Source organism: Chelon labrosus, assembly GCF_963514085.1.
Source record: "Chelon labrosus genome assembly, chromosome: 7".
Classification (NCBI taxonomy): Eukaryota; Metazoa; Chordata; class Actinopteri; order Mugiliformes; family Mugilidae; genus Chelon; species Chelon labrosus.
This window is the reverse complement of record NC_140343.1, coordinates 6,819,543-6,941,438: the sequence shown is the minus strand read 5'-3', so window position 1 is coordinate 6,941,438 and position 121,896 is coordinate 6,819,543. Positions and strand designations below refer to the sequence as shown.

The window sequence follows — 121,896 nt, the reverse complement described above, 5'->3', positions numbered from 1 at the left end:
AAACAATGGTGAAAACTGATGAGACTGGATAAAACAGCTAAACTAGACTGTAACCATATGTATGTGCACATATCTTTGCGTGTTCAGGATATGTTTGGGCGTACTGATGTCTGTGTAGTCCATGTGTATATGCAGGCATACACGAATGTATGTCAATAAACAGATCCATCAAAAATCCAGCCATCAAATCATTATTTAACTGTTTAAGAGTTAGAACAAGCTGACAACTCAAGATTGCTTGAAACAAATCTGAATTATAAAAATACTAGGTTTTATTTATCACATTTGATGAAGCACAACAAATAATTAGCGATAAAGACTTGTTCTTACTTTCAGTTTATGAAAAGTTTTTTGTGAAATTGTGTTTTCAGTATAGTTTGTCATGTTTTATATTTGATTTATGCATTTTCTCAACATTTTTGTGTTACAAAACATACTGTTTAATAGATGGCGAAGACTAAGATGATTTTTTTTGTAATTTTGAAGTTAAACAAGGGGAGAAATTGTAACTCAGCAACACTGAATGATCAGTAGACAAAACTTTAAAAAGGCTACAGTACAAAAAAATATATAAAGAGGTAAATAGATAAACTTTGTCTATATTTTGTTTTATTCACAAATGCCGACGTCCTTCCTGTTCGTTTCTTTGTGGGCGTCACCCTGAAAACCAACCAACCAATGGGCTGCTTGTATACTCTCTTACACCCGCCTTCATGCGGTTGCTATGCCTACTAGACGTTTCTCCCTGATTGGCGGACGGAGCGGCCAATCGGCGTTGAGTTGGGAGGGAGTTTGCGCTCAACAGTGAAAACTGCCTGGTGAATTTCTACTACTATGACCAAACCGCTCAGGGTGCAAGTGTCGGACTGAGGCTGCTGAGAGACTTGGGGATGGAAATGGAAATAACCGTTGTTTGAAAACTCTGTACAGGTAATTTATTGTTCCTCGTCTTTCTGTCTCCTTCTGTAACATGAATGAAACTGAAAAAAACTGCGCTAATGCTAGGCTGTTAAAAAAATACCGAGGAGTGGGACGCACGTTTGTTTGACATTTGAACGGAGGGAAATTAAGCTAACCCTCCAGGAGAAACTTAAGAGAGAAAAGTACATGTGTGGGTTTAAAATATAACCTTTAACTAGAGTCTGAACTTTATCTTCGTGGCTCTTAAGATAATTCACATTACCCAGGAAGGTGGGTTTTAAGAGGCTGAATTTTGACATTGGTCTTCCTGACATTAATGCGTTTGATATTGTGGCTCCCTCTCAGAGCTCATTCTTGCTATCTGATGCTACTCAACAGTCATTTTTTATTTATTTTTTTATGGGGGGGGGGGACTGATGTGGGGTTATAGCTGTTTATTGAGCCTGTAAGTTTAAATGGATACCACAGAATGACACTGGTAAAATGGTTTTCCTGCATGCTGAGACAAACTGTCTTTTTGTGTGGAGGATTTTCTCTAAAACTTGAATTAATCATGTCAATTCTGACTTAAATCTTACCAATATACAACATTAGATGCCATTACTGACATTTAATAGTTTTAAAACACTTAAGTTTGTGGGTATTGTGAGATATGTTTATGCTGAACATTAAAACAGACATAAACATATATATATGTTATATATTTTCACTCGCCAGTTCATTAGCTACACAGTGTATTCTAATATAAAAGCCCTAATCTAAATCTTAGTCTCATGACTGTTGTAATGTTCAGTTTATGTCAAGATAGGTGATAATTTAACTGCATTTTTAAAAAAAAATATATTTACCCTAGCCCACTGACTAAAGAAGGGTTGTCAAAGTAATAGACACGTGTCGGTGTACAATGAGTAGTACAACAGACCACATCAAAATGAAAGCACAGTTGAATCAACAGCTCTCTGAGTCATTTTAAAACACATGGCTGGATACCATAACCTTCACAAAGCTAAGATTTAATGCAGGACTGTTGTATTGGAATGAGTTTGATTTCACTAGTGTACCTAATGAAGTGGCATGTGAACGTTTGTTGATACTGATCTGTCTGTCATGTGCTGAAGTCAGCTGATAATATAAACAATGCAAATGCAATGGTCTGTCTCTCTTGTGGCGATGATTTGAGTAAAAAAAAAAAAAAAAGAAAAACATGACCATTTAGCAAACCCACATACTGAACCAAAACCGCTCTAATGCTGGCGGTTATAAATCAGAGACCCCTTACTGCCTGGCGTTTCTAGGTTAGACGGAGTAAGAGCTGTGCACGGCCGCAAATGTTAGCCAGTCTGTCCTAGATATCCTGTGTGAACTGTTAGAGGTATGGCAGGTATTTGTCGGTACCTAACCTGCAGACAACAGCCGGCACTTGCACGCAAGCAAGAAGAATCAAATTAAGGAGACCTTTTAATAATAAACGGATTAATTATTTGGACTGTGATGTTGTTATTCGGTTTGAGGCTATCTTAGAGTCAAACCTGTTATCTTGCTGTATATTAGCTGACAGTGAACAGGGCCTTTCTTTGTTTTGTCACCATCTGTAATCCAAAACACAAGATCACTTCATAAATCAAAATAAAGGACTGAAGCTAGTTATACTGAGGCCTAAACTCTTTTCAGATATGAGTTTGTAAACATTATGATAAGACATGCTTTCAGTTTAGATCACATTTCTTCAGACACACTAAATGTTCAGATTTTGAGTAAAGAACGTAAATATGCATCAAACCGTTATGGTGAGAGATACGTATTAGGGGTTTCAATTGGACCTATCTGTGACCACAACAGCCTCCATCTTTCTCCTGTCACCCTTTACTGTATGCTGTCAAACAAAGGCAGAATTGAAGCTAGGTTTTGCCCTCAGTTTCATTGAGGATCTGAAGTGCAACTACTGTCTGGCTGCACTAAAGAAACCAGCCAGGAATTCCCCTTTGACTGCTTGATAGACGTATAGTTCTTCACCATGACATTTGACTTAATAAGCAAACAGCTATAGCATAAACCACAGTATTTGCATCTTCAAACGATGGCACAGCTGTCATGCTACAATGCTCTGTCTGCTGGCATCGTTTTTTTTTCTCTTCTTGCCTCAAAAAGAAAATGGCAGGAGTTTGAAAGCTGCTGGGTCTTTTGATATCAAAGAGGTAAACAGCACTCTCCCTTGTGCCTCGACTTCAACAGGAGATGGTCCTGTTGACTCAGGGTGAGTGGGTTGGAGGAAAAAAAGAACGAAAGGAGGTGGTTTACTATCATTAAAGAAAGAAATGCACCAGTATGACGAGGAACAGCTGCATCTTCTCTCCTGAAGTGTTTTCCTGCACCATCGTGGCATTGCAGTATGAATGGAAGCAGCTGTTTGTCAGTCGGTCGGTTGACATCTTTGGTTCAGACTGAAATATCTCAACAAGTATTAAACTAAATTGCCATTAAATTCGCTTCACCAGCATCGTCGCATGGTTGACGTTTGCGCGATATATCACAGAATATATGGGATGGATTACCACACAGTATGATGTAGTCATATTCAGTCTGTGTAAAGCTTTGTGATCCTACTCTGACTTTTTAATCTGGCATCATCAAAGTTTGAAATATTCATAATACTTTCTTTCCTGAGCATTGCAGCCTCATAAAAATACCACAGTAGCCTGGCTGTAGACTTGTTTAAACTACTCATCACTGGTTTGTGATTTGTTGCATAGTGATGATGAGTGACGAGGCAGGTGAGGTTTAGCTTTATCTTGCGAAATGATTTATACGCGTACTTGCCAGTTAATTAGGTACACTGGTCCTGCACCTAATGAACTGGCAAGTGGGCGCGTGTCCACTATGGCCATTCAGTGTCTTGAGTTGGAAAGCGGGTGTTTGGATGCATCCTATTCAAGAGATTATATCAGATTATCAAGTCCTACATGGTAACATACCACATAGTTTTACTGCTAATATTTCCACAAAGATCCACATTATGTGACGTGTTTACTGTAATAACAGAAGGCATTGGGTGTTTTTTTTTTTTTTTTAAAGAATTAGCTAGTCAGAACAGTTAGTTATTTTTAGACAAAAATTACAAATTTAAGATCATTACATTAGAGGATATCTTGTTCTTTTTGTTTTGTGTGATAGTTTAATATATATCTTTGCAACGTATGATCTGAGAAACTGGTTTATTTTTTGAAAATTGTCAGATTATTCGTTAATACACAGGATTAGATGTCACAATCCCTTGTGCCAAGATCCCAGGTAAAACACATTTAGAGGCCCTGTCCAACTGAGAAACCTTAACAAACCTACAGTCAATGCGTTATGAGATTAAACCTACAATCTAAATGAACTAATCAAATGCCGCTGGCTTGTGTAGCCCGCTCAGCAGCTAAACAAGCAAAGAAATACCAACCAACATGAAGACATCAGATACCTGGCCGAGTCAACAGCAGTATGCAGCATGTCATTGGGGTTTTCAAGTGGGTCCCTCCCTTCACCGATGTTTCGTTAAGTTAGGCATGAATTCCAGCGTCCTGGAGTCACCCCTCTCCACGCTGCCACTGCATAACCCCGTCCTTCTCACCATTCAGTGACTATCAACAACTAATCTTTCAATAAATTAGCCTAGCCCTTTTACGTTTGATTGCTACGTAAAGAATAATGAAAATTACTCACATGCAACTTTGAGTCCTTAATGCATTTTATAATAGTTTGAAGCTCTATTATTTTTGTTTTTATCTTATTAAACTGTTGTTATATTTTGCAAGATATGGACGCTGTCATATCAAACTCAGTTGAGCTTTTGTCTAAAGGACTCAATACGAGGACTTCTAGGAATCTCTCCATTTGAGACAAGCAGTTATTGACGCAATCACTTGAAAGTGAGGAGGCTGGTCACCTGAGAAGATTATACATACAGTGAACACGTACCCAAACCTCTGGTGACATCCTCAAGCTTTTGCTGACTGGTGGTTTACTCTCAGCTGTGCAGCCAATTACTAAACCACAAATTTTTTTAACCCCTCCAGGTAGGCAGGAAGATGGAGGAAGGCAAGGACAGCCGGCCGAATAAGAAGAGCTCCCTGTTTTGCATTTAGATTTGCATGTACTTGATGTGTGTGCCGAGGCGATGCTTTATGACAGCAACCTGCTGAATAGTCCGGTGGCTTGATTATTCAAGCGGCTGAGAATGCTCATGTGCACCCAGTTGCAACCATGCATAGTTAATCAGCAGGACTCATCAACATCCCTGATGACTCCTCTTTCTCTCTCTTTGACCCATGAAGATCTCATTACTACTACTTGTTGTGGTTCTGCCTTCCTTCTCCTCTGTTGGCTCTCCTACGACACGTAACAGGGTGCCCATGACAAATATTAATAATGCATGTCTAGCCTCTCATATGTAGGCTAGAGTGCTGCAAGGCCTCCCCTCGTCTTTGCCAAGCGGGGCAGGACCCAGAGGCAGGAAATGTGAGGCAGGAAACGGTAAAGCTAACGTGTTATGTAATGCAAACCAAAACAGAACCCTTGAGAGCTTGGCACCTCAATATTTTGCATTATGTATCGAGTGCTCTTACGGTTGCGTGTCAGGAATTTAGATGTGAACAGGTGACTACCAGCTGGATACGTCTTGTCGCAGCCTTCTGTGAAAACCCCTGCCTCAGGTTGTGAAAGAGTCCAGCCAAGGTCCTCTTGCGGCAGATGGGAGGATCCTGGGGCAGGATGGAGGAACGGGCTTGCCTCCCCGGCTCCGGTCCTGGGTCTGTTTCTGGGTTATTGATTCAGTTCATGCTGCGCTTACTAGGACAGAGCAGTAATGAAAGATGAATTGTAAAGAAAACAGCAACATGGAGGGTGTTATCTATTTAAGACACCCATTTACACACCATTTTACACAATATTAGGATGGTGGTCATAATGTTACGCCTGAGCGGTGCATATGTAGTTTGTCAAGCATGCAGGTAAAGGGATGAACCCATATAAATGAGAGGGAGCTTTGGAAATGCATCTTCAATCTGTCTTTATGCTGTAGACCTTCTGAATTCACAGCTGTCCCGCTACAAACCTGCTCGTGTTCGGACCTTGTCGCGCGCTCTCTGCTCTCACACAGCTGATCATGCCAGGGCTTGGAAGTGATGCTCGCCTGGCACATTGTCATAGACTGGACTGGACTGGGGTTGTATGCTGCAGTGACAAAAGCACATTCAGGCCCGGGACAATGGGGAGCTGACAGCCTGGGTTGTGTTTATCACTCTGCTTTCTCTTTATCCCTCTCACAGCCTCCTCCTGTTTACTGTGTTTGCCATGTCACTGCTTCTGTCTCTCGGTCTCAGTCACTGAAGGCTCGAGCACACGTTTACCAGGCAGCAGCTCGTTTGTTGCTTTAAGAGAAAAACTCTGCTCGGTGTTGCTTAGTCATTAAACACAGGGTGTAATTCTGACATGTTGTTGCCGACGATGTGATTGTTGGTTTCGGTGTGTCATCATTAAAGAGCAGGCTCTGTGTTAGTGTGTTTTTGTTGTGGGCTGTGCTGAGAGTGTTGTTAGTGATTGTAGAGGATATATTTTTTTTTATAATGGACAAACAATGATTTACCAGCAGAATACTGTATGTTTAGTAAGGTCACAGTCTGATGTGGACATTTAATCAGATGTCCCAGCCTCAGATAACAACGTGATTGACTTATCGGTTGGGTTGTTTGCTTTTGATCAATTGTACAATATAAAGATATCAGACAGTAGAGCTTATCATCAGTTTTAGATGAAGTCAAACATGAGTAGGCACGGAAATGTTACTTATTTAAGCTGAAACCAGAAAACTTTTCATGATGTATTCAAGCATGTGTTTGTTGTTTATGAATGACTTGAAGGATTAATTTCAAAAGCTGAAATGATTAGCCCAATAGTCAACACCCAGATAATTTACACTGATCAGGCATAACATTATGACCACCTTTCTAATGTTGTGTAGGTCTTCCCTGTGCCTTCAAGACAGTTGTGACTGTTGAGAACGGACATGGGCTTCTGAGGGTGTCCTGTGGTGTCTAGCAACAGATGTATTTAGTGGGGGGCCTTTGGGCCTCTGTGGATCATCCCACAGATACTTGATCAGTTTGGGATCTAGTGAGTTTGGAGGCCGGGGCCAGGTCAACACCTTGTGCTGTTCTTCATGTTTTTTTTAAGTTGTTCCTAAAGCGTTTTTGTGTGTGTATCTGTGTCAGGCTGCATCCTGCTGGGGATGGCTGCTGCCATCAAGGAGTGTCATTGCTATGGGGTGGGGGTGTCTGGTCTGGTCTAGGTGGGTGCTAAATGTCTAAGGGTGTATTCACACCTGCCTTGTTTAGTTCGATTAAAACGAACTCAAGTTCGTTTCCTTGCTTGGTTCGGACCTTTTTGACTGGTGTGAATACAATCACTCGAACTCTGGTGCGGACCAAACAAGCGGACCGAGACCCAGCTGAGGAGGTGGTCTCGGAGCGGTTCCTACCGAACCCTGGTGCGGTTCCTTTATGGTGTGAAAGCAGCCCGACCTCGATCCGACCCAAGTTGCAAAAATCTACCTTTTTGGATTTGACGAGCTCCCGTAGTTTTCGCGCATCTATCAAGAAGCGTCTGTGTGTCTGTCTGTCTGTGGCATGCATATGTCGCGAACCGTTGGCCCGATTGATTTGAAACTGGGCAGGTGTCTCGCTACGGGCACGAAGATGTGCACTGCTAAGTTTGACGTTGTTTGGATAAGAAATGTAAAATATATCGGTAAAATCGATTTTCTCCGCTCTAATATTTCCAGTTGCCTGATGACAGTTCTAAATTATTGCGCTGGCTCAAACGCTAGATGGTAACCATGGCAACGGAGACTCAACGTTATTTTACAGTTTACAGACAAAACATGAGTGATTTGATCATCTATCTATAAATCAAGAATTTCTTTTAACTTATTTGGTGAGTTTGTGTCTGTCTGTCTGTCTGTGGCACGCTGATTTGAAACTGGGCAGGTGTCTTTGTGGGGAGGAGACATGGGTCACGACAATGGTCACAACTGAAAAATCTTCTTCAGCTCCCACTATAGGAATACATACTTCCGACGGGCACTGCACTAGTTATGGGAAATGTAGGATAGCCCAGTGACACACACAACAGAGAGAGACACGTGAAGCAAACAAACGCAGGTAGGTTAGGTAGAGATGAGCCGTGGCTTAACCGAGCTCTGAGGAGACACGCTGCCTCCTAGATATCTGGGCAGATGTCCAGATATCTCAAATGCTGGAGAAAACACATAAAAATGCAGAAGTATATAAGATTTTTAGTAAACAAATGAGAGAGAGGGGATTCCAGCGCTCAGTTTATAAACCATATTGCTAGCATAATAACAAGTAGACCTACAGTACGCAAAGTCTCCATTGTAGCCTATTTACGTGGGACATTTGGCTTCCTTCTTTACCCCGCCTATACGTTTACCAGCTAGGGATGCACCGATCCGACTTTTTCAGTCCCGATACCGATACCGATACCTGGGCTTTGTATATCTGTCGATACCCGATACCGATCCGATACCGTTGTTGAATTAATATAATAAACTGCATACCTTCCACCTTATACCTTCCTTCCACCATGTAGAAGAATCTAAAGGCACCAGACTTTCCTAACTAAGACAAAATAACATAGATGTAATGTATTGAATACTTATTTATTTGTTATTTGAACAATTGTGCATCCAAATTGAAAATAAAATGTAATCAAACTTCTTAAAATAAATTTAAATAAATAAAATGTAGTAGTAGAAACAAAACAGTAATCAAAAGAAGTTACCAAACACTGTAAACATGTAAAACATATATTAAGTGCAAAGTACTGCAGGAATTCAAAATACAAAAGCAGCTGAACCTGAGAATAAACTACCCACATAGCAGAGACATGTGGGCCAGATCTGGCTTGAAGCCGGCACAGGTGGCGTTCACTCGGCACTGGCATACGGCATGTGAGCCGGACATGGCCCAGATGCGGCAAAGGCGGCACCGTCTTGACTCCGGCAGACAGATGTGGGCCACTTGTGGAGTGCCGAATTCGGCCCACATACCAGCTTAGACCTGTTTAGAGCTGTTTGTATTATAATACAAACAGCCGTCGAACTATTTGGCGTGGCAAGCGTGAAATGCCTCCACACACCCGACTCTTTCGCTCGCTCCATGTTAAACGCTCCAGCTCGTTCTTCTTCTTCTGTTTAATGGCGGATCATATCTTTACGACATACCGCCACCTACTGGACTACTACACAGGATCTCCAACTCGTTCCACCATGCTGCTAACGAATGACGAAGGATTTGCTGCGACGGAGGAAAAAAAGAAAAGAAAAGAAAAGAAAACTGGATCGGCCCGTGGATCGGTTAATTTTACCGATACCCGATCCAGCTATTTTTTCCAATATCGGGGCCGATACCCGATACCAATATCGGATCGGTGCATCCCTATTACCAGCCAATGGCTGAACGACCTTAGCACATGTGTTTTTGTTTATAAATTCTGGTCCGGTTGCAATTAATCACAGTGTGAAAGCGAACCGCACTAAAAAAAAAAAAAAAAAAAAAAAAAATTGGTCCGGACCAAAGCAAGTGAACTAACGGACCTTCCTGGTGTGAATACGCCTTAAGTAACATCCACATGAATGAATGCCAGGTCCAAAAGTTTTTCAGCAGAACATTGTATTGTCACAAGATGGTCAATGTAATTTACTTCTCCGATCTGTGGTTTTAATGTTGTGGCTGATCAGTGTATAAGCAATTTCTTTGATAACCAGTTAGTGCTTCTAGTCCACAGGTGTCAAACTGATCCGTGAAAGGGCCACTGTTGCTGCAGGTTTTCATTCCAGCCATGCAGCAGCACACCTGACTTGGCTCAATCAATCAACTGAACTGCCTTCACACAGTCAATTCAGGTGTCCTCTTGCTTGATTGGAACAAAAACTTGCCAGCCACACCCACTGCATGGGTGCTGCATGGTTGGAATGAAAACCTGCAGCCACAGTGGCCCTTTCACGGATCAGTTTGACACCCCTGTTCTAGTCCCTTTTTAAGCAAAACCTAAACATTTGCTTTCAGCTTCATAAATGTGATTATTTTAGCATGGTCTTGGTCATATGGTATTGTAAATTCGATATTAATTATTTATTAAATATGTAGTGTGAGTTTCTTTCTACCATATACATGTGAAGCCTTTGCCAAAACGAGTTCACACAATGTTTATTAAGCGAATCGGCAACAACGAAATCTGTGTGTATGTCATTGTACACAAGACTTTTAAATCAGTTCTCTGTGGTGATATTTACACACTGGTGCACCTGCAGTGATGAATTTTACATAAGTCGGCATCGATTGTTTTCCAGAGCTGTAGAGGGGAACAAGCGGTGAGACAGACATAGATTAGTTAACACTAACTAGAAGTAAAACAGAGAAATGAGAGTCATGAAGAATGAAATGGGATCTGAGACTTCCAAGAAAAGTTTTGGAAGAAGCACAGTGTTTAGAGGAAGGATTACAGCCGTAACTGTCTTGTTATCGTAAAATGTTGTTGATTCATTTCAAAGAGTTACGATCTTCTTCTTCATCATATGGCCAGACGTTCACGTATTTTAGCATAATTTCTTGCCAGACGTTTGTTAAAGGCCTACATACGCAGATTATTTTTTAAATTGTGAGCTCATTAATTAATACCCTGATACATACTGGTAATCTGAATGCTTACCTAAAATTGGCACTTGACTGATCATATCAACCCACACAGGTTTTGTATTCTCAAAAGAAACTACTAAATGTCCACAGTGAAGTCTTGCTCTAAATTACCAGTCTCGGCAGTGAGTCATCCCACGTTGGTAGATGTGGCAGAGTGCAGTAGACTGGGGGTGGCGGCGAAGGGGAAATTAGGCTTGACACAAAATGATCTCCCCTCCACGCTTCGTCACATCAGGTTTAAAGCTAATACTGAAGGACAGGCCGGTCCATCTGCAGTGCAGCAAACTCCAGCTGCTTCATAAATTCACTCTGTTTGTTCTTGTCATTTCTCCTTTTTTTTTTATTGGTCTCTCACTCCTGCACTTTAATCAATCATTGTGTAGATCTCTGTTCATAATAGGACACTGCTTTTTCATTATCAAGTAAATTAAAACCCAAAGATGGGAAAGCCCTCTTAATTTAGAAGCTGGGACTTCAGTTCTAGGAACCATGTTTAGACTGACAGTCAACTATTGGATGGCCATAAAATCTGGTGGAGATATTTACACTGATCAAGCATAACATTATGACCACCTTCCTAATATGGTGTAGGTCTCCCTTGTGCCTCCAAAACAGTTGTGACTCATCAGAGAATGGACATGGGTCTTCTGAGGGTGTCCTGTGGTGTCTGGCAACAGGATGTTGTTAGTGGGGGCCCTTTGAGGGGAGGGGCCTCTGTGGATCATCCCACAGATTCTTGATCAGTTTAGGATCTAGTGAATTCGGAGGCCAGCTCAACGCCTTGTGCATGTTTTTTTTGTTGTCCCTAAAGCATTTTTGTGTGTGTGTCTGTGTCAGGCTGCATCCTGCTGGGGAAGGCTGCTGCCATCAAGGAGTGTCATTGCTATGGGGTGGGGGTGCCTGGTCTGGTCTAGGTGGGTGGGCTACATGTCTAAATAACATCCACATGAATGAATATCAGGTCCAAAAGTTTCACAGAAGTCACAAGATGATGAACGATGAATTATCTCCTCCTGTGAGTGGTCATAATGTTATGCCTGATCAGTATGTTCCCTACAAAATCATCTGTCTGGATTGTTGGGTTTGTAATGAAATACGTGCAACATTTCCCTTCGGTTCCAGTTGCAGTTTGAGTTCATTTTGTGACAAAATATAAACGAGCACACTGATCAATCATTACGATCTAGCTTGAAGCCACATTTTGCTCTTAAATAACCTCACATGCAGTCTTCACCCAGTCTTCTGATTGCTTGTGTTGTGCTCCACACCTTCTTGTTTTTTTTTTTAATGAGGTGATTACACGAAGAACATTAATCTTAATTGACAGCTGAGTTCTCGCGGCAGACAGTCGACTGTAGCTGCCAAATTATTCTTCAAAGTACCAACAACATCCACTTTTCAGCCGGCTAGATACTGACGTCTGCAGGAGTTGCTGTAGCGGATGCAAGCAAGACCCACATGACCCAATGATGATGTGGTCAACAGCCTGACGTTAACGGATCCAACTTGCCTCCCTAGACCGACGTCATACGTACGCCTTTCCTATATAAGTAGATTGTGAAGAAGTTAGTAGTTCTGATGATGAAAGATGAGATCGATTTGTAAACGTTGGTGCATCTTTTCAGGAAACCCTTTTTATCCATACTTACTTATTTTTTGGTTTTGTCCTTTACCAGTTTGGATGCTTGTTCATGTTTACCCATCTGTTTTTCCAACATATGGCTGTGTTTGCTTTATTTTCAAAACCATCCACCCACCTCGTCTCATTCACTGTTTTTCACCTCCACCTGTCCTTTATCCTTTCTTTCCTCTTTACCTTTGAGTCATTTTCTTTCCCCCGTCTGCGGTGCTCCCTTAGCTCTTGACAAATGCGCCCATTCACAGGTTAGTGAGGGATCTTTATTCCACCCTTGGCTGTGTCATTACATTTAACCCAATTCCGTTTTTACTATGTCCTCTGCGAGTCAGAGGAGGATGCGGTTCCCCTGGCGTCTTCATTGAGTGTGTGGAGACATATGGGGAGTAATTCCTTCCCCCTCACCATTTCTCTCACCCACAGTTGGGGGGGGGGGGAGGCAGGTGGAGGTGGTGAGGGGGTGGGAGCGTGTGTCGAGCTTCCCTCCCTCCCTTCCTTCGGGGAGGCATCTGCTAGTAAACCCAAATCTGGCAGAAGCAAGAGGAAGGGAAATAAGAACAGCAACGCTTAGTCTGGGCGGAGAGGGTTCATCATTTATTTCCTGCAGGATCTAAATGGGCTGTCGTAGTTCTTGTTGGTGTATGAGACTTTCTTTCACTCCTCCCCATCTGCTTTTTTCCTTTTTTTTTAAGCCCTAATTTTTCATGGAAGCCATCTGTGTGTTGTCAGGTCGTGTGAGGGTGGCAGAACAAGAGATTAGTGAGGCTGGTTGCTTTCTCTGTCTGTGTGACGGTTAAAAATGTGATCCTCCAGTCTAAAAAAACATTTATTATTTTTTTTTATTTGTGGGACTGTTCTGTCTCTGCTTGTCTGTTTACCTCTTTGACCTGTCACATGTGATCAGCCAGCAACAAAAAGCAAGGGTTGATCAGACGTGATTGAATGTGAACAGACTGGCAGGGAAACAGGATTACACAACGTGGATAACCGGCAGAATAGAGCTTTGTTTTTGTTGTTAATTGTGCGTGCATGCATTTTTATTTGAATTTCACCACTTTTTTTTATGATTTCCACTCAGAGCTACACCAACCTGTTAATGCACATTGTTTTTCGTGGCGCTGCAGTAAGAGCTCTTGAAAGCTGAAGCCTTCTTTTCTGTGTCCAATTTTTATTTTATTTTCATGAGCGGCTGATGTTTCCCTGAATTTTACTGCGTGAGAAACTGAGCACATCTGCTTCTTTTTTTTAAAAAAAGCAATCCTCTTAAGTCGGGTTCAGACTTTAAAGTTTAGAGTTTCAGGCTGAATTGTGGAAGAAATAAGATTCGGACCTCGCTCTGTAATGAATTAATGTTAAGTGTATACAGAACTGCTCTTAAACAGCCTTGAACTGCTCTTACACCCATTGGGCCAGTCCCAATTAGTATCAGATGTGCTTAATATTTAGGATTTAGATGCATTTTAATATGCCAGTGTTATATTAGCATATTATTGTCTTCTACATCTCTGAATGAAGACTATAGATGCTCCGCGTTCAATGCATCTCTCCACCCATTTTCTTATCCATGCTGTTTTTTATCACTACAAAGTATTACGAAGCCTTTCTTCTTCTTCTTTTGGTTTAATTAGCAATTGACAAAGTAGCTTGCAGGTGTATTACTGCCACCTACTGGACTGGAGTGTACATCAGAAGATAGTCCCTGTTTAGTTTACCAATCGCTTCCCTGTGAATCACGTGAGGTGCTGCATTCAATGCTCCCTGACCCTGACATGATAATCTCAAGTAAAGGCATGATGAGCGTGTTTCGCTATTGTTTTAAAATGTTTTTGCAGCGTGTGCAACTTTTAAGATTAGAGAAAAGAAACAACTCCTGTAGCATGAGCCTAGTTTTAGATAATAAAGAAAGAAAAAGTAGTAAAAAGGTTACATGGGTACAAAGGACATGGATGAGCAGCAAACAGTGAGTAGCACAGTCATGTTTGCTTTGGTTATTACCGACAGCGAGGTCTGTGTAAAAGATTCCTCCTCGCTGGTATCACTTTACCTCTACTGTGGTGACGAGACGCTGGGTTTCTAAGAATCTCGCTTCACCTGAAAAAACCCTCTGTTCAGACACCATAGCTAAATCCTAAAAGCTAGTTTAATGCGTTCATTGAGTGGAACTGACTCTCATTTATCTGCTGCCTGTACAGTTTCGTCGTTTTCTTACATTTTAAAAACGTCTTCCTCTCTTTTCCCTGAATAATCAGACCTCCATGTATTGTGCATCCCATAACAGACACCGTGGCTCTGAGAGTGAAGCACAGAAGCAGCTCAGACTGATCACATTTTTAAATGTCAAGCCTTCCGGGTGTTTACAGTACAGTATTTGTGTCCTCGGTTGGCTGATGTTTTCTGTTGCTGTTAAGCCATATTTGCATGAGGGCACACACAGCAAAGGCCAAAATTTCTGCAGACATTTGATTCCCGAATAAAACTAAATGTTATTGAGTGCGAGAAATCAAGGTCACAGCGTGTCCCACTTCCTCTCTGGGTTTTGTTTGCTTCAGAGCTGAACGTGTAGTTGGAACCAGATGGAGAATGCTGGATGTCAGCGACTTCTATACATCCCACCGTGGCAGGTACCCACACGGGGTCCCCCGGTGCACACCTCTCTCTGTCTTTGTGTTTCTGGATTGTGCTGTGTCGAAACTGTGAGGATTAAATGGCTAATCATCTCAGATGTGCAGTATGTTTCAGTATGGTGCGCCAGGCTGTCACAAGGACGAAACGAGTGGCTTCTTCACCATCGTTGTGTTTCTGTTTTTATCAGTGTCCCCTCTGCCTCCCCTCTCTCTCTCTCTCTCGTCGCCTGAAAACCATCTGGTGGTTCGGTCGGGATCACTGTTCCGCCTGCATGGGTATTTTGACATGAAAATCTGTTCAGACAGCATTTAAGGACAGCCACTTAGTAATATTTTTTGGACACTTTTTAAATATTACAGTCAGGCAATGAAATATTCAGTTTGAAGTACAGATATATTACCATTCAAATTGTGTGCTGTGTAACCTGAAGTTCAAACCAATTAGTCAGCATATAGTAAAGGCCAAAGATGATGCTGTATTAATCTGGATGTACTGTACAAATCATAAATGATCAAACACTAGACATGAATATATTTTCTGTTTAAAGTACAGACAAGGTCGTTTATGGCAAAAAAAAAAAACATCGTGAGCTGCAAGAAGAAATTATAATCGACCATCCAGCGTGGTCTGTCTTAGGTGAATGGGAGTAGGGCTCTCTGTGTTAGATGTGTGCAAGTGGTATTTGAGTACAGGAAGTGAATGTATTTATATCTTGTTGTCTGTGGCCAAACATCTTGTGGTGCAAAGAAAATTATAAATAATCTTCAAAGTAATCAGACAAACCCCACGCGTGCAAACGAAAAGTTCACGAACTTATTACCTTGCTTTATATTTACAGTGTCCATTAAGTCATTAGCATATAGTCCTGATACAATTCCTCTGCGAAACTGGTAAAAAGGCGACATCGACCTATCACGGAAGCCTGCTCTATAGTGTTTTCTTTATTTTTGGCCCTGTGGCGCCGAGCTGTCCTCCTCTGCCAAACAGAAAGCTGTCGGCAGGGCTTCAGGTCCCACTGCTGAGCTAATTAACAAGGTGTGAGGTGTGTCAGGTGTGTGTGTGTGCGCGTACTATAGGTCTTGCTGTGTAAGTTTCCATGTGGGTTGCTGTTGTCTGATGCCAGGTCACCAGGCCCGAGTTGAGTCCGTGCCATTACAAGGAAAGGGCTGTTGTCAGCACACACACATAAACACACTCCATCAGCAGAATAGCAGATAACAGGAACCCTGTACGAGGGCAGCCTGGGGGAAACACTTACCACATTATGGACGTTTTTCCAGATACCAATGCTTTTTGTGTGTTTCTTTAATGTGTTTGTGTCTCATTAATAAGTGTGTCTGCATGTGTGCACAGAGGGTCAAAGGACATGTGCTCAGGCGCCTCTTGCATGTATTTCGTCTTGCGGCCGCCAACTAATTTAAAAAAAATGCCTCACTCAGGAAAACTTTGCAGTCAGGAGAAGTCAAACCTCAAATGTTAGATTTTGAATGTGAATCTGAGTCGCACGGAGCTCTGTTTTGTTATGATGCGTCTGTCTTTTCCTCTGAGAAGATTGCTTAGAGTGCATGTGGTTAAGAAGCACAGTGTGCAAGTTATTACCTCAGCGTGCTCATCAGGCACAGAAGGCCCGTCTCTGTGCACGCCTGCTTTAACACTTATCATCCTATCTTTTATAATCCAGATTAGAAACATACGCTGCAGCCAAAATAAAGCCAGTAGAATTGACAATTCACTATTAGTCGTTGCTTTTAGACTTTACTGCATAGTCAGCTCTTGGTAATGCACAAAGAAATGTAACCTTTGTCCCTTCAAAAGCAATGAAGAAGACTGACATTTTCGGGGGAGAGGGCCTTGGTCTGGAGTTGCTTCGTTGGGGAATAATCATGCTCCTGCATAGATCTGTCGGACCAATCAAGTCATTAGGGCAAGCTTTTTGCAGTGATGCACAGAAAAGTAACTGCAATGTATTCATACACTTAGGACTGTGCAGTTGCGCTCTATAATGAAGTCCCAAATGCGTGTTACGCCAATGTATCAGCCTGATCAGTGTATCGTCAGACTCTGGAGATTAACAGAGTCGTTGCTAGAAAGCGTGGTACTGTAAAAGCATCAATAGAAGGGATGTTATTCAGTCAGCAAATGTGGGTAGATTAACAGCAGCATCTGACTCTGAACGGCATCTATCTGTGCCACAAGCCCCCGTTGTCTCCACCTCTCCACCTCTCCTCGGCGGTTACCTCTTGTCTCCTTTGCCTCATTCCATCCATCGCTCTCTCTTCACTCTCTTTCCTCCCCCGTCTCTCCTGTCACTCCTCCTCTCTGCCTCCTTCCTCGGGCTCCCTCCTTCCTCCAAGCTCTTCCTTTTGAAGTCATTTGTTAAGCTCCTCTCTGGCCTCCCCCAGGAGCTCCCTTCCTACACTAAAGGTGTCTCAGGAGCTTTTGCAGAGAAAGGAAGCTTGTTTATGTGCAATTTGCTGAGGCTTTGATACTGCAGCGTATTGTCAGAGGGCAGAAGAGGCCGAAAATAAGTGTGTCTCCCAAACTGTCAAAGGAAACTCAAAAGGCATCCTTTAAATCACTCTCCTCAGCATTTAGACTCTTGTGTGGAGAAAATAGAGGTCAGACATACTGGAAAAAAAAAAAAAACTCTTGACGTCAGCCTTTTCTCTAATGCAGCTCTACTTCTTTTCTTTTTTTTACAGATAGCTGTGAATCTCTGAGTGAAGATGGCCTTCTTTCAGAATAACTTCTGGGTAAGTGTCTTCAAAACACCTGCAAAGGAGTCATAATGGTGATGCAGAGAGACACAGGCGTATGACAGTTTCTTGATCTTTACTGTAGCTGAACTTTAGCTTTAGCTGCATCTCATAACTAATTCACCTGCTATAGCTGAATTACTGCTCTGAGTCACTGAGCCTTTCATTTATACTCTCGGTGGACAGCCGGGATCCTGGCTTCCTGCTGCTCTGCAATTTCAAACAGGAAGTGCTTGCTAACAATAGGTGCACCTATTTTCTGCCACTTTGAAATCAGCCTCATTCAGATTATTCTTTTCGACGGACATTTTCACTGCTGTGTTAGGTAAATGGCCCAATTGTTATTCATGTTATTAATTATTTCAGGGACATTCTTGAAGCTTAAGTCTTTAGTTGTCTTTGATATAACTCTATGGTATCCAGCAGGTGAAACATTACTTTGTTGTTAAGATCAATATGACACCCGAGCTTCAGTCTCTTTTTAATAGATTTTCAGATAATTTAGCAGAAAATCAGTTCGTTTTAACAAGAGGAAATGATTATCTTTTTAATTAAACAAATACATCAAACTGTGTGGCGTGTCAGGGTTAAATGAAGAACTTAATGAAAATTAGAAAATGGTTGTGAATCTACTACTGGAATATCTGATTAAAGAACAAGTAAACAACCCTAAAGGTGTTTTCAAATCAAAAATTTGCACAGTTTTGACCTCTAGACGTTAAAGCTGTAAGCTTTTCCTCTCTTCTCTGTATGTTTGTTAAGCAGATTCACAACGCCTCAGGGTGCTCACGAATTCTCAAGATGAAATATTATAACTGGATGTGTCTTTGCGTTGACTATAGCCCAATTTGCACGCACTAGTTTTATCTAGTAATTTGTTATAATCGCAGATGTCGCCTGCGATTTTAATCCCGTGCAATTCGGCCATGTCTGTAATTTGTGAAGTAGAAATGACTCCACAAATGACCTACCCTCTTTCTGGTAATACAGAGGTCCTGTGATAAAACTTATCCAGCACGAATTGGCATCTCTGTGATATGGTGTTGTGTCTTGGTGTTGAGACTTAAGGCTGTGTTATAAATCAAAATCTGGACAGATGTTGGGGTGGGCAAAGTCGGGATGTCCTCTGACATGTGTGGAGTGAACCGGAAAGTAGCAGAGACATCATAACTGTGGATAGTATATTTGGTAAAACAGAGTTTGCTTATCCTGTGTAAATGCGCCAAGCGAAACCACGATGTAGGGGTCTAATTTCTAAATCACATGACGTCCCCAGGTACAACTAGTCCTCTGCAGTTTGTCTCAGTCTCACTGCAGGTTTGATTCAAGCGAAAAGCCCAATTTGCAAAGTTTCAACTTATTTTATGTGACATTTCTGTAATAAGATAGGGACACGTCAAATAATTAGCGTTGACAAAGGCCAGCGGTAACGCTTCCTCTACATCCAGCAGCTGGCTGGCTCACGCTGCTGTTAGCTGGGAGACTAGGAAGAGTTACAAACTGTCGTGCAGAGTTGGGCTCTCCTGGGTCATGCTAATAGTGCCAATGGTGCAGAACACTCTGGAAATACTGGGCCGACTATCGGCTTGGTGTGTCATGGCCCCTTTGTCAATGTTTAAGAAGGCATCAAGTATTTATACCCACCTCTAGTCTCATTACGCCTGTCTGCATGAATCACAATTTTGTAAACACTAAACTGGGTGTTACCCAGGTTTCTTGTGTTAAAGAATATTTTCAGAGATCATTAGAAATGCATTTCAGGTGCACCACTAGCACTAACAGTATAATTGAACACATAAAAATTCAGGTCATTAGTAACCTCAAAAACATTGGATTTATTGCACTGTAGCAGATTGTACAAAAAAATCTAGCAACTTGTCTTAATTATGTTGTTACCTTGCTTAATTTTCATAATAATTAATGGCCTCATTAGTAGCTTTGCCCAGATGTGTAAAGCAGAGGAGTGAGGCTCTTAATCCCTTCAACATCAGCCTGGTACACCAACGTCAGCTGTTGCAGACACTCTCTTTCTCTTTCTCTCGGTCATGTTCTCCTGTATCCCCTCTTTCTCCTCTCTACGCTCTGTCCCTGCACACCTGCTACATCTATTTCAGGTGTGACCTACTTCCTACACCTTATCAGACTTAGAAATGTCCTCGGTAATGGTTTTGCATGTTGAACTAAAATCGGATACATAAACGAGACGGCTTTTAGAGCATTTAAGGTTCTTATATGGAAAATATTTTTCCCTTATTATTGATTGTGTTTACGGATTTAAACCTGAGGCAGATATAAGGAGTTGTTACCTATGGATCCCGCTGTGATCTTCTGTCTGTGTCAAATATGAAGTGATATCTCAAATGTTTCTGTCTGCATTTGTCTGAATGATGGTCCATCTATGATTTGTATAATTAATGGATGAAGCACTCAGCATGTAATGATATTTACAGCTGTTTTTGAGATTTAAGTTGGTGGATATGGATGTGCATTTATAATATTCTAGTAATATTGTGACCTTGGTGATTGTAGCTGTTAATGTATTCGTAGTGACTGCAGTCTTTGTGATATATAAGTGGTAGGCTCTTATAAAATAGCAGTTTCTAAGTTGTTCTTTTAGCTCATATAAACTAATATTATGTGTTATATTCTTCTACTTGTGTTCCTGCATATGTTGTTTACACACAGTGTAAAAATGTGTATCCCACCCAGTGTGCTTTCAGACTCAAATAGCTGTGTAATACAAATCAAGCCCTTAGTTAATTAGCCAGCTCTCAGCCACTTGGGAACAAGTTGCACACACAGACCCTCGTCTTGTTTGGCTCAAGAACATTCACAGCCGCTCACAAAGCCTCCTCATAGCACGCGGCCCTTTCCCATTAACTATATCAGAGACGTGCTCACAGCGCACAAGGGGTAGCTCATCGGCTGTAATTAAGTGCATCCTGAGCAAATTAAGGCGCTGATAAGCCTTAGGAACTCGGTAAGAATCTATGCTGCTTTAATATGATTTGAATCAAAATCAAGAACATAAATCCCTATTTCAATTGTGATAATAAACCTTTTTCAGCATGCTCTGGATTACTTTAAATGTCTCACAGACGCGTGTTTCTTGTCCCTTATACTGATTCGACCAAAAGCTTGTGCTTCAATCCAAGAAGGTTATTGTGATCTATCGGTCAGTCTCATTTAAAACTACTGGACATATAATATCGGCTATAAAGTGAAGTACGCAGGCTTTCTTAAATTATTTGCTGCAGGGGAATCCTGCAATTAAGCAAAGAACACAACCGGTGCCCCTTTCTCCAAACGCTCCCTCTGTAGTTTTCAGTTTAGGGTAATTTCATTAACTGAAAATGTGATGATGTGCATTCTTGAGGCAAATTAAAGACAAATTAAACTGAAGTGTTTAGGGCTTGTTCCTTGTTATGTTGTATAGTTTTGATGCCCTGTTTTTAGCTGATCACTTTACAGTTACTTTTATTATTTCTGGAGAGCTGACATGGAGCATATACCTAAATTAAGCTTAATTAAATTACTATTTAATGATGCACAGCAACCCCGGAGGCATTATTTCCATGACCAATTATTTGGTCATTTGGTTGCATTTACAACGTCTCAAAATGTACTCTAAATGATAAAGAAAAGCATAAAACCTTCACATTTAAGAAGGCGGACCATACATGAATCTTGTTGTGTGATAAATCAATTAATTGATGTGTTGCAGCTTGAGTTTTTAAGAAATGCCACGCGAATATCATTATGCTGCGTTAGTACTGTTATGTTTCAGTTATTGTAAGCTAGTACTGTTCCTACTACTCCCCTTTCTGCAGAAGCACAGTAAGATCCGCTTTTCATTGCTTCTTTTCAACTGAGACAGTCTTTTAATTTAGTCGGGATTTTTGTTGGTGGAAAAAAAACACAGCATAACTGGAATTTATTATTAAGGTGGCCAGTAGGAAAAGCTTTAATAATACTCCTTCTCTTCTCCCAGATCAGGCTCTTCTCTCTCTGCAGTGACCATAGAAAATCATTTAAATAAACTTTATCAAAGAATGGCTTTAAGGCTCAGATAACTGTTCAGTTTGGGTTGTACAGGGTACAACACAGTATCGTCTTCCTAAAAAAATGTTTCCTTCGTTGCCTGCAGATAGAAGAGTGTGTGTGTGTGTGTGTGGACCAAAACACACACAAGCCACTCCCGATGGGTTTTTATTATTGCCTGCTTCTCAGTTTAATGATGCCAGCGTTGCTGCCTTCCCTTCGCTTTGAGTCATGTGGTTGTCTCATGGGGTGAAGAATTGTAAACACACTGGAAATCTTTCCATGTTTGCCTCTTTTGCCTCCGTCTCTCGTCTCATTTTATCAGTCCTCCTCCTCCTCCGCTGCTCCTCCCTTCTTTCCTTTGCTTCAGCTCTTTTTTCATTTGTTCTTAGAAATTTTCTGTGCCAAGTCCGATTAAGAGCCAACATAGATCAGTATAGGAGTTGGTAAATCTATGTTCATGTTACGGTGTGTGAAACAGAAAAGGGGAGTATAACGAGGGAAATACTTCTAGCATGAAATCATTGTTCAGAGTTTGAGTTGGGTAAAGCGTTTTCAACCATTAGAGATTTTGTTACTTGTGTATTGGATCAAATCTTTAGGGAACAAATATATTATTGGTAAATATTAATATCACTATTTAAAATTACATGAATCATGACCTAGGTTACATCTCCATGTCTCTCCTCCTTCACAGAAGGCAAAATAAAGCATATTTAAATTGCAGGTGTGAATCTTCTCACACAGGCCTACTCAACAAATTAGTCTGCAGCTGTCGGTGGTGATGATGAGCTGCTGCTACCTGCTCCTGATGTTATTGGCATGTCTCCGCTGTGGGATGGTTCATTCTGCTCAACCTGCCCAGTCAGCAGAAAAAAGTTTCTGTGAGTCAGCGAAACTCAGCTGCAGCACTGAGAGACCGGTCAGTCAGCTGTCTAGATGGCTGTATGATATACAGTCATAAAGCCACAAAAAAGTTTTATTTTTGTGCTGCTTGTCACAACTGCTGTGAAAGGAAGTACAGGGCAGGATGACCTTTTAAATATATATATATTGTTTTTATTTATTGTTGTAGATGAAGCTGAATATGTAACATTCCCTAGTCTAGAATCAGATTTAAACACCTTGATCAATCGTTGAGCATCTGTCCAGAGCGGATTACGAAGACCTGCGATGTGAATGTGGCCTTCTCATTTCATACTAGTTAAAAGCTGCACCTTTAAAGGTATTAATTAACACACCAGGGTCTGCCATCAACTGTGACGCCGCCTCACGTCATCGGTGTCTTGGCCAAAAATTTGCACTTGAATGCACCACACAGGCGAAAGCCAAAGTTCTGTGCCTGCCTGTGTGATAGGAAAGCTTAATGCAGAGCTGGCTTTTCCTGAATCATGGTGATTAGTGGGTCCACTCACCAGGAAACACCCAATTTATGCTTGCGGTGCCGCTGCCGCTAACCCTTTAAAACCAAATGTTTCATCAGCATCTGAAAACTTGAAACAGTTTCTGAAAGCTGTGACATTATACTTTACAGCTGATATGGAGTCATTGTGGTAATCTTCGTTTGCGTTTCTCTAGGAAGGTTATTACACTCTTATAACATGCAGTAAATTGTAGATGTTGAAACTCCCAGATGTTCTGGAAAAATGGGCAAAAACACTTAGTCATAGGACTTTTTCTGACCTTTTTATAGTCAAAATAAGCAAAAAAAGGTCCAGGTAGAGATTTTGGTCTTTTGAGCTTGTGAAAACAACATGGAATTTTAATTAAACAACATGCGGCACAGTGGGGTGGTGGTTAGCACTGATGCCTCACAGCAAGAAGATACCAGGTTCGAATCTATGGGCCTTTCTGTGTGGAGTTTGCATGTTCTCCCTGTGTCTGCATGGGTTCTCTCCGGGTACTCCGGCTTCCTCCCGCCGTCCAAAGACATGTTAGGTTAATTGGTGATTCTAAATTGCATGTGAATGTGAATGCCCTGTCTCTCTGTGTTAGCCCAGTGATAGACTGGCATCTCTTACCTGATGACAGCTGGGATAGGCTCCAGCCCCCCCCTCCACGACCCTGAACAGGACAACCGGTTACAGAAGATGAATGAATGAATGAATGTTTTCAAGTTGTCTTATGGTGAAAATTATGAGAAAAATAGTTGCTAGGTACCTGTAGGCGCCTACAAGCCATGGAGGCTAACAGTGTAGCCATGTACAAAAATTTTCTTCAGGCATTTTGTTATAAAATTATGAAATACAATTCCAAATCTATGCAACTACATTTCAACATATTAACCACCAAAACAGAAGATCCACGGCCTCCATAATTTCTGAAGAAGTAAGCTAATACGTCAAAACTCATGATGGGCAGCTGGCCGCCAGGTTGAAACCACAAATAAACTTTTCTTTTCTCGTTCGATCCGGTCACTTCTGTTCTGTACCTGTTGCTTCATACGACTGAAGGGCTGTGTTACAGAGCAGGAATGTACTCAGACATCGGATCCTCGGGTGTAAAGGCAGATTTGACCAGCAGCCAGAACTAAAGGCACAAGCTCTACGGTAGATGTTGCCAGAGAATGAAGCACTGTATCAGAAAGCCTGAGCCAAGCTGAGCAACACTTCCCTTGCCCGATCTCACTACAGTATGTTAAAAAAAAAAAAAGTGGCTAATTGTATTCTAGTGGGAAAAATGTTGTAAACAAACTACATTTTATAAGCTGAGATCACAGTGAAGATCTCTATCATCGGTAAGCTTCCACGACGGGAATTTCTAAAACATGTAAAACCTAACCCTAACCCTTAAATTCAAAGGTGTCGCCCAGCTCAATGTTTCAGTCCCCTTCACGTACTGGCCTTTAAAACTGAACAGTTAGCTTAAGGTTTCTGAACAGTCAACTTATTCCCCAGGCCATGCTGCAGAATAGATTTTGATGTTTGTTTGTGCTCGTCTAAACCTGGTATCCAGCTGACCTTCTGTGTGTGCTTTCTGAGTTTGAACAGAGAATCTATCAAGTGATGTACTATGTGTACTCTTCTTTCACTACTTTTAGAGTATGATGCTTCAGTATTTGAAAATAAATTTATTATGCTTCCTATTGAGTAGAAATCTGATTATTGTGGACATTTTTTACAAGTGTGAGTCTTCAATATCACGTCAGAACCACCTCGCCAAACATCCACATTACACAATTTACAAATTCTTCTTCTTCTTCTTCTTCTCCCTCTCCCTCTTCTTCTGAGATTTTTGGCAGCTCTGACATTAGCCATCCACTATTAAAACTGAAGTTTTGATGCTACAGGGACGTGGGTTTGGTTTCATGGCAGACTTTTGCATAACTACAGAAAATCGTGCTTGGCTGAGGCCTGATCCGATCATTTTAAAAAAAAGCCTGTATCGGCCCTGCTAACGATCGGGAAGAGACTCGTGCTGATGGAGGAAAGAGACACCTGTCAATCATCTATTATTCAGCCTGTCCGAAAGCGAATGCCCTTTGTGTCTGACTATAATACTGTGAGGAAATATTTAAATATTTTGGTGTTCAGGGATCCTTTTCACCTCATCGCCCCTTCAGTCCTTTTGTGATCAACAGTATAATTCAACGTATTAAAAGGCATTGGAGGTTATTCTATTGGTTCTAGTGACGCAGCAGTGATGAAGACCCTGCAGTGCGGAGTTTAGCTCAGCCAAGGTTTCTTCACTGTCTGTAATTAGCTTCATACAAGCCTGAGGGGAAGTCTTAAGAGGTGTCTAATTAGAATCAAGTGAGGGCTGCTAAAAAAGAAAAAAATCACGAAAATGAAATTCTTATTATTATGTTAGAGAAATGCCTCTACTCTGTCAGACCCTACTGAATAAGGTCTAGTGTTACAGTCAAGGTTTTAAAAGAATTCAGGTTTTTATATAAAAGACGTAAAACCACTAAACTCAGTATTGTAACATCACATGAGGCCCATGCTGAAATTCTTATAGCAGAAATGTTTTGAAATTATATCAGGGATCCACAAATAGAAAACCTAATAGAAGACCTTCAATCAGTACTAAATGAACTGTCCCGACGGTGAATGTTTTTAGCTACATCTTCAGGAATCAGCAATATAAATATGCTTTAATTCCCATTTATATCCTAATGAAAATGTCATGAAGATTACCCGTGTAAAGAAAATGACTCGATGATCCTACACCATGTTGCTCAGGCTTTTTAATGGGTCGTGTAATGGACACTGCTTAAAGTAAGGTCTAATAAAAACAGCAGATTATAAAGAGATGAATGAAGAATAAAACCTACTTTGTTGCTTTGTTCCTCTGCATTTCTCAACTAGTGAACTGCGTCTCAAACACAAATTATAATCTGTACTATGTTCTTCAGGCGATGACGTATATTTGCTTTGCAATGGGAAGCAGGAAGATACTTCTCCGTCTTTTCTTCTTCAAGCATTATTAAGCATTTTTTAAAAGCGAACATAAAATATAACAAGATTAAATTTGTCAGTAACTTAAATGAAGGATAAGCTTAAAGTAGACTGTACTTAAGCCTTGGAAAATTACATCAGTGGTTTTATCTTTTTATGGGGGAAAATCTATCATAATGTCTTTAATATGGAACAAATACATGTGTCTTCACAGCTCTTGTTAGCCAATCAGTCTCTACAAGCCAGCGGATCTGACCCTCAGCTGAACCTAAACGCTGAACCTTAAAAAACTTTTCCAGGCCTTCTATTTGCACTCATTTGTAATTGTGGGTTCTCGTTATGAAAAGAAAAACGTATTGCAGTTGCTATGTTGTACTGAGCCCTGAGACTGACAATCAAAGCACCTGCTCTTAGGGGCTTAATAAATGTCTATTGCCCAGACCAGTCTGAGAGAAAGTTAAGGATACCAACTGAGATAAAACCATAATTTCCCTGCAGCACCATCCCCCTTAACAAATTTGAGCAGATCCCCCACTGCCCTGAGAGGTCCACTAAGTCTGAGAAAGTTGTCCACGTACAGATTTTACACCTCCTCTCCCCATAAATCTCCCCCCTCAGTCCCTTTCTTCTCCTCTCCCATCATTCTCCTCATTGTCATGCTAATGGGCTCCATCATGCATGACCAAAACGGTCAACTTAATTGATGAAAAAGAGATCCGCAAGTGGTGAGCGAAGAGGAGGTGGGGGGGTTGAATATACCAGACGTGAAGGATTTTCTTTCACTGAAGGCTTAAGGAATACATTACGGCACTTGAAGACACTAGAAGAAGGCCGTCAGCTGGTTTGTGTTTGTCGTGTAATGAGCTATCAGAATGCCTGGCATGATTCAACAGCTACAAGTGCCGGCTCTCATGTGCTTTCTCTGTCCCAGAACCTGCACTCTTGATCACACACACAGGTGTAGTTTTGTATGAGTCACAGAGAAGACAGAGACTCGTGTTCAGACACTAATATTGCACATTTAACTTGTGTTACAGCTGCCTATTTGAGGCAGTGTCTCCCCACGATGACGCCGCGTTTCAAAGATTTATCATTTCCTCTGTGATTAAAAACAAAACAAAACAAAAAACTATTTTCATTTAAAAGATCCAATGTGCATTCATAAAATCCTTGGATAGACTTTTAAATGCTATGAATATATATGCTACTTCCTGCATCCTCTTGTAAGACTGGTTTCGCGAGGCTGCAGTGAGATTTCTGACGTGACGAGGTTAGTTGACGTATGAGGGAGATTTTCTGCATTTTGGATTTTAAAAGCCAGACAACACAGAACAGTTGGTCAACAGCAAAGCCATATGTACGGTGTGCCAACTAAATATAATATTGTGGAAATCCCGCGAATCTCCAAAACCAGTGACATAAGTTTTGTGTAAATCTCTTTCGTATCTAAGTAAAATTGTTTGGAAACTGAAATGTCTCTAAATTAACTGCTGTCTGAATTCTGAGAGAACAAAGTCAGAATTCCGAGAACAATGTCCGAATTCTGAGAACAGTGTCCGTATTCTGAGAACAGTGTCCGAATTCCGAGAACAATGTCCGTATTCCGAGAACAGTGTCCGTATTCCGAGAACAGTGTCCGAATTCCGAGAACAATGTCCGTATTCCGAGAACAGTGTCCGAATTCCGAGAACAATGTCCGTATTCCGAGAACAGTGTCCGTATTCTGAGAACAGTGTCCGAATTCCGAGAACAACGTCCGTATTCCGAGCACAACGTCCGAATTCCGAGCACAACGTCCGTATTCCGAGAACAGTGTCCGTATTCCGAGAACAGTGTCCGAATTCCGACAACAGTGTATTTTGGATTTTAAAAGCCAGACAACACAGAACAGTTGGTCAACAGCAAATAATATGTAAGGTGTGCCAACTAAATATAATATTGTGGAAATCCCGCAAATCTCCAAAACCAGTGACATAAGTTCTGTGTAAATCTCTTTCGTATCTAAGTAAAATTGTTTGGAAACTGAAACGTCTCTAAATTAACTGCTGTCTGAATTCTGAGAGAACAAAGTCTGAATTCCGAGAACAATGTCCGAATTCGAGAACAGTGTCCGTATTCCGAGAACAATATCCGAATTCCGAGAACAGTGTCCGAATTCCGAGAACAGTGTCCGTATTCCGAGAACAACGTCCGAACAACGTCCGTATTCCGAGAACAGTGTCTGAATTCCGAGAACAGTGTCTGAATTCCGAGAAGTGTCCGTATTCCGAGAAAAACGTCCGAATTCCGAGAACAACGTGCGTATTCCGAGAACAACGTGCGTATTCCGAGCACAACGTCCGTATTCCGAGAACAGTGTCCGAATTCCGAGAACAGTGTCCGAATTCCGAGAACAGTGTCCGTATTCCGAGAACAGTGTCCGAATTCCGAGAACAGTGTCCGAATTCCGAGAACAGTGTCCGAATTCAGAGAACAATGTCCGAATTCCGAGAACAGTGTCCGAATTCCGAGAACAGTGTCCGTATTCCGAGAACAACGTCCGTATTCCGAGAACAACGTCCGTATTCCGAGCACAACGTCCGAATTCCGAGAACAACGTCCGTATTCCGAGAACAACGTCCGTATTCCGAGAACAACGTCCGTATTCCGAGAACAGTGTCCGAATTGAGAACAGTGTCCGAATTCCGAGAACAGTGTCCGAATTCCGAGAACAGTGTCCGAATTCCGAGAACAGTGTCCGTATTCCGAGAACAGTGTATTTTGGATTTTAAAAGCCAGACAACACAGAACAGTTGGTCAACAGCAAATAATATGTAAGGTGTGCCAACTAAATATAATATTGTGGAAATCCCGCGAATCTCCACAACCAGTGACATAAGTTCTGTGTAAATCTCTTTCGTATCTAAATAAAATTGTTTGGAAACTGAAACGTCTCTAAATTAACTGCTGTTTGAATTCTGAGAGAACAGTGTCCGAATTCCGAGAACAATGTCCGAATTCCAAGAACAATGTCCGAATTCCGAGAACAATGTCCGTATTCCGAGAACAAAATCCGAATTCCGAGAACAGTGTCCGTATTCCGAGAACAGTGTCCGAATTCCGAGAACAGTGTCCGAATTCCGAGAACAGTGTGCCTATTCCGAGAACAGTGTGCCTATTCCGAGAACAGTGTCCGTATTCCGAGAGCAACGTCCGTATTGCGAGAACAACATCCGTATTCCGAGAACAACATCCGTATTCCGAGAACAATGTGCGTATTCCGAGAACAGTGTCCGTATTCCGAGAACAGTGTCCGTATTCCGAGAACAATGTCCATATTCCGAGAACAGTGTCCGTATTCCGAGAACAGTGTCCGAATTCCGAGAACAATGTCCGTATTCCGAGAACAGTGTCCGTATTCCGAGAACAGTGTCCGAATTCCGAGAACAGTGTCAGAATTCCGTGAATAAAGTCTAAAAAAAAAATATATTTTTTTTTATTTCTTCCATAGATGTTTTTGTACAAAAATAAAATAATAAAACAAGAATAAAAGCAGCAAAACAGCAAACAATGTGTTATCTGATCATCTCAATACATTCTGACGGCTCCAAACCCTTTCATACTGAACGCATGCAACAGGTTTATAAATATACTAAATTACTCAAAGTGTGCTTGGTGTTAAGGAATCTAATTTCATATGCCAAATAATAACATTTGGAGCTCTTTGGAGTATTCATAGCAGCGGGAAGTTTCATGTGAGATTCTCTCAAAATAAACTCCTTCGTCGATGTTTTACTGGGAACAAACACGTCATCCAACCATGTGGCTCACTGATGGGGTTTTTAATAGTTTAGGGAGGACAATTGAGCTTTTATCTCAGAAGAAGATGTTAGTTGTGTGAGGGATGGACAGACCACTTTATCTCTCTACTGATACTATTTGAGTATATGTCTTGTTGGATGATGTATAGTGGCTACTTCATCCACACGGGTGATTGTAGATTAAAACGGCACTAAAAGTAAATCATAAACTACTTCTTGTCTGTACGATGATGCAGTCTTTGTGAGCAATCTTGAAAAGGCTTGTAACTGAACGTTGGAACATTTGCAAAAGTAAATATAAAATGCAAAGCAAAGTTAAAATGGTGAGGCGCTTTTTCTCATAGCACAAAGGGCTCATATTTGCTCTTTGAAACATTTAACAAGCCCTCTCACTGACTGTTATCATTATCACACCATATGTGCAAAACCTTTTGTGCACATGTAACAGTTTAAAGCCTGTGGACGAGCTCTATTTTGCATAGAGCCGACAGACTGGCCTGGTAGCAGCGGTGGACAGGTGCTGCGTGGAGGCAGGTGTGTGCGAGTTTTGAAGGCACTGAACTGGCAGCTCACCTTTCTGTGGCGAGGGTAAAGTTTCAACAGAAGGCGTCTGCCAACTGCAACGAAAGGGACAAAACCCAGAGAGAGTAATGGTCCTCCCTCCTGAATGGAGCAGACCTCTAGTAATAAAATGACACAATACGGCAGAAGGTCCTGTCTAAAGCTTAATAAGCAGCTGATGTCAAAGCACTCAGCTGCTTTGTAATAACACAAAACACCATCTTATGTTGAGGAGAGAAAACTGGATGTGTGGTGTTTTTAATTTCCGATCAATATTAACTTCATTTCAACTCTCAAAGTTGTGGCGGTTTCATTTGTGGATGACGTAACTAAAAGCAATTTTACCTTAAACTTTATAGCCACTTTAATCTTGAAATCTGCAACTGAGGTATCATTTGCGTTGAGGCAACAGAAAAAACTTTTGTAAAGGTGAGGCTAGTCATCACTTTCTTAAACACTTTCAGAGGATTGTTTTATGGTTAAAAGACCTTTAGGCATATTTTAGTATTTAGATTAGAATCAGATTTGTGTTAGATTAACTGCTAGGGTTGGCCTTAACTATTTATTTATGAATATTTAAGGTCTGGTCAAACTTTTTCTAATATGTTTCCCCTTCCGAAACCAAAAAAGTCAACCCCCCATTAACCCTTCAGGGGAAACAACTAATAGCGAAGGATTCATGTTGGATTTTAGTGAAGTAAAGGTGGATGTGATAGCATTGGGTTTCTTTTTTCACCTACATAAATTCTATTAGTTTTACTCTGCATTTTTCCTCTGACCCACTGAACATTTGCCTCAAACCTTTTTATTTTTGTCTCTTATTATGAAAGAGGAAAAGTCCTATATTTAGATCAGAAACAGGATAACAGATTAAATTAAGTGTGCAGTTCGTGTTTGCCCCTCACTTGTGACATCTTCAAATATCTTGTTTACTACAAACAAACCCAAACAAAGATGTTCATAAAAAAAAAAAGGGACAATCCTCATCTAAATCGAGAATTTATTATTGATATGATAAATAAGATAGTTGATCAAATAATTTTCTTTCAATCCAGTCTGATTACTGGATTGAAGGTCCTAAAGCTCAAGACTGAAAAGAAACAGCCTTTCAGCTACAATGGATAAGATATATTGTCATAATGCGGCATCCTTCCTTCCATCATAGCCTGTCAGATTTAATTCAGTTTGTTAGAGCCTATTTTTTCCTCTCTTTTTGGGACATTATAAAAATAAAAGCTCGGGGAAGGTGACCGTCTTCAGCAGTGATGCCTCAGAGACGGACTGTTCTGTGTGTTGTCTGGCATCAATCTTCCAGAGACGCTTCTCAAAACAACTGCGTCTCTTCTTGGCACACTCATTGTGTGTGTGTCTGTGTGTGTGTGTGTGTGTGTGTCTGTGTGTGTGTGGTTATTGGTTACCCTTTCTTGGCATTCCAGCAATTCCCCTGGTACCTGGGAGCTGGTCTGTTCTCCTCTACCGAGGTATTTTTAGGTCCTGAGAAGCAGCTGTCTGCATCTCTGTCTGCACACACAGAGCCCAGCCGTCTGTTGACTGAAAAAATGTGGCGAGGCTGAAGACACAACACAGCCTACTTGTAATACCACTGCTGCCTTAGTCAGGCACTTTTTCAGATTATGGAGACTTAAGCTAAGACAGGTGTAGGTTTGTGTAGTTACAAAATGATGGGCTTGAGGTGGTGATGTAGTCTTTTGTTAAATCTATCTGCTTAGCTGCAAGGTCGGCAACTCTTCTCTCGTCAACAACCCACTTCTGTGGTTTTCTAACATTTCAACGAGTCACGGTGGCAGGATAAGTACGGGTGGAGTGCAGCTGCAGTTCAGAGCCCTGTGACGTTTGGTAACTGAGTCTGAAATATCGGCACAATCTAAAAGTCCACTCAAATGCTCCCTCTCTAAACGTTATCACAAATCATGTTTGAATCAAGCGCAACGAAACGCCAGATGCCCCAAAGGGAGGGGAATGTTATTGAGCCTTCTCTTTGGTGATATTTACAGGGACGTTCAACATTTAGAGAGATGGATGTCACTGATCAGTCACAGCGGAGAGATAAATGAAGTGTACCGATCAACATTTCATCATAGGCTTTTAAGACTTTTTATTGAACATAAATGATCTCTAATCTAAACTGACTCTTAGGCCGTGATAGAGAAAGTAAAAGGCTCAAAGTTGTAAATGGAAAAATAAAAGAAATTTGGTCAATTTATCAGTCAGCGGGAAAATTAATGTGCACTGAAGCAAGTTTCAAAGTAAAAACAATCACAGACCAGGACAAAATAATTAAGGTGCTAGTTTCTGAGATGGGGAAAACGCTTGGGGACGTCTGATCTCGTATACAGAGGGTTACACTACCTGGATCTAAGTATTTGTACAAAAGCACAAGTATGAAATTCAGATGTCAGTGAGACGTTGAGTGTCAATCAAGTCTGAAGAAGATAAACCCACACACTACAGAGTGTACAGTACAGATTTTAAGTTTATTTATTTTCTTGTGGATAAACCATAATGAAGTTCGTAACCCATATGATGAGAATGCTGACAAAAATATGCCAGTTTATACCTGGAGGAGGTCGCAGCATCGCAGCATTGATGTGAACATGTCAGTTTAAACGGTTTAAACGGTTTAAAAACCGATTGCAAACTGACTGACCGGGCTGCATTAGTCTGCGTTGTGGAATACAGTGTTTCTAACTAATTCACAAACTAAAGTATAAACCGACCATGACGGAGACAGGACGAGAAACAAATGAGAGTGGATTTGTTTTTTTTTAAGTGATAACATAGTAAATTGAAAAATATATGGTGTTGATGTGCAGTTGTCTTGACAAGTTTTTGTGGCCCAGTGTTAAATTCTTTGAGGTTAGGTTTTGGCATGCATCTGGTTGTTTGTAAGTCTGTTTAAATCTATAAAGCAAACCTTTCTTTTTATTTTAATTTTTAATTGTGATCAGCTGAGAGATGTAATTGCATATACAAACTTATATGTCGGTTACATGCTTGTTTGGCTTCTAGGAAGTCGTAATATACCAGTTGAGCCTCTACACACAAGAATAAGGTGTAATATCAGTACTGATAACATTTTAAGTGTCCCTTATCTTTTTCCCACAGTTTGAGCTGAGAGCTGGTTTAACTTTATTCTATTTGTTGAAGCTTTTTAGATAAAAGGAATATCTATAGAAAAATGTAAATATGACATCATATTCTTTAACACGTCGTTTTGCTGTTTCTCGATTTGACGCTAACAGACGGCGTGTGTGTGTGTGTGTGTTTTATTTGTACCTCGGCAGGGGGAGAAGAATGCCGGCTTTGACGTGCTCTACCACAACATGAAGCACGGCCAACTGGCAACCAAGGAGCTAGCCGAGTTTGTCCGAGAGAGGTAAGGTTTTCTGTGTGTTCGTGAATGTCTGCGTGGGAGGTGGCGCTAGTGATGGGACTCGGGTGGAGAGATTCCACATTCCTGCTTCTTGTGTGTGTGTGTGTGTGTGTGTGTGTGTGTGTGTGTGTGTGTGCTTGGAGAGAAAGTCGAGAGTTTGTGCCAAGGTTGGGTGAAATGCTCAGAGATTATAAATGAACCATTCAGGATTTCATCTCTCACTGTAGCCACCAAGGTGTTTCGTGATTTCAGGTTGTTTCAGAATCGATTGTGGAGAAACAAGTCCCTCTTTGTTTCATCTGCTTCAGTCGTTTCTCTCTCTCTCTCTCCGCTCCGACCTCTGATCCCTTTCCTCACCACCGTGCTACTTTTCCAGTACAAACATATCTCCTCCTGGTTTCTGGGTTTAAATTCTCAAACTGTTTCATCGTCTCAGTCGATTGTTAGTTGAACATTTTGAGTTTGACAGGTGGTATCCACTTTCATGTTCTTTTCAAAAATAAAAAAAGTCAAAATTTAAGAATTAAAGAACTGTGATTCTCCACTAACATACTAATACTAATATAAGCACCTCCGGCTCACTTCTAGCACCAGTTTGTAGCGTTACGCTCAAGTCAGAAAATACTCTGAGATATTTGAAAAACCCATAAGATCTATTAGTGCAGCACTTCCAAAATCCTTAAAATCTCCTCTAACCATCTGTACAGGAACAAAGATTTCTACTGTTTCTTAGGTTATGACTGATAACTAATCCAAACAAAGAGCATAGCTGATGTCTACTTGCACAGGACATGCAGTGAAAAGAGTATTTGTTTTATTCGGGATAGAAGAGATTTTTCTTTTTCAAACATCACAATGTTCATCAGTTGCTGAAGTGAACTGCTGTGACTGTAATATAGTATGAATACATGAGAAGGGTAGACGTGGCCTTGAGTAGTAGTTTCTGAGCATTACTTCTAAAATCAAGGAGCACATCGTTAATTAACAAGGTGAGTTTGTACCAAGCCCTCCTCAGGGCTAGGACATTCATTTTATTGTGTATTATTTAATGAGTGCACTGCAGCTAGTTCTGGACGAGGATGATCATCCTGACGTTAGGAATCGCTGCCAGCTCCATCCTGATTTTTATTGGATTAGCAGAAGCTTGCACTGCATCCAACTTTTTTGGATGCATTGATTTAAAAATTAAACATAAGGCTGAAAAATGTGAAGCAGCCAAATGAGATAAGGCTGCATGTACAGTAGTAACAATAAGCTACAACTTATAGCATCAAATGTTGTACTGACTTGAAATTTTTTCAAAGCACTAATGATGCGGCGACGAGTCGACTGATCAAATGTTGTTTCACAGGTTATCTTTGAAATAGATGGAGTCAACAAGCGCTGTAGCTTTTGTCTGTTGTTGGTATGAAGGCAGGATATGAATTAATTAATGTCAATTTATTTATAAAGCACATTCAAAAACATAAAATACTGGCGAAAAGTAACTAAAATATATAAACAACCAGTCAGTAAAATAAATAAAATAAAATAAAATACAAAAAATACTAGATTAAAACAGTCACAATAAAAAGAGCAGCTCTCAAACTAAATAAAATGCCAAAGAATACAATTTTTAAATTTAACATTATAAGACTAATCACATTAATCAGTTATCTTGTGTATTTATATTTAGTTGGATAAAATTTCCCGGCAACCGTTCTAATTTCTGTCTGCAAAATCAACATTGTCCCACTAGAAATAATCTATTCATCTAAAACGGAGGTGTCAAACTCATTTTAGTTCAGGGGCCACATACAGCCCAGTTTGATGTCAAGGGGGCCAGTGTATTTACCTATAAAAAAAATGACAACTCCAAGTGTTTCCCTTTGTTTTAGTGCAAAGAAGAACATTATGAAAATGTTTACATTTAATGACTGGACATTTCTTAAGAAAAAGAAAAGCAATTTCTGTTTAGTTCTAGGTCTCAGTGTTGTGTTATGTCCACAACTCTTACTAAATCTGTGTGAACCTTAGGCATAGCAATTACTTTTATTGGAAAATTTGCAGGTAATGTCTTCCATGTAATTTTTGCAAATCGCAAATTCATTCCGCGGGCCAGATTAGACCCTCTGGCGGGCCGGTTTTGGCCCCCGGGCCGTGTGTTTGACACATATGATCTAAAAGCATTGTTTTAAAACCTGCTAATACATTTTGTGGCTTAAGGGTCGTCTTCGTTATAAAATGCTAACGTGTCGTGCAAGAACAGAATGCTTGACGAGCATGCTGTAATTGGGGCGATCAATTATAAAACTAAACAGTGTCTTGTTAATTGGATGGTTTGTTAAATTAAATACGCTGTCGACTAATTTGTGATTATCTGTCAGTACACCGAGGGCAGTAATGAGGTTCCCACAGGAGCTGTGGTGTTCTCACGGCTGTGAGTTGACGCACACCGATATAAAATCCTGACATTGATTCAGAGCGTCCGTGCACATTCCTCAAATAGGGAAAATTTACTCGTCTGCTCGGACTGCAGCGGACAACAAATCAGGAAATGAAACAGAGGCACTGGGGGTGAAATAGTGTGTGATCCTGCACAATGGCGTCGAGGCAATTGTGTTGATACATTTCCTCCATCTTTCTTTCTTTCTCTCTCTCTCTCTCTCTCTCTCTCTCTCTCTCTCTCTCTCTCTCTCTCTCTCTCCACTTCTCTTAAAGGTCATTTTTGATATAGGACACACTCGGTTAAAGCACCGTGACAACTCTTCAGCCACATTCTCAAGGTTTCTCAGTTATTGCATCTTAAATTCACTACCTTCACCACGGTACTCAGTCTAATGGAGATATACTGTGCAGCTGGATCTTATTGAGTCTGAGGATGAAGGGTCTATAAATATAAAATGTTGTTGAGCAGATTTGACGGAGGGAACGCAGCCGACATCAAGCCTTTATCGTTTTAAACAGTTGTTTAATCAGTTTGTTGGTCAACAGAGCAGTAAACAAGCTGTTTGAGTAAGGTATTAATCATCAAATTGCCTAATTTACTCTGCTCTTGGAGCAGCTCAGACGTGAGAATTCATTACTTGTAATTAAAACACTTTGGGGTTTAATAAATCACATTTATATGCCGCCTTCAAATGGAACATGTGAGCTTATGGTTACGACATGAGAAGTCGTGTACACAAAATGCCAGACATTCAAGTGGTAACCAGGCAACGGCCGGGTAACTTATTGTAAAAAAAAAAAAAAAAAAGCCATAATATCAACATTTTCTTTGGACATACTAAATCACAAAGAAAACTTTATACAGCTAACTTACAATATATTAAAATATCATCCATCTCAGTTCTTTCTGGAGTCAAACAACACGTGAGCTTAGATTGTAAACGTTCAAACTACAAGTAGAAAGTCCTGACACTTTCACTTTACCACTATGGGACCTTGTTTCAGAAAGAAATGTGTACGACAGTTAAGAAAGTTGCAATCTATAATACTGTTGTAGTATAAGACATACAGTACATAGTCAAAACACAACTTTCTCTCTCTGTAAGCTATGCAGAGTGACTAAAGATCTGGATGGATGGACTCAAGGTGACTGGCTTGCTGGTGTTTGACAGGCGGCACAGGTGGTTAGCACTGATGCCTCACAGCGAGAACGTCCCGGGTTCGAATCCATGGGCCGGCTGGGCCTTTCTCTGTGGAGTTTGCATGTTCTCCCTGTGTCTGCGTGGGTTCTTTCTGGGTACTCCGGTTTCCTCCCACCGTCCAAAGACATGCTCATTAGCTTAATTGGTGATTCTAAATTGGCCGTAGGTGTGAGTGTGAGTGTGAGTGCTTGTCTGTCTCTCTGTGTTAGCCCTGCGATAGACTGGTGACCTGTCCAGGGTGTACCTCTCGCTCGATGACAGCTGGGATAGGCTCCAGCAGACCCCTGCGACCTTTAACAGGAATAAGCGGGTACAGAAGATGAATGAATGAATGAATAAATGGTATTTGACCTTCTTTATGACAAACTGCACCTTTCAGTCACAGCAGATTCGTTTGTTTGGGTTGTGGTTCAGTCCGCATCAACGTTTCAAGTAAGTTGGATTGTTTGCTCTGATTGCTGTATAAAAGGGCTCGGTTAATTTTTTGAAAGATTAGTTGTTGTGAGAAAAACGGGGTTGTGCAGTGGCAGCGTGGAGGGGGGTGACTCTTGGACGCTGGAATTCACTGTTAAGCCTTCTTGAGGTGTCATGGGCCTAACTTGAAAACCCCAATGACATGCTGCATACTGCTGTTGACTAGGCCAGGTATCTGATGTCTTCATGTTGGTTGGTAGCGATATTTCTTTGTTTATTTAGCTGCTGAGCGGGCTGTACAAGCCAGCACCATTTGGTTAGTTCATACAGTATTTCTTAAACGCATTGCGTGTAGGTTTGAATTGACTGTAGGTTTGTTAGGGTTTCCCAGTTGGACAGGGCCTCCAAATGTGTTTTGCCTGGAATCTCGGCACGAGGGATTGTAACATCTAATCCTGTGCATTAACGAATGTCCATATCTTTTTAATTGACAATTCAAACAGAATAAAAAAAAATCATTTGACTATAGTTGGTATTTCTTCCAAAATAAGGTCCCATAGTGGTTGTAGGAGAAGATGCAGGACTTTGCCTTTTCGAAGATTGAGGGTATCAACCATACACTGTAGAACTCCAGTACTTTCCACTGTCTCCTGCTGGTTAGTGCTCAGGTGAAGTTCAAGCCAATAAAGATCTGATAAAGAATAAGGATGAACTTGATGCCATCACCGAGAGATCGTCCTCTAACTTGGTTGGAAAAAAATACTATGAAAAACGTATTGGCAATTATTTTGTTAGTATTATCTATGTGTGACGTTATTGATATTGATTGATGCCATTATAAGAACTGGCCTTGGACAATAGATGAAAATATCTTTTAATAGTCACTTTTCTGTTGACCAATAAGCACCATACCTCTCGAACAGATTAATAAAGAAATAAAGGTTTGTGCAGACGCCGGGAAGTGTAGAGGAAGCTTTGTAGAGTAAAAATGACAACAACATGAAGTGTTTTGCTTTTTTTTTTGTCATCTGTGCCGCTGGAAGTTAACAGATATTTTCAAGTTGATCCAATTAAAACATCTAATTTCAGAAATGGCTCTATAATTGAAACTATAAGTCTATTCTAGTTTTGACACACTTTGATAAGTGGAAATAGAATTAGTTTGTCTCTGTTCTGCTCAGTAGAAAGTTGTTCTGTTCACCCTCAGGACTTTTGGATCACTGCTTCCTCTCTCTGTCTCTTCAGGGTCTACAGATGGTTATTAAAATTTTTATGACCAGCCTCGTGAAACTCGTCTATTTATCATTTAAATGTGCTTCATTGCAACATTTACTCAACGCCGGTGAAAATTAATCTTTGTTTTGGACGTTGACGCGGCTGCTAGATTCCCCCAGTCAGCTCTAGACAGAAACTATAACATATGAGGCCATTACGCCTGCCGGAGTACATTATGTTTACTCTAGTTTAAGGCTGTTTAGAAGAATTTACATTTCACGGTATTCACACTAGTCCATTGACATTAGTCTTCCCTGACGTGTTATTGGCAACTTCGACTTTAGAAGAGGAAAGACGTGCACGTAAACCTTAATTTTCAGGTTATTTCACAACAAATGCTGCGTTTCATTGCCTTGTACTTAAACTATGTGTAATGATAATAAAGTTGAGTCTAATCTAATCCAATTTTATATGTTTCTGTGTGTGTATTTGTTTTTTCCAGGGCTGCCATTGAGGAGACTTACTCCAAATCCATGAGCAAACTATCTAAAATTGCCAGCAATGGAAGTCCACAGGGGTGAGTCGCGTCGTGTAGTAAACACAAACATGACACTACAGCCAACAATCTTTCCCCTTCCCCTTCTGTGCATCGCCGTGAAATGAATTCCCCAGACGATGTTGTTTTTGTAATTATATATGTGATGGTCATATGGCTGCGTATGAGAAATGGATGAGGACCATCTGCAGCGCCACATGTCCATATTTATGATTAGAGCGACGCCGTCTCTGCCATTTGGCCTGTGTGGTTTAAATCGGATGTTGCCGGCGTTGTGACACATTTTGTAGACTAAAATAATGCATACACCAGTCAGCCATAAGATTATGACTATCATAATCCAAGGTCAAGTGAATAACACTGATTTTCTCATTACGCATGTCAGTAGGTGGGATGTATTAGGCAGAAAAAAACTGATGATAGAGCAGTTTTTCCTGCCCACTCATCAAGTGGAAGAATTTGAGAGACTTGGACGAGGGCCCTAATTAGGCTAGACAGTTGAGTCAGATCATCTCTAAAAACTGCAGTGGTCAGTAGCTATCAAAAGGGATCAGATTTAGTTTACAGCACAGGTGCTCGTGCATCGTCTGCACCGATCAGGCACAACATTATGACCATCTTCCTAATATTGTGCAGGTCTCCCTTGTGCCGCCAAAACAGTTGTGACTCATCAGAGAATGGACATGGGCCTTCTGAGGGTGTCCTGTGGTGTCTGGTAACAAAATGTTGTTAGTGGGGGGCTTTTGGGTCCTATGGGTTGAGGGGAGGGGCCTCTGTGGATCATCTCACAGATACTTGATCAGTTTGGGATCTAGTGAATTTGGAGGCCAGGTCAACACCTTGTGCTGTTCTTCATGCTGTTGTTTTTTTTTTTTTTTTTTTAGTTGTTCCTACCGTTTTTGTGTGTGTGTGTCTGTGTCAGTGTTATTTATTTCTGTCAGTGGTTTTAATGTTAAGCCTGAACACATGGCACCATGATGTAACTCCTTGCCGTTGCCATGGGGCTGTGCTCGGTCTGCATCAATGTTCGGGTGGTGTTTAGGTTTTAAAGTAACAGGTTTTTACAGATGATCATCTTACAGATGGTCAGTGTTATTCATTTCACCTCTTCGTGGTTTTAATGTTGTGGCTGATTGGCATATTTAGTGGTGGAAAGGAGGGTAAGCTCTGTCAGAGTTTAGTTTATTTGAGAATTTTCTGCATTTTAGTTTTGTTTGTGCTCACTTGTTTGAGTCGATATGGCTTAGCTGGAAAACGATGTCACGTAAATCCTTCAGATTTCAGCATTCATTTTTAGAATCGGACTAGATTAGATCATTATATGGTGGGTAGTTCAGTCAATAAACCTGATCAAAACACTCCCACACAGTCTGTGAAGTAAAACAGATGTGCTTGATCATTTGTGTGCTTCTTTCCAGGACTTTTGCTCCCATGTGGGATGTGTTCAGGGTGTCCTCAGACAAACTGGCCCTCTGCCACCTCGAACTGATGAAAAAGATGAACGATCTCATCCGGGACATCAACAAGTACGGAGACGAGCAGGTCAAAATTCACCGCAAGGTACGTATCTGGAATGAAAAGACAAGCTGTCTTTATGTTTTTCCTGTGAGGCAACAGTGGACTTGTTTATTTTCTCATTGCTTGACCTGCATCAAACCTCTGTCGTCCTGATCTAATTTATCTCAGAGGAAATCTAATTACTGTGTTCTGCTGCGTTTGCCCTTAATGCATCAAGTACAATGATGATCTGTACATGTGCGTGTGTGCGTGTGTCACCCAGACAAAGGAGGAGATGGTGGGGACAGTGGAGGCAGTGCAGGCGCTGCAGGTTCAGAGCGGTCACCTTCAAAAGTCAAAGGAGGGTTACCACAGCAAGTGTTTGGAGCTGGACCGGCTCAGGAAGGAGGGAGCGCCACAGAAAGAGCTGGAGAAGGTGGGCTAGCACTAGCACTTTTTTTCATAATGATTCTGCACAGAACTAGTTTCTGCAGGATTAAAAAACACTAATTAACTTATTCAGTAATGTTTTGGGTAATGCATGATTAGGAACCAGTTTGCTTCAAGTTAAAGAAATCATCCAGGTTGTTGTTTGGTATGATCTGTCCTTCAAACTAAAAGCTAAGACTTGACATCTGGTGAGATTCAAGATATATACTTTTTCCATCAGTAATCATTAAAAGTTTGCACCAGTGTGGTGGAACGAAGCCTGGAAAATCTTAATCTAGTCGTTTGGGGAAAATCTGGAGGTGCTCGGTAGCAGCCCTTCAAGAAAACAAGCACAGTCTGTAGTACTACAAAGATTTTACTCTGCGGAGGGCAGTAACACGCCCTGTAGGGCCACAGCAGAAGAAGAAGAAGAAGAAGAAGAAGAAGCAGCAGCAGAGGAAAAAACTGTCTTTCCATCGATCAATCATTAAAAATGTGGTGGAGCCAGGCCTGGAAAATCTTAATCTAGTCATTTGGGAAAATATGGAAGTGCTTGGTAACAGTGCTTCAAGAAAACAAGCACAGTCTGAAGTGTGATCGTAGTAAAAAAAAAAAAAAAAACTAAATAAATGAATTTTACTCAGCAGTAATAGGCCCTGTAGTGTCAAAACTTACAAAAAATCCCAGGCGAAAGCAGAAGAAGAAGAAGGAAAAACAAGCTCATGTTGATAAAGAAATGACCTGCAAGTTCAGCTTCAAACTCCTGCTAGATAGTTCTCTCAACAAGACCAGACTTATCTGCTTTTACTGTTGATGTTACGTAAGAAAAACCTGAAAAATTATCCTTCTGTGTACATTAAAATCATATTAAAAAGTGTGATTATAGCGCATTGAGTATATGAATCTATTGACGGCCCTAATTTAAAGTATGTTTTAGTCCATAGATGCTTCCTGTCTAGGGATGAAACCTCTCTCGTATGACACAATAATGCTGCCACAGTTTCCATCAGATCCCATTAAAATCTCCAAACCCCCAAAATAATCACTTTGGATTTGGGAAGCTTGAACTTTTGGTTTTTGCTTAAACAGGGTATTTTTCTGAATGTTGTGGGTGTAAAATCTTTAAGATATATTTTTTAAATACCTTGCATCAAAATAAATGAATAAACTTTAGGATGTTATGTTATTATTTCCTGTCTCATGGAGGTTAATCATCTCTTTCGGCTGCCTCCTGAGAAGAGAGTCTGTTTCACTGACCCTGATGTCTGCCATAATTTAAATAAATCTGATTTGTTCCTGCTTGGTAAACATTGAAAACAACATGAGTGCAGACTGAATAGCGAATGTATTAGTTGTAATTATAGGGAGGAAATTGTTCTTATTCACTTACCAAGCTATTCATTTTTATGTCTGTTGAATACCAGTCAGTAGATTTAAGCCCGTTATTTTCCTTTTACCTTGTCTTCTCACTAGGCGGAGCTGAAGTCTAAGAAAGCGGCCGAGTCGTTTGCGTTGTGCATCGAGAAATACAACCGCGTGGGAGGAGAGTTTGAGCAGAAGATGAGCGAGTCCGCCCAGGTCAGCTCTGACTCCAGCTGGGCCAAGGGCCGCTGTTTTGTTTTTTTTTCTTAAATCTGCCTCTCCCACCTTCACATGGGGTGTTTTTATATATTTCTCCTCCTCCTGCGCTTTATCTTTCTCCAAATCTCCGTTACTAACCCTCTCTGCAGCCCCCCTACCTCCGTCTTATCCTTTAGTTTCTTATCCTGCATCGTGCCTTCCCCTAAAAAGGAAACCTCAATCCCCGACTCCTAAAAACACCCACCCACTTGCGCACACACACACATCGTGCACCCCGCTCATTACCTTTAATCACTGCCTCCACACTTCCATGGTTACTGCTGCTGTTTCCATGGAAATCTTCAACAAACCCAAATGAGTGCTTCTGTGTTTTACATTTGAAATGATGACTGGAATCCTTGTGACCAATTATCTCGTGTAATAGCTTTGAAGGGGAAGCTCTGGTCATAATTAGGAAGCGAATACGTGGCACATGGGAGAACAACATGTGTCAAAAGATCGAAGATGAAATTGAGCAAGACATGAAACTGAAGGAGAGCAAATTATTTACACCTTTAGTTCAGCTCATCAGAGAAAAGAAAATGGTTGTTTTTTGGGGGTTTTATCTTCATGCTTATGTTCTCAAGAAACCCAGAAAAACAGAAACTAATGTAGAAGAGAATCTATACACCGATCAGCCACAACATTAAAACCACTGAGAGGGGAAGTAAATAACATTGATCATCTTGTGACAACTCAATGTTCTGCTGTGGAAACTTTTGGACCTGGCATTCATTCATGTGGATGTTACTTAGACATGTACCAGCCACCTAGACCAGACCAGGCACCCCCACCCCATAGCAAAGACACTCTTTGATGGCAACAGTCATCCCCAGCAGGATGCAGCCTGACACAGACACGCACACAAAAACACTTTAGGAACAGCATGAAGAATAGCACCATGTGTTGACCTGGCCTCCAAATTCACAAGATCCCAAATTGATCAAGTATCTGTGGGATGATCCACAGAGGCCCCTCCCCTCAACCCATAGGACCCAAAGCCCCCCCACTAACAACATCCTTTTGCGAGACACCACAGGACACCCTCAGAAGACCAATGTCCATTCTCTGATGAGTCACAGCTGTTTTGGAGGCACAAGGGAGACCTACACCATGTTAGGATGTTATGCCTGATCGGTGGAAAATTGTTTGGTTTGGCACAATACTCTAAATCATATCCTGTAGTATGTGTTGAGCTGTTATTTTCAAATCCTGTAGTATGTGTGCAAGTTTGAGATTAGAGAGAAAAGTATCCGTGAAGTTTGAAACAAGCTTCATTTCAGAACCTGATCTCAAAACTCCTCCAGTCTGACCCCAGCTTTCATCACCTAATTGTTAAGGCTCTATTCTTAAGCTCTTGTTGCCGCACTGCACAGGAGTTATATTTGAAACTAAAAGTATTAGGTGTGAAAGCATCCTAAGAAATCGTTATTAGTGCAGCGCTTCAAAGATCACAGGAGGAAAAGTGTTTTTACTTTTCCAGATGACCTGCAGCAGTGGCACAGAGCTGATGGAAGAGAGACCTGGTGAAGGCTGAGAGCAGAGGGTGTTTTATGTTTGCTCTCCGTGCCCAGATTTTGTCTGCATAATTGGAGAAAAGGAGCTGGCACGACTCCGCTCGCAAGCTCACTTCTCGAACAAAAGCCAGCGCCACTATATCAAGACAATTCCCCTAAAGTAGACAGCGACAAATGAGCTGGCTGCATAAAGAGTGGGATCAAACCTAAATACTAAATCCTCTTGAATTATCTCCGGTTTAACAACCTGGCAACCCAGCCTCTCTTCTGCTGGCTGACTGCCTCTCTGCAGCTCATCTCTCTCTCTCTCAAAGTCTATTTTCACTTTATGTACTTTATGTTGTAGCTGGAGTTTTAAGTTTATTGGATTCTGGTGCTTGTTTGAATGCCCCCCTAACACACACCATTATGCAGAAAGCACAAGAAAAAAAAATATCAACCTCAGCAATAAAAACTGAAACAGAAGACTTAATAAAATAAAAATAAAATCACACACAATTAAACTTGTACGCCCTCGTATAAACAAGACAAGCTAAATGATTTAGGCTGGAAACTTTATTTTCTGTGTGGTTAACCTGCGTCTCTTCACCAGAAATTAAATTAAAACTGGCTAAAGTGGAGGCTTTGATGTTATTTAGTTGGTTTGAAAAGGATTTAATTAGCAAAACAATAAAAAGGCAAACCGCAGAATAATTGTGTAACAATGAGCCTTTTACGTGCTGATGTTGAGGACCATTTAAGTAAAGTTTAGTTGAGAAGAAGATGAATTAACCAACAGTAGATTCATTAGATTAGATTTTGGATTTTTTTTCACCGTCTCTGTTTATGTTTGTGTATTTTTTTTAAGTAGAAGTTTCAGGAAATTGAGGAGAGTCACCTACGCCAGATGAAACAGCTGATCAAAGGTTATTCCCACTCCATAGAAGACACTCACGTCCAGGTGGGACAGGTAAGTTGGAGCCCTCAACATTTGTTTTTGAACTTGATCATCATGTGACAATTCATCGTTCTGCTGGGAAACTTTTGGACCTGGCATTCATTCATTCATGTGGATGTTACTTAGACATGTAGCACCCACCTAGACCAGACCAGGCACCCCCACCCCATAGCAATGACACTCCTTGATGGCAGCAGCCACCCCAGCAGGATGCAGCAAAACGCTTTAGGAACAACTAAAAGAAAAACATGAAGAACAGCACAAGGTGTTGATCTGGCCTCCAAATGCACTAGATCCCAAACTGATCAAGTATCTGTGGGGTGATCCACAGAGGCCCTTAGCCTCAAAGGCCCCCCACTAACAACATCCTGTTGCCACACACCACAGGACACCCTCAGAAGAACCATGTCCATTTTCTGATGAGTCACAACTGTTTTGGAGGCACAAGGGAGACCTACACAGTATTAGGAAGGTGGTCATAATGTTATGCCTATTCGGTTTATGCAACAACCTGCAAGTCTGAAAAATTAAGTTTTAAAAACCTACAGTTCCTCCAATGACCACTTGACTCTTCCTTCAAAATCGTCAATCCCCGTTGACCTTCCATGTCAAAATGTTTGTAGCCTCATGCAAAAAATGTTTTAGTCACTATATGCACCCATCTGTTTGAATAATATCACGGTATAAAGTATTTGAATTAGTCTGCAGTCTGCTTCGCGCTATGATGGATGTACACGCCTCCATCTTTAAATACAGTGCATGGCTAACGCTCGGTGTGATCATTCAGATTATAACAATCTTGATCATCACACATTATGTGCACTTTAACACTTGTGCCGGTCCACAGTTTCTTGCTGGTGTGCGCTTGAGTGTTACAAGAACCTTTGTAAAGCTGGATTGAATAGTTGCATCCAGGTGGAAATGAGAAGTTTGCCATCTTTCACAGAAACGAACAATAAAAAAAAGATTTTCCATAACGGACCAACAGATCATTCTGCTCTTCTCTGCTGCAGGTCCACGAGGAATTCAAGCAGAATGTGGAAAACATCGGCATCGATAACCTCATTCAGAAATTTGCCGAGCAGAAGGGAACGGGCAAAGACAGGCCAGGTACCATGAGCCCTCCAGCGGGAAGGAGGCTAAAATGTAAATGCACACTATTCAGCTGTCGTGTAACTATCAGCATATGAAGACACCCACGTTCAAAGCGGTGGTGTGGAGGCTGAATAATTCAAACTGTGTGTGGATGCTGTTCACGCGTGTGTGTGTGTTGCTTATTTTTGTCTGACTGTCTGGTTGCAGCTCTGGTTGGATTCGAGGAGTACATGACAGCTCTGGCACCTGAAGGTGTAAAAAAGAGTCGAGGAAAAGCCTTCAGGATCCCCGGCCTCGGCAAGAGGGACAAAGAGCCAGACTCCACGTGAGTCGCATCAGCTGTTCTGAAATTAAACTAATTTCTGTACTATGCTCCTGTCGTGAGTCTGTGCCTTTACAGAAATAATAAAAATAATTCTGACGTGGGTTTCTCTTTTAAAATTCACAGGGATTCAGCTGTGACGGAGGCACTGGTGAGTAAATGTAAAATCATTCACACCCAAATACCGCGGAGACATCAGACTAGATCTCAGATGTCTCTGCAGACGGTTAGAGGGGCTTCTGCTCTACGAGTGTGGAAATGTGTGCGTGTGTTTTTGGAAAGTAGGTGAGGGGGTATAGAGAGTGTGATAATGAGTGATGGTGTGGGGTTTCCCAGGTTTATTCTGGTACTTCTGAGAAGAGATTTGTTTGATAACGTAGCAGCCGGAGGGGGAGGTTCTCAGCTACACACGGGATGGTGTGTTTGTTTGTGTACATCGCTATGAAAGGGCTTTGGATGCTGCTGTTGGTTATAGGAAGTTATCTAACAGACTGATGTGAAGAGAGATTTATTTTACACCTTCAGCATTAATTATCTGGCTGCAATCCTCAGATTGAAGATTATAAGAGGAACTGTTAATGGAAAATAATTTGTAGGTAAGGGAAGTTCTTTCAGTTCAGAGAACACTTAGCTGTCTTAATGATAAAGATGTTTTTCCAAATCAAAACACTTTTGAGGGAGATATTGACTATGAATAAACGTAGCTGGACTTGTTTGAGTTTCCTTTTCAGATCTAAATGATTGTTGTGGAGTTTAGGTTTTTAATAGGAACATCTGTGGGTTGTGTCCCCTTTAAAGTCATGGGACTGAGGTTTGTTAACAACCCAATAGTCACATGCAGTTGTTGTTTTTTTTTTTTACACAATTTTTCTAACAACCAATTAATGACTGGAAACTCTAGACTCTGTGGGACGGATGTTACGACTGTGTTTGTAAGTGGTTGATAACTGGTATTTCAGTCCGCCTCATCTGTTTAGACACAGATTTCTGGGTGTCAATGGGTCGTTGGGGAACCGCTATACAACCCATGACGGTTTAGACTTCTGTGTCAGTTTGACGGCATAGCTACGGCAACAGCACAGAGCATATGCAGAGTAGACCCTAACGCCGTAGCCTGATGTGCACCTCTCCAGAAATGTAACTGCAGCGACGCAGACTGCAAGAGCTGTGATCGGTCCGCTTGATAGTGCCGTGTTTAGTTTTTCCGGCTGCTTCTCCATCTACGCAATTTTCAAATTGATTGTTTTGGATCAATAAAGATGGAACACATCGAGGAAAAGGTTAACTGAGGAGGTTCGGAGATGCAAACATTTGTACGATTCGCCTTCGGTGAAATTTCGGCTAGCGTTTGGGTGGCGTTTTAACAGAGCGAGGCAGACTGACGAGCGCACAAGTAGGCTATGTGCGTAGGTAATGTGCATAGGTTACGCCGTCTGTTTAGTCTGAACAGCATCCTCTAGTCATGTGAGTTGTAAGGTGGACTCCACCAACATATCCTCTGGAGAAAAAAGACGATACTTGGATGATGATGAAGCATCTGCAAGAAAACTCAAACAAGTCTAGTCGCCTTTGTTTTAGATAATATAAACGTATATAATACTAATAAGAATCTGCACAGGCAACAGCTGGCCAACGTTGCTTATAGCTGCAATCGTGAGCCAAAAAACTTGTGTGTTTAACGTACAGTGACTTGCTTGACGTCCAGTAGCCCAAACTGCCAACGTTGAGTTTGTGCTTCGCCAGCTCTTGATAATAATATTTATCTCTTTGCGTCCAGATGTATGGCTTTCTTTGTTCGGCCGGTCGCCAACATATCCGGTGTGCCAATGCAGACGTCATGTCTCATGGTTTATTGGAGCTTTAGTGTTTAAGTTTTTACCTGCAGCTGCTGAAATGGATGAATAGAAATGATCGTGAATCTTTAGGAAACAAAATTAAAGAAGTAAAAGTGGCTTAAATTAGAGATGCTGCCAGTCTGTCTCTAACTGTAGCGTAGCCGCTGCTATAATTAATTTTATTACACTATGATCTGCTAACTAAACTTATCCAACCAGATTTTCTTTCACTATCTCACGAGTAGCTACGATTACACTCGTCATATCAGCCCCGACCTGTTGAGATCTGCTTACAGATGTAATGAAATAACATCCACTCACAGTCTAATAATAACAACTGCTCCCACGTTGGCTGGATGTTATTTAGTCTGCCCTTTCCTCGTGTGCGTGTGTGTCTGTGTGTTATATTTAACGACACTCTCAAGACGTCTTGGCTTGATTAAACGATTTACTCAAAGTGCTCTTGCAGCTTTCAGCGCGCGGCTTTAATTTGAGCTCTCGGTTAAAGCACGTTTACAGTTGTAGCAGTTTGTCACCGGCTCGCACTCGCCAGCGTTTGTAGGGTTTGTTTATTCGCTCACACACTCTAATGGAAATCTCTCAGCGGTGCATGTAGGCTGAAGTGCTGAGTAACACAGTATGTTTGCTGTTTGTCTCTGTGCTGCTGACCCAGCTGGTCTCTCTCTCTCTCTCTCTCTCTCTCTCTCTCTCTCTCTCTCTCTCTCTCTCTCTCTTCATTCATGCAGAATTCACCCCTGGAAGTAGACGACGAGGGGTTCGTCATCCGAGCTGACAGCACACAGAATGATATCCTTTCTTTTTTTAATGTGGAGATTCAAGGTGTGAAAAAAAACTTTATTCTCATACTTACACAAAAAATTAATAACACAGGCGGTAAAGAAAATTACAAGTGTATCCCGAACACTTCGACAACACGCTCCAAATCAAAATATCCTGAAGTAACGAAAGCTTGTGAGAATAAATGTTTGGGTGGTTTGACTCCACAGAGAATCGATGTATAGTAGAGTGGAGTCCCGGATGAAGGTGGTTAGAGAGGAACAGGAACCCAGAGTGGAGATTTTAACCACCAAGATGAGGTAGAGATTTCTCTCCAGGTACTCCAGCTTCCTCCCACCGTCCAAAGACATGCTCGTTAGGTAAACTAGTGATTCTAGGTGAGAGTGTGAATGGTTGTCTGTCTCTCTGTGTTAGCCCTGTGATAGACTGGAGACCTGTCCAGGGTGTACCCCGCCTCTCGCCCAATGACAGCTGGGATAGGATCCAGGCACTGTATATTTTTTTTTATGTCCAGTCTAGTTCTGACAAATGTTGGCTGGGTTCCTTTGTTGCATATAACACCTTTTACTTTCATCTTTCTTTTGCGGACTCTCTAATTAGGTCATAAACACTAGTCCACTTTGAAGAGATACTTTCTTTTATTTATTTTTTTATTGCCCTTTTAACTCAACTGGTTGAGTGGGTGCCCCCCATAAAACGAGCCCTTAGTCGTCCCGTCTCTCTCCACTTCACTTTCTGTCTCTTTTCACCGACAACTATCCCATAAAGGCAGTGGTTCCCAAAGTGGGGGGCGCGCCCCCTAGGGGGGTTGCAGAGCCAATCGAATTAGAGGGTGACAGTTTTTCGGGACTCCCACGAACCACGGTATTCCCACGGGAGTCATTTTCATTGTTGGTAACGTGATAGGGATGGGATAGAGCAAATAATCAACGGGACCTGGCGGGACCGGGACGGAGCCGGAGATTAAATTAAAAAATTACGCTGCAATGTGGTGAGTGCGCCCAACTTTAGACAACAACATAGGAAGCAGGGCAGGATTTAAGAGTCTTTGTCTCTGGATTTTGTGGGACAGGATTTTTTTGGGGGGGCGGTCATGTGAACAGGATATGACGGGAGTATTTTTGTGGGATGGGATGGGAGCGATGAGATGGACAGGTTTTTGACAGGCTCCCACGCAAACGCAAACCTGTTACACTGAACATATTACACAGTAAAGTTTACTTTTATCTTATTTGTTCAAAAAAAGCAGAGGTTTGTATTAATTACAATGTGTGAAATAAACTACAACGGAGTCTGAAAAGAATGCATCTTGTTAATCTGCATCTTGTTAAGTTTGTCAGTTGGAAATGACCTGATCATTTATTTGTTACTGTACTGAGCTGACATATGAAACACACCATCTGGCAAATGAACATAAAGCAGAGTCAGAAGAACAGCTGGTGCCTTCATAGTTGTTATATCCCGTCATCTGGATTCCCCACACATTTCAGATTCATGTTACAAATTTGACTAAGTCATGCGTCAGACTCCGTTTGCAGCACATTAAACCTCATCAGATCGCTGAACAGACGACACAGAGACCCCTAACTGAGACGGAGAGGTTTTAAATGGAGCGTAATCAGAAGGTCGGAGGTGAGAGGCGAGGTTTAGCCAATTTTTCAGTTGAATGATCTGCGTTCGTGGCCTCATTAGCTGTAGAGCTACATGATTATAAAGATCTGAGACGCGTTTGTTGGCTCAAATGAGTAAATGCATCCTGCTCGTTAACTGCAGCAGACGAGGTAAAGTCGGGTTAAACTGAGCCGCCTACTGTCCTCCAGCTTTCTAATCTAATACTCTAGTACTTGACTTCCTTTATCAGTCATGTCAGAGCACAGATAACAACTCTTCCTGCTTTTGTCTTCGACCCCCTGAGGTGCACGTGACTGAAGCGTGTACAGCAGGAGGAGAGGAAGGGGTGGTGACTTTTGATGTGGGTGAAGGTGCAGCAGGAAGTGGCGATTTGGCTTTTTAACAGCATTTACCTGCAGGAAACTCTGCAGGGCTTCTGCCTCTGCTTTTGTCTTTCTAGTATGACTGCTAGTGTCGTGCTGCTGTTTCAAATTAAATAGAAATATTTAAGAACGTGCACCTTTATGTTTCTTCAGAGCTCCAAAGAAAATTAAACCAATATGGATCCACTCTTCATCTCCAGTGTCTTGAAACTCACTGGACGGATGAATCATGTCTCATCCCTGTTTGCAGTTAGAGCTTTTTCTCCTTGACCCTCCTCTTTCTCTCTGTGTGTGTACGCTGCCCTGAGGAGAAGGAGAGCAACTTCTATTCTAGTGATTCGGACTTTGATGACGAGGAGCCCAAGAAGTTCCACATCCAGATCAGACCGGTGGCCAGCAGCAATCGCAGCAACTCAGTCGCCACAGAGAAAGAGCTGAAAGCCACGGTCGGGGCGCTCACCCTGCCGCCCAACAGAGGAACGCGGCAGCAGGTTGTTGTGGTTTTTGTTTTGACTGGAGTGTTCTGCAGAAATCTAAAACTGCCCTGAACAAACACAAAAAAATGGAAAAAAGTGATGACTAAAATAACTAGTGATGTGATCTTAAAAGGTTTTTACGCTGTTTTCCTATCACACATAAAGAAAATATTTATTAGGCTACTGAATGCCATCGATTTTCATCCACTGAATTTGGAAACGTCTTCCTCATTAGAAATCCCAGGATAGTAGAGATTTATAACCCTTATTAACTAATTTGCAGTCTACCTCTTCCTGCCAGTAAACCTAGAGGAGGCACCCAGGAGCAGTCTGGGTAGTCTGAGTCTATAGAGTCTCTGCATGTAGTTGGATAGAGACAGTTTTTTGGGAACAAAATACCTAACAGCACCTAAATTAAGTGTATGACTATGTTGCTGTTACTCTTCTGCCCATCAAACGATTTGTTTGGCCCTGAAGATCTTTGCTGGAGCATAATCAATTCCTAAAAAATTCTGTCAGCAGGGGAAGCTCAGGCTGGTCCTTTTCGACCTGCCAGCTCTACTCTGAGCTCCTCACCTTATTTCCAAGTCTGAGCCCAGCCGCCCTGATGCCTCTAAAAATATTACAACTGCACTATTTATTCACTAGAAGCTAAGGCTACAACGCTGAGGGATGTTGGTAAAGATTAAAAGACAGTCTGCTGCTTTTAATATATTTTGGTGAGAAAAATAATAAAAAAAACAGTATATTTTATGAATGAATCCAGTGTAATGAACCATTTCTTCCTGCCTTTCAGGTGCAAAGGAAGCAGCATCTCTCCAGTAAGTTCAGTCATGAGGCAATAGAAAATAAACACTATGCATTAATCTGCACTTGTGCATCAATAACTCAAATGAGCTGTTGCATCTCTGCAGGAAACTCGAGCACCGCAGGAGTCCGATCAGAAGAAGGTGAAGCTGCCTCCCACAGAGGTGAGTCTCTTCAGTCTCTTGCTGTCTGTTAGCGGTGGGTTAATTAATAAATCAAACCAAAATAAATAAATAAGTTACAAGTTTTCTGTCTCCAGGTTTGATGCTTTTTCTTATTCATACAGTTTTTTGGTTGGATTCAACAAATAATTTGAAATAATTACTTCCTTGGAGAGAAGTAATTATTAGAAGAAGGTCAGTCGATAGTGGAACTGGTTTGCTAGCTGCAGCATTAATTCTGCATTTGTGCTCATCAATACAAAAGCAGCAATAAATATCAATCTTCCAGTGTTGTTTGTAATTTTAAAAGATTCCCACAGACACATTTTTAGCAGCAGTAAATTATTGATGGCTTCGTGCTGCGTCCCCGGCCTCCTTAGCCCCTTCTGTTTCCCCTCTAGACAGCACATCTCTTCACTGGCTGACCTTCCATGAACAGCCACGCTCCATTAGTCACCCCCGGCCCTCTGCTCGTGCTCCAACGCGTGTTTTATCACCAAACAGGTTTGCTGGCTATCAGCAGGTTAGTGTGAGGAGTGTGAGGAGCTACAACCTGCTTCCCTACTGCAGCAGGGAGTCTCTCCCTCTTTAAATCCAGAGGCAGCAGGATTAATGATCAGCCGCTGATTAGAGCGGTTACTCTGCAGTGACAGCAGCGGTGTCTGGAGCTCAGAGAGACCAGACTAATTGCTGGTATTTATCACAGAGAAGGTAATGGCTGATGGGTTCACCCGCCCCCCTCTCTCCCCCCTCTCTCTCTCGCCGCCTTATCTCACCCCCTCCTCTCGATCGCTGCTCTGACGAAGAACACCGTGCAGCTGATTAGACCTGATGAGGGAACATCCTCTGCAGCAAGTCGCTGTATCTCATTGTGTGTGTGTCGTCTCTTCACAGATGGAGAGCAGGAGGGCCTACGCAGGTCCACCTCCAGCCCCGATCACAGCAGGTGAGCTGCCTCTGCCCTTCATCTCCCTCCCTCTTCTTCATATCCGTCTCTGAGCGAACCAGAAGGACAAATTCACTGTTCTTCACAGACTGTCACCAGCCTTCATTTATTTTTGGCCATATTCTAGCTTTCACCTCGTTGCTCTCCCTCTTAAGCTACGGTATTTTTCTTTTGCTTGAGTTTAGAAAACGAAACAAGCCCAGAAATACCAGACTAGGGCACCAGCACACATGTTTATAGAGAAAACTAAATATATAGACCCATAAAGCAAAGCAGTGGACATTAATCTACTCCTGTAATAGCCTCTACTCTTCTGGTTTCAGGCCATTCATCATATTTAAGCACCTGGCTGCACAGGATATTACACGCCATTATCACTGTGTGTAAAGGGTTGAAGTGTAAAGTTTTGTTTATCTCACATAAATATAAGATTGTGGAAATAATCCTGAGATCACAACACGCTACAAAGCAGGAAAACTTACATCCTTCCACAAAGATACAAGATGTCCTGCACTCTTCGTCTTTTTCGTCCTTCATTTTTAATAACCTCCCGTTTCCAACTCTCACTTAACACCCATACTTCTGAGCTCCCTCTCCTCCTCTTTCATTCCCTCTTCTCTCCTCACCATCACTCCTCCTCCGCTCTCCTCTTAATTATCTTTTTTCTCTTTTCCCCCCCTTCCTGCTCTCCCGTCAGGTTGAGTTCGACAGCGTCGGGTTCAGACAGCCTGTTCGGTCCGCCGCTGGAACTGGCCTTCAAGTCCAAAAGCTTCGACAGCCGGGAGCAGCTCAGAGAGCAGAGCGCTTTTGGTGCTTCTGAATGTAAGAGAGGTTGTTGTACATTTATTTTGGGTCATGCTTTTTGTTTGGAGTGAATATAAGACAGCCCCAGTTGATTTACTTGATTTTTATCCTTGAAGCCTCAAGTGAAATATAAAAAATAATCTTTAATAAAGGGCAAAGCATCAAGGGAAACATAAACTATACTTTCCTGTATTTAGTACAGTAGAGTAGGTATGTGTTGACCCCTCGTGATGAATTTGATTTCTATTCTGTGGCTTTTCTTGTATGTATTTGTGCTCAAACTTATTTAGTGTGTATTTTAGTCCTGAATGTGTACATTATCAGTCTAATTCCTTGTTTATATTTGTTCTGTCTCCTCTGTCATTAATTATCTGATCATCTCTGTGTCAGACGCTGCCTTCTCATCCGACTCCTCCTCTCCTGAGAATGTGGAAGACTCTGGCTTGGACTCGCCTTCCCATCAGCCCCTGGGGCCCTCCCCTGAGCCCGTGGGCTGGGCAGCATGGCCCCCTGTGTCTCAGGGTAAAGAACAGACACAAAAACTGAGTCGACCGGTCGACCCTTTCCTCTCTGCTTTCCGCGACCCCTCCCCTGGACGCAGTCCTCACCTGCAGGACGACCCCGCCAGCGTCTGGTCCGTCGCCCCGTCACGTCCCTCGCGCGCCCCCCCTGACATGGACCCCTCGTCGATGCGGTTCCCTGCTTTCTCTCAGTCCCTGCCCCCGCCGGAGGTGGAGTCGTCTGTGTGGAACTGCAAACACATCCCGCCCGAGGACCCCTTCCTCGCCGCCTTCGAGAGGAGCGTCACCCAGGAGACGCTGAACCTGTCTGACGCCTGGGCTCGCCCGCCGCCTCGCCCGTCCCAGGAGGCCAGAGCAGTCGAGGTGCGAGGAGACCCGTTCTCCGTCACCCTCGCTGACACCAAAACACTCCCAACCCCTTCCTCTTCCTCTTCGTCATCCTCCTCCAATCGCAAAGAGAGGGACAGAAAACGAGACCGCAGCCTCCCGCCTCCTGTGTCTTCTGATGACCCGTTTGCAATCACGATGATTGGCAGCCCGACGCATCAGTCGACGCTGGCAGCAGCTGGAATAATTACTCCACACAGTGGTGGTGGTGGTGGTGGCGGCGGCGGCGGCGGCGGTGGCGGCTCTGCCAACAACAGTAGACTTGGACTCGATGCTAATACGAGCTCTTTACCATCAGCTCAGCCAAAGAAGGAGCTGATTCACTGGAACTCTGTCCACAACCCGTTCAGTGAAGGAGTCAGCTCCAAGTCACAGGAAGGAGGAGGTGGAAAAGGAGAAGGAGGTGGAGGTGGAGGAGGAGGAGAGAGGAGAAAACACCGACCATCAGAGAGTGAGCCGCGCAGGAACGCCCCTCCTCTCACGAGGCATTCAGGACCCCAGGAGGATCTGTGTTTTTCCACAGACAAAGATCAGGACTGTCTGGATCTCACTCAGATAACCTGCACTGTCAGCTCTCACAAGGGTACGGATGATTTCTCCCTCTTCAATTTTCATATAAAGGTTTTTTTGTTTTGTTTTAACCAATCACAGGGTTTATAAGGGAATGTGCAGCTTCATCTTTCCTTATAAACTCCAATAAGCATAAATCGGGGGACGAAGGAACTGCTGAACTAAACTAAACGACCCAGAACTAAAGCACAGAGTCGCCTATTTATATATAAAATGTAGAAAAGTTCCTTCTTCTGTTCTGCACTTGCTGCACAAATAATTAATTCCCAGGATCAGGGCACTGATTTCTAATAAAAGCAATCCTCTGACAGCGTTGACTTTTTAATTATTCAACACAAAACCTAATCTTTCCATCAGCCTGGTTTCATTACCAGCTCATTTAGTAAGCTTTATATTATATCACGACAGACTAATTTTAGAGCCGATTGTTACAGAGCTCCTAAAAGGTCGGGGTGGGGATTTCTTTTTTGTTCCTGGATTACTTTTGTCTTAACAATATTGTTTGCCTTTCCTCTGAAGACAAAGAGCTGCATTTAGAAAGAAAAACAGACGGAGACAGACTCTGATTATAACTGCAGCTTTTGGCACGCGTCGTTTTTTTTTGTTTTTCTTTATTAGGTGTAGCGCCACATGCAGCGGATGTTTGCGCTGGCTGAGATTTGTATGGAAACTACTGCATTCTCAAACTCTTGAGAGCGAGAGATATACACAGTTTGATTTTATTTATTTAGCGTCGGCAACGATCCAGATAGTTTCTAGATGCGTCACAGGACCAGAGCCTGATATGCCCCCGAGTAAGAACAGGGTAGAGACGGAAAAGAGAGAGGGAAGGAAGCAGATAGATTCATAGATACATCTGGATAACGCATTTATGCTGCGTATACCACGATACATAAGAGATTGCATTCAAACGCACATTAAGTATACAGTGTGCTCATAGACATACTATAACACCAATATATCGGCAGTACAGGAGAATAAAACTACGAGGTTTGGCATAATGTATGAATATATGAGAATTAAGCATAAGATTCAGGTGGGAATGGATAATAACTTTAAGCTGTGACCACTGGGCAGGTTGGTGTGGTCAGGATCACAGATGACAAACATGCAGCTGAAGAGGTTAGAAACTATGATGAGATTTAGCCACAGATGGAGGTGAAGTTGAATGAATAATATCTAGTCGCGGCTTCACCCGTCACAGCCAGAGATAGAGAAAGAAAGAAAGCAGCTGCAGCTTTGTCCATGTGGATGAGAAGGAATGTAAACGCTATAGAGACCGTTCTCAGTGAGTTGATTAGTTGATCTGATGAAGCAGCTGATTAATAAATACCAAACCTTCTCATACGTGACAGGAAACTAAATATCTTTCATAACCGGACGCTTTAAAGGGGAACTACTGTTTTTTTACAACCTGGACCTTATTTCTAGCATAAAATTCGATCATTAACTCACCCATATAACTTTTGTGTAATTCCTTTTCCTTCAGGAGATATTTAGATCTGCGTATATCCATATAGTGGGAGTGAATGGGGCACCGAAATACAGCCTCTAAATAACCCATTATCTGCCACGAAACTCGTTCATTTCACCAATATTTTGTTATGATACGCTAGTGCTATTCCCCGTTGAGTCCAGAGTTACCTGTTATCATCATCCAGGGTCTGCAGATTGACCTACAGACCCCGGATGATGTCTTCTGACCTGGATGATGTCATCTCTGAGCGCCGCGCTCACCCGCGACGGCCGGCCGGCTTGTTTACCTGTAATTAGCTACTGCTATGGTTGGTACACAATCTCAGAGTCGGGAAAATATTCAGCCATGTTGCAAAAAAACTAGTAAACGACCGTATTTTATGCCAGAAATAAGGTCCAGGTTGTAAAAAAACAGTAGTTCCCCTTTAAGATGTCGGTTTTAATTTATCAATTTATGAAAATAACTGATTTGTTTAGGATTGTGGCTTGAAATAATACTAAAATGCAAGTTTTTTGGTAGTTTCTTACAACTTAAAAACATCAAAATTCATTTACTTCCTGTATTCAGTCTGTTTATTGTCAAATTACACTCACCTGCCAGTTCATTAGGTACACTAGCGAAAACAAACGCATTCTAATGTAACAGTCCTGCACTAAATCTTACCTTCATCAAGGTCATAGTGTTCAGTTTATGTCGAAACATCGTCAGAAAGGTGATAATTCAACTGTTTGATTATTTTTTTGAGGCTGTAGTTTGTGTTGTCAAAATAATAGAATAGAATAGAATATATTTTAATGTCACTGTAACGTGTACAATCAAAAAATGTGCAGTCCATTCAGTGCAAAAGTTAAACGCAATAAAATATAATATAGAGTATATGCTAAAAAATGAAAGGCACACAGATTATCCACATCCCTCAGTTGTTGCACAATCCCTTAGGGAATATGAATAATTACGTTTTAGCAGCTTTTAATACATTTAAATTTAATCGCTGTGTCCTTCTTCTATTGAGATAAAATTCATATAAATTCATGTGAGTGTTGGACTGATTAGATGAGGGCTGATATATAAGAGGGATTTATTTAGTTCTTCTTTTCTAGAGGGGAAGATGTCTTTGAAATAAACATGAAGACACGACACAATTAATTGTGTTTTCAGCTTCCCGTGACGCCTGACCTCTCGTTCTGCTGTTCAGTGTTTCAGATCAGCTTTGACTCACTCTTATTCTGTGTCTGTGTCTGTGTGCTTCTAAGGATCCAAACATAACTTCAGACAGGACACGGCTGAGGTGGCCGCGGCTGCTCCTTCGAGAGCGACCCGGGCCAAGAGGTCTTCGGGCCGACTCAGCGGCTGTGAGAGAGTGAGTACCGGTCGCATCTAAACCGCTCGGCTGATTGGACAAATTCATATTAATCTAATAACAATCTGTCATCTGTACTACCAAAGAGAAGCATCTAATATTTATGAAGTTTCATATCTGACTATTTCCCCATATTTCCCACTCAATTTCATATATCCTAATTATATTAGAGACAAATAAGATATAGATTTTATGACTAGGATGCTGCCTTGGACTCATATTAGTCTTTAAATAATATTCAGATGTTGTCAAGCTCCTCTGCTCTGTTGTATTATTCAGATATAAAAGGCATGAAAAACTAAACTGAGGGCTTCTGATTGATGTTTCTAAAAGTGTAAATATATATTTCAATTAGTGCTAATTAGACCAGGACGCCCCCTAAACTGTATAAATTATGACACTTAACTGAAAATCTGCTAATCTATTATTAATCCATACATTTGTGTTTCAGTCCCGGTCTCTGTGCTCCTCGCCGCTGCCGGAGCCCAGCCCTTCGCTCACCTCCTCCTCTTCCTCCAGCCCCAGTGAGTGGGGGCCTCAGGCCAGAGACGGCGAATGGGGGAGTCAGAACAAAGCGCCCAGCCCTGCCAGGGTGGGACAAGCCTCACCGCTGCCGTACCAGCACCAGGACCACCAACAGAGACAGTGTAAGACTCATGAGTGTGCATCTAAAGTTATTATTTGACTTTTTAATTTGACAGTGGTGAGGTTTTTATTGTTAAATTCTTGGAAAACAAAAAGCACAAGCCAAATTATAAAAGGAGAAAACATTCAAGGTGGTTGAATGCTTTTTATATCGGCGCTGTACTTGGTCATATTCTGTTATTATTCTTCAGTTTGTGCCTATTAGCATATTTCAGTTCACAGAGGAAGCAATAAGTTCCTCAAAAAGATTATTTTTGTGAACGACGAGCATCGAAACTTTGACTCAAACATCCTTGGTTACGACCGTTTATTCACAGAGCGTTAAGGTGCAGCAGCGTTATATCATCATCAGTAAACATAAACCAGTAGACAGAGGGGGACGTTGAACTAAACAACCAAGAGCGAAGATAAAGAAATGTAGAAAACTTCCATTCTGTATTTTATATTTCCAGTCTTTGTGCTAAGCTAACTAGTTTCTGGCGGGAGCTTCTTCATGGCAAGAAATAAACATCTTTTCCAGAATATAGAACTGCTCCTTCAACATGATCTGTATTTTATCTCCACAGTGCACCTGTCCAGAGGTCCTAGTCCCATTTCCCTCAGCACACAGGAGGCCTGGCCGGTAGCGGCGGCCATTACGGAATATATCAACGCGTACTTCAAAGGTGGACAACACAACCGGTCAGCATGAGGCTCCCTGTCTATATAAACGGTCGTTTATGAAGATTATTTTATGACGGCATGATTAAATCAGCTGCTTTGTTTTTGTCCTTTCTCCAGGTGTCTAGTGAAGATCACAGGCGACCTGACCATGTCCTTCCCAGCGGGCATCACCCGCATTTTCACAGCCAACCCCAACGTCCCCGTGCTCAGCTTCAGACTCGTCAATATCTCAAGGATCGATCACTTCCTGCCCAACCAGAAGCTGCTCTACAGGTGAGCTGCCTTCTATTTGTTTTTTTTCTTTGCTAAATAAATAAATAAACAAATCTGTCCACTCTGATTCGTTAAACTTTTGTCCTGCTGTCGTCTCCGCAGCGATCCGTCTCAGAGCGACCCAGACACCAGAGACTTCTGGTTCAACATGCAGGCTCTGCAGCTCTACCTGCAGAGAGAGGCCGAACTCAACCCACAGGCGTCGTACTACAACGTGGGCCTGCTCAAGTATCAGGTCAGGACTTAAAATGCAGACTCTCCTCCTCAGAAATATTAAAGGAACACTTTGTAATCAGAGTATAGCGTCAAGTTTGAACTTCTAGGATATTGATCCGGTCAGTTGAGTAGCAGAGGGAGTTGTTAATCAGTTTCAGCTGCTTTGGTGCCAATACGATTAACAACAGGTGCACTAGCGGGGCACCAATGAGACTACCCCCCAAGACTAGTCAGTGTCACTAGTGGTAGTCTACCTGGACCCTACAGAGGTTGCACAGATGGTCCAACTCCTCCAGGATGTCAGAAGGTTTCCTGTGTCTCCCAGCTCAGTCTCAGGAAGTTAGTCTAAGAGAGCTGGACAGACTGGTAGAATGTCCTCCGTCCATCAGCAGGACTGGTATCTGCTCCTTTGTGCCAGGAGGAACAGGATGAGCTCTGCTAGAGCAACTAGGAAATGACTTCCAGCAGGACACTGGTGTAAACGTCTCTGACCAAACAATCAGAAACAGACTTAATCATGAGAGGGTCATGAGGACGTCCTCTAGTGGGCCCTGAACTCACTTCCCAGCACCGTGGAGCTTGATTAGTATTTGCCAGGCTAGAACCTTTAGCAAAAGAGGAACTTCCTTCAAAAAAAAAAAAAAAAAAGCCCAAAATTGTAATTAGAGACTCAAAGATTTTTTTTAAACCCGCTCATCTCCCCTCAGGTGTCGTCTCAGGATCCGGGCCGGGCTCCTCTCCTCCTCTCAGCCGAGTGCCAGCGGAGCGGCACGGTGACCCGGGTGTCCCTGGATTATCACTGCTGCCCCGCCACCGCGCCCTCCACCCAGCTCACTGCCGTTCAGGTGCTGCTGCCGCTGGACCACAGCGCCACAGACCTGCAGTGCCAGCCGCCCGCCTCCTGGTGAGCAGCGATGATGATGATGATGAATAAATGTAATCAGAGAGTCATAAATGAACCATGTGTTTACTGTGAAGGAGCAGAGTGACTAAAATCATGCTGATCTTCTATTTGTCTTTAACTTCAGATTAAATTTTAAATCCTAATATCATCAACATTTTATTTTAATATGAAAAAGCTCCAGTTAGACTTTGAACCTGTCTAACAAATGCTCCTGTTAGTTAATAATGTGACTAATATTACATGAAACTCAGATTTTTCTGCACTAATTCAATCAAATTAAACGTGAGCTTAATTCTTTGTGTTTCTAAAAGGCTTTCAGGACTTATACTACATTATTATACAGTATACATTCACAGTAGAACATGATTTATTTGTAGTTATGTTTGGTACAGATGGATCTTTATGTAGACCACAAATATAGGGCAGAAAATGTAGTTATTAATTCATAAAATCAGTGCGATTCTGCTTCTCGTAACGGCTGTGGACACTTAGACCGATCAGCCATGAGATGATATAAACAGGACGGCACAGTGGTGTGGTGGTGGTTAGCACTGATGCCTCACAGCAACAGGGTTCTGTGTGGAGTTTGCATGTTCTCCCTGTGTCTGCGTGGGTTCTCTCCAGGTACTCCAGCTTCCTCCCACCGTCCAAAGACATGCTCGTTAGGTTCATTGGTGATTCTAAATTGGCCGTAGGTGTGAGTGTGAATGGTTGTCTGTCTCTCTGTGTTAGTCCTGAGATAGACTGGAAACCCGTCCAGGTCCAGTGTACCCCGTCTCTCGCCCAGTGACATCTAGGATAGGCTCATATTATTACATAATATAGAGATAAACAGGAGCACAGGGACATAAAACTCTCAGTGGGAGCAGATAACCGTGAATCGTGAAGACTGGACAGGTTGATGAGGAGGAGGCAGCTCCAGATCAGAGACAATCTCATTACCGTGTTACTCACTTACTCACCGGTTGCTGGTTTTATTGTTATGGCTGATCGTTATATATGCTTCTGCTGTTTTAAATGTATTCATGCAATCAAAAGAGATAAAAGTAGAATTATTAGAATTAGAATTATTTAGAATTATTTACGACACATCCACCTCCGGTCTCAGTTCATTTATTTTATTTATTTAGGTTTAAGCTTCTCAAATGTGCAGGTTATTGTTTTATTCAATATTCCACGGTGAATATATTTAGTAGTATATGTAGTTTAAAGAATAACTGAGACAATGTGAAAGGCCGGAGGTGAAGGAGCTTCACTGACTCTTTTTATTTGCCTCCACAGGAACGCTGAAGAACGCCGGCTGCTCTGGAAACTCCCCAATCTCTCCCCGACCAACCACAGCAAAGGTCAGAGCTTATTTTTCTTTTTCTTTTCTTTTTTTTAAATCCGCATCGAACGAGGCTGAAAACAGACTCTGCCTGCTTTCTCTCCATTAATCAACCGATTAGTCCCATTTCATTAAGACTGGTGGTGAGTCAGTGTTCAGCTCCGCCGCCTCCTCCTCCTCGCTGGTTTCTCCGCATCACGTCTGGACGGACGGAGAAATTTTAAATAGCCGAGGTGAATCGTTGGCGGCGTCAGCACGTGGCCTCGTTTTAGAACCGGTGTTTAATAAAAGATTTCTGGCTCTAATTTAGGATGATGTACGGTATTATTGCCTCAGCGTGAAGCTTGGAGAAGAAAGGTTTTCGGTGACGGATTGGGAGGATGAAGGCAGAAAACGTTTACAGTTAGAGGACTTCTCTGGTTTATGAGGCAGCGACAAAAGCTCTGAAAGGTCACCGTAACTCCGTCCTGTCCCTTCAGGTCGTGTTTTACTGCGTTTTGTTTCTTTGTGACTGAAGGGTTAGAAGTGCAGCTGCACATAAATACTCTCTGTTCAGTCTGGAGCGTAGGACAGAAGCACACAGGAGATAAATTCCAGCTTGATGAAGACTGAACAGGAATAAATCAAAGTAAATGAATGTGGCACAGACAAGAGAATGGTTAAAATAATAGATTAGGTTGAAAGGTATTTTAATAATTAAGTTTATATGAGCAGGTTAAATCATTCTTGTTTTTGTGTCAGATTAACGACCCTACTGTGTCTGTGGGCGGGTTTGCAATAAAGTTCCTCTTGAATCTAATAGACAAGTATGTCTCACTGCTGTGTATTAAGATCATCATGTATTTATTTATGTGTGTGTGTGTGTGTGTGTGTCGTCCCAGGCTCGGGGACTCTGTGCGCCAGCTGGCAGTGCCTGGAGGTCCCCCGCGGCCCTCCGCCCAGCCTGGCCGTTCAGTTCGTGGGCTCCGGGGCGTCTCTGTCGGGCATGGACGTGGAGCTGGTGGGCAGCCGCTACCGCATGTCGCTGGTCAAGAAGAGATTTGCCACAGGTGACGCTCTGAACACTCGACCCGCTGGGATTAGTTTATTTATAGAAACATACTGCAATTCTGAATAGAGTCTAATAACATATTACACACACATAAAAGCATGAGGAAACATTTTCTTTTTTAATTTAATTTCATCGTAATTTGAATATGTTTAACTCTTGGGTTGGATTGTAATCTGACCGTGTTACATTTGGCTCTGGGAAGAATGGATTTCCTCTATTCTGGATTAAAATTGCTGGTACTTTCTAATAACGACACATTATAAACTAAAGGGCTGCAGCTAATGTTTATCAGAAAGTCAGACATGTATAACTACGGTTTCACTTCCTTGCTGAGAGTTTGATGAATAGATTGAGGTCATATTCTCACATCTACTACGTATTAAAGTAAGTTAACTTATCTTAGAATAAAGACTAAGTTGGACCAAACAGTTTTCACACTTGAACAAAAAGACGTATGTTTATGTTTGTTTATTTAGTTTTAGTTTGTTTACTTAATGGACAAATATACACAGCTGATCAGCCACAACATTAAAACCACTAACGGGTGACGTGACTAAAACTGATCACCTTGTTACAGTTCAATGTTCAGCTGGGAAACATCTCGTTCTGGTATTAATGTGGACGTTACTTAGACACATAAACACTGTTGTTGACCAGGCGGTTATAGCAGCAACAGTGTGACCTGAAAAACCACAAAAACCATGAACAATAACCCAAAACACTGACCTAGCAGATCCCAAACTAATTATAACCAGCATCCAGCATTCACCGATGTGTCTACACAACATTAGTCAGGTGGTTTTAATGTTATGGCTTGCCCTCTCAACAAGAAGTAACTGCACTGTTTTGACACCCTGTGTGTTCAATGTTGGCAACTGGATTTGTTTTGGTTTTGGTTTATTTTCTTCTTCTCCTTCACATCAATCTCGTCTCTTTACAGGGAAGTACATGGCGAGCTGCTCCTTGTGAACCGTCAGATTCGTGGATCGACCTTTGTGAAGAACTTTGCACTTTTTCAGCGTCTGAGTCGAGAGCCGGAAACATCAGGAGAGAGAGACTTAAAAAAAAAAAAAAAAAAAAAAATGGAGGCCTACCCTCAGGCTTTCCGCTCCGCCTCGTAGGACAATGTGCACTTACTTCTGACCAAGCCTCTTCTTCTTCTTCTTCTCTCCCTCTAACGTAACTCGTTTATTGTACGTTCGGTCGTTCTGCCTTTTCCAGGAGGAACCTCGTTTCTCTTTTCTCTGTTCACGTCGTGTTCTGTGTGCCTTTGCATCAAGAGACTGCAGACGGAAGCTAGAGAAAGTCAAAACTTCTCACGGAGACGACGAAGGAGGAGGAAGAGTGTGCGAATAAAGTTGCCATGGAAACTAGGACTTTTTAAATTATGTAAATAATGTGTCTCCAGATCATCCTTCTACCAAACCTTAAAAGAATAATAATAATAATAATAATAAGTTTGTAAATCTGACGTTTGTTCCACATAGAGGTTTTGTGATGTTGATATTTGATAAAAATAAATGTGCTCAAAGCTTTTTTTTTTTGTTTTGTTTTCGCTTTACAACAATTTATTACACATTGTGACCAAGTACAAAATACAGCTGAACTATGCAGTTTATTACAGACCATCATCTGTCCTTAGGCTAGTTAAAGTGTAGTCAAGAACAGGTTTAAAAATACACAAAAATAAGGGTTCAGTATACTTGTAAGAAGAACCTAGTTCAATAAAAAATAATCCTCCGCCAAAAAATCTAAAACAGCCTTACAAAACATTACAAAGTACACATAGAAAGGATTTTTTTTTTTTCCTCCAAAGCACTTTAAGGCAAATTACTGTGACAGGCACGAGTTACAAAAAGCCTCAAATAACTAAATCATCCGAGAGGGAAGCGAGGAGTGAAAAAAAAAATAAAAGAACCGAACCAATGTCAACACAAAGTCCATCAAATCAGATTAGTTCATATAAATAGATTTTTTTTTTTTTTCTCTTTTAGTTTTTTTTACTGGGGGGCTGGAGCGCCGCAGTAATAATTACATTTCATACATTGAACAATTCAGATCGGAAACAAATTGATAGCACACGCCAGTCTAATCAATTACACATGAAAGCGTTTTCCAACAGCGTGAGGAGAGAGATTAGGTAAAGACCGAAGGCCACAGAGCACGCACTTTCTACATCATATAAAGATATATATATATATATATTTATATATATAATTTATTATGGACTGATTCCCCAAATAAAACGCACTGTATTTATCTATCTAGTTCAAACAGAACACTTTAACTGAGTAACAGCATGAGGTCAAAGTATCTGAAGTCTGGGAGCGTGTGCCGGCTCAGATGCCAACGAGATCCTGTGTTTAGTTTTAGCGGAAGGGTTTTGGTTTACGGGTCCAACACTCCAACGTGGATCGAGTTAGCTTCCTTTTAGGTGAACGGAGTCCAGGTTTTAACATCCTGTCTACATTAAGCTGATTACTCTGGATTTGTTGCTGTAAGGGGGAGGGGAACCCACTTGGAGGAACGTGGAGAACTATTTACACGAAAAAGGGGAAACAGAAGTGGGACACGAGAACTGAGCGGTGGCTACATATTTTCTTTTTTTAAATTCTGGCCTCGTGCCATCTGAGCCAAAAAAGGAGCACAGCATAGAAATCTATTGAGGTAAATAAACCAACATCTCACACAGCCGTGGTAATAGACTGAGCTCCCTGCCTCCCTGACTACTGCGACATTATGAGGTCCTACTGCCTGACACACAGGGCCAGAGCTATGGCTAAGCTGGTGGGAGCGACTGAGGGATAGGTCCTTTGGGTCGGCAGGTTGCATTTCCTGGTTATTTTTTATTTTTTTTAATTTTTTTTATCTTTTATGTGTTTGCTACGAGCTGCAGCAGAGGCAACGAGGAGAGGAGAACACGCCTACACCTAATCAATGTAAAAAGGTGCTTCTTTTTCTTTTTTTGAATGTTTGAGGTTTGGAGACGATACATTCATACTGCGGTAGAGGCACAGCTGAGGGACAGATAGACATCTGTAGTGGTGGTTTCAAAGTTAGCGATCTAAGGCACTCAAATGACACTATGGCACAGCTAGTTACATTTAAGAAATAAAATAAAAAAGAGAGAGAGAGAAAAGATGAATCACATAAAACACCACCACTCAAAAGTTACACATCCAATAAAAACGGTACTGCACAAAGTCGTTCACAGTTGCAACAAAAACAGACAATCAGACCTGTGTTACACCCCTGTGAGTAAAAAAAACAAACAGAAAAACATAACGTGTGAACTTCATGAGGAAGAAGATCACCGTCTTTAGAAACGCTAGTGAGGGGAGGACTGACGTTGCTACACTCTTGTCTATGTACATTGCACACGCTGACTGCAGGAGGACAGAAAGAGACGCTGCATCCCAAAAAAAAGGCCCCAAACAAGAGAGAGAGAGAAAGAGAGAGAGAGAGAGAGAGATGCCGGTGTACGTGGCGGTCAGCCTGGACTCACATCTCCTGCAGAGGGTGGCTTATTTCAATCCGCTCTCTCTTTACAGCTGGTTCAGTAGGTCCTCGGGACGTGTCGGCATCGCTGCCCAAGTCGCTCATCTCATCAGAGAAGGACGCATCTATTTAGAGCGAAGGAGGAGGAGGAGGAGGAAGGGTTCTTAGTGTCAGAATAGTTTCGACGTTTGCCTCAAAACTGAAACTGTGTTGACAACAGTCAGGAAGTTGATGGTTTAAAGGATGGGGCTGGTATTATTCTGTCTATACGTCATGTTAATAAATACCTTGAAAAGACAATAAATTAATAAATTAATTTAAAAAGCTTCACTGATGCTTTTAAACAGTTAGAACATACACACCAATCAGGCATAACATTATGACCACCTTCCTAATATTGTGTAGTTTGCCTCCAAAGGAGTTGTGACTCATCAGAGAATGGACATGGGCCTTCTGAGGGCGTCCTGTGGTGTCTGGCTACAGAATATTGTTAGTGGGGGGGGGCTGCTGTCATCAAGGAGTGTCATTGCTATGGGGTGGGGGTGCCTGGTCTGGTCTAGGTGGGTGCTACATGTCTAAGTAACATCCACATGAACGAATGCCAGGTCCAAAAGTTTCCCAGCCGAACATTGAACTGTCAGAAGATGGTCAATGTTGTTTACTCCTGTCATAATGGTCATAATGTTATGCCTGATCGGTGTATTTGCACTATTTTCAGCAGCAGATTGTAATAAGAGAAGTCACGCCTTAAATGGATTTTGTAAAAACAAGAAAGCTGGACAGCGGCTCACCTTTTTCCATGAGCGATGGCATCATAGAGCTTAGGTCACTGAACTGTAATTCAGACGAGAGCGTCAGTCAGTAAAACAGTTTTTAGTCTTTATTTTAAAAGTGTTCTTATCCATGAGTGTCCCCCCCCCCCCGTCAGAGTAGCTTAAATATCTTCTTTCTTACCTCTCCCATGACGGCAATAGGAGTTTCTCCGGTGGCCTGAGCCACACGGTGCTCCACCAGGTAGAACATGTACTCGTCATAAAGCAGGCGGATCAAGTGGAAGGAGCCAAAACTGGCAGCGCTGCGCAGGGTCAGATCTCTGATCACCATTGAACTACAGGAAGAGAAGAGGATCAATAGATGACTGTCTAATGGAGCCGCGGGGATCTTAACGAACGGCTTTAAAAAGCAATTCAGCGACTTGTGACGACGTTCCTCCCTCGTACCTGTAGAAGGACCATTTAAGAAGGAACTGACGAGCAGCTTTGGGGAAGCTCGGGCTGCCCTGGTGAGGTTTCAGGACCTGAGAGACAACGTTGTCCAGCCAGGTGGCCCACTGGTCCAGGGAGCTCTGCTGCTGCAGGGTGACCTTAAAGTCCTGCTCCAGACGCTGAACCACACTCTCATCACACTGACACACCCACGACGCCTGCTCCTGTTAGACACAACACACACACACACAGTGAGCACACGCCCTGCTCACTGTGCAACACCAACACATGGCGTCATTTAAACAGGTCAGACCGTTTTACCTGGACATTGGCAAAGTCCACCCTGTTGAGGTCTGAGAGCATCTGGTTGATCTGGGAGGTGTTCTGGAGGACGGCGCGTGCTGCCTGGGCCAGGTGATTCAAACTGGTGTAACGTCTCAAAGTCTGAGCAAACGCACTGACCACTGCCACCTACACACAGGAAACACACACATACACGAGGCTCAGGGTGACTGGGATGAGGCACGATTCATGTGTGTATTTCATTTGGCTCTTTCTGTCAGATTATGAGTGTAAATTCAACACATTTCAGTCCTTTAAACACAGATCCAGTCATCAGGGGTAAGTAAAAATTGTTATCTATTTGAGTCTGATCACAGTTAACAGTAAACATGTGAGGAAATAGACACATCAGATGAAGATAAAAAAGAGTTTTTCTTGTCACCTTGGTGCGAACAATCTCTTGAGGAAAGTTGGTCATGGCGTTAGTCAGCCAGCCCTCCAGGCTCTTGGCAAAGTTACGGATGGCCTGAGTGAGAGTGCCTGAAGAAAGAAGGAGAAGAAGAGGAGCCTGGATCACAACGTATCATGACTTGACCTCCACTGTGCAGAAAGCAAGTAAAACTTAAGTTAGCAATGGAAACTGATTCATATGAGTTGGTTTTTAAATCCATCTCCGAAGCTGAAACACTTTTGGTAACTGACTGTAGAGTTTCTCAAATGTCATAATTTCTTAATTTTCTATGACTGTAAACGGAATATATACTCACTTGCCAGTTCATTAGGTACACTAGTGAAAACAAATGTATTCTAATGCAACAGTCCTTCAGTAAATTAGCTTCATAACCGTTATAATGTTCAGTTTATGTTGAAATAGCATCAGAAAGGTGGTAATTCAACTGGATGATCAGTTTGTCATTTAGCCTAGCCCACTGACTAAACTGGGGTTGCCAAAATAATAGAAATGTGTCGGTTCAACACAATACAATCCAACCGCAGTTATTTTAAACAAACGTTGAATACTATAACCTTCATGATCCTCAGATTCAGTACAGGTTATAGTTATATTTTCATTACCTAATGAACTGGTGAGTGAGTGTATTTGCGTACTGGACTATTGGTTTGTAAAAACAACTAATTCTGACATGATTAACAGAAAACATTACTTCTTAATAAATTGTTTTTAGAAGATCACCGTTAGTAGAAGCCTCGGTAGTCCTGGACTTTCTCTAATGAATCTATCATTTTAAAAGCATAGCAATAAAAACAAGCGTAGTACTGACTGGGAACAGGACGCAGCACATCAGGGATGAGGACCTCCACCAGCGCCTGGTAGAGGATGTGATCACAGCTCCTCATCCATAGTCTGACTGGTTCGTATTTACACAGAGCCACCAGCGTCTCTCTGGGAATCATACCTTCCTCATCATCACTACACACAGAAGAAGAAAGACACACGTCCAAATACTGCCACCTCTCAAACGAAACTCTGAAACGTAATTTTTGAAACACCGTTCGGCGGATCTGACCTGTTGGGGATGGTCGTGCTGTCGTCACTAGGTGGCGGTATTGCATACCAAAAGGTCTGCCAGAGCTTCTCAATGTAGTGGAACTGGAGGTTTATCACCACATTCAGAGTAGCCTGCAGGAGAGAAGAGGAAGGGAGGGAGGGAGGGAGGAGAGTAGAGGGAGGGAACAGAGGAGGGAAAAGAGAGGGAGGAAGGGGGGGACAAAACATACAGAGCTGAACCATGGCAACCAGACACACAACAAAGTTTCTACAGGCAGGCCGCCTCCCGCTCACTCCGGGCCCTCCTGGTTAGACAATGAGCCAGCTTAAACAGAGCTCCCTGCACATTAATCATCAGGAGAACTCTAGACGGCACATTTAGACTTCATATGGAATTTATTTATTTGATTTTATTTTTTTATCGCTCGTCTCGCTCGCGTTTTGATCTCGGGTGTTTTTACAAAGCAGACTGGTCTTGTGCAAGCCGCTGTCTACTTCTAGTGACCTGAACCAGCCCATGTGACTTCCTCTTTCCTGTTCATATGCATGAGGCTCTTTGAAAGCAAGAGCACAAAGGAAGCAGTGGCAAGCCGGTGATCGAAAATAATAACCTGCTTCTACAAAGAGGAGAGAAAACTCTGAACCTCGACACATATTTTAAAAGTAAAACACCGAAGTCGTAGCAACAATAGTTTTTAGAGGCTGTCCATCAGGTCAAACGAAACACGAGCCCCACTCAGTGTCTTTGTTATTTTTGGACCGTGCCTTATATCTGGGCATCGAGCGTCCGTTGAGTTGCGAGCGTTAAGACCCGCTCAGAGAGAGCCTCTCCTTTCACTATCTGGCAGGACACAGGACTTGCCGCTGGATCTTGTTACACAGCAGTGTAGGCTTCAATCACATGATATGTTTTTTGCTTCCTCTCCAGCCGTCGCCGTGGCAACCGTGTTTACAGTTGCCCCCAGCAACAGGTCAAACACAGAACTCCAAAACAAAAAGGAGAATTCCCCCGTCCCCGCTAAACAAGAGCGTTTTGCCTCCACGGTTTTTTTTTTTTTTCTTCACACAGGAAAAACGGCATGTTTTAAAAAAAATAAGAAAAAAGTGTTAAAGAGAAATAACATGTGTTCACGTGCAGACTCGCGGACAGATGAGCGGCCCGCAGGCAGAGCTTCTCAAGTCTTAACCCATCATTTCTGTGCTTCCACGTGACAATTACTGTGGTTTACAGTGTGATTTATTACACTCAACGTTTTTATCAACCACCTAACCATTTGTGCTTAAACATTAATTCAGTGCCACGGCTGGTGCTTGAATATTTATTTGGCTGTTACCATGACATTAATAAATACATCCCTGACCTGATCTTTTCACAGCCCGTTCAAAAAGAGCCTGCACTGGGGTAAAAAGTAAAAATATTGCTTTATGCTCAGGCCAACTTGATATCTTAATTTGTGCTGTAACTTTAAATACTGTCAATAAAAGTCTTGGCTAATGTGTTAACAGGTCACTGTTGGCTCACAAAAAAAGAAAAAAGAAATAAGTGAAACGCATAAACATTAAACAGACGCAACGAGAGCTGAGAGTGACACAAATGCAGAGGCAGACAAAGACAGGAGCCCGTGTGCCTGTCCACAGACAAGGCAACACAAAGGCCCAAGGGGAGGCCACCACAAAGACACCAAGATGTCCACCCAGCGCGCTGAAAGGTTAATTGGCATGTCTTGAAAGCTGCATGGAGATGAAAAGACGGCTGGAACAAAGGGAGCGTGGTGAGGCTGGACAAGCAGAGGGCAGGGATAATATGATAAAGCCGGAGCTTTGCGGCTCTAATCACGGCCTCTCTCCTGCCTGTAAGGCCCTGCATTTTGATGTTCAGTGTTATTCCGCTCCTGTCATTGTTTCAACTTGCTCTGCCTACCTGAATTCATTGTCCGACCCAGGGACTGATTAATGATCTGCAGCCTTTGAGGTGTCATAAGTCTTCATTCTGTCAATTTGCCGTGAATCTTAAACAAATGCGAGCACCGTAAAGGAATCCCACAAAAAGACCAAAATCAACAAGGTGTCAGTCTGTCACTCACTGCTTCTTTTCGTTCACTTGTCTGTGTCGCTCAGAGCTCAGGCCTTTTGTCATCAGTATGCATCATGAATAAATAGGGATTATTTAAGCAGAGCATTCATACACATCTAATGCTCTAGTTATAAAACATTCACCTGTTGCTGTTAGCCTTAATCCTTAATTTCGTTGCACTACAATGGCAATAAAAACATTCTATTCTATTTTAACAGAGACTCTGGTCTGTAAAGTGGTTCCAAACACACGCTGATAAACCTCAGAACTCCACTCAGTAATTACCAGATAAACGTTTCTTACACATCCGTGTGTCCATATGCACGCTCTCCCTCTCCTGATCCCTCACTCCGTCTCCTTTTTTTTTCCCCCCCGTAAGAATAAAAGAAGTGTCATTGAATTTACAACCATTCTTCACATCGACGCAACAAAACCGGACGGCGTCAGAACCTGGTGGAGTGAGGGGTTGTGGGGAGGGACGCTCTGCTGACATGGGCGTCAGTCTGAGGGGGTTATTACTATTTGCGGCCACAGGAGGTTTGTGGGATTGACTCATAACAAACTACAGTGCCAGTGATTATGGTAATGAAGAAACATGTCAGGCAGCGCAGCAGTGATCTTCCCTGATGTGTTTTTAATAGTTTTTAGACACGCCGTGGCACGCAGGAATCACGGGAGGTTTTAGATACGCACAAAGTACTTGTTATGTAGATCTGGTTCACTGTTGGCCTTGGTCTTTTAACAGAAATAGAACAGCACGAGAATTACCCTAAGTAATTCATTGTAGGAAAGACATCTGTTTGGGACTAAATGCAACAGGCTACGTCTAAGTCTAATGTTTAAATCTAATGGTGCAGATGTTTTATTTTTCTCTAAAATATTGTCAACTTGTATTTCCTTAATAAAAGATGGAATACTTAATCTGCCTGTTCAGTAGGTTTTTGAATTCTGAGGTGGCACAAGGCAGTGAAGCCATGCAAATGTGTAATTAGCATGTGGCTCTCTTTATATATTTTTGTGTCCGCCACATGTTTGAATCGTTTCTATGAGTCAGGAAGAAGGCAGCGTGAGAACAGCATGTGGTGGAAACAGTGACGTGCTCTGATGCAAGTCTGAATATAAAGGACTATAAAACTTATAGAAAACTAAAAACATTTAGATATTAACCAAAAAAAAAAGTGTTTCTGTGACATAACCCACCTCGCAGTGGTCTCTATAGAGTGTCTGCATCTTCTTGATATCGTTCACGTTGATGCGCTCGGGAAGAGGCTGAGTGCCCAAGTCAGGAGAGGGAAACGTGGGCAACGTGCGAGATGTATCTGCAGAAGAAAAGATGTACACGGTTATTATATATGTTTCAGTATGATTTCAATTCTAGCAAAAGAAAAAACTACTTTAAGATGGCAGCTCCTGTTCTTACCTATGTACTGCTGGTGGTGTTGGCTTTGAGCGGCCACCGACTGCTCCGGAGTGCTGTTGCAGTGCTGAGAGCTCCCACACAGGTTGTCAGACATGCTGTCCACCTTCTGTAGAGGCTTGAACCTATGCAGACATGAGAGGGCAGGACATGTGCATTAGCAGGGTTTCGACGGTTTAAGAAAGCAGGATTAAGGAAGAATCTGCCTTCGAGGTGTGTGTATATACACATACGACAGAGAACCTAAATAGTATCGGTGGAGTGTGTGCGGAACTAGAGCGGCAACGTCCCCGAGTCTGGTTAAGGAAAATAAGGAAGGCGCTTACAGATGACAAGGAAAAGAGGTGGAAGACAAGAGAGACAATAAGCAGGAAAATCTGTTCTTTGATTAAAGTAAAATAAAATAAAAAAGCACAAGTCGAATGAAAAGTTTAGACAACTGTTACAGGGAGAGACATTTAAAGGAAATAGACTGGCAGTGTTATAAATGGCTGACCTCTGTTTCTGGTGGACAGGCTGCTGTCTCATGGCCATGTACTGGGTGTCCTCCTGCAGCCGGTTGAGTGGCGAGTCTGGCTTCACCCGGATGCCATAGTAATGATACTTAGAGTTGCCTCTGGTGGATACAGCGACAGAAAAGCCAGAAACCAGTGAGGAGAAGCCTTGCCATCAGTGTAATCACTATCATTATCCTCTTCCATCAGCAACTCTCCAATGCTTGTAAGCATCATCATACTCGTCACATCTATAATGGTTATATGATTACAGTTATCAGCATCTCCAGCATGTGCAACATCTCTTCCTCATCCTCTTCCTGTCTCTACCTGGTGCCGAGGCGGCGGGTCCTCAGGCCCATGAAGACGGAGCGGATGAGTTTCCCGAAGGACGCGGCGTTGACCGGATCCAGTTTCTGTTCCTGACAGTGCCGCAGATAATGGTTATACAGGGAGCACCGCGGAAGGCTCACTCCCTCTGCTGTCTCATAGTTGTCCAGCAGCCACTGCAGCTAAAAATACACAGAAGAAGACACAGTCGAGCAATCAGCGAGCCACAGTGGACAAACTCTGCTCCGCGATAGTCCGGCCACCAAAGGAGAGGAGCAGTGCATCTTATTATCACATCAAGACAGCTACACCACACACACACACATCACATCACATAACTACCTATTTCCGTAAGTTAAACACCAGAGAGACCACTGCACTCCCACTGTGGCTGTTTAAGTCTTTATATTTGCTGGCTGAGGCGGTAAGTGACTCCAGTGCAAGGAACGGCTGATTGAGTGAACACTCAAACATCTGAAGTGCTCATTATTCTATCAGACAAATCTCCAAGACATTATTGTGGAGTCGCAAAACTGTCTGTAATGGCACAATCAAAGAATTTGCACAGCTCAAATCTGCAGTTTGCAATTTATGCAACGTAGAGATTGTGAGACGTTACTGAGGTTAAGAGCTGGTGGGAAGAATGAAAACCAGAAATTTCCCAGAGCAAGTAAAAATGGCAACAGAAATGTGACGTGCATTTTAATAAAATTGAGTGACAGCCTCGTGGTAAGAGCCAATGGGTGCATGTCTTGGTGCACTTAGAAGTGAAAATCCGTCATACCAGATACACTCTTGAGGAAAAAGTGACAGCAAATGCAAAGTTAAGCTCAAGGATGAAAACTAATTGAGACAATTATGCGTTTCAGTGGGACAGTGTGGAGTGAGTAAGCTAGCGGTAGACAGTGTGTTCAACTGAGCAGAACAAGAGGAGAACACACGGTCTACAGGTTCAGCCACGGCTTTTCCTTTCTTTTCTCTCATGTCCCTTTTTCAAAGAAAGTTCCTGGTTGACTTACATGGCTGTTGAGCAGGCTGCTTTTGTGACTTGCAATTCCTTCAGACTTTTGGAGGTTTTCAATCGCCATTTCAAGCTAAAGAAAGAAGAAGCATGCGAAAACAGAAAAAAAAAAAAAAAGAGTGGACACAGAAGGGGGAGGAGGCAAGAGAGTGAGAGAGACAGAAAGAAGGGAAGGGAACAGAAATAAGCAGGGGTATATGGAAAAAAAAAAGATAAAGGAAATAAGACTGTTAGCGAGCAGCCAGATCTCTGCATTTCCATTAAAATCAGTCAGTGTTGCAGCCAAATCCATTATTGGCTGACAAAAGCATGCAAATCAAGGGACTCATAGGGTTAAGCTGCTCAGTGAAGGCTTGCAGTCAGACACTCTAATGTATGCAAATAGGAGTCACAAACAGGGGCACAGGTCACCTCAAGATTTAGGACAATAGGTCACCGATGCCAGACGCCCCTCAGTTTAACAATAAAACTTTGGAATATATTTGTAAAAGTAAAAGGCAGGTTGAGTAAGATGTAACTTCCACATGAGCAAGAGTGCCGTGTTAGAGAACATATTATTCTATCACTTGACAACAAAAAACTAATGGAGTCCAACTGGCGAGCAAAGTGAATGACAAAACCAGGGACGTTCTGTCGAGCTGTAGAAGAAAATCAAGTCAAAAAAGAAAAGATACGTGGTATTGCAGCCAAACTGGAGACAGAAGAAAAGGAAAAAGAAGCAGGCAGCGTTCCAAGCCTTAAGAAAGCTCCAGAGGGCTCTTGGCCAAATGGTAATGAGCCCCAGGGGTTGCTTTGTTTCGTAGGGCGCTCAAGTGCCTGTGAAAACCTCTGAAACAAGGCAGCGCTGAATTATTTAAGCCAGTGTCCCGATTCTACAGGCACACTGCCCTGCACCACTCTCTCTGTAACTACAGCGCTAGGAGGCCTCAACTCAGGTTACAGGTTCCTGGGAAACTCAGTTAGGCTCAGGTGATGACGACAGTTACTAGAAAAACTACAATTTGGACTCCACGTTGCAGATGAGAAAAGACGATTCTCTAATCATGTTCAGCAAAGTTCAAGGAGTGGCTTTTACAGTCACTCAGTCTTTTGGTGGGTGTAAATCTGATTTATAGGGTTTTTGATTCCTCATTACTCCGTCTTATTGGAAAAACATGCTGCGGAGCGCCACAGGATTAGTGGGATGGGTGTTGCTCACCATAGCTGAAGAGGAGCGGGACGAGTGCGAGATGTGGTTGCGGCTTCCCTCCATACTTCCGCCATGTATCAGGTAGGTACTGCCACTGGAGATAATGTGGCTGCTGCTGCCCACGTCCATGGCGATGCCAACCATGCTGTGAGGGGGGACGCCGCCACTGGCAGAGGACACCACTGTAGTGACATGAGCTCCACCAGCCTGAGAGTCAAAATAGTTTCCTCCACTGTTCTGCCCGTACAGCTGCGCCTCAGGGTTGTAGGAGTAGGCCGTCCGGCTGGGGAGACATCGTGGCAGTTAGTATATTTAAACCACTCACACATTTAAATGACTCTGTCTGAGAAGGAGGATCTTTTTAATGTTGGGCATAAGAACAAGACACAGTGCATATTCATGTTGACACAGACCACAATATCACTGATGTCATCAAAATAACTGGGTCACATCAAACCGTGGGGGGGAAAAAAAAAAATCACTTTGGTTTCAATTAACTTTAATAGCATTTTGATTAAAGCCACTTTAAAAGCAGTTGGATGTGCCACAGTTAAAACGATGAGAAGAGTGCTCCGCAAAGCCTTACATGTCATTATGCTTTCCATCCAGCACCCACACATACATAATTCAAGACGACTCTGCGTTTGGAGTGGAGCCAAATATCATGTGCAGTGATTTAACAAGAAAAATGTTTTATAGGCGCTTTAGCATCTTGCGTTAACAGAATGGCTCATTGTAACGGCGATAAATATTTAGAAGAAAAATAACACATTTTACTACACAGAACTTCCGGCAACTAATTTTTTATCTTTTTTAGCAATATAAAAAAAAGTACTGAAGCAGCATTGCTTACATGGTTCCATTGGCATAAACAGCCTCTCCACTTTCTCCTACATACTGGACTTGTGATGGGTAGACATGTTGTACCTGCTGCACCTACAACAACACAAAAGGACAATTAAAGGAGTACCCAGAGGTAGCGGGCCTATTAAAGGAAATAACATGTAAGCTGCAATCATCTTTTATTTGTAATTTAATACAATTGACAGATTAATATATTGTCATTAATGTGTAGCATGCATGTTCACACCAGCATGTGTTGACATGCAGCGCAGTGAAAAAATCTGTCACCCCACTGGTGAAAAAATGAAAAAATTACACTTAACTAGAGTTGTTGAAATTTAATCGAGTCTAACTTATGAGACATAATCTTGATTTTATATAGAAAAACAACTAAATGAGATGCTGCAAGACAAAAATGTTGAAAAGCAGGTAATGAACTGTCAATCTGCTTGGATGGCAATAATCTTGTTACATGTGAAAATAGAAGACACTAATAATGAGACGGTCACGTAACTCCCTTTGTTATCGACATTAGAAGCTACACATCGAGATGACTCGAGGTCCCACATCATCACAAAAGCAGCAACAGATAAACAGAGACAGGTATCCTCATAGTCACACACAAATAAAAATGCTTCTTGTGATTACCAACCGCTAGGACTAATCATTTTTCTTTTTCTTATTCCTTGTTTTAAATCAAGAGTCCGTTGTATTAAGTTATCATATCCATTATTATATCCATGTCATACAGGCACTGGGCCAGGCTCAGCCAGAGAAAGGAACTTTCTGCACTCCCATGAAGGGCAGAGGAAGGAAGGAGAGACATCTCAGACCACAAACATGGCTTGGTTACTGTTTAACTTGTTTACCATCTAATTTGTCAGCCTAACGCCAAACCACCTAACCCCAGACTGGAAGTTATTATTTAACCTGAATGTAAATTTCCCCTGAATGAAATATGAGGTGTTTAAATATTTGTACAAGGCAAATGTAAGCCAAATAACACTAGGAGCTTGTTTTGCAGACTGTGTATTCTGTGTTTATGAATTTATAAAAAAATAAATGTCATCTTTCTTTAAAGGAAAAGAAGACACTGTGCACTCGCAACTTTTTTGTAGAACTTCAAAAAGTCAAGGGGTGTACAAATATTTTCAGAGCACTGTACAAGTATGTACAGTACTGTGTACCTGCTGAGGGACCTGTTGGACCCTGGGTACTGAAAGCTGCTGTACTTGTCCACCCTTCTGAGCTGAGCCTGTAGCCTGAACCAGCACCCTCTGTGTGGATACAAGACACAACTCAATTACATAGGTATGCACGTACAATTACACACAAACACACTACTGTGAACATATGGCAGTCAACACAACACCAGCAAACATATAAACATATTTCTTCACCAAGCGCGTGCTGATTGTTTTATGCTGAACTTTGACTTTATTTTTAGAGGAGCAGAAATAAATTGTAGAAATGGTCTGAAAGTGAAACTTTGACCATTCTTTATATGTTCTGCTGACAGCACACATTTTTTTCTAGCGGCCTCAAACATTGGTAACAGTGATGTTCTGGTGTGCTCAGTCAGAGAGGAGTCATGGAGGAAGTTAATATGGTAAGCTGATACAAGGGGCATCTGTTGACAAAGTGGAACGCAGCAGCTTTAGTTGTTGACAAGCCACAAATTGTAACCGCAATTTAAAAATACATTTTCATTTATTGCTGGTGCCGAGTGGAATATCAAACTATGAGTGCATCTAGGAGGAATCTGTTGTTAGGGTATTATAGTTTTCTCTTTTTGGAAACCAAGAACAGAATGTGACTGGTAACTCCTGCTTAAAAAAAAAAAATAACATTCTATTAAATTTAACTTTTGAAAAGACATGGAACAGTTAAGTCAATGTCACAGACTTTGTCCTGTCATTACAGCAGCAGCAGGGTAGAGGCATTACCCTACCTGCTGGGAGGCTGGAACAGGCTGTACCACAGGAGCCTGGGCCGATGATGACGTCCGCAGCGCTGCCACGCTGGTCGTTGTGTCTGACCCTCCCTCTGTATTCTGCATGCTGTATTTCAGGGGAGACGCGAAAAAGAAAGAAAAAAAAAAAGACATTAGAAGAGGAAACAGGCTGAAGATGTACCTTAAAAGGTGAAAATTAAGTTTGACAAAGAGAATAAAACCATTTTAAGTATAAACACATGGATAACCGTACTAAATGAAGCTCTTGTACCCCACCCCTTCTCTCATGGAGCCACCAGGACATTCATTGTGCCCCTGGGGTATTCTGGCTTTGCCAAGTCAGGCTGAGTCACTGAAGCTCTTCTGAGCCCCAGAGGTTGTCCACCTTTCACTTGCAAAATAAGCTGCCCAACAGTATTACACAGACATTTATAATCCTGCTGACAGAACAGACCCAAGTGGAAAAGTTACAGTAGAGGAGCTAAAGTTACCAGGACAGAACTGCTTCCCGAGGGCCAAATCCACTGCTACTACTCGGCTTTCCACTGGGTGACAATGTGCACAGCATAGCAAAGGGGAGCTAAAAATGGAGTGACACAAAGGCTCTCTTCTTAAAAAAAAAAAAAAAGGACAGAGAGGGAAAGAGCGGGAGCAAGGCAGGGACAAGAGAAGAATGGAACTGCAAGGGGGAGTAAGTGGATAAAAAAAAAAAAAATAAATAACTTCCCCACTCTCTCCAATAAAGAAAAAACGACAAGGAAAAAAAAAAGATGAAAATGGCCACGGGGTTCCAGACCCTGCCAGGGTCCTGGTGATATCCAGCGTTTGTTTCGAACGAGAGCAGATCTCTGAGGGCTCCAATAATCCAGCTGATATGAGGAAATTCCTCAATGCTTTGTAAACGTTTGTCGGTTGCTATGGTGAGGAATCCATGACGACCACCCCCGACTCACCCCCACTCCTCCCTCAATGCCCCCCCCCCCCTCCCCTTTATAAAGCTCTTACACAGGAACTTTCGAGTGCGACCACAAAGAGAAGAGGGGGAGGAGGATTAGAATAAGGGAGAGAGAGAGAGAGAGAGATACGGCACAGTCGGGGGTGGGCTGAATTGATGATCGGTTCAAGGCAGAAATCTTGGGGCAGCAGGAAAAGTCAGTATGTAAAGGAAGGCAAGTGGTGCTGACAAGGTCTGCAAGACACAACCTGCTCGAGACATGCTGTGATTAGTCATAACACACACAGCATGCACAATAACGCTACTTTAATTTACAGGAGGAGCCCTGACAAACACAACTAGGACACCACCAGTAATCTGTTATTAGAATTAGTAGATACAAGCACTCACACTTGTGTCTTGGCTTTCTCAAGTCAGAGCTAAACTTTTCAACTAAAACGTAGATTACTTATTCATTTATACACATTTAGAGCTGTGTAAAATCTCCTGATAAGTTGAACACAGAGCGGACAGAAATATCGACAAATCTAACATGTGACCTAGAATAGAAAAGGGAGGGGGGAGATTTGGGAAGACCTACAAAAACACGGGCAAAACGAATCAGAATCAAGGAAACTACGACGGTACAGTACAAAATATAAACGAATACAAACCGTAAGCAAAATCTGATTAACAACTCTAAGATACAATACTTTGTTTTAGTAATCAACAGCACACAAACACATAAAAGCACCATAAAACTAACTATTTCAAACGAAACTGTCAACACGTTTTAGTCATCAACAGTAACTTGGGAGGACATGTAGAGTTTGGCGGGGGATGATCGCTGGGCGGTGCAATAAAATGAAAGAGTGCACCTTTGAAACTGAAAAAAAAAAAAACAACAGACTTGGGTGTGCCACCACCGACATCTTCCGTGTGTGCCACAGGCAAAGACACAGCTCTGCCTCCTACATGACTAACAGAGAGAGGGAGAAGGCCTGTGTTGAAATTCATGGTATGTGTCAACCTTCAGACACATAAATGGTTCGCTATAGCGTCTTCCCTGAGCGTGCCTCGGAGTCCGTGTCCAGTTTGTTTGTTAGCACAGAGCACAATTAACACTCACATGTAAAGGCTCTCATATTCCATTAAATGTTTCTTCACACCTTTCTTGTATGTCATTAAAGTACTAAAAGCATATTATCAGAACGACGCTAACAAGGAGCGAACATTTTAAAAGGTGCCGCAACGCTCGACCATCTTTCTACCACTAGGAATCTGTACATGGGGTGTCAGCTGAGCTATAAATACACTTGTAACCATCCCGTCATTTTTCTTTAGACACGTCAGTTTCAGTAGAGTAAGTGACACGAGCCTGGGGGGCTTCTTTACGCCATTAATGAGTGGGCGGCAGAGCAAGATGGCGAGGGATCAAAAAAACAGAGGACTGACCAGCATGTTTTCATCCATTAAAGCTCCGGCTTAAATAGGAATGGTGCTAAATCGTTGACTTGGAGCGGAGAGAGAAAGTACACGAAGGCTTAGAGGAGTCTTTCTGCTTAGTGCACAGGGAAGGTTAAAAGCCACACAAATTTCCCACCAGCAGCTCTGAAAGGCATAAAGGTAGAACGCAGCATGAGGCAGCGCACACCGCTGTAAGTCCGCTTCTCAGTCTGGGCTGCTGGTTTAGGACCAGACCTTTCTGCCTCCAACTCCGAGACATCTTCGCACACACAACTCTCTTTTCACATCAGGACCGACCGTGAGCCTGGTTTCATTCAGGCAAATCCCATATCAGCACTTAACAACATTACAACAACACCCCTTCCTTTCAGGAAATACGTTGTTTTTAAAAAAGCTACGCCGAAATAACTAAAGACACATTTTGAGAACACCAAGGACTTACAAACTGTCATGAACGATACCGTCTATAATGTTAACAGAGCACACAAGATTTAAACATCTGTCACTGACTAATCTAACTTAAACAGGACTCAATCAGAGAAAAACACATACAGATGTTCAATTAAAAGCAGGAGCCCACAGTCTTGGCTCGTGTTTGCACTGGCCCACATTGTTTGCAGAGCAACAACGGTTGCTAGTGGCAACACCGTCCACTCCCGTTTCCAGGAGCCTGTTGCCATGCAACCAACAGAATACTTCCCAAACCAAACAATGCCATCCCCCCACCTGATCCCTCTATCTCACACTAAGTAGAAACTTACAACAGTAAATACTATGCGAGCTATTAATTTCAGACACCGGGGGACATGGAGCAAGAGTTATTTCCCCGTTATAGCTTTATAAAAATGTACAGACTTTATACTGGTTATGAGTAGATTGAGTAGGACAAGATGAAGTGTTCTGTTTTTGTAACTACTTGGTGGTCAAAAAAAAAAAGGAGGAATGTTTAAGCCATCAAGGAGACAACAGTCTATTCTTCAAGGTTGCTGAAAACAACACTTCCAAATACAGGTTGAGTCTTTCCAAAGTTCCTTGGACAGAAGAGAGAATAAACAGCTTCAGCAGAGCAATACTTTTTTTTCCACCTCAGTGGAAGGTAAAATAAAATAAAGCAGAGGCGACACTTGTTGCATTTAAAGGGACATCTATAGAGGACATTGATTCCACGCTATGCAGTTGTATTTCTCTGTCTTAATAGATCTTACAAGAAAAAGCAACAGGTGTCAGATTGGACTTCAACACATGCTTCCTAATTTGAGAAATTGTTTGGTCAATTGTATTATTTTAAACAAATTCATTGCCATTTGTGGGTTTGAAAAAAAAAAAGAAAGATTACGTCTTTTCTTTGATTTGATTAAAAGGACCTGTAAGATCAGACAGGCACACGTGCTCACACAAAGAGCGAATTAAGATATGATAAGAGATTTCCACAACAGAGGCTGTTCTTCAAGCCTGTCTCATTAATTCATGGCTAATCCAATCAAAGCCGTTCTTGGGGTCTGCAGATGGCAGAGTTTGAAGGGAGGGGAAAAGAGAGAGAAGGAGAGAGAGAGAGAGAAAGAGAAGGAGAGAGAAAGAGAAGGCAGGCACAGACCACTGTCTCTGATCCAAGCATACTCCTCTCCTCCCCTCCCCAGTTCACCTCCCCACCTCTGGTCATCAGCGCAACCTGTCCACTCCGTCACCATGTGCCCTGCAGGCCCGACAGCCACAGACAGAAAGATCAAACTGTTGCCATGGAGATTGTGTGTTCGCCCAGGCTTTACACTAGCAACTTCCTCCCCCAACGCCCTACCTCTTCTAACCCTTTCCAGATTTCCACTGCCCCTCTGACACACAACCCTTATCTTTTCCATTTAACGTCTTGAGACGGAGACAGAAGATTTAAAACTGCACATTTTGAGAAGGCAAACTGGAAACAACGACAAAGACAGGGATGGAAAAGATTGGGGGGGGTTGCACAACTGGGAGTGTAATCGGACTATCGCCACGTTTGTGTGAAGTCTCTATCTTTCATGACGTCTAAAGGGCTTCAACGCTGCCACACTGATGACACAAATGCACTCGTCACTTGGCTGCTTGAGGAGAAACTGGAAAATGCTAACACTGCAGTTGGGATTCTTGCATAATATCTATTTTATTCACAAACCAGAGTGCACAGAGAGAACATACCCTGTCAGTGCTGCATTAGTCTTTCGTTTTGTTGAATTTAAAACACAAAATGCAAAAAAAATAAAAATTCTAATCACCCAAACAAACTGAAAACATGATTTCTCCACCAGCTGTAAATGTTCCTGTCTCAAGTACTCACAACATGACTTAAATAAATCAAAACCTGTCGACTGACGACTTGGGAGTAGCCCAGACTTGCATCTTCTTCTGGGGATTTAAAATAAAACTCATTAGAGATGCACTCACTAACTAAGGCGTGTTTCCAACCTGTGGACCTGGGAGTTTTATTTCTCCGGGAACCACACATTGTGGAAAGATGACCTCAAATGCTGGCAGCATACAGCCGTCGATCTTGACCGATGAACCTGAGATAAGGGTTGTGTTGCACTTGAGTCTGCCTTCTTGGCAAGCAGTCCCCGCATAGAGTTATGACACTGAGAATCATCATATTGTATCTACACTATGCTTTCACAGGCACCACTTGACACGAACAATGAGTCACCGGGTAATGCTTTAAATCTGAGACAGATCCAAGTATCTGTTGTTCATGCTGTGAATACTGCACCAGCTGATTGCTTACCATCAGACTCGTATTTAAGTATTTAAAGCCTCTTTCACACAAATATATTTAATCACAGCCAATCGCAAAAATCTATTTGCGAATGAAACTGCTGACAACAGCCCGAGTTGAGGCAAATCTCCATCCTTGCGATCGTTATAGCTAAAAATAGAGTGGGCGTAAATAGTGTGACGGTCCTCGTATTGGCACTGAATCAATGGTTCCTACACAAGTCATTACAGAGGTTAGGTGTGAATTCTAAATCATCTTCTTCTGCAACCAGCAGCCACAACCAATGAAACTGTATGCTTTTATACTGTTTACACTTATTCAGTGTAATTTCTAAAACATTAAGCATCAAACTACTTGAGATCTATCAAGTGCACGGTAATCTGCATCAAGATGTGTCAACAGTGTGAGTCCTGCAAACTGCGGCGACAGCACGACTGACATCCTGATTTACAATCTGCAACGCGAATGCTGCCGATTCTAACATGGAAGCAATTAGTATACAATGCTATTTATACCATATTGTATGGTACGTAGCAACATTAGCATTTGTTCTAACTGCAACTAGTGGAACGAGAGGGTTCTTAAAGACAAAGATCGGGATCTGAAGGCTACACTGTTGAACACGTTCATCTGAAGTAGATCGGTCTCCACCTATGCATCCTGTGCAGCTGCTCCCCACCAGATTTCATTTAAACGATTCTTCTTAAATTGTGTGAAATACTGGGTCAACAGAAAAATCTTTAAAGTCAATATTTCAAAGCAGACATGCACTAACAGAACATCTTCTTAGCTAAATACACATCTCTCAGCAAACTAGACTAAAAGTACGAAAGAAAGTAAGTGAAGAGCGAAAGGGGATCTGCGACTGTCCCCGCATGAAAGGAAGGGAGGGGGGGGCAGTCATTGTAATGCAAATGCAAATGCCTTGTCTGTCGTTTGTGGCAGGAAATTTAATTACCAGTCGTGTAGCTACGATACAAACAGGTGGAATGTTAAGAATGCTGCTGATGACACACACACACACACACACACAGACAGACTGAAAAACATTTCATTTCACAACGAGTTTCAACTTGTTGCCTCTGCACGAGAGCCAATCAGTTGCAGCATTTTTTTTTTTTTTAGTATATGACAAGATTTGTTTCTTTGTATCCTAGCAGCGTAAGCCTACAATGATTTCCAAAATCTTCAGAGCTGGGACACCTAATGCGAGAGTCACACGGATACTTGATTTTCCCTTTCAACAAATTCTTCTTAACAGTTAACGAGACGTCACTTAAAATAAAACGTCCTTAACAAATAGATGAATTATGAAGACTATGAAACTGAAACATTTCATGTGTACAAATGGCACTATTAATTTCCACTTAACAAGCCCCACGAGGCATTCTCCTCTCGGTTTGTCTTCCTTGCTTTGTGATTTCCTGACATGCCTTTGACTTGAGTTATGGTATAACCCATTAAAACAATGTTAAAAATCAAACAATAACATATTCAAAATTTCCAGCAGTTCACTTATCACAGCAAGGGGTAAATGCAGTCCTATACGAATATGATCAGCTGTAAACAACAGCAGCCAGGCGGATGGCAGGGAGCAGGTCTATATCTGTAGCTGGCTATTGGATTGAGAACTGCTCCCCGGGGCAACAGTGGGCCTCATCAAGATAAGCTAAATACAGACTGAGCAAACACACCCAAGCACATCCACAAAGCACACGCAAACTCGCACACCACACACACACACATGCCCAGAACATGTGACTGAAAGCTGTGTCAGGTCACCCCTTGCCCAGGAGACCACTGCAGCTGTCCTATTGATAGTTGAACTGTACCGCACACACATGGGTCCATTAAACACTCAAAATGGCACATGGGCAACGGTGGACACTGCTATGCAAAAAATCACACAAGAAGCTCCAGATGGCTAAAAAGAAGGCCTATAAAGAAGGAGCGTAATTTTCTATAAATCACAGGCCTAAAGCATGACGATCACAAGCTGCAGGCAAGGACAATGCAGACAAGCTCCGTCGCTGAGAGTCAAGATACGGACAGATGGCAAGACGTCTACAACCTTCATCTTAAAACCAACATTCTCATAAATAATTTCCACACTTCACAAGCCACTAAGAACATTATAAATAAGTCTCCAACTACCGGCCACTTCCCACTCTAAGCACCTTTTCTTTCTGACCTGCCTCTGCAAGCCAAAACTATGCGCTCCTACCACAAAGAGGGAGATGAAAATAACCTGATTAGAAACACTGACTTTTAAAAGAATAACACTTCGCCCCCTGGCCCACTCCAACCCCTTTCTTTCCATGACTTGGGTGTATTTGTATATCAAGTTGCCATGTAAACATAACAGTGTCACGCTCAAATTGGGAGGTGGGGTTGGTGGGGGTTACACGCAGTTTCAGCAGAGTCATCTCTTTATTTTCTTTGTAGCCGTGGAGAGTTGTCTGACCAATCAAACTGGAGTTTCGTTATATGACACTTCAAAACAGGCTAGGTCTTGCGCATTCATAGTTTCCCTCGAATAATGTGGTAAAAAGGGAAGAAAATCATGACGTAATGAAGCTTCATGAAGATTTTAACATACTGTACGGTCCAGATATTAATTATGATTAATATAACCACAGTCAGGCCTACACTTTGACCCCTTTTTACCAAAAAACGTAATAGATATGAGCCTTCATTAATAATACATCTCCTTGAATTAATCATTCAAATTTCTTCGTTTGAATACTTTATGTAAATACACATTTTAAAGTTCATTACTCAATTCATCAGCTGCAAGCAGAAAGGGCTTTAATTAGAGACATTTTTCACGCTGCAAAGATTCTTCCTGATGCTTCAATAGCAAACACTACAAATGACCGAGCACCTGACAGCTGTCTCTGAAAAGATAGTTCATTAGAATTAATGTCTCTCCGGGGACAAAAAAAAAAAGACACAATCCCAAAAAGAGGAAAAGGGTACGCAAAGTGCTGAAAAACCAGCCGCACGCTCACTGTAAAACTAATGAAAAGGGAACTTAAAATCACAGGGGGGGGTCGACTTCTTTCTTTGTTTTCCTTTTAAAGCTATTGCACAGATTAATATGAGCTCTGCAGAGGGGTCAAACCTTAATGAGACCTGCCATTTGAACAATGAAGCTGTGCCAAAGAGAACAACTTGACTGTTCGTTAACAACTGGCTTCTTAGGGTGTGTTTGATTTGTATAGCAGGAGAGCAACTGCAAATATCGGCAGATTATTTTCAGTTACTAGCGAAGAAATGAGTGCAAGGATACGGATCATGCCCGTTTAATTATTACTTCTATAGAGTGTATATTGCATGCATAGAAAACACATAGAAAATAGCATATTTCTCATCTAAGACTGTTAAAAAAAAAAAAAAAAAAAGCAATATAACAGAGCCATCATAGCACCATCTAGCTGTAACACATCCTGGTTTTCATATGATGGAATATTAAAAAAATTAACTTTAAAATACAACTTTGACAGCAGACGTTATGTAATGGGATTATTTCGTTTTGACTTTTTAACAAGCTTCTCAGAGAGAGCAGGTTTTCTGACGGTGTAACGGTGAATGTCGCCAACCAAAGTTTATATGTCAGTGTTTGTGTTAATCGGCGTTATTATTTACAGTAAAAACATATTTTTTAAAGAGAAAAATATGTTAAAAAGAGACGCTAAACCGCCTGCCGGAGTCAAAGTTATCACCGTGATGAGTTCACGCTTGCCCGCAGCGGACGTTGGTTACAGTTAGAGCAACAGAACCAACGTTGCTAAGGCTAGCAAGCTAGCGACGAATCTCCACCTGCTTGACCCGGGGAAAGGCGTTCAAAGGCCGAGGTTTGTCCGTGTTGCAGCGAACAAGACGGAGCTGCCGTTAGCAACGCGACAAACGTTTAAAAACTCACGGGCGAACTTGCACTCATGGCTGCAGCTGGTTGTCCACATTAGCATTAGCTCGACTCGGTAGCCGTCCATCCCGCTGCTGCTTGCTGCTGCTTGCTGCTGCTGCTGGGTTTGAGAGCTGGAAGAAGTGCGATCACGTCTCCACACACTCTACACGACGTAGCAACAAGTGTAAAGTGATACTGAATCAAATTTTGGAGCAGCGCCGTCGCTGCTTATAACGTTTAAGCAAAGTGTGGCAGGAGTGAAAATAGATCCTCTGGCGGACGTTAGACGTGAAAAGTCTGTCGCCAGAACTACGTGAACGGCAGTTAAATGGAGAAGCTGTTCTCAACTTGAGGCGGATGCCACAAAGAAGGGAAAGTTGTGTTGTGGAAAACGAGACTTGCTAAGCAACGCGTTCGACCCCAGACCGAGTTTTTTTTCCTCCTAAATTAAGACAAATTCAGTTGCTAAATTCTACAAGCACATAATCACCTTTGCCTTGAGAAAAGTTCTGCCCTGGCTCTGCTCTCTTTCCCCTCTCTCCCACTCGCTCGGTGACTTCCAGATGCTGCTGCTGCTGCTGTTGCTGAGTGTTGCGCCCGTTGGTAAGTAACTGTCTCCACGGCTACAGTCACTATAGCGCGACGGGGTCTCGAGGCAACTGTTGCTACCCTCTAACGCCTACGTCAGGGCCCTCACTATGTAAGGGAGGGGCCAAACGGACAATCGTTCCGCCCAGTTTAATTAAAGCTGTGAGTTCCCTCCTAACCGCTGGGGGGTGCTATTAGTGCGTAATTTACATTAGATAGACGTGAGCGCAGTAAAATTATAAATAAAATAAATTATAGACTGCAATCTCCCTACCAATGTTTAATTAATTAAAGCACAATAAATCACTTAATTGACATGCTGTGATGACATTTGGGGTCCATGTTGTCTGCAGTCTGATTCGGGATCAACATTTTTTTTTTTGGCAGAAAATCTAAGTCGAATTTTCTAAGTTTCTCACTTTCTTGAAGATATTAATCTATAATTAAACACTTTAATTAAACTTTAGTTAAACTAAGATAACCGAGCAGGCCCCGAACATTCCTAAAAACCTAAACAACTCCCAGAATTATGCATTTAGTGCGCATGTGTTCTCACATTATGACCCGCTGAAACGTTTTATTGCTCTGATACATGTATATACACATTATGTATCTATCTGGGGTTTCTAGTTTAAAATAAAAAACAGTCAAAATGTTATATATTAATATTGTGAATGTTTTTTCTTCTTTTTCTTCTTCTTTCAACAGTGCAATCAGCCATTTCACAATTTCAGCACACGGTGGCAGCAAATATCTAAACTGTGACACAAAAGGTGGCCAGGTGACTCAATTTATTTTTTTTTTATCAGGAACAATATTTTACTCAGATAATGCAGATACTGTCCAAAACATGAGCAAGTCTCAGATATCTTAGAAGTCTTCCCTTGGATTTATTTTATTATTTTGTCTCCACTTAAATTGGCTAAGCATCAATTAATTTACATAAAACATCATGACTTAATTATAAAGCATTTACTGTAGGGCAGAATGAGACCAGAGGGTATTATGTTTATCCTTTTTGGCACTGCAGATTAAGACATCAAAGTTGTCAATTCATTCTGTTTTTATGTTCTTAATTAATCTTTTTCGTGAAAATGACATTACACCCCATGATATATTTTTTCGAAGCAACGTCTGGTCAGTTTTAATTAACTTAATCTCTCATTATGAACATGATATATTTACAAATTTCTGATTAAATTTGACAAAATGATAGAAACTTCTGTCTTTTACAGAGGGGAAAGGGGATATTCATTCATTCATTCATTCATTCATCTTCTGAAACTGCTTATTCCTGTCAAGGGTCGCGTGGTCTGGGAAAGGGGATATACCTTACTGAAATACTGTACATCTAAAATATCTATCTCTTAAATGGCTTCCTTTGGATCTCTTTATTCATATATTAGATCAGCATCATGTCATATACATAAAACATGACTTCATCAAATGCAGTAGGGCAGAAGGTAACCATTTTGTGTTTTTGTTATATTTGGCACTGTAGAAAAAGACAAAAAAAAAATGCTTCAATACACATCTTTTATGAGAATGACATCATAAAACATATGATAATTTAATATGGTGTTTATCAGGACTAATACTTTATTCAAATACTGCAGATACAAGCCCAAACGAAGGCTCTCGGATGTATTAAAGAGCTTTCATTGGGTCTCTTTATTCATTTGTTACTGCATGAATTTGGCTAAATATAAAAAATAAGTGTGTTACTGTCATATTTGGCAGTGTAGAGACTTCAGTACATATCTGGGTGTCTTTTATATATTTATTTTGTGAGAATGACAGTTTTTATTTTAAACTTCATATATTTCCAAATTAATTTCAGATCAAAACAAATAAAATCTTACCTCAAAGTAATGGGAATATATAGGGTTTGGACAGATAGATAGATAGATAGATAGATAGATAGATGAAGTGAAAACAGGCTATTGGTCGCAGCTGTACTGTGAACCAGGGTTAGGTGGAAGTGTTATCTGCAGGTGTATAACTGGTAGTTGGCTCCAGCAGCAGGTGTTTAATAGCAGCAGGTCAGCCCAGTTTACTGAGAGAAGTGCTGCTCGCTGTCAGACACGGACACGTTCCCTGCTCTGCTTGGTTACCGGGTATCTGTCGGCTTATTCAGGTAATTTAATCATTTATCACTCTATTTGTAGCATCAGCAGGAAGAACATCGAGACTCGTGTTTGTCAAATTTAGCTGTTTAAACTGTTAAATTAGAGTTAGAGACTAGGAAGTAGTTTTCTATAAGTGAGTTCGGCACTTAAACATGTTTCTATATCGTTTTATCTTTATTTGTCAGTTTAAAAAACAAAACATTTCATTTCAAACTAAATCAGAAACCGTCTTTAGACCGAAAACTCATCCAACAACGAGCATGTACAGTCTCTCTGCCTGTGATGACATCCCCGCCCCCCTGACAAGCTAACAGGCTAACAGCTAGCTAGCTTTGCTGTTGGTTTTAGCTGTTGGTGACCATACAGTCAATGGTTAGCACGTAGCTCAATGGGTTTTTCGCTTTAAAGTTTTAGATTTTAAATTGAAAGTTTAAAACATATTCCTTCTTACATTATCTGACCACAGAAAACGATAAATGAACATATAATGCAATTTTAGCTCGAATTATCCAATTATCCTGTTAAATAACTACATGTACCATGAGCCTTTGCCTTTTGTTCGCTGTTAAAGCCTTCTGGGAGCTGTAGTTTTATCGGTCCAAGAACGCAATCACGAAATTCCTGGTTAGTAAATATTTCTTTTCTTTCTTTTATATTCTCATTTTTACTCTAATTATAACTTGAGAAATTATTTAATCTTTAATGGGAAAGATATGGAGTTTAAAAAAATGCCATTTAAAAAAACATACTGTTGAAAAACAAACCTTCAAGAGACTTATCAAACTAAATGAGTGTTAATGTACAGACACAAACAAAAATATAGACAAATGTAACATGATGTACTATTTCTGGGTACTAAGTGTATGTACACAGGTTACAAAACAAACAAACACAGAAGATCTGTTGTGTTTTCACTGTTAATTTGTTGATGAGTCAGCCGCAGAAATCTCTTGTTAATCCTCTAATATTTATTTTTGAGTCCCTTCTCACTAAGGCTGATCCTAAATAATATACAAGCTATGGGTTTTAAATACAGACGGTATAGTATATCTGAATTAAATCCATTCTTCCTAATGTTACATCTCTAAATATACTCGTGTTCAAGAATATTTTTAGGTTTCTTGTAACTGTTGTAATTACTTTAAACATCTTGTAACTGTTGTAATTACTTTAAACATTAGAATTTGCTCATAAAACTTGGTTGAATTATAAACTGTGATGCATGGCTATAGACTAAGCTTGAGAACTGTGTGAAATACTGCAAAAACAGCTCGACCGGTTACAAGATTAAATTATTCATAATACGAATTAATACCGTTATTTGAGCGTTGCACAGACAAATCCACTTTGCACTGCAAATACGAGAACATCATCATGTGTGGGATGAGAGAAAAGATGTCACTGACCGGCAGTAACCTCAGTTTGCAGTGCACACATCCTGCAGCGTTTAAGCGCATGTGCATGAGCACAGTGGATGAGGCGGCCTTTGGATGTCATGTGACGCTGTGGTGTGGTGGCGCTGCGTGTTCGTCTCTCGTGGCAATTGGCTGAGACTGATCTTTCCACAGAGCAGTGATGCCTCACATTTGTGAAGTCACGTGAGCATCTGCATTAGTGAGTTATTTAAAGAATGATCTTAAAATGTAAGCCACGTCATTTTAGGAAGATAAGATCTGTGTAAAAGGCCGTTGTGCATGTGTTGATACATTTTAGATTGAAGAAGGTAACTGGCAAAAATCTGTTTCTTGTCAGCTTAAATTTATAAAATCTGCTTTCATATAGTATAAATAGTTTGTGTTCCTTGTATTTTAAAAAGCTGGACCGTCCTACTTCCTCCACTTGAACTACTTAACCTGCAAGGGGGGAGTTTATGGAAAATTGCGCAAAGGAAAACCTCAGCACGTAGTTTCCTCTTTTTATTTATTTATTTTTAACCTCTGTTATTGCTTGGCTATTTGAATAGCAATGTATTCACATATAAATATACCTGCACCTTATGGTAATAGCTTCTAGCTTCTAGCTATGAGACCATCTACACCCACACTTCCCCTTTCAAGGACCTGTGGTGTATGAGGGGTCATGACCTGTTTCTCTGGTTGGTTTTCACCTCTTTATTTACATAACTGAGCAGAGCAGAAGTACAGTGTTTTCCCATCATACCTTTTTTTTTTTTTTTTTTGCTCTGGGCAATTCATTTCCTGTTTCTCTTCCTGCACTTGTCTCACCCCTAGAGCTGTTTGCCTTTGTTCTGCTACCCTGTGCATAAGGTCATGACTTTAAAAAAAAAATAAAATCTAGAAGTACAGGATTATCTTGTCGAGCTGTAAATGTTTCTTTGATAAGAATCACCACCTGAACAGACCAAGCAGACCAAGCACACCATCATGGGAATAGTAAGGGTTGCAGCCCTGCATTTACATGATGCAAAAACATGATTCATCACTCCAGGTCACCTTCTTTCATCGCTCATGCTCAAGTTCCCATTGTAGGAGCTGTCGGCAGTGGGGGGCAACATAAGCCCCCTGACTGGTCCCAAAACAAACCGTATGTTCTGACATCTTTCTATCAGAACCTGCATTACACCAACATTTCATCAAACTGCGCTACAGTAGCCCACCTGCATTGGACCACATGGGCCAACCTTCTCTTGAGCATTGGACCCTGCGTCCGGTTCAACACTACTGAAAGGCGCTGACCACTGCAGACTGGGAACACACCTCAAGAGCTGCAGTTTTCGGAGATGCTCTGACCCAGTCATCGAGCCATCACAGTTTAGGCCTTGTCAGCGTTGTGCACATTCTCCCACCTACATGTTTCCTGCTGCTAACATCAACTCTGAGGACAAAATGTTCAGTTGCTGCTTAATATATGCCACCAACGCAAAGGTGCCATGACTAATCGGTTTATATCATCACATAACATCATAAAAACCTGAATTAGTCGAGCAAATGTGTTCAATATCTTCTATTTCTGGCATCTACAATATGAGGATTTGCTGAATTATACCATTGCAAACTGTGGGTTTTGTGTTTCTCTGATGAAATGAGGCATTTGGAGAAAATCTGTGGATTTTTTGTGTTTCATAGACGAAAAACAAACAAACTATAGCTACTACCGGGTGCCTTAATGGGTTTCCAACACCTTAAAATTGAAGACGGTACGTAAATAAATATCAGTGAGTTTTAATATTGCAGGTCACAGGATGTGGGTCTCATTTCAGTCTGTGGAAAGTCCTTAAGCAAAGCCAGCACAGCTGCACTCATATTCAAGCTGGAGAATCCTTCTTCCCTCACAGTTTGTCCAACAGTAACCCCGGTCGGCCGGCGTATCTGCAACGTGTAAGGCGGTATCTCTCTACGTTGGGGGATGGGTTTCAGTTTCACAGCATCATCTGTCAAGAGAGAATGTGTGTGCATGCTCACAGCAACTTCCACCCTCTTATTAATTTGGCTTGCGTGGCCTTTTATGGAAAATGGATCTTGTGGTGTGAGCAGTTTGAACCAATCAGGTGGAGAGGGGGAGGTGGCTGACTGGAGGAAGTTGGCGCCCCTGTCTGGGTGGGGTCTTTTTTTCAGGGGGAGGGACCTAGGGAGCCGGCTAGTGTTTGAAAATGAATGGTATGCTGCTCAAGTTGTAGGCACAGCGGCCGGTTGGAGTATTTGTGTGTGTGTTAGCGGAAAACTGAAGACACAGCATTTACAGAAAAGGAAGAGGAAAAGGAGACTATTTGAGAGAAATCTTGATTTATTTAAGAAAAGAAAAACGGGAAAAGAAACACCTTTCAGCAATGCAACGTGAGTATTAAAGCTCTGTTTTTATTTTAATTCCTTGTGGCTGGGAGGCAGCTTTACCTTGAACTCCAGATTCGATTTGAAAGAAAACCACTGCCCTGTATGCTAATTTTTACGCATGATTCTTAGATTTTATATGAATTAAAAGGTGTTGATTCCTCAGCTTTTATGTTGTAGTCTGATATATTGGGCTATCGTGCACTTCCTGCCATTCTCTTCTACAATTATAATTCGGCGGAGCTCGTTTTTTGTGGCTTGATTTTGAGGGATATCTCGGTATTAAATCGGAACATTTTGAAATGAATGATTCACCTTCCTCCAGACTAGACAACCTGCACAGACCTGCACCCATTGCTAAAAGGGTGTATCCCACCCTGCAGATCTGTGCAATGTAATATTGATCATGCCTCCACCGTCACAGCCCATTTTTTAAAGGTCTGCACTAACTCAGAAATATCTTCAATTGGAACTAGAATACATTACAATAATACATTTAAGGATGCTGAGCATTACGCCCAGTCGTAAACTAATCCACTGGGTGCTATTCTGAAGCAGCAGCTGGCTGAGGATGCAGATCATGCAGGGAATTGATTAGGTGTGTTTCCTTTACGTTCTGAGAGGCAGCACTAGGCTACAGACAATCAAACAGGGGTAGCTGTTATCTTGGAGAAAGGCAAACGAAGCATGAGACAAAAATGAAAGGGGGGGTGGGGTGTCTGTGTGTCTGTTCTGTGCTACAGGGGGATTATCCTAACTGAAGTTTGCAGTCATGGTGGTATTGTGTTGGGGAGTGTCCCTAATTTGGTTTGGGGGGGAAACTGGTTTTGATTTGAGGATGGGTCTGTCATTGCAGAAGGTACATTCGGTTCCTTCGATATTAATCGGTGATAAAAGGTTTAAATGGTGTCGTCTCAACTGTTGCTGCGTTTCGCTTTCTGAATGGAGCAGCTGTTGCTATGCATGGCTCTGCTCCACAGTCATAATCCTGTCCTGATTTCATGAATGCAGTGTGCGCAGCAGTGATAAATCCATCGGTTTATTCGTCCTCTGTACCGCTTCTGCTGGATCCTGACGTGAAACTTCAAGAAAGAGCTAAAATAGTCCACAGCTGATTTGAGTCTTAGTCTGTTTTGGTAAATCCATCCTCTGTGGTTTTCTACAATTTAAATAAGATATTTGTTGGTTTAGGTCAACTAAAACCTTAGCTTTTCGGCGATGTGGCTCTTTTACAGTTTCGGACGCTTCATAGATTAAATGATGAAGTGATATTGTGATTGGTGCTTGCTGTCCCGTAGAGGTAAAACAACTAGTCAATCGATCAATCTGTGTTTGCCTTGGATTCTGGGAAACTTTGATGGATGTTTGTAATATTTCCTGACGTTTCATTGACACAACAATCGACTGACAGGTTGATCAATCTTGAAAATAGTCAATGGTTGCAAGGACTTTGGGTTTTGCTTTTGGCTGGTCATCAAATCCCCATGGTGCCACAGTCAGAGGGCCACTGCATTGGAAGAATTAAATTATATAAAACTGTAAGTGATGATTAACCTCAACATTTATGTTAAACTGTGGTGGATATTTGTTTTTTTCCTGACACATTTATAGACATTCAATTGGCAGGTTGATCAATAGTGAAAGGAAACTAGATGGTAGTTTAAATGACTTTAAGATCTGCTTTTGGTTGTTCACAAAAACCCCACTTCTTGGAAACTGCGGTGTTGAAAGAGCAGAACAATACAAAAACTGAAAGTGATATTTGACCACAGCTAGAGAGGGGATTTTATTTTTTAGGGAGAGAGATCATAGCTCAGTCATGGTGATTGATGCTGGCAGGCATTGGTCACCATCTGGCAAGACGTAGAGGGTTGCCGCACCAGAGCTAAATGAGAGGTATGGATTTTAAGCTTATTTTGTGAGCCGTAGACATCGTAGGCTCATCTGATGATGGCTCATCAAGCTAAAAATAATACTGTTTGAAAGGAAGAGCGGAAAATAAATAGGGAACTAGCTTTAGGGCTTTTTCCTGTCTGGAAATGCTTGCAGGCTTTAAAGGGAGTAAACCTTTTCTCAAGATCGGTGTCACGCCCGGAACCCTTCCCATCCCAACTTTAAAAAAGTAAACTTAAAAAAAATAAGGAGGACGGGAGGGTTTTAAAATGTCTTTCCCAGTTGATCTTGGCTCCAACCTCAACACGTCTTCCATTTAATATAAGCCACATACACCCACAGCTGCATCCTTGAGGAATCTGCAGCTGCATTGGAAGGAAGAGCTGAAGTTAATGATTTCTTATATGTCCAGAGAGACCTTTAGAGCTTTAGATGGAGGCTGGAAGCCACCAACACAGGCCAGAGTTTCTCTTAGTGACAGTGATGACGTTTGAAGTGGCGCTCTAGAATTTCAGTAATGTTTGCCTGAAATATTCTATTTAACCTGTTTTTCTAATCACACGTTGGAAGATTTCGTTGGCCGCTCTAAAGCGTGATGGAAAATATTTGTGTTCCTGGTCTTTGACCTCTCTGAAGGCTGTTTCTTTCCACTTTCCACTTGCCCAATTGTCCCTGACAGGCGAGCCATGATAGGCTGCTGCCACAACAGACAGACAGACGAAGCTACTGGTATGTGTTTTCAACTCCCTTAAATAAACAGGTCAGACCTGTGATTTACCAAAGAGGAGGGGGTCTCACCCGGGCTTGAATGAGAGCTACACGGGTGTGGATTTGACGATGGTTCAGTGGCGACTGTTTATTGTTCGGGATTGTTTGACGTGGTTCCTGTGATGAGGTAACGGCAAACACAGAAAAGGTTTCTCCTTCCGACACTTTACACGTTGGCTGATGGTTTAGAGAAGAGTGGAAAATCAGGCCACGCTGAACCAGCTGGAGTTTCTTCTTCCTGTGTGTCTCAAAATATTCAGATTTCACTTTATCTACATGGCTTATGTTTGATTTTGAGAGCGTGTCGCAATGGAAACGCTTTTAAGAGGGGTTTTGTTTAACGAACACGATAATAAAAAGTAGTCCATTATTCGCAGAAAGACAATGTTATCCATTATCGCTCTGCCAGCTGGACTCGATATCCTCCACACATTGTTGCTACGCAATCAAACAGTGTCAACAGTATGGCACAGACAATATTTGTTATAGTCCGCCATAAACGTGACTTACTTCCTGTAAGCAAGTTACGGTTTGTCAACAGAGCTCGGCCACCTTATGCTGATCAACATTTAGAGCTGCTTTATTGTTTTATTGTGAAGTCTGAACATGAGCCAAAAGCAAGGAGAGATGGGTCAACGCAACCACAGCCGCAACTGCTCGGATGTGCACAGTATGGAGGTGACCTGGTGGTAACGACGCCTAGATGTGACACGCTGCCGGTTGTCTCACGCTGGTGTCGGTTTAACTGTTTAGCAATTAGACGAGAAGGGACACGTGTTTTGAGACTTGAGTCCAGGCTTAAATTTTACTACAAGAAACTCTGTGCACCTATGGTTTTGTATCTTTAGATAGATAGATAGATAGACAGTTCATTAGGTACACTAATGAAAACAAATGTGTTCTAATTTAACGTGCTTCATGGCTTTTATAGTCTTCAGTTTATGCTGAAACGGCGTCGGAAAGGTGGCAACTCAACCGCATATGATCATTTTGGAGGATGTAATTTGTGGTGTTGTTAACCTTTATTGAATTAAATACCAAAATGTGTTTCACGCTCCAATTTAATATTACTGTAAACCACAGCCTCTAAAATGAAAACGCGATTGAATCAACAGCTTCTTTCTGTTGTTTGAAACGAAATCTGAATACCACAACCTTCATGAAGCTAAGATTTAGTGCAGGACAGCTATATTAGAATACATTAGTTTTCACTAGTGTACCTAATAAACTGACATATCAAATTATTTACACCAGATTCATGTTAGCCAATAGGACGTCAGCTCCAAGATGTCTGCGCCTCTGAATTTATATTTATTCTCAGTTTCCTGATATTTATAGATCATTTCATTAATAGATTAAAACTAAAATTTCAGATTAACTGATGAGAAAATAAAGTTTACTCCAATCGAGGAGTAACCTTTTTCCATTGATTAATGAAATGACTCAAAGGGAGTTGGAAACAAGATTGCGACATTCTAAAAAAGGTGTAATGTCACAATCTTTGTTTAGTCCCTGAGGACATTTTGCTATGATCACCTTCTGGATATGGAACCAAACATGTGTGTACGTATCTTAGTCATCACTGGGAGAGGTTTATGTTTTGTTTTTTTTAAATTAAATACAGCTAACGAGTCCTGACGCTCCTCTATTTCAGTGATTGCTTGCGAGCCCAACCACACGTCCGAAGCCGTGGTGATGGAGCCTCCTCAGACAGACGGCTTCACGGAGTCCTCCTGTGGCGCAGGGGACAGCGCAGCCTCCCTCGATGACGGCATTGTGGACACGGCAAAGTACGAACACTCTGTACTGGATAATGAGTTGTTTTGTGTATTTCCAGGCCTCAGAAAAATCACTGACTGATATGTAATCTCTGGTGACGGCTCCGAGTCTGTGTAAGATAAAGAAGCTCGGGACCCACTGTTACAGATTTTGTCAGGGATTGTGATATTACTAGCTTGATATCTAGTGGTTGGTGGATTTTTTTTGTCTTGTATTCAGATGTGACAATGGGAGTAATGATTGTAAAGGTCAAATACGACACCTACATTCGAGTTCCAGCGCTCAGTCGTCTTTTTCGTCTCTTTTTATTTAGTGAATGTGCTGTCAGGATGATGAGTGCACGCTCTCTGCCTCGTGTTATCCTCTAGGGATACGACAGATTAGATTCACTTTGGATTTCTACCCACCTGTGTGACATGACGTGTTTTTTTTTCACTCTTCTATAGCGAGTCTTCGGAGGAAGAGTTCACGGGGGAAAAGGAAGAGGAGACGGTTGTCCCTGAAGCCACAAGCAGCACCAAGACGACAGAGGCCCCTGCCGAGCAGAGAACAAACACAAAAATGGGTGAGGACCTTGGGGGGAAATCCAGCAGGCTGAACATGTTTACCTTTTCTGGGTCCCCTCCCTAAACTCTAACATTTGTGAGGGGAGATTATGCGAGATTTGATTTGCGATGAGCAACATAATGGACGTATGATTACCCTAGATTCTCACATTGAATCCGGTCACCGTTATGTAATTTAGCCGCTGAAGTCAGCACTTGTCTCTGTGCTTATCTCTGAATGGTTTTCCTGAGGAAGCTGACCAAACAGAAGTGAACGAACTCTACATTCTTTGGCAGAACAAACTTTACTTCCCTTTTCCTGCCTTTAAACTTTGACGTTCTTTCCTGTGTAAGTCACTGGTGAAGATTCCCGGTACACATAGTACTTAGTGCATTATATTTTAATCCCAGCAGGAACTGTTGTTCTCGTAATGGAAAATGATGACAGCGGTGCATTAGTGCATTATGTAAGTTTACTTTCATAAGAATATACATGAATCAGACATAACATTATGACCGCCTTTCTAATATTGTGTAGGACTCCCTTGTGCCTACAAAACAGTTGTGACTCATCAGAGAGTGGACATGGGCCTTCTGAGGGTGTCCTGTGGTGTCTGGGAACAGGATGTTGTTAGAGGGGGGCCTTTGAGGGGAGGGGCCTCTGGGTCATCCCACAGATACTTGATCAGTTTGGGATCTAGTGAATTTGGAGGCCAGGTCAACACCTTGTGCTGTTTTTCAAGTTTTTGTGTGTGTCTGTGTCAGGCTGGGGATGGTTGCTGCTATCAAGGAGTGTCATTGCTATGGGGTGGGGGTGCCTGGTCTGGTCTAGGTGGGTGCTGCATGTCTAAGTAACATCCACACGAATGAATGCCAGGTCCAGAGGTTTCCCAGCAGAACATTGAATATAATTATGCCGGATCATTGTACAATTAAATCATATTTTTTGACTGAAGTACTGTGTGTAATAGGATTTATTTACTATTTATCAACACATTTGCAAGGAAGATGGTGGCAAGATAATGGGAGAGCTTGTGACCAGTATAACAGTGTAGTTTAACACAAATGTGTCAAGTAGTTGTATGTGTGTGTGTGTGTGTGTGTGTACACACAACTGAACTTCTTTACAGTCTGTAAACTGCAGATGTTGTGGTAAAGCTTTATTTTTGTTTTCTCGTCTAAGTAAGTTTGGACAATGAGCAGATTAGATCATGTGACTGCTGATGTTTATACCTTCATGTCAGCTGTGGGCCAGAGGCGACCGTCCAGCCCATTTGTGTGGAACGTCTTGAAGAAACTTTAAATTTGACTCGGGGGCGAGTGGAAACGCGAGTGACTCCACAAAACGCGTTCTTGGTCAAAAGTACACTGTAAAAAGTCAGCTTCACTATCTTCATAATTTTCTGCAAAAACACGTCTATTATATTATATTTATTATATCACTTCATACATTATATGAGTCCAGACACACATAAATGTAAATTGCATCTTTACCGGTTGGTGGAGGCAGTAACTCTAGTTTCCATATTATGACTTTGGTGCGTGCAGCGTTTTTACAACCAGTAGAATAGATGGCTCAAGTCAGAAAAATATAACAGATGTTGTAATAAATCTTTGTTATCATATACTATTACTATATCACTATATCCATCACAAATTAGCAATAAATGTAAATTATCCCCAATGTTTCCTGGTCAACGTGACAAATTAAATACACAGGACAGGAAGTTTTGTGTTTCGCTGGAGAACGTTTGTTCCTTCAAAACACTTTAAATATTCTAAAGTGTGTAAAAACAGTGAAATAATATTGACTTTCCTATTTTCAAGCCAACCTGAAGTAACCTGAGTGTGTCTCCCGTGTGACCGAGTTCAGCTCTGTTGCCAAGGGCCTAGATTAGCTTCCCTCGTTTCCTAGGTGGCCTTTGCTTGTTTGTTGCTCTACTATAACACCAGAGGCTGAATAGTTTCCTCTCTAATACCATAAATACACAGAGTCTGTCGCAGATCACACGGAGATTACAGGAACAGACAGGAAAAGCCCGATAATAATTTCTCTCAATGCCTATTTCACGTCTTCTAGTGAACGCCCAGCGCCCACAGTCGCTGTCGGTGCAAGCGGCGGCGGCAGAGCCAGGTCTGTGGACGTCACAGGGCGACGCGGAGGTGAAGCTGAGGATGGACGACACCGGTCTGGGTGCTGAGACCCCTTTGACTGTCAACCAGATGTTCACCAAAGCTGTGGAGCGCTTCGGTGAATACACGGCTTTGGGCTGGAAGGACGGTGAGCAGCAGAAAACCCTGAACTACAAAGAATACTACCAGATATGTCGCAACGCTGCCAAGAGCTTTCTAAAGGTACATTTATTTTTTACTATGTAGTAATCTAGTGAAAATCAAAAGATCAGTTTAAGCTACTCCAGTTCAGCCATATTTAATTCCGTTCTTTGACATTTCTACTGCGCAAATTACCAAACTGTCTTCATTTTAAATTAATAAATTGTTGATGTCCATGTTGTGTCAGACTAGAAACATTCATTGGATTGATTAAGAGATAGAAAAGTATTTGTAATCATTTTTAAGACAAAATAAATCTCTTTACGCTTTCCCAATGTGAGAATAAGCTACTTTTCAATGTTTTATATTATTATAAACTGAATTTTTGGGGGTTTTTAGCCGTTTAAGATATCACATTTGGCTTTATGGAACAATTTCTTTCCTTGATCTGCGGTGGCATTAATAATAAAGGAAACCTAACACAGTGGCTTCGAGTCAAAGTGTAGCTTATATCACAGATCAAATTAAATTCTGTGTATATTTCCAGATGTAACAACTCCTAAAGCGTTTACAAGTTAAGATATGGACGCTTTTCAGTCTCAGTATAAAAGTAAAGGTGGCGACTCTCAACTCTTTTCCCAGAAACATTCGTGTTTGTCCACTCGCCTGCTGCGACAAATCTCCCTCAGCATCAGAAAATCTATGTTTGGTTTAGAACAATTGACTTCAGTTCAAGTCTTTTTGTGCATTTGATTTAATGCCAAGTCGGTCTAGACAGCAGCACGTGGGAGTCGGGCTGAAACGTCGGAGCACAGTCGTCATGAAGACTAGTTCCTGTACACACAACAATTAGTCCTGCTGTTTATTTTAGTACTATTTTCTGTTGGATCACAAGGGCCAGGCTTCACCCTCCATGTGCATCAGTTAGCCTTCACTGCTTTTCCGTTCTTGAATCACGTTTGGTAGCTGATACCTTCGATACCACAGTTTTTGAGACCTTAGTCATCTAGCCATCACAGTTTAGGTTCCTCTCAAAGTTGCTTAAATCCTTTCCACTTGTCTATTTTGCTTTCTGCTTCTAACATCAACTTTGAGGACGTAATGTTCTCTTGATGCCCCAGATAGCTACCAATGGGTGCTATGATAATGAGAGAGAATATGAACGCTCAGTCATAATGTTATGGCTAATCTGCGTACATTTCTTTGCATGCAAACATGCAGACTATGCTGAACCTGTTGCCCCCCATGCACACACACATGCAGGCTCAGACTTGAGACCACTGTCACATGATATAAACCCCATAGATGTTCTTAACCACACCTCGAGCAGCAGTCGAGTTATTTTTCCCTCTGCAGCCGAGTCTCGTATCGCGTTTCACCCGCCGTCATTGAAGACTTCTGTGAGATGTTATTTGAAAACACTCGCAGAGAACAGTGATGCCGCTTGTGGTCTTGTGTGTACATCCGACTCTAAACGTGTTTCCGTAGTAACGGCAGCTGTTGCAATGCACTTTGAGCAACCCCAGTCACTCGGTAGATCAGCAGATCTGCTGCTGACTGTGCAAAACGGCCCGTTTGAGGAATAAAAACAAAGTTTGTTTCTGATTAGCTTCAGACTCTGCTTAGAAAACACACAAATCATATCTTTGCTTTGGGGTAATTTTTTTTTTTCCTTCTATTTTTCCAGAAGAAATGTTCAAGTTTCATCTTAAATCAGAAAAACTGAACCTTGAGTTTGTCCTCTCTCAGCTTTACACTGTTAATCAAATATTAAGACTGAACTGGATCTGCTGGATCTCCCAGTACCGTTCCTCTGGTTTTTAATACCGTTCAACGCTGTTATTTTTACTTTATTCACCGTGTTTATCTTTCCACAGCTTGGATTGCAGCGCTACCACGGCGTCGGGATCCTCGGCTTCAACTCCGCCGAGTGGTTCATCTCGGACATCGGAGCCATTCTGGCGGGGTGAGTGCCACCTTCATCCCTGAACTTTGACCTCATGCGGCGCCAACGATGAGCGCAACGTTAGCTCGCCCAGGGTCATTGATGTCTTAGGCGTCTTACACACTCGAGTGATGCAATCTAAGACCTGAAATATGTGTGGAACACAACCTTGGGTGTCAGCCAGTTCAGCACATTGTCTCTTGGCATTAAGACATCTTGACTGATTAATTACAGCAGTACGTTTAACAATAAGCCGCAACGGTGGAAACTAAGCTCTAGGGCTTTACTTGAATATACATAGTGATCATTTGTACTGCCTGTAGATTGCAAATGGAAAGTCTTAACAGTCAGATTTACTACTGATTACTTGTGAAGTTAAAAACACATGAGACATATAATGATCTTTGAAAGGAGAACACAAAAGGCTGTCAGTTTCTATAAAGGTCAATTTCTCTTCCAAAAATCTAAAAGTACAATTAAGCATTAAAAAGTTTAATTTACAATACAATACTACATTTCTGTGTTGATGCCTCTGTTAAAAATTATTTATATAGCCTCAGTTTACCATGTGAGCCATAGGGACAACCCTTAAAACCCTTAAAAATAAACAAAGTAACAGCAATCACACGGTTCTTTGTTTTTGTGATTGTGTGAATGTTCCGTAAATTCCAGCTCCGACAGAAACCAAACGGCGTGCGTCATTCAAAAAGCTAAAAATGCAGAAGAACAAGGAGAACGCATTGATTGGACAAGGCCAGAGCTGCTTTGGTTGAGCTGCTTATATCACCAAACATCTGTTATTTGACACGGTCTCTGTCTCTGTCTCTGTCTATTTTGATGGTGACATCTGTTTACGACAATTCCTGGAGCACACTTGTTCTCTTGTGTGCAGAGACATATAATACATACTGATACTGAATGTCCCACACCTACCCTCTGCTGACACAACACAAAAGAATGTCAACTTGCCAAACCCGATCACCTCTGCACATGTGCACACCAAAAAACACACGGGGACAAACCTGCAGCATCAGGTCACACGTGTCTCACTATTAGACGTTTTGTATTCGAGGTCAGATACTGACAAAAGCTGAGTGATTAAAGAAAGTTAGTGGAGATAAATGAACAACATGATGGATGTACCAAAGCTAATCAGTCCAAGTTAACACAACACTATCAGCTAAAATAAATCTGTGAAGGTTCTCAGTCATCCAGGTCATGGTATATTCTAAAAAGTGTTTTAAAAAAGGCAACTGGACCCCGAGTGGCCCCGAGAACGACAGGTAAGTATCTAAGCGTTAATGGAAATTCGCTGCACCAGTTTCTGGTCGTTCACACACACACACAAGCAAGTTTCAGTAAAAGTTTCCTATTTAAACCTCAAACTTCCCACCAGTCCCCTAGAACTGAAGAAGCTACTCAGATGAGTGGTGAAACGTCTTCTCAAAAAACTCTGGAAAGTCCAGTTGCCTTTTTGTAAAACGCTTTTTTTTCTGTTGATTTAATTTGTATAGTTTCATTTGTTTAATTGATTTAAGAATTACACTCTTATTACAAAGGTCAAATAATCTCTGTACCGCCAGACCCCACCAGCGTCTTCTATGCAGGCAGGGACTTAATTATTTATATTATTAGGGTTTATTTTTAATACACAGAGGGAAAAACAAAAACAGGAGACGGATGTTAATACGTTCGTGCACTCGGTCAATAATTCCAGCCCACATTATCAGATTTTCGGTAGCATTCAGACCCCTCCGGTGATTTGGTTCACTCGTCACTATGGTTACAGACAACAGAAATTAGTGAAAGCTGAGCAGGAAGATGCATAATGAAGCAGTTTAAACCTCGTAGTTTCCAGTAACGTAATCCTTGTCGCTTAATTAGCCCCTCGTGTTAAATTTGATGTGCCTCGGACTCGGATCCACTTGTTGCTATGACAACAGCACCGGAATAAAAACCGAGCATCATCAGCAAATCAAATCAAACTAACTCGCTGAACGAAGAAGAACAGGACGCCAAGAAATCTGCCGAGCGGGAATCTGAAAGAAATGTTTCCTGGCTGCTGATTGATAACAGCGTCCGCTAACTCTGACTCTCTCTCTCTCTTTCTGTCTTTTGTCTCTCGTCTCCTGCAGTGGGTTCGCTGTGGGCATCTACACCACCAACTCTCCTGAAGCGTGCCAGTATGTAGCGGAAAACTGTAAGGCCAACATCATTGTGGTGGAGAACCACAAACAGCTGCAGAAAATCCTTCAGGTGAGACGAGGAGAAAGAAAAAATTACACACGTAGAGTTTGGTTCAAAGGTACTGGCATCATTTATAGTCTCTTGTGGATGATTCAGTTTCATACTGCTTTTATTGGGAGCTGTGGAGTAGTGGTTAGAGGTGCAGCTTGGGACTGAGGGGTCCCAGGTTCACCTCCCCCCGTGTCTATGGCTGCAGTGCCTTGAGCAAGCATCTAACCCCCAAACTCATTGTCTGCAGTTTCGCATTAATCAGATCGTATTCCGTTTGTTTCAGATCGAGGACAAGCTGCCACACTTGAAAGCCATCATCCAGTACAAAGATGCACTCAAAGAGAAGAGACCAAATCTGTACACGGTAAGCACAAACTCCATGCGCGAGAAACTCTAAAAACGTTCATCATTGAGATCATCGAGAGCTAGAACTGATGGATTTTCTTCGCGTACCACAGTGGGCGGAGTTCATGGAGCTCGGACGCGACGAGCCGGACGCCCCCCTCGACGCGATCATCTCCAGCCAAAAGCCCAACCAATGCTGCACTCTCATCTACACCTCAGGAACCACCGGCCAGCCCAAAGGAGTCATGCTCAGCCATGACAATGTAAGTTATGTCATTCATGGTTTGTTTTATTTTAATGTCACATGTTTGGTGTCTGACGGCAGGAACATAACATTCTTGTGTTGTTGATACGGTGCACCTGACAGATGTGCACAGGCTGACGGATTACGGTGCTCGCTAGGAATGTTTGTATCAGCAAAACACCTCGAGGAATTAAAATGATTGTTTAGTGTCAACGCCTGTGGTTAAAGTCCTTCAGTCATAAACTTTAGATTCAGTAAAGTACACAAACATTTCATTTAGCTACAGCTGTAAACTTTTGAGTATGCCATTTACAGCTTCTAAGATTCTCAGACATCCAGGTCATGGTATACCCAACAAAACAAAGCTACAAACAAAAGGCACCTGGACCTGTTTGAGTTTTGTTGAAGGCATCTCTACACTCATCCAGTTAGCTTCTAGTTATTTATTTTAACTTTGTTTTACATATGCCTTGCTAAAGATTTGACTGGTAAATGAGCTAATGTTCGAGGTACAAGCAGGGAAATGCAGCCATAATTTGAGAATGATCAAAAACTGAGTAACATGTGTTAATCATCTCTTAACTCCTCACAATTAACCTGCGTCTCAGCACTCAGGTTTATAGACGGCAGCCGAAACTATTAAAGTATTTTTTGAACAATGCACTTCGACTGCTGCTCGTTAACTTCCTGTTTTACTATCTGAACAAGCCAGTTCTTTGATTCAGTCCTATAAAGATTTAACTGGTTTGTGTGCGAGAGGTTACTAAGAAACATTTCCACGAGGTGAAGGTGAGTGTAAAGTACCTCATAACAACCTTCTCTTCTCCTCTCTTTCTGCTCAGATAACGTGGACGGCGCTCTCCACCGGCCGCCACGTGCATCTCACGGACGCCACTCAGGCTCAGGAGACGGTGGTCAGCTACCTGCCGCTGAGCCACATCGCAGCTCAGATGGTCGACATCTGGGTCACCATGAGGGTCGGAGGGGCGACCCACTTCGCTCAGCCGGACGCCCTGAAGGTGAGACGCAGTACAACATCACCTTTAACCACCTCAGTGACAAAAAACACCATTCAGCTATAACAGCACTGATGATTGAATTACCACATAATGTTCTTCTGGGAAACCTGGATCCTGGCTTTTATACCAATCAGGCATAACATTATGACCACCTTCCTAATATTGTGTAGGTCTCCCTTGTGCCTCCAAAACAGTTGTGACTCATCAAAGAATGGACATGGGCCTTCTGAGGGTGTCCTGTGGTGTCTGGCAACAAGATGTTGTTACTGGGGGGGCCTTTGGGTCCTATGTGTTGAGGGGAGGGGGGGAGGGGCCTCTGTGGATCATCCCACAGATACTTGATCAGTTTGGAATCTAGTGCATTTGGAGGCCAGGTCAACACCTTGTGCTGTTCTTCATGTTTTTTGAGTTGTTCCTAAAGAGTTTTTGTGTGTGTGTGCCTGTGTCAGGCTGCATCCTGCTGGGGATGGCTGCTTGCTATAGGGTGGGGGTGCCTGGTCAGGTCTAGGTGGGTGCTACATGTCTAACTAACATCCACATGAATGAATGCCAGGTCCAAAAGTTTCCCAGCAGAACGTTGAATTGTCACAAGATGGTTTAAATGTTATTTACTTCTCCTGTCAGGGGTCATAATGTTATGCCTGATCCGTGCCTATCCCATTTACTTACTTACAGTGAATAACACTTGTGTTATTCAATGGTCAAGTGAGTAATAGCTACCGAGTATTATAAACTTCTCAAAATGTCAGAACTTACGGCTGGACTGATGTAGTGAATCACCCTAATAAAAGGTGTTTTAATTCTAATAATGATATTAATTTTATTGCAGCCTAAAATGTGTCACTAAAACAGGTTTACATTGATGATCAAAGAACTAGAATACCCCACAATATTGAGAACAAGTCAATAGTAAAGAAAAAGAATTAAAAAGGATATACAATCTCTAAACCGAGACGTTTAATGTTCTATGATCAATAAAGGGGGTTTTATTTACTTGAGGGTTGAACTGGACTTCAGTGGATTGTAATGAATCAGCTTGTTGTCTGCCCTCCACTTGTCACATGTCCTGCATCTTCCATAATCTGTCATTTTATTTGTTGTGTAAAAACACGTCTGTTGTGCTGAGCCGTTGCCTCCACGCCCGTTAACACAATTTAAGCGCGTAACGTAGTTAAGGTCCCGATGAACTGACTTCCACATGACACAGAGAGCTTCTCCTTTTAGAGGACATTTTGTTTTTGTCACGCCACGTTTCCAAGAATGTCATCTTCCATGTGAGCTGTGCTTAGAAAAATAAATAAATAAATAAATGCATATTGTTTTATTGTGTTTTATCAGGGTTCGCTGGTGAACACCCTGAAGGAGGTGCGTCCCACAGCCTTCATGGGCGTCCCACGAGTCTGGGAGAAGATGCAGGAGAAGATGAAAGCCACCGGGGCCAAGTCTTCGACTGTGCGCAGGAAAGTGGCCGCCTGGGCCAAAGACGTCGGACTGCAGACTAATCTGACCAAGATGAACCAGTACGTGCACGCGTTATGAAATGTCTGCCTTATTTAGAGCCGGTTAATCATTTTCAAAGAAGGTGGAGACTTCCTGTTTCTGTGATTTGTTTTGTTCTGCCTTTTTTTCTGAAATGTTCTCTATGTGAAACAACTGCGGCAAGCGTGACTTAAAATCGATGTACGATACTGTGCATCTAATATTTTTAACCATCCACTGCACACACACCATCACAATTACACATTTCTGTCTTTTCTCAGAAACGGAGCAGCTGGCCGCGCTCCGCTCAGCTACCACGTTGCCAAAAAGCTTGTGTTCAAGAAGGTGCGTAAGGCTCTGGGCCTGGATCGCTGCAACAAGTGCTACACGGGCGCCGCTCCCATCACCAAAGACACTCTGGAGTTCTTCCTCAGTCTCGACATCCCCCTGTTTGAACTCTACGGCATGAGTGAGAGCACCGGACCTCACACCATCTCCCATCCCACTGCCTTCAAACTCACCAGGTACATTTGTCTGGTTTTTTTTAGCTGCAGAGTTTCCCTGCAACTAACACATGCAATCAAGTTGAAAACACATGCTTGATAGCGAGTATATAAATGTTTGTCTTGCAGTTGTGGTAAAGAGATCCCGGGGTGCAAGACAAAGCTGCACAACCCGGACGAGGAGGGAAACGGTGAGATCTGCTTCTGGGGTCGTCACGTCTTCATGGGTTACCTAAATATGCCCGACAAGACAGAGGAGGCTCTGGATGCAGAGGGCTGGCTGCACTCGGGCGACCTGGGCAAACATGACGAGAACGGATTCCTCTTCATCACTGGGAGGATAAAAGGTAGATTTATAATCAGGGCAGTCAGCTTGAAGCAGATTTAGCGGAGGGATTTCCTGCTCAGGAACGTCAATTTGTTTATCTTCATTTGTTCGAATCGTCTCTTACTCAACCGGTTTGGGTTTGTTTTCAGAGCTGATCATCACAGCAGGAGGTGAGAACATCCCTCCTGTCCCTATCGAGGATGCAGTGAAGGAGGCCGTGCCGCTGATTAGCAACGCCATGCTGATCGGAGACAAGAGGAAGTTTCTGTCGATGCTGCTTACGATTAAGGTACAAGTTCATTGTACTGGTGTCGGAAATATGTAGATAACAAAGGCATATCTAAGTGAAGTGTATCAGAGGCAGGTGCGACTTGTTTCAAACAGGTTCTTGTAAACATCCTTTCTTCCTATGTTCATATCTAATCTCGAGTCATGACACCTGTAATTGGAAGCAAAAGGAGCTACACTGCCACCTGGTGGAAGTTGAGAAAACTAAAAGACCATGCTCACAAGTGTCCCACCGTTTTTTTTTTCCCCTCCAGTGCCAAGTGCACGCAGATTCGGGAGATCCAGAGGACGAGCTGACACCAGAAGCCGTGGAGATCTGCAAGAAGCTGGGCAGCAACGCCACGCGCGTCTCCGAGATCGCAGGCGGCCGAGACCGAGCGGTCCTCGCTGCCATCCAGGAGGGAATCAACAGAGTCAACGAGAAGGCCAACTCCAACGCTCAGCGCATTCAGAAGTTTCTGGTTCTGGAGCGGGACTTCTCTGTCGGCGGAGGAGAGCTAGGTGAGCGGGACACCCTCAGAGTTGTGAGCGGTTCAAACAAACACCATTTAAACTCAATTAATTACAGAGGTAGAACGCTACCGTATTACAAAATAAGAATAGAAAGTACATTATAACAGTGTCTAAGTGTAAAAATGCATTGATGCAAAAAGGACACCCTTTAAGATGCATTTAAAATAATGTTTCCATCATAACTTCATAGATAGATAGATACTTTATTGATCCAGTAGCATCAGTATACAGAGACAGAGGAAAGTACTTATTTAAACTTGTAAAAATTTAAAATTAAGCTGCAGAAATCTATCTATCTGCATATAGACCAGAGGGCAGATGTACTTTTAACACGTATAGGCACAAAATCTTATCCTGATATATTTGTTGAGTGTGTGTGGGTCTCACTGTTGTCTTAGAAATTAGGAATAGTCGCCAATTTTATTGAAAAACTGCAGTTAATGTCCTTTACGCAGTTTTCACACTTTGCATATTCATCCTGCGGGCCAGGCTGGACCCTCTAGGAGGCCGTTTTTCGGCCTGCGGGCCGTATAATGGCACCGGTGATATAAATAGCCACAGCTGTGTAGAGGTTATTGACAGCTGACAAGTCTAATGTGTAGTGGAGCGATGTGTAAGAGCGTTTTTTTACATCCATTAATGCCCACAGTTGTTTGTGTGCCCCGATCAATCATGACTATAGTTTATAAAACAGAACCAGCTTTTTAAATCTGCATCAGGGCCACAGTTAAAGCTTTGATACAGTGACCTCAAGTGGTGATTAGATGACCTTACAACACAGAGTTACTGGGTTTAAACTAAACTAAAATCTTCTAAGCTGATGACAACAGGGTTTGTTTTAATAATAGCATTAAACCTTCTGCTTGTTCCACAGGTCCCACCATGAAGCTGAAGCGGCCGGTGGTGGTGAAGATGTACAAAGAGCAGATTGACAATTTTTATAAAGAGCTGGCGACGCCGACGACCCCGACGAGCCCTGACAACCCGCTGCCTCCTAAATAGACGAGCTACACTGCGCCTCATTTATGCTCCCGTATAAATGTTTGCCTTAATTTGTGCTCATCCTGTCTTGGTTTACATGTGCGATTGTTGCGAAGAAGCCATTGTTAAGTAGCTTTATTATAATTTTTACTTCAACATGTTGGATTAAGCTATTTATTTGTATTTCTCCTCAGATGTAGAGTAGCAGCAGCTATGTGTTAGAAGTTGTTTATTGTACTGCAATACTTGAGATAAACAGACAAGAATTTACAAAGGTAATGGGATGATTTAAAGGAATAATTTTCTTTTTTTTAATTTATTTATTTTTGGTTTGCCAAAGTTAACGTTTACCAAACAAGCATCAAATGAAGAAACTGTTCTCGAAGGACGTCACATGACACAGACTGCTTACTGGTGTGTTTACATGTATTTGGTGTTTCTCACATCTTCATCAGCTTTTTGATTTATTTTTTTTGTTCAAAAAGTCAAAGAGTTCTGCAGCTTTGCATCGTTCACGACATGTCTTTAAGCCATATTTGTCTTTTTTTTTGTTGTATTTTTAAACGTTGTGTATTCCAATGATTTGTGCTGACTTATTTTAAGTTGTAATTTTGTGGAATATTGTAAATATGTTTTTTTTTTTTTCCTCCATCTTGTTTAACTTTGCTTTATTTTATTTTTCAGCCAGCAGCTCATAAATGTCACGCTTTAATTTTTTACACTCAGTACGTGGACAAAATGAATTGTACATAATTTAGAGTATATGGCAAATATATCCGCTGCATTCACCCTGTGATTTATTTGTCTTTTGCCATACCGAATGCATATTATAAATGTGATCACAATGACAAGTTTCATCACAATGTTTGGACGTAAAATCCTAAAAGAAGTTTTGCACTCCAAACAGCTAATCTTGTACATGGAAAAAATTGTATATAAGCATATTATAAGTGTGTTAGCACTCCGACGGTGGCAGATTGAAGGTTGGTTTGGTGGTTATGGTGTAACTGAAGTTGGGGGTAAGCAAATATGAGGACATGACGGTGGTTCAGACTGTCTGGGTGATGGAGTTTCTTGATTTCCTGCAGCTACGTGCAGATGATGGAACCGGTGAAATGGTTGTTTTAATGTAAAGATGAATGAGTTTACTGAACTTGTATTGTGAGAACAATGCTGTTGAAATGCTGTTAGGTGAGCGCTCAGACACACAACTGGATTTACCTGACCCTAAAGAGCTGTCAACGATATCAGGAAGAATACGCAGAAGGAGAAACATGAAGCGGGCTCGTTTGTGCCGGCAGACATTTGAATCTGTGTTTGATCAGTTATGAAATAAAAGGTTGATTACCTGAACATGTGACATGTTGTGTTTTTCCTTTGAACCATCTGGTGGGTAATTTAATCTAAAATTAAATAAAAAAAAAGTTTAAAAAAAGGCATAGTGAAGCAAACAACACAATTTATTCTGTGCAGGATCAGTCAGATGTACCGTTTACATAGATTAACTATAAAACTGAAACCTAAAAGAAGTGATTTGCATTCTGTACATTAATAGTAGGTTAATATGTGACTTAATTAAATGTTATTGTTATTCAAATTAGAGATGCACTTAAAACCATCTTAACATTGGAGTTGATCAAAACGGTTCAGATTTATTAGTTGATGAGCTCCAATAACTGTATATTTTCTAAGTGAGGGTAAAATCTTTATTAGAAAAGCAACTATTCCTAAATAAATGTATTGGAGAGAAAGGGAAAGTAGAAATGGCATAAAATTGTACTTAAATACATGAGCAGCTTTCTACTGCTGCATTTGCAGAATGTAAAGCTGAACTCAATAATAAATATCTTTGATTTTTCTTTTTTTTTTGTTATTTATTGGCTAATTACATGCACAAAAATGGGGAGACGTTATAATTATGCCTTTCTATTTTGTAAAAAGTTGGGTAATGTAATCAAACAGGCGTAAACGTTCACAAGAAACAGGAAGTGTGCTGTTGTCATGGAAACACTGTGTTTCTCTACGGGAGGATTTTAGCTAATTTTTATTTTATTTTTAATAATTGTAGAAAATAAAATACGCCGAATTAGATATTTACGGTTTCTTTGTTCCCCATTCTACTCACAATTATCACACAATTACTTTTATACGGCAGAAATCAAAAACAAAAACAAAAACGAAGCATTCTCAAGCAAGTTCCGAAGTGGGATGCAACGTGAGCCTAATTTGTGTACACATTTGTTTACAACTGGCGAAATTAAGTACGCCGAATCAATGAATAATAACTTATTTTTAATACATTCCATCTTAAATACTGTCAACTATCACTAAATGAATTTTATATTGAAAAAAAATATCAAAACCGTAGGATTTTCAAGGGAGTTCTGAAGCGTTCCAATTCCTGTCCTGGAGCATGGAATTTGTTCGATGGGGCCCTGTTTTAGCCTATATTTGTTCAGATCTTGGTGAAATTAAGCACGCCGAATTAGCCAATAATAGTTTGTGTTCGCTATGTACTGTTCAAATTAATGACAATAATCATTAAATTATTTTAATGCGGGAGCAATTTTAAAAACCGCAAGATTCTCAAGCGAGTTCTGAAGTCTTCCATCTCCCGTCCTAGATGCACTGGGATGCAACATGAACCCAATGTAAGCTTATATTTGTTCACAACTGATAAAACAGGTACGCCGAATTAGCGATTAAAAGCTTATTTTTGCTATGCAGCATTTATTGTACCGATAATTATCTGTGAAATACTATGATACGAAAGAAATGTTAAAAACGTGATGATTCCCAGGCAAGTTTTGAATTGTTTCACTTCCTGCCTCAGCAGATAAGTGAGGAAGGCGTTCTCTCGCAAATATGAGACCAAGTAGTCATAATTAACGTCTTAATCTTTTTTTTTCTCTCTCTCTTTGAAAGCCACTTACCTCTCATGAATGTGTTTAAAACATGCAGGTGACTGTCCATCATTAATGTTGCTGTGACATGTGTGCCTCTCCGTCTGCAGTGGAAGATTTTTAATGGCTTCATTAAAAGCAGCTGTGTTCAGCCAGTCAAGTTTAACACAAAAAGTATGTTTTCTATTGCAACAGCACAAGTTTTAGAGAAGGATTTCAAAGCAATATCCATTTAATGGTTTCAAAAAATAAATAAATAAAGTGATTTTATGCCACATTTATGCCATTTCAGCTGTTTAATTTTTCTCTAGTGGTTAAAGAAATATTACAATAGAGTCGCATCAAATTTATGAATTAACCTGCCAATCACTCCTTTTCTTCGCTTATTGTTATATGAAAACAAGACAGAAAAAGGGAAATCAATAACCCCTTTCAACTGCAGTGGTCAGTTTATTAGGTACATCTAGTTAAAATTTGAGTTTAAAGTTAAAGACGTGTTTCTAATATTTAGGAATGAGGTGGACAAAATAATAGAAACACACACACACACACACCACTTTTCATCAAGTGTTGATGAAATAAGCAGGCCGCAATGGGTTTTTGGCTTTTCTTTCAGTTTAAATACCCTGACAAACAATTATTAGTGGCCTGAATATTATGAATATTCAGTTTTGCAGCACAGCAGTCATGACGATGACTAAGTAGTGTTGCCTACAGTGGTCTATTGCACAGAGAGGTGTAAAAGTGACAATAAAAGAAGAAATCGTTCACAAAACGAGCTCTTCAGTGTCTTTACAAGGTGGTCAGCAGGGTTTGACATTGTATAACACTCCTATCACATTTGAAATGTTAATTATAAACAGTATTCTTTTACTTTACTTTTCACTACTTGGCTGTAGATTCAATTTTAAGTGAATAAAATTAGCATTTTTCCATCAATTTACACGCAGTAACTCTTAAAGTGAAAAGACTCTGATTCAAGTCTCCTTCACAGCAGATGTTTTGACTTGTGTCATGAATACCATTAACATTGTGTCTCTGTGCAGTGACCCAGCATGAGCACCACCAGCACCCTGAGACAGAGGCGGCTTAACGGCATTCAGCCATCTTTAATTGCATTATTTACACCTGTGCTTTTCTCCCTGTGACATGTCAAAATGTCTTCCACTAAAAAAGGCCTATGTTTTTTTTTTTGGGCAGAGCGGAGTCACACAGCACAATTTATTGATCGTCCTTTGCCAATAAACGTCCCTCCCCACGGTGACATTTCCTCGATAGATGGTCAATGCATCACGGGTATTACTGGCCGGCCTGCTGCTTGTCCTTTTAACCCCGCAGACTGCATTGACCGTCACGTGAACTTTACATGAACCCTCGGCCGGGTCGCCCAGCGGTCAGAGATCGGACACACAGCGGACAACAGTACTTAATGACTTTATTAATAATATGATTTCAAAATAAAAAATAACATTAAAATAACATGTTTCGTCCTCGTCAAACTTGCATCGTATGGCCACATGGTGGCATTGTAACGCCAAGTTTTTCTTTTTAAAAATACCAATTGTTCTTCTGCCATCCAGTTCATTTGTTCTGCCCGTCGTTCGGAGCTCTGACAACATACATGGAACACCCCCACCCCTTCCCCCCACACCCACCCACCCCCCCAATTACCCAGAGTTTAAAAACAAAAGAAAATCAAATCTTTATAAATACAGGCAACCCTGTCCCGTTGTCACAGACACATTATGACACCACTGACACAGGAAACACCCCGTCTGCACATGCCCCCTCCCACCCAACCCCAACACCCCTCCACACATTTGTTTTTTTTTCCTCGTCCTCTAAAGATCCACACAGTAGATAATCTACCTTCGCTGTATTATACACATATTATATATAATATAGTCTCAGCTGAAACGCTCCACTCTCACAGCCCTGCTCAGAGAGTTGCAAAGTGACGGGGCGCCTTTTTCTTCCCTTTCCAATGAGTGCTGCTCATCGATAAAAACTTATGATTCAGGTTTGAGTTACGACTCCACACACTACAGTACCCATGAGCCACAGCTAAGTCAAGAGTCCATGTGAAGTCACAACGGTAGCAGCAGGCGTTGTTAAAAAACGTCAAGGTGTCACAATACTGTTTGAAAGCTACAGTGCGGGACTTTCACACATACGTGATATGTTCAAAGCCTCGTCAGACATGTTCACACGAGGTCGATTAACCTAACCAGCGGATTCAGATTTGATTTTAAATTTTAAATACACGCCATTCCCTGCATCCTTTGGTTAGAGATCTCGGTTTTGGACGACAAATCTCACAAGGCAGCGCAACAGGATTAGTGTGAGAGATTCAAAACATGACAGAAGGTGCAAATCACTGAGAGTACAGGCTGGACTGAAAGCCGATTGGATTTGAAAAGTGTGACGACAGAAGCTCACACGGAAGATGAGAAACTAGAGGGAAACTGGAGGGAAAATACTGTGGTAATATCACACAACTGGTGACAACATTAGGTTTAGTTCTGAGTAAAAATATATATTGAATCACCCCGCGGATCTCTTATAACATTTGCAACCTCCTAACTGTAAATTTCCAGGAGGGTTTACTAGTCCAGATGTGTCAGAAAATATAGAGGTCAACAATTTCGCCGTATTAGCCTCATCCTTTATACTTTTTGCATTTCCAACATTAAGGCATCAGCTGGTTATTAGCTTGTTAAACTGTTAGCCTTCGTGGTTTACGTCTGACGTTACCGCTTGTACGCCGAACACTGAGGTAACCATAACCAACAGCAACTAGGGGTTGCTCCAGATAAAAAAAACAAACCCCAGATTAAGAGGAAGCGTTACAGTCGACACTGGTTGTGTAATCCCTCCCGCTACCAGAAGGGGGAGACAAAAAAGTTCAGCACTGTAGCTTTAAGTTGCACACGTCGTTATCTTTACAGCTCGGCTATTGTAAGTCACGCTGTTGAAAAAAATAAAATAAAATAAAATAAAATGGCACTTTTACTTCCAGACCAGCTCCCCCTCACTTTGCAACTCTTGATTCCTATGATGTGTTTCTTCAGGCTCAAGTTATCCTAACACAATAATAAAATTAGCAGACAGTGACGGTTTCTTTTTTTGGGTACAGACTTCGATGAATGTGTACAAAAAAAAAAAAAAAAGAAAAAAGAAAAAAGTCTCAAATCAAAACCGGACAATACACAGAAAAGAAAATCAACAGTTTTTTTTGGACTCCTCACGTCCTCCTTCTTCTGGTCCAGTTATATTATTTGTACTCGAAGCAGAGGGCGATAACAAAGTTTAGCTCATCCAGCAAACATTTTCCAACACCTGCTTCTTGGTGTTCAGCTGTCATCAGAATCATGATACACGAAAACAGACGGGGACCAATCCCGATAACATTTTATCCGTTTGTCTAAAACAGATTCAACAGGCATGTTTGGTTGTGGGTAATAGTGACAACGCATGCCATAAATCAAGACAATTAAATAAGAAATGAAAAAAACAAACAAACAAACAAAAAAAAAAATGGTTGGCAAAGAGGAAAGAAAAATCAATTCATATTGTATTGCATGTAAATATTGTATAAAATCCTTAAAAATACAGTTTAGGTAACTACTTAAGTACTGAAGTCATCACAGCCAAAAGTGCAGAGGTCCATAAATAAAACATTGACTGTGGGTAGACAGTGGGGCTTCTCCCACAATAACTCCCCCCCTCTCCGCCGCCGCCGCCGCCGCCGCCACCACGAGGGACTGAATGAGTGCCTGGTCAAAAGGTCAGAGTTCATGAACTAGGACTTAAAAGTTCCCACATCGGTGCACAGAGAGGACAGAGAGGAAAGTTGTTCTGTTTGAATTCTCTCCTACCGCCGACAAACACACTCAAACGTTCACGCACACAGTTGCAAAGTTCATTCTCGATAATCGCGGCCTGAAGTTCTGTTGACAGAGGCACACCTTGAGAAAAGTGAAGGTGGCACGGGGGGAGGGAAAGAAGGGAGGGCAGGAAGGGGGGCAGGTTACTGCAGGGCACATAAGGCGGCGTGGATCCAGGTTTTCTTTGTTGTTATTGTTATATTATTTTATGTTTTTTCTTTTTTTTTTAATCTGAGATTTAAAGCTCAGATTTACAGTGAGGCCAGAGGGAGAGTGAATGTGTCGCTGAGCCAGGCAGGCAACAGAAGACGAGAGCGAAGGGATTAAAGCTTTCGGAGCGTCAGCATAAAAACACTGTTGGCAGGAAGAAGAGGCGACGGAGGGGATGGCTCGCCCACTGAAGGACTGTCCCACAGCGGGCTGGTGTGTGGAGCCTACAGGGGCCACAGGGACGAACACATCAGGGGCCTGAATCGAGCTGCAAGTTTTCGTCTGAGCTTATTCGGGGCATCCAGAAAAACAAAACCTAGAAACTTGTCTCACAAAACTGGCTGGCGTGCGATCATTAATGTGACTTGAAAGTACAGAAAAACATGGAAATAAGCGGGAGATGTACAGCAAATATAAAGCGAGCGTATAAAAACACACAACAGGTGATCAAATGACGCAATAATCAAACACTAAAAGCAATAAGCTACAGTAAAAGTATCATCGTACAGACGTTAATCAAGAAAATATTGATATTTGTGCTTTTTTTATTAATCAAATTATATTTCGTAGTCAAAGCGTTTTGTCACGGACCAAAAAAAAAATATATATATATATATATATCTCTAAGTACTATTGTTTTTGTTTACAGTATATTTTAATGAACAGAAATCTTAATTATTATTGTTCATTATTTCACGGCCGGAGAATAAAAAGCATCCGGCGTCCGTTTGAACGCAGCTACAGTAAATATCTGGACACTTGAATATTCATTATTTAGGTTAATTAATATTTTTAATTAATGTGCAAAGTGCATCAGTTCAATTTAACAGCAATTAAATTGGCAATTTCAACAGTTGTGACGTACATCAAGTGTCATATTTCACTCTTATTATAAGAAACTACGCACTACTCTGCGCTGTCCGTAATTTATTAGTAGATCATAATATTCAGTCTGCAGGGATCAATGTTTTATGAATTATCAAAGTGGACATTTCTGTTTATTCATAATTGCCTCAGTGTGAAGTCAGTATTGATAATTACGGACCAGTTTTCTTGGATATAATGTGAATTAATCCCGGACAATATGTAATGACTGGTTATCAATGGCTGCGTCGACATGGACACGAGCGTAAGAACCTCAATCACAACAGACTAAGAAGGGTGAGGTAAACCCGATAGATCTGTTCAATGCGCTTGATCTGATTATATTTCTCTGCAGTTGGAATAAATAAATTATTTCTGTGCACGTTTGCCTACATCAGGTGATATGACAAGTTTCCAACCTGGTGGATGAACGAAGCTGCAAACGTGGATTTGTCTTGATCATCGTTTTCTACTGAACCCATTCTGTGTTATAAATTAATTTATAGAATCACCTGTTGTATTTCTGGGAGCGGCACAGCAAGCAGAACCACTTTGCACAAGTTATATCCTGATTAATGAGGTTCTGGAGCATGGAAACGCATTTATTTCATCACATCTGTGTAAAAGACAATCTCTGGTTGAAGAAATACTGTCCATGTAAAGGTAGCCATCATCAGCCTAACTATCCGGCAGCACTGTCCTCTCTAATCAAACATATACTACTACTGATCTGATGAGTGGTTAAACCAAGCCAGCTTTGTGAGACCCGTCAGTCTGGTTTAAGTTTTCTGATGAACCCACTTCTATCGCCTCGTGACGCAGGCCCCTGAGAAATACATTTCAAACACTCTGGGGGAGAAAACAGAGCGGTGTAGCTTATTATTATTTTTTAATTACAGAGGCTGTTCAAGTGCCTGGTAACTTGGTATGAAACGCTCCATGATTAGTTCAAATACTTCAAAACTGCTTGAAGAGGGAGCCCCGACCCCAATTCAGCGGCAAAGACCACGACGACGACGACGACGCTGCAGCTCTCACACCGAACACACAAAACACAACTTTACTCGAGCTAATGAATGAAAACTTGCAGAGCGCCGAAATGTTTTTGATAAAAGGACGACCGCCTGTAAAGACACTGGAAAGGAGAAGCAGGGGTGGAAGCCATTAAGACAATACTGGATA

The 121,896-nt window shown here is 41.7% G+C and overlaps 3 protein-coding genes and 1 long non-coding RNA gene across 11 annotated transcripts; 2 read left to right on the top strand and 2 right to left on the bottom strand.

The window, feature by feature from the left end:
- Positions 1-302: 302 nt before the first annotated feature.
- Positions 303-65,433, top strand: fcho1 (FCH and mu domain containing endocytic adaptor 1). 3 transcript variants are annotated; one of them, XM_084548152.1, is made up of 27 exons: positions 303-930; positions 17,640-17,690; positions 33,801-33,892; positions 39,650-39,724; positions 41,122-41,263; positions 41,484-41,636; positions 43,103-43,207; positions 45,617-45,715; positions 46,717-46,813; positions 47,006-47,123; positions 47,247-47,271; positions 49,702-49,762; positions 52,045-52,238; positions 53,020-53,044; positions 53,138-53,194; positions 54,086-54,137; positions 54,835-54,959; positions 55,332-56,432; positions 59,150-59,256; positions 59,708-59,903; positions 60,468-60,582; positions 60,682-60,837; positions 60,940-61,072; positions 61,761-61,957; positions 63,239-63,303; positions 64,166-64,333; positions 65,276-65,433. In XM_084548152.1, exons 2-27 carry the CDS (start codon positions 17,664-17,666, stop codon positions 65,302-65,304), a joined length of 3,714 nt encoding a protein of 1,237 aa, XP_084404278.1. In that variant the 5' UTR covers positions 303-930; positions 17,640-17,663; the 3' UTR covers positions 65,305-65,433. The 3 variants fall into 3 exon arrangements, with proteins under 3 accessions (XP_084404278.1, XP_084404276.1, XP_084404277.1); XM_084548150.1 differs by having other exon boundaries at positions 46,717-46,849; XM_084548151.1 differs by lacking the exon at positions 303-930 and having other exon boundaries at positions 17,529-17,690; positions 46,717-46,849.
- Positions 65,434-65,456: 23 nt separating this feature from the next.
- rfx2 (regulatory factor X, 2 (influences HLA class II expression)) lies at positions 65,457-89,810 on the bottom strand (the record flags this gene model as incomplete). 5 transcript variants are annotated; one of them, XM_084548155.1, is made up of 18 exons in its annotated part: positions 65,457-67,958; positions 68,625-68,667; positions 68,788-68,941; positions 69,054-69,262; positions 69,360-69,509; positions 69,763-69,860; positions 70,601-70,749; positions 70,847-70,959; positions 74,102-74,220; positions 74,322-74,443; positions 74,815-74,934; positions 75,143-75,324; positions 76,162-76,236; positions 77,362-77,635; positions 78,206-78,288; positions 79,383-79,472; positions 80,147-80,255; positions 89,694-89,810. In XM_084548155.1, the coding sequence occupies 17 exons, from the start codon at positions 80,252-80,254 to the stop codon at positions 67,837-67,839; spliced, it is 2,211 nt and encodes a 736-aa protein (XP_084404281.1). In that variant the 3' UTR covers positions 65,457-67,836. The 5 variants fall into 5 exon arrangements, with proteins under 5 accessions (XP_084404281.1, XP_084404282.1, XP_084404283.1 ...); XM_084548156.1 differs by lacking the exon at positions 76,162-76,236; XM_084548157.1 differs by lacking the exon at positions 79,383-79,472.
- A 1,900-nt stretch (positions 89,811-91,710) lies between these two features.
- On the top strand, positions 91,711-114,237 carry acsbg2 (acyl-CoA synthetase bubblegum family member 2). Of its 2 annotated transcripts, none has more exons than XM_084548154.1 (15): positions 91,711-91,928; positions 100,024-100,159; positions 100,595-100,713; positions 102,774-103,048; positions 104,845-104,933; positions 107,048-107,168; positions 107,434-107,514; positions 107,609-107,758; positions 108,582-108,758; positions 110,097-110,278; positions 110,519-110,761; positions 110,870-111,087; positions 111,218-111,357; positions 111,611-111,857; positions 112,744-114,237. In XM_084548154.1, the coding sequence occupies exons 2-15, from the start codon at positions 100,065-100,067 to the stop codon at positions 112,869-112,871; spliced, it is 2,265 nt and encodes a 754-aa protein (XP_084404280.1). In that variant the 5' UTR covers positions 91,711-91,928; positions 100,024-100,064; the 3' UTR covers positions 112,872-114,237. The 2 variants fall into 2 exon arrangements, with proteins under 2 accessions (XP_084404280.1, XP_084404279.1); XM_084548153.1 differs by lacking the exon at positions 91,711-91,928 and adding an exon at positions 95,510-95,714.
- On the bottom strand, positions 100,038-108,622 carry LOC311490585. The gene is made up of 3 exons (XR_014699160.1): positions 108,544-108,622; positions 100,556-100,683; positions 100,038-100,175 (listed from the first exon to the last, which is right to left on the bottom strand). It is a non-coding gene; the product is annotated as an uncharacterized lncRNA (long non-coding RNA).
- Positions 114,238-121,896: the final 7,659 nt, after the last annotated feature.

Excerpts from the sequence above, each read along its gene's own strand:
- fcho1 (XM_084548150.1), top strand. The coding sequence starts at position 17,664 with ATGGCCTTCTTTCAGAATAACTTCTGG. Across the intron at positions 47,272-49,701 it reads CAGCTGTGACGGAGGCACTG|AATTCACCCCTGGAAGTAGA; the intron begins GTGAGTAAATGT and ends TCATTCATGCAG. Across the intron at positions 61,958-63,238 it reads TGCCAGCCGCCCGCCTCCTG|GAACGCTGAAGAACGCCGGC; the intron begins GTGAGCAGCGAT and ends TTGCCTCCACAG.
- acsbg2 (XM_084548153.1), top strand. Across the intron at positions 104,934-107,047 it reads ATCGGAGCCATTCTGGCGGG|TGGGTTCGCTGTGGGCATCT; the intron begins GTGAGTGCCACC and ends CGTCTCCTGCAG. Across the intron at positions 107,515-107,608 it reads AGAGACCAAATCTGTACACG|TGGGCGGAGTTCATGGAGCT; the intron begins GTAAGCACAAAC and ends CGCGTACCACAG.